Raw genomic sequence first — 137,804 nt, 5'->3', positions numbered from 1 at the left:
CTAGTTTTTATTTTCGTTTTATTTTCAGAAAGGATTGAACATTGAAATTTCGTACATACACATTTTAATGGAATGCAACAACGCACACTTTTTGAAGACAAAAATCTAAAAAAACCGAAATATAACTGAAAAGATGCATTTGAATTTTTGTGTTTTTCTGTTCATTTTTAAGAATAAATTAAAAAAAATGTATAAAATAATAATAAAAAAACTTAAACAGATAATAATTTTCTTTTCAGTTTTTTTGGGGAAAAAATAGTACAGAACAAATACAAATCAATTATTAATAGCAAAAACCTTAACAAACAAAAACGATATTAAACTTATATCAATACAAAAACAATATTCGATTATTAACGTTAAAATACGACATTTCCACACAAAAAAAGTATTTATTTAAATAGAAACAAAAATACAAAATACAAATTTTGAAAAAATGGTTACACTGCCACAGAGAACAAACAAAAAAAATGTTGTTTTTGTTTAGAAATATATCTTCTACATGGAAAATGCTGGGTTTGCAACTCACATTGGAAATCATTAAAAACAAAAACTATAACAACAAAATGGCTGCTATCGTATAACAAACTAAGCTTTTTTCCAAAAAAACAAAAAATGATGTGAAGAAGAGAAATTTTCAAATGGAACCTCACACAAACAACAAACAAACAAAAGAAAAATAATTAAAAACACAAATAGGTTTTTGTTGAGAAATAACCGATACCTGATTGGACGTTCAAAAGAAAAAAATAAAACAAAAAACATCTTATAAAATAATATTTAAAACAAAACAAAAATGTACCGGAAACTCTTTGCAAAACCAAACACGTATAGCAATAATGAAGTATGAAAACAAAATACAAAAACCAACAAAACAACAAGAACAACAAATGTAAAATAATTGTAACTAATAATTGGGACTGTGTCAAGTTGGCGGTTAAAAGAATTTCAAAAATAAATAACACATTTCTTCTTTTCAATATTCAGTCAATAAATTTACCAATATAGTGGGTTACTTGTAAAGATTTATTTTTTCCTATTTTATTTTCTTTTTCCAGTATTCAGTTTAAAATGTAAATATCTAAAAACAAACCAAAAAAAGTTAGTATAGTCAGTTGTAATAACAAATAAATTTTCCTCCAAATAAGAAAACAGTATGAAAAGAGATCCCCATATTTTGATAAAATGAAAAGAGAATAAAATGTTTAGGAATGAGATTTTTGGTTTTTTTGACATAGATAGATTTGGTAAAAAAGTGTAAAATGTTAAAAAAAGTGTTTGTTTTTACCTAGTAAAGACAAAAATGGTATGCAATTAAAGGGAAAATAACAAGCATGGGAGTAAAGTAAAGAGTCGCAGAGGGCATATATACATTATCACCTAAAATCTTTTTATTTTCTAATTTATTTATAATTATCAAGCAGTAATTAATTTAATTGAGAAGGAACTGGCATCAGAATTATTATTAAACCCCACTAAACAAAAAGGTTATTTGCAAAAACGCTCCTCTCACGATAAATTGCTGGCGCCGTTACAAATTTTCTCTTCTTTAGTATGACGTTTATTAGAAAGATTCACAGTTCACAGCTTTTGTATATAAAGTTCAATGTGATCTATACGTTAATGCTAGAATTATTTTATCTCTTTTTATGATTTCCACCATGAAATATATAAAATATTGGATGAATTTGAACTTGGACGACGTATAAATTATTTGTCTACGTATTGTATGTCTATGTAATGTATATTCCAGTGCCTGTTCCTTTCTTTTTTAGATTTTTTATGGGATCGAAGTAAAGAAATGCAAAGATGGGACTTTGACATTAAACGCCCAAGACCTTGCTCGTTATATGCCAATCATGTTTGTTCGGCTAAGAATTAGCTTAGGAACCACATTTGAAACATGTGAGCTAAATTTATTTTTAATTTTTATATATTATAGAATGTTGCGAGAGAGAAATAAAGAGATTGTTAGATTTTACTGCTAAAACATTATTATTATTATTATTCAAAAAAAGAAAAGGAGAGAACAAATAAAACAAATCAACAATAAAACCCCTGTCGTAAAACCAACAAAAAAGCCTATATTAAAGATTTATGTATGTTAATAAATGTAATTTGTAACTGAAGATGGTGCACGTGTAAAACAACAACAAGAAGAACAAAAAGTATATAATAATATTATTATTATTCTTATTGGTTTGTAAAAACAAAAACTTACATTAAAGAAAAAGGACAGCAAAACTGAGAAAACTATGAAAGGTATTATAGATATATATTTGGAACATAGAGCGAGATGAAAACGAGAGCATTGTATAACTAGTTATACACTTTAGTAAAGAAAATAATTTCAAATGATAAACATGTTTTTATATATAATAAAAAAATAAATAAATAAAACGTAAAAACTTAACTTATTCTAGTATCTAATTTTGTTTATTAATTTTATTTATTTTTTTCAAAACAAAATAAAATAAAAGAAATACAATAAATTTTCATTAAGCCGAAACATTTCTAAAAAAAAACCAACAACAACAACTTATTAATTATTATAAATACGTAGTAAGTTGTGTAAAAACAAAAAAAGTAAACCAGAAACCCAAAAAAATGCAGAACAAAAAAAAGAAAATGCGATAAACCAAAAAATTATTATATACATACATATATAAAGTCTATATTAAACAACAAAGAAAAAAAGAATAAAATATATATCTATATTTGAAAAATATTTAAATTACCAATAATTGAGTTTTCTTTGAAAAGGGGAGAGAGGGGAAATCAATCAAACGAAAAAAAAAATTGAAAAGTAAAGCGGGGCAAGACGAAGTATAGAAATATACAAGGTGAGATAAAAAAAACTGCAACAAAGCCAAAGGCCATAATTTGTAATTTTTTTTAAATTTTATTGAATTAAAGCAAAAAATGTCGGAAATAGCATCAAATTTTAAAATAAGTTTAGATTTATTCGAATTGGTAACCTTTGGCACGAATTATGGCCTTCAAACGGCCAATGAAACCGTCACACGCTGCCCGAATGTTGTTCGGCTTGCGGCATTTTGGCCCATTCTAGAGGTGATCGACACTTTGGCTTTTTTTAGTGCCAACCTTGCTTTCCAAAATACTCCAGACACAATAGTCCAACGGATTGGTATCCGGTGGCCATTGTGCGATGGAAAAGATCCGAGGAACCTCATTTTGTAACCATTCGTGGATGGCGCGTGCTGAGTCCTGTTGGAATGTTCAAGGTATACTTCTACAGTGGCCGTAACCATTTGCAAAATACAAAAAAACTCGTTTCTATTTAGTTTTTCATATCGAATTTTTATTATAATTTTTTTTTATAATTGTTGCACACAGTTTTCTTTTAAAGTACGTTTTATTGATTTTTTTTTGTTTTTTGTTAAATATTCTATTCATGTCTATAATTCTCATTTAATGAAACATAAGCTTTCATACGCACGTACATACATTTTATGTGTATATATCGATTGGGTTAGTAAACAAAAAGTTTTGTTTGCTCGAGTTTTTTTTTAATTTTTGGTTTGTTAAAATAGTTAATTTTTAATTAAATTAAATAATATCGTAAAAAGAATTCTTTTGTTTAAATAAGAAAACGAAAAAAAAATGATAATATCAAGTCTTACAAAAAGAGAATAATAATAAGATAATAATTTAAACAATTATCAATATTATTTGATTTAAAATGAAATTCTTAATGTGAGTGAAGAAACATAAAAGGAAAAATTATAGTTGTTTGCATGTGTGTGTGTGTCAGTAGTAGTGTTATTGTAAATGTTCATTCGGAATGTGATGAAATTTCGAAATTTGTCCCACGAAATGGAAGCCACTATTCAATAGTTAATTTTTACAAAAAGAGATAACGAAATTGTTCCTTTAAAAAGTCTAACACGATCAACGCGTAGCGTTTCAACTTATTCATCGAGCAACGTTTTAGATTGCCTTTGTGAATATCAACGATGGGAGTTTTCTACTCTTCCTTCATTGCTCGTTTTTCGTTTAACAATAGCTCATGTACCAAGATATCCTCGTCGGTAGTGACATCAATCAGTTCCAATTCAAGTATTTGAGTAGGGGGTGTTGTGTCATTATCATATTTTATATTCTTTATAACAGATACAAATGTCTGACCCACAGTCAGCTTACGGAAAAATTTACAATCATCTAGGGTCCAGTCTCCATTGACAGCTTTAATACCTATTTCAAAAAAAAAAACGGTAATGTGTCATGAAAATACATTACACCTCTCGAATTCCCATCTGGAAACTAACCATAAAGCCTGGCTTGTATTGCCATTTTAGGTAATTGACGAAACTTGAGGGGCAATATTTTCAAATGACTCGAATCCACGGTTGCCGAATCACCAAAATCACAGAAACGTACATGTATCATGTCGCCGCACTTCTTAATAGCCGTTACCCTAAACCCAAATATGGAATATAAAAAACCAAAAAGGAGGACATTTTAACGGGTATTTACCTGTGGAAGAAAGAATCTGCATTCTTGGCTGCATAGGCTTGACCAATCTCAACCATATCGGTTGGTATAAACTCATCACTGTTCTCACAAAAAGTCTGCAATTCTTTCATAAGAGTCCTCAAATTTGGGTAGTCTTTGTAGGGTTGTATCTAAAAGAGGAGTGAGAAGAAACAAATTTGAATTAAACTCAATTTCCCAAGTTTGCTACAACCTAAGCTTACAGTGAAATTTGAAGGATTGGCCGACATTGTTACACGCACTTCAAACAATTCTCCTATGGCCGGAATATTGCTATAATCATTTAGTTTTGGCAAATCGCTAACTTTTTGCGGCGAACCAGGCACAGTGGTTAGAGTTAGTCCCCGCGTAATGTCAATAAAGGAATTACTTGTCGGGGTTTTCGGAGACGCCAGGCTGGTGGAACTGGAATTATCTTGACTGCTCTTGGAAAAGTCCAAGCGGAATTTCGAAATGGAATCGTCTTCCTCGCCGTCGGTGGAATTGTTAGGACCAGGTAGCAAATCAGCCCTAAAAACAAGCAAATCAAAACGTAAAACAGACAAACAAAAAAATAAAGAAACATTTCTCACATACCCCATTAATTCGTGCTCATTGCGTATGACATCGTTGATGGTGACCAAAATACCGGGACCTTCTAGGCGTGTGTGTATTGTAACCTGGGGCACCGGACCAGGAATAGCCATTTTTGTCTGGAAAATAAAAAGTATAAACCATAGAAATTCCTCAAAACATCACAAACTGCACTTTACACCTACCAGCACTTCACAATCCTTGGGCAAAAGTCCGCGAATGCGTCCAACAATATGTTTCGATATTTCTGGAATATTATGCAAACGCACCTTAATGGCCTGCTCGGGGAATTTGCTCAAAGCCAAGCTTAAGCTTTCCAAGAGGAATATTTTGGAAATATCCACAGATTTGGTTATGCCCTTGTCCACGTAATACATTGGGTAATTGTTGCTATCCTCCTTAATGGTCTTGGCACCGACCACAGATCCACGGTACCATTTGACATCGTTGGCATCTTCATCATCGCAAATTAAAAACATATTGGAACGTTTCAAGTCCTCGAATGTCACCTTGTGCTGGTCTCGATTCAGACGTGTTTCGATTATTTGTTGCAAGAGCATCTGCAGGCGGGAGAAAAGAGATCAATCAGATTTTATCAAATGTCATATAAAACACCAGCCACAACAACTTACTTGGACATATTTCAGCTCAGGACTTTTAATTTGCACAAATATATCACCATTGTCACTGACATGCGACACAAAGGTATTGGTGACCGTATTTTGATTAATCTCCGGCGGCAACGTTTCATTGCAAATCATATTGGAGAGCTGCTGATTGAGATTGATGTCCTCTTGGGTAGAGGTGTCGAAGAGTACCACCTGTATTTTACCATGGCATTTTGAGTTGGTGTCGTAGAATTCACTCTCTTTGGTGAAAACTTTGCCAACTACAGACTTTGTGGCCAGCAGATCTTCCAGACATTTGCGTCCCGCTGGATTACCTTCGAAATCTTCAAGGCCATACAAGGAAAATGGCACAGCTTGGGCTGGTAGCCGCAGGAAATGAGTTTCGCAAATAAACAATTGCTCCACCGGTAACCAATCAGCATCGCCAAAATCAATGAAGAAGCACAAGCAACTGGCCTTGGACTTGTCAAGCTCCTCCACTCGAATACGATGCCAACAGTCGTTGATGCTAACCAGATATATGTTTTTGCGTGTAATCGAAACAGGGCGTTCCTTTTTATTGGCCATGTAAACCTCTATGTCATTCAGCAAGGCACTATAGCGCCCACTGTAATCCGCACCAAATAAACGACCCCACACCTCCACCGTTGAGTTGCAATGAGTTATAAAAATGGACCAATATTCGTCGGACCAAGGAAGACATATGGGATCGATTTGTATGACTTTTGTTTTGTCTTCAGCGCCCAGAGGTGTAATATCTGTAATTGAAAATGTATTTAGTTAGTTCCAAAATCGGTAAACTACATTGGCCATTACCCTTATCGGCATCTTTGTTGGCAAATATAATGGCCTTGGTTAGCGTAGTGTCTATGGTGAACAAACTGGATGTTTGTATTAGCCCAAACCAATCTTCGGGTATTGTTTGTTGGAAGTTAGTCTCAAACCATTCCGGGAAATTTTTGGCAAATACTCCATGGGGAAACTTCAACAACTCTGTGTACAGTTTATCCAACAACTCGGTGCTGGTAAAGGAACAAGGCGGCATGGGCCGTTTCTTCTCTTGCATTTGCAGTTTGTCCAAGGCCTGTATGGCACAGGCCTCTTTTGCCAAATACTCAGTCTCATATTGATGTGGATATGTGGAGAATATGATGTCATTCACTTCTACACGACACGTGTATCTTCCGCCGAAAAATTTGGCCTTAATACAATTGAAGCGAGGAGGAGGGAGTTTTTTGTAACGACAAAATTGTATTAATGCACTAATTGCATCGACTTTGGCATGTTGAAATGGAGGCTGTTTGTGCTGCAAAAGAAGAGGGCCGATGGATTCAATGTCAATGGCAATTCAATTCAAAACATACCTGTGTTGGAAATGCCGCTACTTGGTTGACCACTTTAAGGCGATGTTGCAAACCGCCTCCCATGGCTACAGGTTTTAGTGGCACATCGCCTTCATTGAAAGCTTTTGGAATAGTGGCCTGTGCTTTAATCTGCTGCTGTTGCTGCTGATGTTGTTGGTGAATTAAGGTCTGTTGCTGCTGCTGTTGCTGCAGTCTAGCAGTCAAATTATTTGATGGCAGGTAAATGGGTGTGTTTTGCTGCTGGGCTGGGGTTTTTTGTGGCCTGGCCATGGGAGCTTGAACCTGTGCCGACTGTTGCTGATTGTTCTGATTGACATTTAGCCGATGTTGTGGTTTCTGTCCAACCTGCTGAACCGGGGTCGTCTGTGGCTTGTTGCTGCTGGTAGTTTTTTGAGACTGCATAGACGATGAAGTGGAGGAGGACGACATAGACTTTTTATTGTCCGTTTGAACCGATGGCTTTGAGGCTCCTAATATGGGCCTTGGCCCAGCAGCAGTTTGTGGCGATTGGTTGTCGTTTTGTGAGTTCTTTTGTTGCGATTTGTTTTGCTCATTGGCCGAGTGTTGCGTTTGAATCCGTTGATTCTTCTTGGAATTCAACATATCACGTAAATCGATTGGCTGGCTGTTGCTGTTGCTGCTGCTACTGATGCTGTTGCTATTGGCACCCTGTGATTTTTGCCTTTGCAATTGCTGATGCGCCGATTGATTGTTGTTGCCACTGTTTCGATTGCCGTAATTGCTGCTGTTGCTATTGCTATTGTTGTTGTTGTTATTGCGATCACCACCAGCAAATCCGTTCGATCTATGAGCAGGCATTCGTGGGGGTTGTTTCATAGCCTTCACCGGAGCAATACGTGTCGATTTGCTTGGTTTCTGAGCTCTGACCATAGAAGCAATATGAGCAGTTTTCGAATTGAATTTCGCTGTGATTATGGTCTGAAAACAAAAACAACAAACAAACAAAGAAAGAAAACAATCAGACAGACAGAGTTTCGGTTTATAGCGAAAGAAAGATTGATCATAACTAAAGGAAACCACACTACACACAATCACTTTTCCCCCAGACGAATGTCTCTCCTTCATCCTCCCCCTCCTCCTCCTCGCGAGGAAAAGAGGAAAATAAACAAAAACACTAAGAAAGATGTATGCATGTTGTATAGATAGATAAACGTACATACTGCGTACATACATGTATATAAAAATAGCTATCTATTTTTAGCAGGAAGAAGTAGAAGTGAAAGATGAAAAACCAAGCATAAACAACAATTGCAATGAAAATGATAAAAAAGAAAATCTGACGATGGAAAATCTTATTTTTTTTTTCTTTTAATTTCGGCACATCAATGAAGGGGGTGAATGGAATGCAGCCAGCAAGTCTCATCTCACCCGTGTGGGTGGGTGGTGCATGGGTGCGTCTGTGTTCTGCTCTATAGTAGATACAGTGTAAACGTGTGCGAGTGTGCATTTTTCTTTTTTTGGTTCAGAATTATTATATTTTATTCTTCCGAAATATACTTACGTCTCCACTGCCTCGGCTGCCATTGAACAAAAATTCTCCAGTATCTTCCAAAAGCTCTTGGGCTGTCTTGTAGCCAAGACTTTTGTATGGCAGCTGTTTGCTCTCTACTTCATTATATTCGCGTAAAATATCTTTTAGATAACACGGTGGCTTGGTCGATGTGATCAAAGCACGAACAATCGAAGCGATATGCTTCAATTCTTGTTGCTTTGCAGTGGGGGCGGTGGTAGTGGTGGTGGTAGTGGTGGCGTTAGACATTGCACTGAACGTAGGTATGGGAAAAACATATATGAAAGAAACAAAAAAAAAGAAAAACATACATAGAGATGATAGACATTGGAAGCATTGTTAGGTGTTTGATTTTAAAACATAAAATTATTAGCATTAATTTCAAATAGCGCGTTAAGTTGTTATGCTCCTCTGTAATGGGAATCGTGCGTGTAAAAATAAATCAAAAACAATAAATAAAATAGCGAAGTAATAAATAACTAATTTTAGTCAATAATGGTGTGTGGCTGAATGGAATGAACAATTCTTCAGTTCAGTTAAATACAATATTTCTAATCTGGACATTGACAAAATATCGTTTAAGTTTAAACTATCATAAGCAAGCCTTTGGCTGACTATCGTGGCAGACAAGAAACAAAAGCAACTTCCTTAGCTATGGATCGGTACCGATGCTGCCAGCCAAGTCAGTTTATAATCGTGGTAAGATGCTGTATATAATAGTTATGTGTAATATATCAATAGACTTTGTGTAATATTTAATAAAAGTCAAAAGATCACCCACTACTTCTTGCTCTTTGAATTTGAAAAAATTAAATTTATTTTTCTGACAATATTTTGAAATTTTATCCTTAAATAACATTTTTAAAACTCAGAAGCTGGTGTCTGCTTATAGACCTACTTTTTGGCAGAAAAAAAGGTGTACCAATGGCCTACCTTGCAAATTAATGCACCATGCTGTACTAAACTAAATCCTGGCTACATTTAAACTATAAATTGCAATTCGTACATCAATCAGGCCTTCTAAGGCACATAGACAGACTTAAGGTGCAAGTACATAAAAAGCTTGAAGTCATGGGTAGGCATATTAATGTCAAATTATAAAGAAAAACGACAGCAGGATTTTAGTGCGGCTCCGTAATCCCTTTACGAAATGTCATTAAATATGCCTAGCCATGATTTCAAGCTTTTTATGCACTTACACCTTTACTTTAAAATAATTCGAAATAATTGCAATAGACAACAATTATATTAATTTCACAAAATTAAAGCCATTTGCCACACCCTTTCCAAATATGCAACATACATATACTACCTATACTGTAAAAAAAAAAAACAATAATTGTTTATTGTTTGGCTTTGCCTAAGCTTAAAGATGTGTTTCAGTTGGCTTTCCTCGTTTCAAATCATTTTCTGTTATATTCAGATAGAATTGATTCTACATACAAATTCAGACTTTGTGGGTAGATCTATCTGACTGCATTGTTATCGATAACACTACATTCTTGTACAATGAAGTCTTTTGTTGCCTCAATTACCAACTCGTCTGTTTTCCAATAAGAAAACACAAGAAACGCAAACCTTGATCATTGATCTTCTACAACCAAACATCATCATCATAGCCTTTCCATATCATATACAACCACAAAAACAAAAGAAAACTCGTTGATTCATTTTTTATGTTATTTTAATTAAACAATTATACTCACAATTAATTAACTGCAGCAGCAAGCCTCCAAACAATTTTTACAAGTCACTTTAACTAATGAAAAAAAAAGAATAAATAAAATGTACATATATATTGAGCATTCATATATAGTAGTTAGTTGTGCATATCTAGTGCTATGTGAGACACTCCAACATTCCACTTTCCCCCAAAAAAAAAAAAAAAATAATAACAAAAAACGAAACGAAATAATGCCAATTACAACTTTCACATTGCAATGCACCTCAGAATTGTCGGGATGTTTATAAAAGTGACGGTAGTTGACTTACATACAATAAATCTCTTGTTAGTTTACTTATATCGATCGTTGTTGCTGTTGAAGTTTCCAGATGTAATGGGGAATACCCAAATAAAGTCGTAAAAACAAATTGTTTAAATAATGCAACAGAAAGTAATTCACAATTCTCCTCCTCTTGCCACGAAAAACGAAACGATGAATTTTTTCGAACAGCTGTTTATTCTGGATGTATATGTTTGACCCAAGCCAAAGCTGAGTGCTGCAAAACACATCTTAGGGAAAATCGTTCCGCAATGCATTAACGTAACTATGCAAACGTTATTCCAAAGCTTTTTTTAAAATAAACAAAAATAAATGGAAAAGTTGCTTTTTAATACCAATCTCGATGCGTAAATGCAAATATATTCTAAATAAAAACCTTAAAAGAAATATCGAAAAATGTACTAAATATTTTTAATGGTGAAAAAGTTGCTATGGAGTCATATTTAATTAGAATTTTATGAATTGTATTTTATGGACCATTTGGTTGTATACTAAACTTAAACGTAAGATAAGAACATGCGGAAGATTCAGCATTATAGCTAAATACAGGTTGAGATAAAATAACTGCAACAAAGTCAAACGCCATAGTTTTTAATTTTTTATTAAATTTTATTGAATGAAAGCAACAAATGTCGGAAATAGCATCAAATTTTAGAATAAATTTAGATTTGTTCGAATTGTTCACCTTTGGCACGCATTACGGCCTTCAAACGGCCAATGATCTGCGGTATTTTGGCCCATTCCCGGCGCTTGCTTGAGCTGATCGACACTTTGGTATTTTTTAGCGCCAACCTTGCTTTCCAAAATACTCCAGACACAATAGTCCAGCGGATTGGTATCCGAAGATTTTGGTGGCCATTGTGCGCTGGAAATGATGCGAGGAAACTCATTTTGTAACCATTCTTGGTTGGCGCGCTGAGTTCTGTAGAATTTCTAAGGTCTGCGGTCAAAATGTTTGCTATATTTAATACACCCTCCAGAATATTTTCGCGATAATATTCGGCATTTATTCTTATGCCAGGGTCGATTTATACTAGCGGAGAGCGACCATCCGCTGTTATGGTGGCCCACACCATCACCATGGCCGGCGCTTGAGTTCTTGAGCTGGTGGCCAACCGAAGGTGCACATTTTCAGCTGACCTCTTTGTTTACAAACTGCTAGACAACGAACAACAGTCTGATATTGGTTGCAGTTTTTTCATCTCACCCTCTCACTGGTACTCGTTGCTTTAAATGGTCTAATATAAAATCTCGGTACAGTAATTTTCAATTGCCTCTTAAAAGTGTTGTGTATCTGCTTCCGTAATTGTGGATTCTTGAATGTTTGGAACAGTCCTTTAGTACCCAGTGATAAGACATCGAACTAAATGGGGGTAATTTTGCCATATTCCTTAATTAACGCCATCTATTGTTAATTTTTTTCATTATGTCTTTCTCTCACTCTCTCCGGTTTTGCAATGTATATCCACGCATTGTGTTTCCTGTTTGGAAACCCATCCAATGCACCAACATTACGAAGAGAAAGTCCAAAAATATTTGCCATTAGTTTTCTTTCAACCACCGACGACCGACGCCGTTGTTTGGCGGACGTGTTGTCTTTTTTATCCTAAGCTGAAACTAATTTTTGGAATCTCTTTACATTGAAGTGTCAAAGCTCGGCAGCAAGAGAACATAAAAGGACTAACAACGGATGAAAATTCTGCCATTCGGATATCAGCAAAAAAACTCTTTATAAATATTTTTTGTCTTTTTGTGTTCTGGCAAGAATTTTATTTCAAATTTGTTAAAAGACATATTTCATTTGTCTTATATAATTTATAAACGTGGAAATTTTTCGTTCGATTCTTCTGTGTGACGAAAGGTAGAAGAGAAATCAAGAAAACGTGTTACGAAACGAAAGTTGGAAAATTTCGGAGTTTTCTGTGCGAAATTGTCGACATTTGCGTTTTTAATTCGGGCATACAACGGCTGAAATAGTGATGACCATGGACTTGTCAAGAAATATGTGTGTCCAAAGTTTAATATTAATTTTATTTTATTATAACGGTTCCTATAATTGGAACAAAAAACTGTAAATTTTTCGACAAAGACAAAGTGCGGAAAAAACCATAAACTATAATATAGGCATCTCAAGGATTAAGTTGAGGTAATTAAAAATGCAACTGGGAAAAATATTGATCCTTTCAAACTCACACACACACACGCATATTCTTAGAAAAATAAAGGCAATCGTTTTTACTGTACCTCTAAATGTCAGCATTGGGCTTTGCCACAGAGTATTGTTTGTTTAACAAAAAAAAAAAATGATGGAAAAAAATTCTATGGCCACATTTTATGATATTTTGTGAAAACAAAGAGATTTCCATTGTCTACTGCGCAAAATCTTTACATGGCCAGTAGTCAGTGACAACCACCACCATCTATCGTCATCGTCATCATCATCTCCGTCTGTGTTTCACAATAACTTTCCAGGATGGCCATATGTTGTACGTACGACTTGACTTCAAGTCACGTGGCCAGCTTTTCTTCTTTGTTTTGAATTTGTAGTAAAGTTGTGTTGTGGCTTTGAAATGGGAGAAAGGGTGATCATTTTGACTTTACAAAGAATGCTTTGCTTGCATTGTTCCTACGTTGAAAAGGAATTTTAGAAATAAAATGTGTACAATGCAAAAATATACAAAATGCGGTCCACCAGTTTATCCTCTTAAAGGTCACTAAAGATCTAATGTTATTAATTCTGACCATGGTAGAAGAATATAGGTAGACGCTTCGACACAGCTGCTGGGACAATGAACTGTCAAACCAATTTTGGAATCGAAATTTTTGAATGAAAAATTACTCAAATTTGTAAAAATTATTAAAAAATGCATATTATAACAACCTCCGTTTGGCGTTGTGTGGTAAAACATAGACAAATGTACTTATTTTTGCAGAAATATTTAAACAATTTTGACATATCAATGTTCCCAAGCGTTGATGCATCTACCTGTATTTTTCTACCATGATTCTGATTAAGTCTACGTTGATATCGAAGCTGTTTAATTAGACAGTTGAATTATTATCATATATTTGACAGATATATTCATACGTTTTACGCATGGTAGAAGAATACAGGTAAAAATAATTGGAATTTGTACAAATTGTTGAAAAATGCATATCCAGACAACGTCAGATTTGCGTCTTATATGAAAACATATAAAAATCTACTTATTTTTACAAAACATTTTAACATTTTAATGTTCCCTAGCGTTGATGCGTCTATCTGCTTAAGGGTATCATAAAGTCGCCCGCCCGACTTTAAGACTTTCTTTACTGGTTATACATTACATTGTAAATTATAATTTCACAGAATTATTGTCAAAGAAAACTATTTAAAAAAAGCTACATATGTCAATTTGATGTATGGCCCGGCCCAATTTATGAATTAATAAAGCATGGTATACATTATCGATCATCTTCAATATCTTTGCGTGGAACAATATGGCAATGATGGGAATATATTTGTATTAATATTTTGATAGAATTTTACGTCAAGTTAGTTATTTAAGAACCGTTAAAAGCCACACATCAATTTAGCTATTCTTCAATAATGATTGCAAAAAGATCTGTTATTGTGGAGCTTTGGACAAAATCTAGCACAACCTATTAACATAAAATAAACATAAAACATGCGGGCATTGCAATCTAATGCCATTGGCATACCGTCCGCGTGTGTGCGCGCCAGTAAATAATCTGGAAAAATTAACGACGACATTTATTGATTACAGTGGCTGCTTCCGACAATATCAATGCTATTTTGAAAATGTATTTTTTCACAATTAAAGAGAACTTGTTTTGGTGGCGCGTTATCGGAATATATTTACATATTTGAAGTGATACAGCACTGTTCAAAATTATTGGAATATTTTGTATAATATTATTTGTTGTGATAGGAAAACTATTTTTATACCCTACACCACAAGGTGGTCAGGGTCAATTTTATCGAAATCAGTTCAGATATGGATATAGCTCCCATATATATCTTCGTCCGATTTGCTTCTTATTGTGCACCAAACATGTAATATTAGTCCAAATGGGATGGAATTTGGCACGTGCGACCAAATTGGGTCTAGAAACCAGTATGTCAAATTAGCTGAAAATCGGTTCAGATATAGCTTTAACTCCAATATATATTGTTGATCCAATTTGTCAAATTTGTCCTGCACAGCCGTAATATGCACTCGGTAGTAACGATATTCGGGGAAATATAACAAATACAGCTCAGAAATACCTTTGCCAAATTTTATAGAGATCGGTTCAGATTTGGATATAACTCAATTCGGGCTTGTATTAACCATTTGGTGCACACACACAATGGTTAATACAAGCCCGAATTGAAAAGGCACAAACTCCTCGGCAAACTACTACTCTTACTCTTTTTTTCTAAACAAAAACAGAAGCAGCTAACGATAAAACAGTCATTTTTTGAGTTATCGGCAAAAGATGGTAAAATTAAAATGCTTCTAATTTCGGTAATCAACGACATTTTTCATCAAGTTACCGACCAAAATGAAGTTGTCGTTTAGTCCTACCGATAGCAACAGTGTTGTCAACTTTAATTTGGACTTTTCATTCATAATTTTCCGTTTTAATTTTACCGATATTTTTCGATAACGCAAGAAATGCTTTAGAGAATCCCACTACAGACGAAACTTGTACAACGGCACTGTATATATTTTTTCTCCACCAACCTCTGGCACGCTCACGAATTCCAAAGGAAAATATCAAGTAAAAACACACCAAATGTCACTTTAAACTACGCCGTCTTTTTCTTTCAGACATTTTTATATATTTCGTAAATTAGTGCTATATTTATTGAACACAAATGTCTATGACTACATGAATATTTATCGAATATTAATTAAAGCATATGTATCAATAAAAAGTAAACAGTGGCAATATTATTATTGATTTCTTATCTAATAAATTTATCACAATCAAGAGCAGCAGGTCATCATTAAAAAGGTTTCCAATCGACAAAATTCGACTAAATAGTTGCGAGTTTATATTTCACAACAATAGGAAATGATTCGAAAAAAACTTGTTATTAAATGCATGATTTTGACAATAGGAAGAAATTTCAAATATTCAATTTCAAAAACGCAATGCAGCGTTTGAGCCTAATGTTCACGTAAATAATATGACAAAAATATTTAGTTTGTTTACAAATATTTGTGGTAAAATGTTTGAACAAACAGCACAACGTGCCAAAAACACAAACAAATACATGTCAAACGAAGTACGTCACAACATATTAATCGCATTTGAGCCTATATGGCGTCTACACAGGTGTTTGTGTTTTTGATGCTTTTACGAATATGGATTCATAACAACGTAAAACCCTTTTTTTCTAGAAACATAAACTGGCATTGTGGGATATTGAGTGAAAAGAATTGAATTGAATTGCATAGCTGTTACTGGTCTACAAATGATAGAGAAATAGTTTCGAATCGCTAAATCTTTCTTAACAATATTCGCCCATTGTAAGCAAAAATTGTAATCTAGATTTTAAATTTCTTCTCCTCCCAGTTTCAATTACACTAGGCATTTTACGCTTAAGTTGAATGTACAACTGTTTCTATAAAAAAACACTAATTCAACCTTGAAATTCTAGCATCAAAGGCATTGCTTTCCGTTAATTTCCACTGCTCCAGTGTTTAGTAACCGCAAATAGATGTTTCTGATGTTTTGGGTTACAATAATTTTATTATCAACTGAAAGTAATATTGACGCCTTGAATTATTTACACTTCGAGCACAATCTCACTGAGATGAGAAACAAACCTTATACTTTGACCTTTTTTGTCTGATGTAAAATTCCCAAAGATTAAAAATATTTGATTCTGGAAACAGAGGAAATACTGCTGTCACTTGTGGGCAAATGTGCACAGTATTGTAATGTATTCCAGGTTATATAAACTTACATATTTAAAAGTGATAAAAAGATAATGGTCTCTTTATTAGCGCAACTGTTTTGATGAACTTCAAGGCTTGTTTTTTATCTTTTGAAACACTTTTATAAAATACAAGTTACTATCTAATTTAAAATGATGGTAGAATAAAGATGGTAAAGTCATGCAAACATATGTTTACAATTTTTTTTTTTTTTTCAAAATTATTCATTTGACAACATGTCATTGTCAGAATTAATGTATATAAATCCATTGTATGCACAGAAATCAGAGCTGGGATTTCTGTTTTTTATTCAGTAAAATTTTACAAGGTAAATTACAGAAAATCCAGAGATGGATAGTCTTATTTACCTTCTTAATTTTATAATGTTTAAAACGTTCAATATATCTGTCAGATATAAGGGTACCTTTACACTTACCAAATGGAGTGGTTATCAACTGTCAATTTATTACGTATACTCAAATAAATTCGACACTCAAATCCACTGGATCTAATTTGACGTATACGTAATAGAATTGACCATCAACATTTGTTATGTGTACAGTGTGAGATGAAAAAACTGCAACTTCAGACTGCTGTCATTTCTAAGACACTCGTGTAACAGCTGTTAAAATTATTCCAGTGACAGCTTATATATTGTTTACATGCGTACAAAAGCATTTTGGTGTGAATTTTCCCGAAAAAAAATTATTCGTGGTGGAATTCAAGCGTGATATTGTGATTTCTTTATATTTGGCTTGAAAACCACAAGTAGCTATCGTTAGGGCACTCCAGCATTTAAATATGAATAAATCTTTTGTGTCTCGTACCATCGCTCGTTGCCGTGATACTGATAGCGTAGCCCGACGTCAGAAATGGTTCGAAAAGTAAAAAAGCGAAAAATGGCTCTTGAGCTCAACATATCGCAATATTCCATTCGGCAAATATTGACAATGAGCTCGGGGTAAAGCCATTAAAATTCCAAAAAGTGCAAGAACTTACACCGCACCAGAAAAAAAAGAGCTAAAGAGTTGCTTCGCCAAAAGTGGTGAACTGCCGAATTTGTTTTTCTCCGATGAGAAAACATTCGTTGTCCAGCAGTTTGTAAACAAACAAAATGATCCGCTCGTGTTTACTTGCCACCAGAACTCAAGCGCCTGCCATGCTGATGGTGTGGGCCGCCATAAAAGCCGATGGTCGCTCTCCGCTCGTATTTATCGACCGTGGCATCAGAATAAATGCCGAATATTATCCCGAAAATATTCTGGACGGTGTATTAAAGCCTTGGGCACGCAAACATTTTGGCCGCAGACCTTGGACATTCCAACAGGACTCAGCATCATCGCACTGAGCACGCGCCACCCAAGAATGGTTACAAATTGAGGTTCCCCGCTTCATTGCCAGCGCACAATGGCCACCAAAATCTTCGGATACTAATCCGTCGGACTATTGTGTCTGGAGTATTTTGGAAAGCAAGATTGGCACTAAAAAATACCAAAGTATCGATCACCTCAAGCAAGCGTTTCGCCGGGAATGGGCCAAAATGTCGCAGAGCAACATTCGGGCAGCGAATGGTTTCATTGGCCGTTTGAAGGCCATAATTCGTGCCAAAGGTGACCAATTTGAACAAATGTAAACTTATTATAAAATGTGATGCTCTTTCCGAATTTTTTTGCAGTTTTTTATGTCATTGTTCTTCATGCAATTTTTTATATTTTTTATTTGTTATCGTGGTAAAATTACGAAGGTAAAGTCATTCAAATAAGCACTCCGATTTTTGCATTTTCTGTAATTTACCTTGTCAAATTTCACTGCATAGAAAGGTTGTTCCCATCTCTGATTTGTGTATGTACAATGGATTTATAAATAAATATTTTGGCAATGAGATTTTGTCAAATGAATGATTTTGAAAAAAATATATAAACATATGATTGCATGACTTTACCTTCTTAATTATACCATGATTTGTTATATGAAGCTCCACTAAATATGTAAACAAAGACATAGAAGACAGAGTCATAATATGGCAACTCTGTGAAAATGCCTCTGTTATTATGATATCATGACAACATAGTTACCAATATTAAGTGATTTAAACCGCTAAGGCAATATGCACAATTTTGGAAGGGTCTATGGAATAGAATTTTGAAACCAAAACTTTGGATTTTTCAAATTTTTATTTGTCATTCGTTTCTGTAATTGTGGTTTTCATATTAACATGTCTCTGCCATGAGCTGTTACTCTGTGTATTGTAGACACAAACCGTTTGCTCAAAATGCGGCATAATTTTCGAATGTCTGTACTGTTTGATAAAATATGCATATACGATTTTCTGTTAAATGGTGTTCTTTTATATTTTAGCCTCATTAATATGAATTCCTCTAAAAAAACACAACAATTGTTTAGGCAAAATTAAGACGCAATATTTGCCAAGCATCATAACTTGCATACATACATACTACATGTATTTCCACATATAAGGAATTATAAGACATCCATAGATGCATTTTCATACATATTTATCATTATTTTTTATTAATTTATTTGTCCTTGTTTTTGTTCCTTTTACAGAATTCCAGTGAGTGCACGTGTGACAAAGTTCGGATTTTGCAAAGACAAATCGAAAGGGATAGTCTAAGTCTAAAAAAAGGTGTTATCGTTTTCTCAAGTGCAGTGAAGAGTTATATATTTTTGAAGTTATCTAAACAATAACAAGTTAAAGCAAAGTTTATTATTATATGAGATTGTTGAGAATTGATTTGTTTATCATCCAAGAAAAAAAAACATCTTTGTGTGAATTAATAACATTTAATTACGCATTAACATAAAAAAGGGAAAAATAAAACAAACTACAACAATTATAATAAAGAGCCTAATCTAAGGCTGTACCTTTCCTTTCTGATTTATGCCCCGCTGTAGTCTATCAAAATTATTGTACAGCCCAAACACCGTGGTGGTAACAACGTGATCACCTACTACCCCCCCTGCTCCTCACAGAGCAACAAAAAGGGTGCACAATCTAATGCCAGTGCTCTCATTGCCTATTGTAAACAAACAAATAAACAAGCAGCAACAACAACAACAAAGATAACGAATTCTCTAGTATTTCAATACAAACGAAAGAGTGCAAAATATTCCATTTCAAAAGAAAAACACAGAGAAAAAATCTCAAAAAAACCAACCAAGTGATCGCAAAAAGATTGAGCGAGTTCTGGTGCCTATATATACACAAGCATCATATGGTCATTGTATACAAGTTAGACCCTCAGTCGTAGTTTGGCTCTCGTTGGTATAACACCACACTTCTGTGAACTAGCCACTGATAGCGAAAGTGTTATTAGTAAATCAAGAATAATTGTGTTTTGGTGCAGGCAGCACTTTGATCATAAGATCGCCACAACAACAACAAAAACTACATAATTTGGAAATTATTTGTGCAAGACACAAGTGTTTGAAGCGAAAAATAATAATTTCGATGTCGATAAATTCACCAATACAAAGGTTAACGGACCTGATATAAACAGGCAACAACAAAAACAACAACAACTACTAGAAATCACAACATTTTACGCACGTCCTTGTCTTGGCGGACGACTAACGTAATTCCAAGGAAAACAGATACAATTTCATAATCATCCGTGTAAATCCCGAATTGTGAATCACTGTTTGGAAAAGTTATTAAAGTTAACAGCTTAGCAATTGCAAAACAAGACGATAATTGGATATTGGGGCTTTTGCCATTGTATGGGTAAGTGAAATGCTGCATCAATGTATAATAGAAACGACGTACATTCATGCATTTATACATATACCTATAACAGACGTTCTTTGTCTTTATTCATTTTTTTTTTTTTTTTCAATTTAAAAACGTAGCAATTCATTCTTCGGTTTTTTTGTTCACTTTTTGAAATACACACACTGTAACATGACGTCACAGCATTTTTTCATTGAGCGCGATCTTGTCGCCTCGTTCTATTTTTGTTCTTTGGTCGATTAGCAACAACACAGACTAATTACATAAACTAATAACTAGCAGTTATTTATCGTTATCTCCAACAATGGCTGTAATCTAATCAAAAGTTCTTATTTCTGTTGGACTCAAAATTAACAGCCGTCGCAATTTAATTGCTGTTTCCGTTTTAGACATCTCTACCAATACTCTCTTGCTAATCATCACTCTCGCTCTCACTTGTTTTAAATTCATAGTTGCCATATGGCTGTTGGGCTGGCAACCATACATGGGGTATTTAGACTCACTGACTCACAGCCATTAAAGCAAAAATAATCTCATAATTTCTTCAAGTGTTAAGCAAAATGATCTTTCTTTACGACTTTGTTCTCATCTAAGCCAAATACATTTCAATGTGAGTAACAGGTGCAAACCACCATTATACGTGTCGAGCCTGTACGTGTCAAATATCACTATTCTTTCATAAAGGAATGCGGCACAGGTGGCACGTCCTAAGGGCAGGTAAAAAATGAATGTTTTCTACCTCATGAGTGTTGAAGGAAACAATGATTTTAGTTTGTATTCAAAGCACGAAGTGAACTGGACTCATCACTCTTTATTACAATATAATTTCAACTACACTACATTATCATCACATATAAATGTTTAGGACTTTGAAAATTGTCCGGATAAATAATACACAACGATTTCTTCACTTAACTCCATACAGTAAACACTTTATAAAATCGCAACAACTCAATGCTAATCTCAATATTTTTTCTACACAGAGCATTTTAAACAACCATCGAGTTTTGGAGACGAGCCGGACCTCGTGAAAAAAACACAGGGCCGGAATAGTCTGCATTTCAATAGCAGCAGCACTGCTGGTCCGCAGCAAACGACTTCAATTTCATCAATAAACGCATTAACAAGCAAAATTAATCAAGACACTACATCCAATGACTTCGAACGCGGCTATGTGCCAACGGTCGGCCGTTGGGGTGCCGAATGGCCTAGTTGACTCGCCGAAGCCCTGGTTCGACATGCCGGCTCCACCGCCGGCAACCTCGGGTTATCGGCGGGATCGATACGGACTGGATTGACTACAGCCATCGATTCTGATCAAGATATACCCAAATGCAAAGGAACTACTGCACAGTTGTGCAGTAACGGTCATACACAAAGCTCAAATAGCTCAACCGATGATGAAGATGACTTCGACAATGAAAGCATTGGAAATGAATCACCATGCAATAATTTGACATCAAATCTGTCGTCGGAACGATGCCTCAGCATCAACAAGCTGTTGGAGGAGCAGCATCTTAAATGGTGGCCACGGAATGGCAAGGACACAACGACCAACGCAACACCACCACCACCACACTCCGCAACAGCAACGGGCGATGGACGAACAAAGTTATGGGAAGGACGAGAAGGCTATAATATCGAAGCTTTTAATCAAATCAATGGAATTTGGCCTCTGGGACATCCATTGCCTCTGCCAGATTGGGCTGCGGACGAAGAAGCTAACAAGGGTGTCCTTCATTTTGACTCAGTTTGGCAATATGAAGATCTAAGTGCCATTATCGAAACGAAGCTGCAGCGTATGTTAGAGGAGACCCATTATGATACCGTTCATCTATTCGTTGCATTCTACGAAGCCTTCAAACGCACTCGACGTTCAGATCTAAAATCGTTCTATCAATTCTATGACATACCCATCAATCGTCGCGATCATATGTGTGTTTCGCTGGCCATGGAAATTATGGCCCGTATTGTAGAACTCTTTCCGATATTGGAACAATATCTGTACATCGTTTCGTGCGAGGAACAAGTTGTGGCATTGCGTGAATACATCGAAACTGCCGAAGATGTTGGTGGTCTCAATTCGACGCATGCCAATGTGGAAAAGGAACATGCAATGGTTGCCATGAAAATAAATATTGCCGGGCGTGATGGTGTTTTGATTTTGGATCCGGGATATCATGTTGGTCGCTGTGTGACTGTAATGAAAGACCAAAACTATCCTCATACAGGTAAGCGTTGGCTTTATAATGTACTCTATACGGCAATCATTAATATATAATCAATTTACAATAGGGTGGTTCACACAGTCCAAGGAAGCCCATTTACAAAGGGACTATTGCTACACCTATAGCAAATACAGTCCCATGTATGTTGAATGGAAGGAAAGAGAAATCCGAGGAGATGAAAGTCAATACAAATCGTCATTGGTATATGTCGCCCAGCCATATGTCACGGCCATCGATGTCACGGTACGTCGCAACTTGGTCTATAATTTTAGATCCTTGTTGTCACGTGATGCGAAAGGCAGAGTTTACGCGGGCATATACTTACCAATTGTCGCTAATAGCAATGAAGCTCATTTCACAATGTTCTATGAAGGTCTCAACTCGGAACAACGCGTCAAAGTCAAATTTATGTTTAATGTTTTCAAGCAAAACAACAAGGTAGGACAGCCGGCAGCATCTTTATATTTACGGAACTGATTCTGATTTCATTTCATTCTTGCAGATTCCAGAAAATGTTCAGCAGCACATAGAAAAACTGGCACCGCAATTGAACATGTCTATAAAGGAACTATCAAGGTTATTAACATCTTTGGCGGAAGCTGTAATGGATCAAGGGTTTATTCAACAGGTATTGGCCATCAATGAAGACATTGGAAATATGTCAGCAGAGAATTGACAATCACTGGACGAAGGGAAACCAAAAGTTTCCCAGTCGATTACCAATTCGGAAAAAGATGTTGAAAAAACTGACAAAGAAACTCGATCCATGGATAATCAAATAAACCAACCAATGTAAAACCTATTGTAGTTTATATGCTTTAAATTTAAATTATGTTTATTATACTTTGACAAGCATCTCTTCGGACGACGATGCGACCAAATATTGTTATGTATGAGTAGTGATTTTCTCTAACACTGTAATCTGTACTACCACCATGTAGGCCAAGGTCCATTTTCTAAAAAAATCACATAAAATTATCTTTTTTAAAAAAATAGTTTATGTATTCAACACCTTTTTTTGCTTCTAATTTACATGCATACAACTTATATAGAAATTATTGTTTCTTGATTATTTTAACTTATTTCTCTTATTTAAACTGAAGTCGTAATATATATTAAATAAACATTAATATCAAACTTACTACAAAAATACAGTGGACAAGAAAAAAATTCTCCGTTTAAAATTATTAACGAGTTTTGTAAAAATTATGCAATCTCTGTCTCTCTCTCTTCCAGCTATTATTACGTTCTTATTCAATTCAGTAGTAAATAAAACTGAACTTTAAAAGAGGAAATATAAAACGTACATCAATGCTGTTTTATTTCTTTGGGTTAAATGGCATTAAAACAACTACGTTTACACTTTACAGGGATAAACGCGATAAGACATCCACGTCATATTAATGTCTATTTTTCAATGGAAAACACTTATATTTAAACATGGTTCTGGATGTTAATTTAACTTTATCAGCCATTATTAAATAAAAACTGAATTTTCCAAATGTCCATATCCATATTTTCTTCAAAAATGCTCTGGACATGGGACCATTAATTCAAGGTGATCTCATTTCAAGTAACAATACACAGCACCCTAAAGTTTCTGTAATTTGCCTAAACAAGTTTAACTTCTTTTCAAAAAAAGTTCCAATCTATTGAAATATTGTCAATGACATGTTGTCAAAGGTATAATTTTGAGAAGAAAATGTAAACATATAATTGCACGAGGTTAACTTCTTAATTTTACCTTGGTTCTGGATCTGTTACATAATTTATTTTCAAGCTATTTTTATTTGGAGTATATTCATGGCACAAGAATACAGGTAGATGCATCAACGCTTGAGAGCATTGATATGTCAAAAAAATTAAATGTTTTTTCAAATATAAATAGACTTTTATATGTTTTCTTATACGACGCCAATGGTATGCATTTTTCAAGAATTTGTACAAATTTAAATAAATTTTCAACATTTTCATTCATTCAACATTTTCAATTACAAAATTGGTTTGACAGTTCATTGTCCCAGCAGCTGTGTCGATGCGTCTACCTATATTCTTCTACCATGAGTATATTTCAATATAATAATATGTTTACACTGGTTCTCTTTGCAGGGACTAGCTAGCGCCCTTTATGAACATTTATTTGACGCATGGGCAATGAAATTGGCAATCTTAATCCGCTTTGTGTACTGTAAAATTGAATGAAAAAGTATTCAAATTCTTTAAAATAGTTGAAAAATCCATATCATAACAACCTCCGATGGGCGTCGTATAAGAAAAACATAAAAATCTACTGATTTTTGAAAAAAAAATAATAATAATAATAAAATTTTGACATAACAATGATCTTAAGCATTCTACTATGGTAAAATAAAAAAAATAAAATTCATTTCGCCAAAAACTCCGATTACCGTCGTATAGGAAAAAATATCCAAATCCAAACTTTTTTGAGAAAACATTTAAAATGTTTGACAAATCAATGTTTCCAGGGGTTGATGCTTCACCTGTATTCTTTTTTCATGCGTTCTACCATATATAATAGTTTAAATCGACTGGCTCTACTACATCTGGGCCTCAATTCTTGTTCTATGAAAATGTGAAATGAAAACTTTTATAGGGGAAAGAAATGTCAAATGAAAAATATTATAAAGAAAATATTTTTCATTTCATATTTTCATAGAACAAGAATCCAGCGCCTGGTAAACTTTAAATAATAGTATATCCATCCATCGATTTAAAAAAAATCACATGAACCTTTTTACAAGACACGCTTTTAGTTTAGGTAGGCTGTCACATTCACTTTCACTACGTCAGAACTGTCACTAGTGTCAACACTACGTGGCAACTGCCAAATTGAACTGACAACGACGAATGAGTATAACACGAAAGCGAAAATTGACATTTCATACGTCTGCAGACATTTGTGCATTTGTAAAGTGACTTTAGTGGCGTTTTGCTCGTGTTTCCCTAATTTATTTTGCTTTAGAATAAAGAAAAATAATGGTAAAGTGTTTTTGTTTATAAGATGAAAAAAGTGACGAATAAATAATTTAAATGAAATAATATTGTGTTTTAGCCTGCTCCAGCTAGTTCTACCACAGTGGGTAGTGGCACCCGCTCTCCCAGCAAATTGTCGTCTCCTGCACCACGTAGCGGCGGTGCTGGTGGAAGCAATCTGAAACAACGTAAAACCACAAGCAGCAGCACAACTGCACCCAGAAGCCGTGCTGCTGGTGGTGCTGGCACCGGTGGTATGTGGCGTTTCTATACCGATGATTCTCCCGGTATTAAAGTGTAAGTCAATGAGTGTGTCTTTTATGGAGCGACAAGGTTTTACAATTCAACAACCTGTTATATTTTTAGTGGCCCAGTTCCAGTTTTGGTAATGTCTCTCCTGTTTATCGCCTCCGTGTTCATGCTACACATCTGGGGCAAATACAACCGTTCTTAAATCGTAAATGATAAGTGGCATTCAGCTTCCAAAACGACATAATATTCATTCATAATATTGTCGACGTCATCATTTGGTAATATTGCCCCGCTGTTGCTTTCTACTTTCATTTTGTGTCGTGTCGCTTATGTTAGACGAAACGAGGAGCGTGTTGGTAATTCTTAGTTATTTCATAAGTTAATCATCCAATTTTATTATTATAATAATTATTCCTACCTTAAAAAGAATTTTTTATCTGTATATTTCAATGCAGTTATGAAAAAATACGTCATTCCACAATTTTCCGTGGTGTTAAAATAAAAAAACCCTTTTTATAGAAAAAATGAAACATTGTTTATAATAATTCTATATAATGAAGAGGAGAGATGAGTTTATGTGGACAGGCAACAAATAATTTGAAGTTCCACCTATGACAAAAATATCAAATAGCATTATTCCAATTGGCAGTCCCATTGCCGATGATATTGATAAACAAGTGGATAGATCATATATATTTGTATACCATGGAGTGCTAGCGACAACAATGAAGATGCCTACAACGAAACCGCGTCTTAAACACCTGCTATAACAAACATTTGTTTCCACCTGGTATTTTGATATAACTTTATATAGAACCTACACATTATGATGAACAGAATGATGGTAATATCCATGATAAAAGAATACAGGTAGATGCTTAACAACATTGATATGTCAAATATTTTAAAGTGGTTTTTCAAAACTAAGTAAGTTTTTTTAAGTTTTCTTATTCAACATAAATCGGAGGTGAATATTTTTCATTTAAAATTTACAATTTCAAAATTGATTTGACAGTTTCACCTGTAGTCTTCTACCATGGTATAATCTAGACAAATGTTACACTTTCTTCTAAAAACCCCAAAAGTGCATTGTGTGGCTACGGATATAGTTCAAAACAAGACAACACGTAGTAATTTACTTGCAAGTTGATGCTATCCTACGATAAAGTTCTCTGATCTGTGGGTCAAGTATTTGAAATTTTTCAGATAACTGAGATACTCTGGGAGAGGTAAATTATTTAGCCGCAAAGCCTAGAATTACAAACAACGTTAACTTTTTATTGCACTTCCCATTTGCATGCTACGCTGATATCGGCATGTCGACCAAAATCTTAAAGCCTTGATTCGCGAAATAAACAAATTCCACTATTAATTATAACGAATATTTGTCTTACCTTCAGCTTTGCAGGAAGTAGAATTAATAATGTTCAGATAATATCCAGTGCAGCCAAATATGAAGTATTTAAGCCCAAAAGAGCCTTAGTAGTTTTTTGTTTTTCAAACTACACAATGTATTTTGAGTATTTGTGAAGTGAAAATGGTTCAAAATGTTCCATTGGTCAGTCATTTCGTGCAACACATAGAACAAATTTACACCCTTTTCTCTTTCGGTGCCCCTATTCTGTAAAAACATATTCAGTTTGTATATATGTGTGTATTTTTTGAAATAAAAAGGAAATAATTTAAAATGATTTCAAATTTAGAGCAACAAAAATGCATATTTGTCACGTTATCGGCATGAAACAACATTGTCCCTCGATCTTGGTTTCAATTTTGTGGAGATAACCCAATATTTCATTCATATTTTGTGGGTTTTCCACAATATAGTAATTTTGTGACAAAAAGTGAAATAAACAAATCAAAATATATTTGTCACTCCGGTAAAAAGTTGCATTTTCCTTCTTCGAAGTTGAGCAACCCTTCTTATTGAATCATGGTGCAACATACAAAAACGAGACAAAAACTTTTTCTTAGACATAAAGCACAATATAGTTAGTTTTATACATGGTTACATAGTTTTCCATAGAAAAAATGTATATTTAGTTATATATTGGCAGCCCACACATTGAGCATTTAGTTAACGTCCCTTCCCCTTTTGATTGATGGTGTTTACCCGATTTTATACCATTGACGCCAAATAGAGTATCTATGAAATTTGTAGTCAACATCACTCTTTTCCAATTTTATATGAGTCGAGTTTCCTTGCGACAAGGCAAATCTTTATAGGAGAAATGGGAGAAATTTCTCGTATGGCAGTTTTCACATTTTATTCGTTAAGAGAATTCTTCTTCTTGACTGCCATTCAGAATGAAATGCTTACAATCGATTATCGATCTAAGGAACTCTTTTTTGTCCATACAGCAAACCGCCAAAATATCGTCTGTCAACATTGCCTTGTCTTGTTCGAGTTTTTGTCTTTAATAGTTTTTCTTCATTCTTAAAAGTTATTGATTTTGTTCGCTTTATAAAATAAAAATAATGTCGATTACCATTGAAGTAAATAGTGGTAAAATCAAAAAAGATAGACAACAGCTGGACATGCATTTCTTGCCGGCAAACATCAAGGGTAACGGCGAGGCCAATGTGGAGCAGTACTTTTCAGCTTATACTCGTAAAGAGAATGGCTTCCTTACAAATGCTTTGCGCGGATATCCTCTGCAGGGAGAGATAAAAAAGGTTCCAGCAAATATTACGGGTTTGTGTTGACAACTTGATTTTAATGGAGGAAAGCAAGCCCATAACTTTTATCCATTTATAGGTGTTGTCTTACAGGAGACCCGCAAACCATTGGACGAGGAAGCTGAACGCATACTGAGAGTTAAGGGCACATTTGAGGAGTTCACATATTGGAATTATGATAAAATTCCTTCGGCTTCGGATGGTTATACTCAAGCCCTGCAAATTGTACAATTAGCTGATGTGGTGGGCAAAACATGTTTTGTTTTCTTTTGTTTTGTTGTTTTCTGGAAAATTAATGTTTTTGTTTTATTTTTTTTTTTTTCAGTTGTCTGAAACAATATCAGAGGAGGAAGTTCTCAAGGAATTAAAAGCAAATGGAAAATAATGAGTTACAGTTCTATCCTTGTTTTAGTATTTTGTATGTATTCCAAATCCTAATTTATAAAATAGATTGCTGTTCTAGAGTAGTTTTACGTAAAAAGAAATACGCACCATTCTACTCATTGATCACTCTAAGCCTTTCTGCTGGAAGTCAAGGTACGACTATTAGAGCCTTTCAACACCTATTATAAGCCCCCAATGGTCTTCTATATTAAGCCCTTAAAATTAGCTACTACATTTTTTATCGAAACATCGACTCGACTGACTATGAATTTGGCACCTTTAGATTTCAGCTTGGACGAGTTATTTGCTATTTTGCATTTTTTTGAGGCAGTCATATTTTTTAAGTTGGTAGCTGCTTAAGTACAAAATATATATTTAAGTCTTTAATACAGTACCCCATTTCTGTTAGTATGTAAAAATATTATTCAAATAAACTAGAAAATTTATTTTCGAATTCGTGTTAGTTAATGGGAAAAATTAGTATCCTCAATATTCAATACCTTGCCCTTGAAATTGAGTTGCACATCCTAGTTTGCCCACCCTTGACAAATAAAAAACTCCATTTCTTTTTTCTTCTGTGTTCTGTTCCGTTTTTTTATTTTAGTTGTTGTTTCCATTATAGAATGACACGAAAACTATTTGAGATGGGGGGAAAAGATGTTATATGATTATTACTTTGTTTGTCTTCCCCATTCTAATAGCATCTGATATTGTTTTTTGGCGGATAATCTTTTTTTCTGTTACATTTTCTTGTTATTGTTAGGCAAAAAGAAGACAATGCTAGTTATGTTTTACACTTTTTTTCTATTTTTGTTTGTATGGATGTTTGTGGGGTTTTGAAAAATGTGTTGTATGTTTGTGTTACCTTTTTGTACTTATTAAGAATTCATGGAGGGGTTGGTTGGTTGGTTAATGAACATTGACCGCTGACTGCTGTGAATCGTCGCTGGTTGATGCCCACTGAAGAAAGTGTTTCTTTTTGTTTTAGTATTTTGGTTTTGTACTTATTTATGATTTTCATAACAATTCTTTACGCAAAAAAAAATATTTATATTTTTTTGTTTGTCCTAAGGATGTTTGTTATTGGTTGGTTTCATTTATATATTTTCTTTTCATTTTTTTTTTTGTATATGTTAATTAATATTATATAATTTTTAAGTATTTTTCCCAATAGCATTTAATATACATATGTATGTATTGTATTTATACATATACACATATATGTGAAGAAAAATTGTAGTGATTATTTGTTTCTTGTGTTTTTTTTTTCTTTTTGTAATTATAACAACCTTTTTAACTTAATTTGCTATTTTTATTATTCATTTTAGTTTTTTTTTTCTTTAATATCCACAATTTGAACAAAAGGTCTAAATTAGTTGGTTTGCATGAAAACCAAAAGCATGGATTTCATATTTTTTGAAATGCAGAAAATGAAATTTCCAGTTTTTCAAAAAATTCAAAATGCTTTTGTTTTCGGTTTATGTTTTCCTGAAGGATAACAATTATTTATATTATATGTTATAAAAACAGGAATTTAAGCAAGTATTTTTAATTATTTAGTTTGTTGTGTTAAATTATAGTTGTTGTTCGAGTTATTTATACTAAGCTGTAATATTATTAATAAATATTAGATGTTTTGTGTTTGTTCAATCCAAATAACTTACAATAATACATCATTTTATGGGTTGTTTATGTAATATATGTATGTATGAATTTTGGGATTTTACAGATAGAGATTTTGCATGAATATATTACCACAAGATTTCGAGCAAAATAGCAAATGTTTTTTTTTGTTAATATTCACAACTGCCAGTAATTGTGGGAGTTATTTATTATTTTTTTTTTCTTTTTTTATTGAGAATACTTTGTATACTTTGAGCCCTAAAGTAAACAAACTATTCATATATCTTTCAATTTAAAACAAAACAAACCAAGGAATTTCCAAAAAAAATCATTTTCTAACAATTAGTAGACAATTGTGAATATAAATCTGCAAATTGGAAATTGTCATGGCAATATAAACACAAATGTTGGTTTTTCGTTTAATATCATCTTCATTTGTTTTTCTAGTGACTTTCATTATTTAGCACATGTAACATGTATATGTATTATATGTTGTTGGTATGTATATAAGTTTTAATTTTTCTTTTATTTTTTTCTTTTTCGTTTGAGTAAAACAAATGTGTATGTTGTAAGAATCACAATATTATATTTAGTAAAAAGAAAAATAATAAAAAAGTGTAAGGTTATGTATAACACCAAAGGACTTGTGTTGTTGTGTGTTCTGTTGTTTCGGAAACCAAAAAGAGTTATTCGACATTAACTAAAATTAATAATACTGGTGTTATTAAGCATTTTAAAACGATTATTTTTCTTTTCAAAACAAAAAAGTTTTCATTAAATTATTAGATTAGAAATAAAAACAAAGGCTTTCTTAAATTAAATACACATGTATGTTAGTGAGGGTTATTTCTTTCTTTAGAACAAATTAAATTTGATTTGAAGAAAAAATTAGTTGTTTTTTTTTTGTTTGTGCAAATTTAATAATTTATAATTATAATAATAGTTATACAGGTACTTCTTTGAAGTATTTTGTGTGTGTGTGTTTGTGTGTGTAAATGATTTGTTTTTTTTTTCTTCCTATACATGTATGTACAAAAAAAAACAGGAAATAAAGTAAAGAGCAAAAAATATAATGTACACAGGACAAATTCATTAACATAATCTACAAATGCTGGCTATAACTTAATCTGTTGCAGCCTTTGTTTTCTTTAATACAAAAGAATCGACCACAAAACGGTAATAACATGTTAGGAATTCTCATTATTAAGTAGTAAAAAAAGAGGAATAAAAACACATAGGAGAAGTCTCAAGTTGAGTTCCCTCTCTCTCTCTCACTCTCGTAGAGGTTTGGTGAGAGAGTTTTGTTAAGCTGCTGCTTGTTTTGCATGGTTTTAGTAATACACATTACCATAATCGTTATTTTGGCTTTTAATGCAGGTATGTATAAAGGAATCTTCGGCTTTTGTGGAACGACGATCGTCCACAAGCTTGCATTGTTGTTGGTTTTGTAGTGGTGGTCTTTTGAACATATTAATATCGCATTCGTATTGATTTTTGCATTCTTGCTGTCGCTGCTGCCATCTATTGTTGTAATTGTATGAAGACGAGGAAAATAGATCATCATAGCCTTGCTGCTGCTTCTCTGGATGCTGTTTCTGCTTCTGCTGTTTGTGGTGTTTTTGTTTGCATCTAGTTTTATTGTTTTGTAATTCAGCCTCCCAATGTCAAACTTGTGGTTTATGTTTCCCACCACAAATGCCGCAGGCAATGCCAATTAGGTGGCATACCCTAAGGGGAGGATAACACCACAGACAGGGCACCAACAAAGACAACAAGGTTAGACCAAGCCATCTGCAACAAAAACAACAACGAGAATATAACTTTAAGGAAAATAAAACTAAGCCCAATTTTTATACCTTTTGGTGCATCCACTCTCATTGGCACACTCGCAGGGATGTTGGGGTGTTTCCCCCTCCGAATCACTCATAAAATGATAAAGCATACAACGTGCACAACCTATACCCGAAATGCATTCGAACCCCGAACGAAAACAGTCTGGTGCAAACTCACAAGCCCCTTTGCGATTCCATTCGTCATTGTACAACTCCTGACAATAGCGACACCTTGTCATTTGATTATGTATTGGCGCCACCGGATTTGATTTCTGCTGCATTTTATGTTTGAGAATATCAATTTCCGGATCTTTGATCAAGACATTGGAAATGGGCGAAGACTGAGTTCCGGCCAAACAATGAGAAGCTTCAATGGCATTTAATTTCTTGAGAGTTGTGATCGAGTCGCAACGTGTTAGGACTTGTGCGGCCACAGGTTGATCCACTACCGGATAATTATAGTCATGAACCTAAAGAGTAAGGATATTTTTAGAAACCCCTTCCGCAAGTTTTCATTTCACAAAACTAACTTACCGCAGTTAAGGTTACATAGGAATAATTTTCACTAGGAGCTATAACTGGAGATGTTTCCACAGTTGTTACAGTTGTGCTTGTCGTTGTGTGGGTATTCACCATCGACGTTGTCTTATTTTGAGCTGAGCTGGTCATGGAAGGTAGAGATGGCGTGGTTTGCAAGCAAGAGTTTTCACCCGATATGTAATGAATTTTGGCAACTTCTTTATCATTTTTGTCCTGAGAACTTTCCGTGTAGCGTTCCCCGCGATCCTTAAAGCTGTGACTGTTTTCACTTCCCTCGGGACTGGAATAGCCCTTTTGTTTATTTTCCAAAGATTCACAGGGTAGGTCAAGTGTCTGTTTGTTTTAAGAAAAGGAAACATTAGTTTGATATGTAAGTATGTATGTATGTGAGTGGTTATTATATACCATGAAAACATCGTCTTCGCCAACAGAATCATATTTGGTCAGTGGTGGACATATAATGGAAGGATTCGATTTTGCCATGCCATCAATTAATTCATTGTATGCTCGCAATACACCTTTATCAAAGGCCCTGGCATCTGCAGCAGCTTGAAACGTAAGACCATTTCGCTGTTTACCCGCTCGCCAGTGATGAAACGTTGGCATAACTTTGTAATATTTAAGGTCGCGATTAATGACGCAACTTAAAATAACCTGAAAGACAAATGAAAGGAATTAGGATATTAACGAGATTGCGAATGGCACCAATACAAATTCTACTCACGCTTTGATCTGATATTCTTCGACCGTATATGATGTATTCATGTCCAGTAGCACCAGGGGATAGCCTAGCACGTTTACGTATCGAAACGTTGGCCAGACCACCCCCTGCCAGTGGTAACCAACCTTCGGTGCTTTCGTCTCTGGTCATAACCTGTGCTCTTACTGTTACTAAAAAATCGCTGGAAAGCAAGGAGAAAAAAAAAACTAATTAAAAAACAGCCATGACACTCGCAACGAGGGATAAGACATTCTTCTTTGTAGGATTGGATAGCATTCATTCATATTGAGAGCTGAGACATACAACACAATGTCTGCTGATGTGAATGTTTGTTAGGCGGTCGGTCGGCTCTTGAAGGTTGACTGGCTGGCTGTTTGGCTTTACAAAAAACTATTATTTTTTCATTCATACATTTGATATTCTTTTTTATGTAGTTTTACTTAAGAGAACATATGCGATTGCAGAGAGCGCCACACAAATGACTGAAGAGAAACCAGAGCCACCTACTTAAACAATATATCTTCTTCATACAGTGGAGCAAAAAAAAAACATACAAAATGGAAATTTACATTTTTCCTCTTTTTTCAATAGGTTACATTAGAAATGGAAACGGGATTCAAATTCTTAAAAAATTGTCTTTCTTTAAAAAAAATTATAGTTTTTATGCCCTTCATGATGGAATAGAGGGTATATTTATTCATTCGTTCGTTCTTCATTCATTTTTTACACAGGGACTCGCTGAATTTGTATCTCTATGCTGTTATTTTCAAAGGTTATTATAATACATGATGAGGGATTTTGAAAACTGACCCTCTCCAACTTTTTTCTAAATGAAATCCTTAAAAAAAAATCTTGCAGCCCTTAAAAGTTCCCATAATTATTATAAAAACAATTCTTTACAAAAAAAAAAAAAATACAAATTCTTTCCCGTAAAAAAGCCTGATTTAAAACCCACAATTTTATCCATAAAACTCCAACCTATCCTAATATAAAATTATTACAAAACATGGCAACGTTAAGAGAGTCAAGTGCAATGAAAGAGAGTAAAAGGGATGTGAGTGATACATATATTCAACTACGACTAGGTACATAATATACGACAGGCAGCGTGTAACAGGAAGAGGCTGTAAAACGTTAATTTCCACTTCAATACGTTCTTCAATGCAATATTATGATTATCTTTTAATTTAATTGTGGTACAAATCAAAAAAAATTGCTTTTTTTTGTCTAGGTCCGGGGATACAAACTCAACAATTTGCCATCGTCCTTATGAATGAACAACAAAACTCAATGAATATGTGAATGCGTGCTCTCTTGCTATCAGTTCCCTTTCTCTCTCTCTCGCAACACATACACTATTATGCCTCTCTGGGTGGATGTGCTCTTTTTGCTATATGCAACTGTTCAATAAATCTCTCAATTTCTATTTATCTGCTTAAATTTATTTTTTCAAAACAGGAGGAATATTTTACCAACTTATTTGGAAATCATTCTGAAAGCATAATTTTGAATGACTGTCTGAAATGACTGACAACTACTTATGTGGGTACACATACACACATTGTACCTACCCAGTAAACAATTTTTTCCGACTGCTCTGATTTTAGATTTTTTTCCGAAATTTCTGACGTTTTTTTCAGAAATTTCTGATAGAAATTGGTCCGATTTTTTTTTAGAATTTCTGCACATTTTCCTGTGTTTTTAAGCGAAAAAAACTCGAAAAATGTACAAACGGAGAGAGTAGATTGTCTATTGCTCTGGCATATTCTCTCCCACAGTAAACGGATGGTGGTGGTTTGATACATTCTCTCCCATAGTAGTTGTGTTGTGATCATTCATTTCAAGATCTCAACAACAACAAAGCGCAAAGCAAAAATGCTATTTGTTATTGTTATTGTGAACTGTTCGATTTTCCGTTGTAAAAATGTGCGTTTTGTTGTTGTTGTGAATCAGCCTCTTTCTCTTTCGTTCCCAAAAAAATATGATGGAAAAAAATTGCAAAAATAACTACATACCGGTTTTCTGTGTGCACTGCTTTTTATTTTTAATTCTTGTTTAGCAGTTGAAACAGAAACGTGCTACTGTATGTTATGTTCCTAATAAAAATAATATTTATAATGCAAATGTATTATAGATGTAATATTTAAACTACATTTATACGAAACCCGAAATAAATTGTTTGTTTTTTAAATAAATATGTGTTTTTTTTTTCATTTTTAAGTGGTGTGACGATTTTTTCGATATTTCTTCCGAATTCTGAACGATTTCTTTCAGAAAATCGGAACTTTCTCCCGAATTCTGAGCGTTTTTTTTCAGAAAATCTGAATTTTATTCCGAATTTTCTTTCGAATTCTGACCGATTTCTTTTAGAAAATCTGAATATTCCGCCGAATTTCCAGACGAATTCTGCCCGATTTCTTTCAGAAATTCGGAGTTGTCCTCCGAATCTTTTCCGAAAATCTAATTTTTTCTCCTATTTTTTCAAGAATTTTCACCGAATTCGGACCGAATTCGTCCAGAAAATCTAATATTTTTTCAGATTTTTTTCAGAAAATCTTTCCGAATTCGGTGACCACGTCCATACAACTTTCGTACCGAAATCGGAAGGAATTCGGAATCAGAATCGGACATTTTTTCAGAGATTCTGACAGAAATCGGACCGAATTCGGAAAAAATTGTTTACTGGGTATGTGGAACATAGATATACTTTCTTGAACCACCGCCGTCACCACCCTACCACACCAACAACAACCAACCTTAACAAAAAAACCAAAGAAAACTCCAAATGAAAAGTCTTCAACAAATAATTAATGGACTTACCTCTCATGTCCTTCTGTCATGATTCGTAATCAGAAAGCTAATATAGAAGCGTATGCTGGTGGTGGCCATCAATTTCACCATGTTTATTAAATTCAGACGACATGCAGAATAGCACAAACTTTAAAAACTTTGTGTCTACTGTTGTATTATACTCTGACTGGCTCTGCCTGCTTGCTTGCGAATGAACATACATACATACAGAGACAAGTTACACAAACGACAAATGTGTGGTGGAAGAAATTTATTTTTCGGGTTTTCTTTTTTTTCTTTTTTGTTAAAACGTCTCCTCCCTCTGGATAAAAATTTATGTAATTTTTCCCGTTTTTTGTCCAATGCTATTCGGCTTATTTTTGCAGCATTATTTTTTTCTTTTTAACCGAATATCACAAGTTTTTTTCTTCGTTTTTTCCTCCTGTCTATTGGTATTTTTACCATTCAAGAGTTTGTCCAACAACTAAGTTCTTTTCTTTCTTTTTTTCACGACAACCAACTCCCTAAATTCTAAATTGTGTATCATTACTATTTTGTTTATTCCTTATGCACACTGGACACAAACAGTATTTAATTCAATATACATATTTATTTACATTATTTGTGGGACATTTTATTTAAATTTTTGTCTCAACAAAGCAAAAAATTACAGAAATGTTGTTTTTATAAGAGGAGGATGTATATATTTTTTTGTTAGGGATACACAAGTCGACTTCGTCCAATGGGATTGCAAAAAGAGAGAGATATAATGAGGGAGCCAGCTAAGAATTCATAGAATGAAGGAACCAGCATCGAACAGAAGAACACATATGTAGAAATTGACAAAAGCGAATAGGGCTTACATGTCAATTAGATCATGTTTACATTTACGCTCTCTGTAATGTAAATACGCTGTCATTGTTAATATGTCGCAAAGCATATGAAAACATGTTTGCTTTGTAGCATTACTTTTGGAAAATGGTAAAAATTGAAAAATTTGTGTAACAGCACCAGCTAAGAATTCATAGAATGAAGGAACCAGCATCGAACAGAAGAAAACATATGTAGAAATTGACCAAAGCGAATAGGGCTTACATGTCAATTAGATCATGTTTACATTTACGCTCTCTGTGATGTAAATACGCTGTCATTGTTAATATGTCGTTAATCAACATACTTTTGGAAAAAGGTAAAATTTAAAAATTTTGTTAAACAGCGTTACCTAAAGTTCGACATACCGTATAAAAATATTCAAACTCCCACCATGGTGAAAGATTTTGTACGTCCATTGCATGCATTTTTCAACAATTTTTACAAATTTCAATGATTTTTCTCAACATTTTCAATTCCAAAATCGGTTTGACAGTTTGTACAATCGTGGTTTTTATAACAAAGGAGTTTTAGGTTGATTTAGTTCGATTTTGGTCCTAGGCTTCTTTGTTCTTTTCCGAAGAAGCTAGCCGATGACTTAAGTCAGTCAGAAAAGCGTTTTATGTATTTTCACCTTTATGCGGTTATAATTAGTTTAGCAAGCATGTGAAACGCTTATGCCCATACTAATAAAAGGAGAAGAAAAGTTGGGGGTTACATTTTGGCACGTATGGGCTTCCTCAAGGAAAAAAGGAACATATTTTTCATCCGGATACCGGCACCTAATCCTTAAACTGCACATCAACCATATTTTTGTATTTTTCCTTAAAATTTTTTGTAAAACAAATGGATTTAAATTGTCATTTTTATTGCATTAACTTAACGTTTATACCCACAAACTACTATACATACTTTAATGTGTTCCTACTTTCCTTTATTCTGCAATTTATCTTTTGTAACTTAAGTTTCTTTTGTAAACAATTGACAAAAAAAAAACAATATTTTACAAATACAGTTGAATCATGTATTATATCGAGGAATGTGAACTCCTTCTAACAATTTACGATGTGATGTTGCGCAGCGTATGGTACACTTTTGTTTAGTTTGTCAAATGAATTTGCTTGTCAAATTGTTATTTCAATATGGCGGAAGTTTTTGGTTGAACGCATTAACAATTTTTACAATTTTTATTAACACTTTAATTAATTAATTAATATTATTGTCGTAAGCGAAAAGTCCCTGTGTTCACGTCTCTCAAGAAAAAAATATTCTCGCAAATGCACGGCAATCGATGGAAAATGTTGTGTTCAAACTGTCGTCGTGATATCGTGGTGGTCATCTAAATCGTTCGTCGAAAAGCAGACAGATAGAAAAATATAAAAAATAATAATAATATTGCTCAAGGAACAACAAATGTTTCCTCGAGTGCTTTTGCACTAAAAAATCGGTCGGTCGAAATATAAGTCGCACAGTTTTTTTTTCTTTTTTGAAAGCCAAACGCATTGGCATTATTTTGGAATTAAGGCGTGAATTGTTTGCAAAAGAAATTGAACCAAGTGGAAAAAATCGTTGGCTGTGTGAGGCTGGCTGGCTGGTGTATGTGAATGTTGTGCATGTGAGAAGAGGAGAAAAAATGCAATAATTATAGTGCAAAAGAGAATTACGACAACAAAAAAAGAAGAAATAATACTAATAATATTTCAATATGCATTTAATAAAGGTAGTGGCACCAAAGAAGTTGTTATATTAACCACTCACTAATCTCGAAAGACGATCAAAGGTTACAACGAGACAATTAGTGGCATGAAGTTTGTGCACTTGAAAGAAGTCCTACAAATGAAAATGAGGAAGAAGGTTAGGTTTCGTGGTGCAAATGAATGCAAATGCCCAGAGCTGTGAGCAAAAGGGAACAGGATATTATTGTGATTTCTGGAGAAAAACATAGTAGTTGTAACCTTTTTTTAATTATCTTAATTTGTTGGCTTAAAACGATTGTAAACAATAATGTACAGGGCGGCTGCTTAAACCAGACCCGCCCAGGAAATAGGGAGAATTGCAGGTTTTAGAAAGTTTTTTTTTTCCATTTCCGCCAAAATACAATCGGCAAGAACTTTAGAAAGGGTCCTAGTTTATAAAAATTGTGAAAAATACTGTTTTAGCGCGTTTCATATAATATTTGCTCATTATTATTTTTTGTAGTTCATCTCCCAGATATTTGTCCATATCAACAAAATCCAGTAGCATAAAAAGTAGGCAATAAAAAATTCGCTAACAACAACAAAAATATGGAATCGAATGGAAACTAATGGGCCAACGTGAAGAGAATTGTTTATAAAAATGTTTAAATTCAACTCGTCATAATATCTATTATTAGTTTGGTGTATAAATTTGTATTATTTTGTTTTTAAATTATGAATAAATTGGAATATCCGCGACGCAATGGAGCACACAAAATACGTATAACAAGTAAGTCCACTCTAATGTTTTCAGTCAATAATAGTAAAAAATATAACTGGGTAGCTTGTTAGTACCCTATTTTTTGGGAAATTCCAATTATCTATTCATTCATCTGAACAAATAAAGTCTTTGTGCTTAACACAACATTTGAGATGAGCTATGAGTAAGTTAATTGGAAATAACCCAAGAAGTATTACTTTTAAGGAAATTAAGTTGTTGAATCCTGAATAAAATATAATTTTATTTTCTCTTACAGTCTTGTGTGCGAGAAATTTGGTTCGAAAAGACTTATTTCGTAAGTATAAAATTTTGAAGCTTTCATTGCAAAGATTCTATTTATTCGATCTTTTACACAGTCCGTAACAGATAAACATCTCAGAGGGAGAATTATTATTAATGACAAGAATATACATAACTAAATGGAATTTAAAATAACATAAAGTACAGGAACAGGAAGGCTATTTTAGATTTCAAATTTGTTTTCCGTTGGCGTTCTTTTTTATACAAAGCACCACACTGTGATAGGATTCCAAAAAGACCACAGACAGCTTTCTTGGACTCAACTAAGTATGTAAAATCGAAACCACATTTCCATGCTAAAAGCAGGCCACTTTTGTTCGGTTTTGTCAAAATGTCATACACCGCAGGTATGATCCGGTAACATGTACCGAATGCAGAAAGTCGGTATATTTCGAAAAGCCGCCCAATTTAACACGTCTGACAAATAATAGAAAAATGGTCTACGTTGCCTTATGCTGCTGCAGGGTAGAAACGCGCTTTTCTGAGTCAAGACGGGAACGTGAAGCTCTATCCAGTCTCCTCAACATGGAAACTCAACCGAAAACAATTTATATGAATCGAAGGAATTAGCGTAGGGTATTAGCTGCGTTCATATAACATACGCCATTCTGTTCGTCACAAACCTATATCACTAGAGGTACTTCCCAACATAGATTGTATGGCAATAGTGGCAAAAATGTGAAAGTCCCAAGGTATAGGATCCTAACCTGTATATCCCGTCTTTTTTCGCAGCTGTGATCATAGAATAGAAGTTCAATGACATTTCGCGTTCAATGAGTTCTTTTTGTCCCCATTTGAAATTGAAGCCCTAACTTCTTATACCCTCAGCCATATGGGTACAGAGAAGGTTGATCAACTGAAGCCTTAACTTGTTATACCCTCAGTCATCAGGGTACAGAGATATCTCATATATCATTTGATACGACCAAAACGTGCCTCATAAATATAACGATTTAAGACCCCAGCTCTTCTTGGTCGCAATACGTTTTAGGACATTTAGAGCCGATTTTGCAGGGTCCGTCTGTCTGGCTAGTGCGCACGATAACTCCCAAAGGGAGCATTTTCTTTCGTTCGAACTTGGTACATCGAACATAGATCGAGTTTAAAGATAGGCAATATTAGTTTACAACTTTGTGATTCCTTTAATTTGAAGCAGTGCTAGGTCTGCTACGAAATTTAACGATATCGGTCCACTCTTTCTATTATCTCCCCCACAAAAGGTTAAAATTTTAATTGAACAATTGTTGGCATAAAATTGGAAATAAGTGTTCGATTCTCTTTAAACTTTGTATATCTCAATATTTTTGTATGTATAGCTTGAATCGCGAAAATGAAATACAACGGTCCACTGTTACTGGTACCTTCCGAACAAAAGTTCAACATTTTCGAAAAAAAAAAAAAACACAAAACTGACTAATACTCATTAATTTTTTTTCGTTATTTTCCAAAGAAGCTCAATGTTTTGCTATTTATTTTAACACAACTGCTTTTTGTTGTCGTTGTTGTTGATGAGGTTTTTGCTATGCCTTTTAAAAAAGTCGGTATGTAGAAATTAAGCAACCATTACGTTCAATTCAATTTCCCTTTCGAACTTCACACCATTGTTGGGCATTAAAATGTTCGAGTTTATAAATGGCAATAGAAATTCCTTTTGCGTTTCTATTAAATTTGGCTTGTTTTTTTATTCCAAAACATTTCTAATGTTTGTCCATTATGTAAGCGAGTAAATCTCTCCAAAGAATTTTAGCTATTTTAAAAATCACAGCGCATTTTTAAATTTGAAATAAAATTTTGGAATCATTTTTTTGTTTTTTTTTTTCTATTTCCGGTAAAAGTGCTAGCTGCTGGAAATCGCAGTCATTCAAGCGTTATTAATTTATTTTCTGTTTTTTTTTGTTTTGTTCAACACTTGCGTGTAATTTTTTTTATATAAATAAGCCGCAATAAATGGTGTTTATATTGGGCATGTGAGATGTGTTTGTGGTAATGTATTTTAATAACAATAAATATAGTTAGTTTATAAAAGCAAATGCCAAGCAGAAAGTACCTACATGTATTTGTTAATGGGTGGTGATGTCTAGGAAATGTTGGCCATTGAGACATGTTCTAATTTTGATGATCAAAAACCACTGGTGGCTTACCAAACACCGTTTTAATATTGCCCTTTTTTACCCTCAGCCATATGGCTAGAGAGGGTATATATAATCGAAATAAGAGCTTTAGTCTATAGGTCTCTTTGGACCTTTTCAGGACATTTGAAATCGATCTAAATCGTAATATTTTTATCAAGCTTAGATCGAATTGGGAAATGGGCAATATCGGTCCACTTCTGGTACCTCCCCCACAAAATGTCAACATTTTCGATGAAAATAATTAAATGGATAGAAAGAGAAAGGGTAATTCGATTTGGCTCCAACTTTGTACATCCTAATATTTGCATCATTGCATGGTCTGATGCGAAAATGGACAATATCGGTCCACTCAATAAAGTATCTGCCACACATAGGGTCAACATTTTGAATAATTATAACATTTATAAAATTTGATGTAAGAGTCCGATTGTCTTTAAATTGCACACATCCCAATAATTTTATTAACCCAAGGTCTGGTGCGAAAATGGAATGTATTGGTCCACCCCTTCTGGTATCTCCTCCACAAAATGTCAACATTTTCAAAGAAAATCATTTACTGCACAGAAAGAGAAGGGATAATCCGATTTTGCTCCAACTTTGCGAATCCTAACATTTTCATCAGTGCTAGGTCAGGTGCGAAAATGGACAATATCCGTCCACTCCATCAGGTACCTCCCCCACAAAGGGTCAACATTTTGAATAATTACAACTCTTATAAAGAGTCCGATTGTCTTCAAATTTCACACATCCCAATAATTTTATTAACCTAAGTTCCGGTCCAAAGATGGAATACATCGATCCACTCCTTCTAGTACCGCTCCTACAAAAGGTCGAAATTTTGAATAACCTTTGACCTCATAAAATGCGAAATTAATATCCGATTCCATTCAGACTTGACACATCTCAATATTTCCATCAACACAAGATCTGTTATAAAGGTGGTATAGATCGGACCATTCCTTCTGGTACCTCCCCCACAAAAGGTCAAAGTTTTGAACTGCAAAAACCAACATAAAATCCGAAATAAGCAACTGGTTCTCTTTAAATTACATACATCACAATATTTTTATTTACCCAAGGTCTGGCGTGAAGATGGAATATATCGGTCCACTCCTTCTGGTACCTCCCCCACAAAGGACCAACATTTTTGAGCACATATGAAGCTTATAAAACATGAAATTAACACTCGATTCCATTCAGATCTGGTACATCTCAATATTTCCATCAACACAAGATCTGTTATAAAGATGGTAGAATTCGCACCATTTCTTCTGGTACCTCCCGCACAAAGGGTAAAAGTTTTGAATAGCAAAAACGATCATAAAAGCCGAAATAAGCATCTGGTTCTCTTCAAATTACACACATCTCAATATTTTTACTAACCCAAGGTCTGGTGTGAAAATGGAATATATCAGTTCACTGCTTCTGGTACCTCCCCCACAAAGCGTCAAAATTTTGAATATCCATGAAGCTCATAAAACGCGAAATGTACATCCGACTATATTCAGACTTGGTACATCTCAATATTTCCATCAACACAAGATCTGTTATAGAAATGGTAGAGATCGGACCATTTCTTCCGGTACCTCCCCCACTTGGGTTTAAGATTTTTAAAAAACCTTGGTTTCCAAAATGCTCCAGCCACAATAGTCCAACGGATTGGTATCCGGAGATTTTGGTGACAATATGGGCTGGAAATGAAGCGAGGAACCTCATTTTGCAACCATTCTTGGGTGGCGCGTGAAGAATGCGATGGTTCTGAGACCTGTTGGAATGTCCAAGGTCTACGGCCAAAATGTTATCGTACCCAAGGCTTTAATACAGCAGTCTGAAGTTGGTTGCAGTTTTTTAATCTCACCATTTACGTCTGTCGGCAAAACCGACTTTTTACCTTTTTCGTTTACATTTTGGGTCGGTATGTCTTGCCATTTTTAGCTGTATCCATTGATGGCTCATCCCTTTTTTAACTATCCTTTCATAATACGTTCCCTGGTATCCAAATGTCCTAAACTTTGTCATTCTGCATCGATTAGATCTCCAAGTGCGGTACAAAACCGACATTATTCAGTTTAAAAACGCATTATTGATATCATTACATCCACCCAAACATTAATGATCGTGGTAATTATTTTGGAACACATTCCACGCAGTTTTTTTTATGCAAGAATTCTGAATCATTTTTGACAATTTGAAACAATCCCGCCAGTGCTCATCAACAGTTTCTTATTTTAGCAACCTATTTTCCGGTGCCATCAATTCAGTTATCAGTTTGCTAAATTGAAAAGAACAAAAAAAAAACAATTTGCAAATAGCTTCACTGATACTTTTTGCTTCATTTCCTCCTATCGCAGCAAATTCATACTGATAAATACTGTGCGTGTGTGTGCTTGTGGCGGGGAGAGCTTAACTGCTTATATCAATCAATAGAAAGCAGGGTTTACAAATGTTTATGTTTGCCATTTTGCCAAAACCGACCGCCAACGAATGCGTCATAGCAAAATGTGTTGTACCACCGCCACCAAGCTATTTAAATCTTCATCGTCTTGTTCTAGGCTGCGTGTGTGCTTTTGCTTTTAATGCGCTGTCTATTAATTAAGGGAATTGAAATTGATTTTGAACTTAATTTGCCGTTCGTATGCATTTGACCCAGTTTTGTGGCAAGCAAATGCCTTTGCTGGAGTTTCTTGTGATTCGTTGCAAATAAAAATTTATTTTTTTTTCGAGGAGGAGCGGGTCAATTTGATTGTGATGACGGTGCATGTGCATGTTGAATGCAACAGATTTCCAATAATGAAATAAGGCATTAAAAATCGTCTATTTTTCATTTTTTTTTAAATATTTATTTTTTATTAACAGATTTGTGTTTGAATTGCCTTTGTTCCTCTCATCGAATTCACCAAGTCCTGGCATGGGGATTAAACGGTGGTGTTGTAGGTATTGGTATGGGCCTCTGATTTGGTCTCCGATTGTATCCATGATCCACATAGGGTTCTGCTCTATTTAAACTGGCCAAAGCCAAAACGACGAGTAGTAAAAATCCAATTAATTGTTTGCCCAACATTTTTGAGATTCCAGTAGATGTGTAGCCTTCTTTTTTGTTACTTCTTCTTCTTCTGCACCTTTTCTTAGACTGATAATAATCTACACGGCGATGTGTCTTTTATACGAATCTTAGCTTTTGTTTACAGCCTCTGGCAGGGGGATCTACACTTGTCTTGTCAACAGATAAGGACCACCAGATTCTGGGGATTTTTCGTAGGTATTTTACCCGAGTTTTGCCAAAGGCAAACATTAGCGGGAAATATTTTGTTATTCTTTATATTGTATACAAACAAAAAATACATTAAAAATATATTATTTTATTAATGGATATAAGAAGATCGAATGTTGTTGTTTCAGTTTTGATCGGCGGGTTTTTTTATTCCAATTCTAACATGGAAGTTACTTCGATAAGTTGTAGTCTTCAGGAAAAGGTAGGGATATGTTCTTTTTATACCCTCCACCATATGGCTACACTCTGTAGCCAGGATGAGATAAAAAAACTGCAACAAATTTCACATTTTTTTTTTTTTTTTGGAATTTTATTGAATGAAAGCAAAAAATGTCGGAAATAGCATAAAATTTTAGAATGAGTTTAGATTTGTTCAAATTGGTCACCTTTGGGACGAATTATGGCCTTCAAACAGCCAATGAAACCGTCACACGCTGCCCGAATGTTGCTCTGCGGTATTTTGGCCCATTTCCGGCGAAGCGCTTGCTTGAGGTGATCGACACTTTGGTATTTTTTAGTGCCAACCTTGCTTTCCAAAATACTCCAGATACAATAGTCCGGTTGGTATCCGGAGATTTTGGTGGCCATTGTGCGCTGGAAATGAAGCGAAGGACCTCATTTTGTAACCATTCTTGTGTGGCGCGTGCTGATTGCGATAGTGCTGAGTCCTGTTGGAATGTCCAAGGTCTGCGTCCAAAATGTTTGAGTGCCCAAAGCTTTAATACACCCTCCAGAATATTTTCGCGATAATATTCGGCATTTACTCTGATGCCACAGTCGATTAATACAAGCGGAGAGCGACCATCGGCTGTTACCATGGTCGGCGCTTGAGTTCTGGTGGTCAACCGAACGTGCACATTTTTAGCTGACCTCTTTGGCAAGTAAACACGAGCGGATCATTTTGTTTGTTTACAAACTGCTGGACATCGAATGTTTTGTCTTCGGATAAAACCAAATTCGGCAGTTCACCACTATCGGCCAAGCGAAGCAACTCTTTAGCTCTTTTGTGTCTATTTTTTTCTGTTCGGTGTAAGTTGTTGCACTTTTTGGAAATTCAAAAGCTTATTTTTCAATATTTGCTGAATGTAAACAATATAATGAGCTGTCACTGGTATAATTTTAACAGCTGTCGGACGAGTGGCTTAGAAATGGTTTTGCAGCTTTTTTCATCTCACACTCTATCATTTGGCAGGTCAAAACGTGTCTCATCGCAATAACGGGTTTAAACAACCACGCATTCTATAACCAATTCTTACCTAAGGGGTAAAAATTTGCAATAACCAGAAGGCTCATAAAAGGCGAAGTAAGAATCCCATTGGCTTCAAATCTCGTACATCACAATATATCTATCAGTACAAGATCTGGTGTCAAGATGGGATATAGCGGACCCACTCCATTTGGCAGCTCTCTTACAAAGGTTCAAATTTTTGAATGAAAATAACGGCCAATAAAATGCGAAATATACTTTCAATAATTTTCAAATTTCACACATTCTAAAAATTTAACCAACACAAGATGTGATGTGAAAATGGGATATATCGGTCCACTCCTTCTGGTACCTCCCCACAAAGGGGCAAACTTTTAAATTATCAAAACACTTATTTTATGCAAAATAAGCATTCGATTCTTTTTAAACTTCACACATTTTAATATTTCTACCAACAAATCTGGTGGGAAAATTAGATATACTGGACCATTCCTTCTGGTATCTCTTCCAAAAATGGTAAGCCTTTTGAAAACGCTCAAGGAATGCGAAACATGGATTTTCATACTGTACACATCTCAATACCTCTACAAACACAAAATCTGGGGAGAACATGAGATATGGCGGATCACTCATTGTGGTACCTCCCCCCTTAAATCATTGAAATGTTGGTTAAAAAAGTAAATGTTTTTCTTTTCCTACTATAATTTATAACAAACCATTACATATCAAATCATCCTGCCCAAGTAATTAATTTCGATATTTCCACCGACTTCTTTTTTTTTAATTGAATTCAAGGCCTCCCTGACCCTTTCGCAAAGGTTCAAGTTGATGGTACTGGACAGGTTTACTCAACGGATATCAGTAAATCGACATTAGATCCAAAATGGAATGCCCATTACGACTTGTTTTTGGGTCGCAACGATTCCATAACAATAACGGTATGGAATCAACGAAAGATTCACAAAAGCAGCGGATTTCTCGGCTGTGTGCGCATACCATCGGAAACGATACAACGTTTAAAAGGAGCTGGATGTAAGTGTGACATTGTGCGTACTTTGTGCGAACTTTAAAAATTGATTTATTTTTTCTTCTTTGCTTTCAGTCCAACGTTTGGATTTGGGCAAATTTTCAACGGATGACGATGAAATGGTACGCGGCCAGATAATTATAGCGTTTCTCTCAAAGGATGGGCCATGCAGCGGCAATCCCTTGGCCATTGTCGGCCCAGGCGGTGATGTTCGTGGACCATCAGAGGATGATTCGTCCGAGGATAGTCTGCCTGAGGGTTGGGAAGAGCGCCGCACCGGTAATGGACGTGTCTACTATGTTAATCACACCACTAAAACGACCCAGTGGGATAGGCCGAGCAAACATGCAGCAACACAGCAGCATCAAACGCCCCACCATCGTACTTCGGCACAAAATGGCACGGGGGGAACTGCATCGGCCCATCATCCGGTTGGTCCCACGCGTTCCACGACGTGCACCAACTTATTGAATGGCCACAATAATCGCAGTGCTCGGGAGAACGATGAACGACGACACTCAACTGAAATACTGTCCATGCCATCGGTGGGAAATGTGGGAGGCAAAGAAAACTGTAGTCCCACCAGGGTAGAGAATACTCCAGAAGCCACGCCACAATCTGTGTCATCAACTGCGACGCCCGGCAACAAGAAGAGTAGTCGACAACAACAAACAACAACACCTTCACCACCCATGGGCGGCGGCAGCAGCAGCACAAACAATAGCAGCGACCACAACACTAGCGCACATTTAAGTTCTAATTCGGGGCCACAGACACCACGACACAATCATGCCGTTTCTCGAGACGACACGAGCCAACAGGCCAAAACACCAAAGCATGGAGCTCCAGCTCCCACATTACTGTCCAATGGTCACAACAATGTGGAGTCTGCGAACACAACAACGCCTCAACGGGGGGTGGTGCAAAACCAAATACAAACAGCCCAGAATCTAACCAATGGCAACTCATCTTCTTGCAACGGTGTGGTGATGGCCCAATCGGCCCAGCCTCAATCTTCTTCTCACCATGCCACACAACCCAATTGGAATGCCAATGAGGGCGATAATCTGAATGTCACTCCCCGACAAAGTCCCATAACGAATGGCAATGGCAACAAGAGCGCCAGCAATGGCAGTGGAGGCAACGGCTGCAATGTACAAAGTCCCAATGCCAATACATCGTCGTCATCATCAGCTAATCCAAACACAAGTATTAGTGTTGCAACACCTCCAAATGCATCCACAAATCACATAAACAACACCCGGGAGAGGGGTGAAACGCCCCGAGGAAGTGGTGGCAGCCAATGCACTCCCACATCATCTTCCTCGGCTGTTCCAAATGCCAGTTCGCAACGTTCACAACGGAGGTCATCGCGAAATGTGGACGACTCCGCCCGTCGACGCGGTTCGAGAAGCTCACGCTCGAACAACAGCAGCAGCAGCAGTGTTATGCGTCATCCAGGAATTGCTGCAGCCAGCTCGCAACAGAGCGGGAGGCCATTTATGGATTTGCCTCCCGGCTATGAAATGCGCATCACCCAACAGGGTCAGGTGTATTTCTATCACATACCCACTGCCATTTCCACGTGGCATGATCCTCGTATTCCTCGAGATTTCCACACGGATAATTTGACCCTGGATGCTATCGGCCCCCTGCCAAGTGGCTGGGAGCAGAGAAAGACTGCATCGGGTCGTGTGTATTTTGTAGATCATAATAATCGCACCACACAATTCACGGATCCGCGTTTGAATGGCAACATTCTACAGTTGATACGAAGAGGGGTGGTAGCGCCCGGCAACGCCTCCAGTACATCGGCCAACAGCAACAATTCAGGGAATATAGCTTCACCCGCCGCCGCCAATTCGAGTGCTGGTTCTGGCAATGGCAGTATTATTCAACATTTATCGCCGGCTGCATCACATCCTCTGGCCGGAAGTGTGACGAGCGGCGTTGCCAGTAGTGCCGTGACGACGGCAAATGGTGCTCCCCACATCCGTATACCCGAAGGTCGTGCTGTGCCGGCAGATCTGCCACAGGGCCTGCTGGAAGGTGCCGATCTGCTGCCCAAATACCGACGAGACTTGGTTGGAAAGCTACGCGCCTTGCGCACAGAGCTCCAGGCACTGCAGCCACAATCGGGTCACTGCCGTTTGGAAGTATCTCGCAGCGAGATATTCGAAGAGAGTTACAGACTGATCATGAAAATGCGTCCCAAGGATATGCGCAAACGATTGATGGTGAAGTTCAAGGGCGAGGAAGGCCTCGACTATGGCGGTGTGGCGCGTGAATGGCTGCACCTATTGTCACGCGAAATGCTCAATCCCCAATACGGTCTGTTCCAATACAGTCGCGATGACCACTACACATTGCAAATAAATCCCGACTCGGGCGTCAATCCCGATCACTTATCCTATTTTCATTTTGTTGGCCGTATTTTGGGCATAGCTGTATTCCATGGTCATTGCTTGGACGGTGGCTTCACCACGCCCTTCTACAAGCAACTGCTTAATAAACCAATAACACTTAGTGATATTGAGGGAGTCGATCCGGAACTGCATCGTAGTTTGACCTGGATGTTGTAAGTAAATGGACGATTTGATTATATATCTTTTTTTACTTGATTTCCGATTGCAGGGAAAATAACATTACCAATGTCATCGAGTCGACATTCAGCGTGGAAAATAACAGCTTTGGTGCCTTGGTGGTACACGAACTCAAACCCTCTGGAGCCTCGATACCAGTTACCGAAGACAACAAACGGGAATATGTTAAGCTGTATGTAAATTATAGATTTATGCGCGGTATAGAACAGCAATTTTTAGCATTACAAAAAGGTGAGTGTCATGATGATGGGGTTCTGATGTTCAAGGGGTCCTAAATGTGTTTTCTGCTTTCGCCTAGGCTTTTGTGAATTGATACCCAATCATTTATTGCGTCCATTTGATGAACGAGAACTGGAATTGGTTATTGGTGGCATTTCAAGCATAGATGTCAACGATTGGCGCAACAATACCCGACTGAAACATTGTACCCCAGAAACACCACAAGTTGTTTGGTTCTGGCAGGTGAGTTGTTTGGCCGAGTGGTAGGTGGAATTGGGTTTTGAAATGGCTTTCTTTCTGTTTTGCAGGCGGTGGAATCGTATAGCTCGGAAATGCGTGCAAGACTCTTACAATTTGTAACGGGCTCTTCCAGGGTTCCCCTACAAGGATTCCGGGCCCTGCAGGGATCAACAGGGGCTGTGGGTCCCAGGCTATTCACAATACATCTGACCTCAGATGTACCCACACAAAACCTGCCCAAGGCTCACACATGTTTCAATCGCATCGACTTGCCCCCCTACGAAAACTATCAATTGTTGTATGATAAGCTCACCCAAGCCGTGGAGGAGACCTGTGGATTTGCTGTGGAATAATTTTGTGTTTATCTATTTTTTTTGTGTATTTTTTGTTTTTCTAATTCTAATTCTAAGTATGTGATGATGATGATGAGGATGAAGAAGAAGGTGAGGAAGATGAAATCCAACGACGAACAAAAATAGAGACCCCCAGAGGATATTGCAAATAAGACAAGATGAATTGATTTTTAACATAAACAAAATGTGGATTGGCAATGCAAAGAGCCAATGCTGTAGCCAAGCAACAATAGAAAAAGCAAAAAAAGAAAAAAACAAGAAAAAAACAATAACAAATTAAACAAATTCTCCAAGAAGCATACATACATCTATTCATTTGTATGTTGTATATAGGTAATAAATAAATTCTTTTTGACATATTAAGAATGATATTTGCAACTACTTAGATTCTTTATTCGCATATTCGGAACACACACACACACAATAAACAGAAGACGACGAGGATGATCAAAAGTAGAAAGGACGGACGGAAAAAAACATATATTTATAGTTCTAGTATTGCAATGGTGTTTAGGGAAAGTGTGTGCGCGCAGAACACAACAGACACACTACACCACCACAATCTGAATAATAATTTCTTAATTCATAATTAGATTTATTGCAAAAAAGTGTATTTATTCAAGTGATATTAGTTAAAATATTAAACAAAAAGCAAAACATAATTATTACGTATTGATTGTATTATGTATGCAAAAAAAAAAAAAAAAAAACTGAAACACAAAACAAATCTCCAATATTCTTTTTGATATACATACTACAGGGTGAAATAATAAAAAAAAACTGCAACAAAGTCAAACGCCATAATTTTTAGATTTTGTTTTTTCAATTTTATTTAATGAAAGCAATAGCATAAATTTTTATAATAAGTTTAGATTTGTTCGACTTGGTCACCATTGGCACGAATTTTGGCCTTCAAACGGCCAATGAAACCGTCACACACTGCCCAAACGTTGCTCTGCGCTATTTTGGGCAATTCCCGGCGAGGCGCTTGCTTGAGGTGATCGACACTTTGGTATTTTTTAGTGCCAACCTTTCTTTTCAAAATACTCCAGACACAAGAGTCCAACGGATTGGTATCCGGAGATTTTGGTGGCCATTGTGGGCTGGAAATGAAGCGAGGAACATAATTTTGTAACCATTCTTGGGTGGCGCGTGAGCTGAGTGCGATGGTGCTGAGTCCTGTTGCAATTTCCAAGGCCTGCGGACAAAATGTTCACGTGCCCAAGGCTTTTATACACCCTCCAGCATATTTTTGCGACAATATTCGGCATTTATTCTGATGCCACGGTCGATTAATGCGAACGGAGAGCGACCATCGGCTGTTATGGCGGCCCACACCATCACCATGGCCGGCGCTTGAGTTCTGGTTCTGGCCAAACGTAGGTGCACATTTTCAGCTGACCTCTTTGGCAAGTAAACACAAGCGGATTATTTTGTTTGTTTACAAACTGCTGGACAACGAATGTTTTATCATTGGAGAAAACCAAATTCTGCAGACCACCACTTTCGGTCAAGCGAAGCAATTCTTTACTTCTTTTGAGTCTATTTTCTTTCTGTTGCGGTGTAAGTTCTTGCACTTTTTGGAATTTCAATGGCTTTATCCCGAGCTAATTTTTCAATATTTGCCGAATGGAATATTGTGATATGTTCAGCTCACGAGCCATTTTTCGGCCACTGAGACACGGGTTTCGATCAAGTCGCTCCCTTACTTTTCGAACCATTTCTGCTGATGTTACTGTTTTCTTCCGTCCACTTCCTTGACGTCGGGCTACGCTACCCAGTATCACGGTAACGAGCTTTGGTACGAGACACAAATGATTTATTCACATTTAAATGCTGGAGTGCTCTAACGATAGCCCCTTGTGGTTTTCCAGCCAAATATAAAGAAATCACACAATCACGCCATAACTTTTTTTTTTTTTGAAAATTCTCAAAAAAACCCTTTTTTGTACACTTGTAAACAATATAATGAGCTGTCATTGGAATAATTTTAACAGCTGTTGGACGAGTGGCTTAGAAATGACAGCAGTCTGAAGTTGGTTGCAGTTTTTTCCTTTCACCCTGTATATAAATATATTATGTACAGGAACACAGTTCAGTTTAATTCAATTCAATCTGCCAGTATGCAAAATTTCAAATATTACTTATGAAAATGAAAATTGATCTTAGCACAAATTGTTTTTTTTTTTTTTTTTTTTTTGACTAGTAGTAGAAAATGGGAACAGGTTTTTGTTTTTGTACTAAAAGTTCTGAGATTTGGTTTCATTGTAAATTTGCTGACCCCTCCTCCTTAAGTATGTTATCATTATTATTTCACTATCTCCCTTTTTTCGTATCATATGTATGAATACAAATGGGAATGTTGAAACATTCGCAACATATCGCAAAACAATTTGTATGCAATAGTATTTCCAATAAATGCAATCAAGAAAAAAAAACATTTGAAAAATTATGTCATTTCTGAATTTCATTTCAATATTTCCAATAACATTTTGTAAATAACACCACAGATTTAAATACTTACACACACACACATATTATGAATATGTTCTATAGGAAAAAAAAACGTAGGATTAGGCTTTTCATATAAATTTAACGAAATACAAAACACCAGCACTTTACCCATAAAATAATACTTTAATTTATGTTATACATAACATCCAACATTATATACTACTTTACCAACTAATAAAACAAAAGAATCGAAAAAATATACATTCACACATATCTTTTTCCCAAAAAAAAAAACTTAAAATCATAACAACGATAGCAATATAGACATATTTCAATTTACATTTTTCGGACTGAAAATTTGCAATCGTTGGCCACTTTAGTCTTCTGGCTAACTGAAGAATGAATGAAGACATATCGTGCATACTTTACTCCACCTTAGGCTTGTGTCTCACAACGAAGAGAGTTAAAACGTGGCAGAAATAATGTTGGACTGTTTCAGTTTGCTCATTTTCAAAGAGCTAGCAGTAATCGGTGTCGTCGCCACTCTAGTTGGAAGTCATGACCCTTATGGACCTATAGTAATCTGTGATGATTTCTATTTATTTTTATACCCTCGGCAATATGGCTAGATAGGGTCAAAACATGCCTCATGGAAATAACGCTTTTAGACCCTATGTCTCTGGACTCAATCCGTTTCAGGACATTTGGAGTCGATCTAGCGATGTACGTCCGTCCGTCTGGCTTGGTACATCGTAATATTGCTGATCGTAATCGTAATATAAATGAGTTTGAATAAATAAATAAAATAAATATTATGGTCAAGCTTAGATCGAGTATCGGTCCACTCCAACACCTCCCCCACAAAATGTCAACATTTTCAAAAAAAAAAAAAAAAAAAATACTGACCGGAAGAGAAATGGTAATCCGATTTTACTCCAACTTTGCAAATCCTAATATTTCCCTCAGTGGTAGGTCAGGTGCGAAATTGGACAATATCGGTCAACTCAATCAAGTACCTCCCCCACAAAGGGCCAAAATTTGGAATAATTATAACTCTTATAAAATGTGATGTATGTGTCCGATTGTCTTCAAATTACACACATCACAATATTTTTATTAAACCACGGTCTGGTGTGAAGATGGAACATATTGGTCGGCTCCTTCTGGTACCTCCGCTGCAAAGGGTCAAAATTTTGAATATTCATGAAAAGCTCATAAAACACGAAATTAGCATCAGTTTCCATTAAGACTTGGCACATCTCAATATATCCATCAATACAAGATATGTTATAAAGATGATAGAGAACGGACCATTCCTTCTGGTACCTCCCCCACAAGGGTCAAAGTTTTAAATAACCAAAACGATCATAAAATCCTAAATAAGCATCCGGTACTCTTTAAATTACACACATCATAATATTTTTATTAACCCAAGGTGTGGTGTGAAGATGGAATATATCTGTCCACTCATTTTGGTACCTCCCCACCATGGATCAACATTTTAAGTATCCATGAAGGTCATAAAATGAACATCTCCATATTTCCATAAACACAAGATCTGTTATAAAGATGGTAGAGATCATACATAGAATTCAAGATTTTGAAAAACAAAACGCTCAATGAAAGCGGAATAAACATCCAACTCTCTTTAAGTTTCACTAATCCAAAAATTTTCCTAACCTAAAATCAGTTGTAAAGATGATATATATCTGCCAACACCTTCTGGTACCTCAACCACAAAGGGTCACAATTTCCAATTCTTATAACTGCCATAACTTGCGAAACATATTTCTCTTAACCAGCAATTTCATTTTGGAAATATCTCATATAAAGTATAGGAAGTAGTCGATATAGTCCAAATCTGCCACGTTGTAAAATTTATATCAGTCTCAGGACAGATACGAATTGGTCAATATAGGCCAACTGCTTCGGAACCTCCCCCATAAATAGTCCACAGTTTGAATAATCATAACTCAAGGATGGGCGTACACTTCTGTCGGCAAAACTGACTGATACTCTTTTAGTTGTTCAAATTTAATTCAATTGTTTTAACGCATATTTGTTCATTGTCCTTTTTTTGTTTAACAAATACATATATATTTAATTAAAAAACATTAACACATTACAACAATAACTGTATAACTGCATAATTCCCCGTGAACATCCAATCATTTTTGCTCTCACTCAATTGGCGGGCCAGGTCGGGACACTTCACCGATTCTGGTTTAAGTCCACATAGCAGATCACCTTTAATTGTGCGCAGAGTACAAAGTGTGGTGGGATTGAAACCACGTAAACATTTGCGAAAATCATCGCTGAAATTCCAATTGAAATCGCCCAATAATTTGCGATAGTTTAGGTCACCTGAAAAGGAGGGGGGCAACAAATTGACATGACAACATTGCCACTAAATTTTTTTTCTTTTTATAAAATTACCTTTAAACACTAACAGTGATGACGTTGACAAATCCTTGTATAATTTGGGATTAATTTCGCTCATTCTGTTAAAGATTATCGGCGGTTAGGCTAGACCTATGCTTGGTCAATTCTACGCTTACCTGTAAAATTCGTAGGGCGTTGTCCAAAAGTAGCTCTCTTCGGCAATTTGAAATGCACCCTCTTCAAAATATTTGCTACATCGTTTACCGAAATCCCTTAAAACGTGCGACTTGTGGCCCTCTAGGTATTTCAAAGTTTTGTGTATATCTTGCGCCATGGTATCGGAAACAAACCACGGCATTGCCTTGACATGATAGCGCACAACTTTTGCCAATGCATTTTGCAACAGGTACTGACCAAGAAGTAAGTCGGTAAATAGTTCGAAACCAGCATTATCACATATCAGATCAACATACTTGGTATCGGCAACCTGTTGCTGCTGCGCCGGCTGCTGATTCAGACAGTTCCAAATGGCGGCACTGTCATCGACCAATATATTGGTGTTGAGACTAACAATGAGTTGGCTTAGATTTTCCAGCGGTTTGACATCCTTGCCCGAACTCAAAGACAAATCACATTTATTACCCCAGAGATTGAGCTGTACTCAACAGAATGTACGAATTAGTAATTAGTTCTACTTAGATGTATTTTTAGAGCACTACTACCTTTAGCATGTGGCAAAATGTTTCACAGGTATTTTCGCAATTGTCGGTAGTTTGTATTAACTCCTCCATGACATGATCGGACATCTGTAGGGCTTTCATTTTTTGAGGTCCAAAATAATCGTATTGTGCCATAGTATTGGTTGCCTCGAACACAGAATATATCCGCCTGTAAAGGTAACATTCAGCATACAACCAACAAATGTTGAAAAAGGATGCATTTTCTGGTAAATTTGCAATGAAGTTATTCCAAATGTCGACATCAGGAGCTGAAATCAATTTATAAAAAGCATAAATTCCTTGAATCCCGGTTTGAAGAATTTGTTGGAGGCCTGTCTGTTAAATGAAATAGGAAATACTTTTTTTGAGTTACTTTAAATGGGATAAGTTCTCAAGAATTCATTCGTCAAAGTCTCATCAACGTGCCTCATCGAAATAACGGTTTTAGACCCTAGGACTCTTTGGGGACATTTGTAGTCGATCTACCGATGTCCGTCTGTATGGCTGGGTGTTGCGCACGATAACTCTCGAAGGGAGTATCCGATTCGGTCCAAACATGCTACATCTTAATGTAATTGTCAAACTTAGATCGAATTCGGAGATGGGCAATATCGGTCCACTCCTTCTGGTACCTCCCCCACAAAATGTCAACATTTTTAAAGAAAATAATTTATTGCACAGAAAGAGAAAGGATTATTGGATTTGGCTGCAACTTTGCGAATCCTAATATTTGCATCCGTGCTAGGTCAGGGGCGAAAATGGACAATATGGGTCCACTCCATCAAGTACCTCCCCCATTAAGGGTCAACATTTTCAGTATTTTTAACTCTTATAAAATGTGATGTAAAAATCCGATTGTCTTCAAATTCCACACATCACAATACTTTTTTTAACCAAAGGTCTGGTGTGAAGATGGAATATATCGGTCCACTCCTTCTGGCACCTCCCTCACAAAGGTTCAACATTTTGAATATTCATGAAGCTTATAAAACACGAAGTTAACATCCGATTCCATTTAGACTTGGCACATCTCAATATTTCCATTAACACAAGATCTGTTATAAAGATGGTACAGATCCGACCATTCCTTCTGGTACCTGCCCCACAAAGGTTCAATGTTTTGAATAACCACAACAATCATAAATAAAATACGAAATAAGCATCGGGTTCTCTTCAAATTACACAAATCACAATATTTGTATTAACTCAAGGTCTGGTGTAAAAATGGGATATATCGGTCTATTCCTTCTGGTACCTCTCCCACAAAGGGTCAAAATTTTGAGTACCCATGAAGCTTATAAATCGCGAAATCAACATCCGATTTCATACAGACTTGGTACATCTAAATATTTCCACCAACACAAGATCTGTTATAAATGTGGTAGAGATCGGACCATTTCTTCTGGTACCTCCCCTACAAAGGGTCAACGTTTTGAATAACCAAAACAATCATTAAATCCGAAATAAGTATCCGGTTCTCTTCATATTTCACACATCCCATTATTTCTACTAACACAAGATCTGCTGTGAAGTTGGTATATATCGATCCACTCCTTCTGGTACCTCACCCACAAAGGCTCACAATTTGCAATACTTATATTTGATTTCCTTCAAATTTTGCACATACCAGTATTTTGATCTGTATTTTGAATGGAATACTACAGTCCGCTATACCTCACACATATCTCATATAAAATATTGGACGTTGTCGATATAGTCCAAATCTGGAATGTTGTAATATTTTTATCTGTCTTAGGTCAGATACGAATTGGTCAATATTGGCCAACTGGTACGGAACCTCCCCCATAAAGGGTCAACAGTTTAAATAATCATAACTCAAGGCTGGGGGTATACATCTGTGCAAAACCGACTGATAATCTTTTACTTGTTTCATATAATCCGTCTCAGCAATGTTATTTGCCAAAAAATAATATAAAAAAACAAAATTTGTCCTTGAACTTTACCTTTGGATGCAATCTTCTCCAATCTTCCATTGTTTTCCACTTGGGTTTTCAGTTTTTCAATGGATTCCAACCCAAAGGATATATCAGCCGATGGCAGCGACTATGTGGAAAACCAGATACTCATAAGCACACATAAACATAATTTAAGTGCATATTCTCTTACCATGTTATTTCAATCTATCCTTACTTATCTGATTTCAAAAAATCTCTCCTCTTCCTTTGGCAGAATATGTAAAACAGAAAATGTTTTTTATTTTTTTTTTTACGTAATACTGCGCTGCGCTGGGACATGCAATCGCTAAGAAAAATAACAAGTGTATGAGAAGACTAAATGCAAAATATATACCTACCTACCTACATATACTGCACATTATTGATTTTCCCCCAAACTCATCGTGTACGTTGTGCGCTTTTCTTTTTCACACATACATATATACACTACCTTACAGATCATCAACAATATAAACAAATTGGCAAGGCAAATTGGATCATAAATTTATTTACTTTAAACATTTTCCTTATATGTACCACAAATTTGAATATTTTGTAGGTCAGTCTCTTTTATTAGCAATTGTCTCATCTGGTTTGGTAAAACAGATATAAAATGATTGTATTCCCAACATTTAATTCGCTATCATATTATGATCCGATCGTAGACTATTTTCTAAAATGACCAAGTCCTTACCTTTTAGTCGTCTCAAAAATAAACCCTGTTTCTAATTTCTCCAAGTTGTCTTTATTTTCAAACCAAAAGCAAATTGATTAGAGTAATTTTCAAAAGTTTTTACAATTTCCAGCAAAACAAGAATTATTTGCCATCATGACTACAGCTACACTGAGAGGTTTCCATGTATTTGATAAGTCCATATTCACCAGTCTCCATCCACTTGGGATTCAAACGGGACAATTCTTCGGCTTTGCCTTGTTTTAGTCCACATATCACATCGGCCTTTACTGTGCGCAGGGTACACAAATTTGTGGGTTGGAATCCTCTTAGACATGTTAGAAAATCATCTGTGGGATCCCAATTCATGTCGCCCACGAGTTTACGATAATTTAAATCGCCCTTGAAAATAATTAAATGGGCCTCACTTAAATATTGGAACAACTGCAAATCCACTTCACGCATCCTAAAAGAAATAAAATTTAGTTGTACAACTCCACTCTTTTTATAACAAAATTCCCCCCCCCCCCCCCCCCCCACACTCACTTATAATATTCGATTGGACTGCACCAGAAATAACTCAAATTGGCCAATTGAAATTTGCCTTCCGTCACATATTGCTTCCAACGTTGTCCTTGTTCCTTCAAATAACTCAAATCATGATTGCTTAGATACTCAAATGTGTATTGGAAGTCGGCTGGGGTAACATCTGAAACAAACCAAGGCATTGGTTTCACATGAAAACGCACCTTTGTGGCCAAATTCTTTTCCAGCAAGAATTCGGCCAGTATTAAATCGGTATAGAACTCAAATCCAGCATTATCTAAAACAAAGTCTACTATAACAGGTTTCGTTTGTTCCGCAGAAACCAGACACTCCCATATGCTTTTGCTGTTATCCACCAATATGTGGTCATCGAATTTTGAGCAGTTATCGTAGACATTTTGATTGGGATCGAAGTTTGTGGGTATTATTATTGAAAGATCACATTTGTTGCCCCATAAATTCAACTAGAAATAGAAGAAAAAGAAACTCAAAATTAAATCGAACTTCACCCATTAAACTCAGTTACCTTCAACAATCGAGAAAACGTTTCATAGCTCTTGTCTGTGCTTCGCAAACGCTTGGCTATGGCAGCAACCTCATCCATAGCCAGTGCCTTGGCTTTTTGCTTGAAAAAGTAGTCATAAGTCTTCAAAGTCTGGGAGTTTTCAAAAAACGAAAACACCTTCCTATACATATAACACTCGCCATAAAGCCATGCCGTTTGATAAAAGGAGCGGCCATTTTCTGGCAAAGCATCTATGAAACTGTTCCACAGTTCTTGGTCCGGTTCGAGGCCTTGAAAATGTTCAAACGGTTTATCGGTTTGGAGTTGATATTTCAATTTGGAAATTTGGCCCACAATGTTCTTGATCTCCTCACGCGTTTCCTGCAAGAGAAGAATGTCCAATGAGTTTCGTCTACAGTGTGCGGGTATTCCGATTCTTAAGTGGATAGCAATTGTACCTCTCCTTGATACTTTTCTGAAATTTCGTCTTTTTCTTTTGTTAAACTATCTATTATTTGGGTTAATATAACCGGCAGACGTTCTTTCAGCGTGTGATAGGCAAAGCTCCTACATTAGAATTAGAATCCAGCATTAAAATTGGATTGGAATAATATTGAATAAAAATAAATAGTGAAATAGTCAGAAGAAGAAAAAGAGTTTCCTCTTTATCTAGCAGCAAATCTCCCTATGAATTTATAATTGATAATAATCTTTGGACTACATCGAGTGGCGTTATTTATAGGCAACAAAGACCCAAAAGTCCAGGTATCACCTGTCTTATGATTCTAACTTTTTATAGCGTCCTGATAGCGGAATATGTTTCGGCGTAACTGCATCCACAATATTATATTTTTTGTCAAATTCAGAGGAACTAGAATCCATTTTATTTATTTGGTGGTTATTTCTTTCTGGACACAAAACAAGAGAATTTCAATGAATTAGTAAATGGTTCAAAAATACTATTCTCTAAAAGGAACTACAGAAATCAATCCCAATGTTCAACTGACATGGGGCGTAATGTTTCATTTCCTTTCTACACAATTTACGTAGTTCCTAACGGATTCCTTCAAAAATTATTCAAATTTTAGTTAAAAACTTTGTTAACAGTCCATTGTACCGTCAGATGTGTCGATGCGGCTACCAACCTTTTTGTGTCACGTCCTTTTAAGGAGAAGAAATGCACTCGAATTACAATAGGCAAGTTTACTTGCGGCAAAGGAGAATGGAAATGAAACAAATGCTCGTACTGTCAATTTCCTTTATTATAATAAATAACGATGACAGAAAAGCCTTGATAAAAATCAAAAATTGCTGTAAATCGTAGTGGGAAATTTTTGATTTGATATTAAAATGAAGTTAAAGTTTACAACATTAGTATCTATCGGTCTTAGCGACTACTTTAATTTCGTTACTAAGTATAAGTATTTTATCTTGGCCGAGTTCCACTGCAGGACTACGTCCTGATTCATATGAAACTAGGAAAATTCAGATCTGGTTTAGAGAATTATCGTTACTTTTTCGTTGGTACAAGGAAGGATTCGTTTTATCTCTTTTTACAAAATTCCTTCTCATCCTTTATTGGGAAAATTCCCTATTTTCGGCTTATTATTAAAAAAGAAACAAGTACCTATTTTTCTTTTATTAAAAAAACTTAATTTTATTACTTTTTGTAATAGTAATACTACTTTCATTTAAAATGAATTGTTGGTATGTAATATGCATATACATAATATGTATGTAAAGGTGAAAAGTTTTTTATGTGATTTATATTTTTTTCTGATAAATTTCCCTAGCCAAGTGTAATATCTAGACTTGTGTATGAATAATTTATGTTTATATTTTGCTTTAATGCAGGATCAACAAGACAATACCCCTAAGTGATGAAGTTTCGGGGCTGCTCACGCAAGAAAAATGTATCAAACATTTTTTTTCTAACAAACGCCTTATCTGTCAGATAGGTCGGCCCTCCTTTAAGGGTAGTATCTTAGTTTCCATCTAACAAACGTTTGTCGGAATCACTTCAAGTTTTGCATTCTGCTTTGTAGAATAAAACAGTTGACTTGCATTTTTGACCATGGGAATGACCATGTAATTCGGAAAATCGTCAATGGTAATCTGAGAAAAAAAGAATACTGACATTCTGACTTCTCAGATTTCAGTGCACATTCATGTAATCGTCAGTGGGCTGGTGAAGATTTCCCTCTAACTCCAAATCGTGTGGCTCAAAACCTCCATTAACGTCGCCACCCATGCCAATAGCTAGTTGTTGCATTTGATTAGAGCTGGCGAAAATATTCATCATATTCGTATTAGACATGCCACCGGAAGATGTCCCGATGCCAGTGGGATGACCAGCACCCACATTTCCCATTATTTGTTGATTTGAGTAGCTTTGAAAGAAATCATTATTCGGCGCCATCCTCATATTGTTGATGTTTTGAGACCTGACCACCGGCATGTATTGTATCGTATTTGGGGCATTCGCTTTGATCTGGACATTGGAAGATGTCGTGGGAAGGCGACGACCAAATGACTGGCGATTCGGCGATAACAAATCATGGTGGTCGGCAAGATTACCATTCATAGAATTTGGATTGAAGTGTCCCGCCATATTAGGTACATACATTTTGCCATTTAGCATGCGTCCATCCATCCGTTCGCCACATAACATGTTGTTCATGTCGCCATGGAATTGGCCAGGTCTATTTGCTCCACCGCCACTCATACCCATTCCCATCATGCTCAAATGATTAGCATTTGAAAACTGATTACAGTGGCCTAAAGTGCGATCATTAACATGGCCAGAATGTGCCAGCAAAAGGTCATCACCCTCCAAAAGGCCTCCTCCTGCACCACCTCCAGGTCCCATTGAATTTAAACCCATGCCACAACCAGTCAATTGCTGAGACATTTGGGCAAGGGAAGATATTGGATCAAAATGGCCTCCGCTTTTATTTTGATTCAAGCGATTACAGTTTGGATTTAATGGCATGTTGTCGATGCGACGACACAACTGAGGAGCCATCTGCTGCATACTGTGACGCTGCATATTTTGTGGAACAGTGGGAGCCATAACATTACCGCCTGCAGGATAATTCAAATGGAAATTGTTGTATTTCACATCCATGCAACTGTTGTTGGGAGGGATATCATTTCCGTTGTGTCCTTTAAATTTCTGCTGGGGACTAATTTCTTTTGATTTTAGGCTATCCATTTCTTCGGAAGTCATTGGTGGTGGTAGAGTATGGAGACTGGAGCCGCCATTGTTACTGGGACCTGGGATTCCACTTGATGTTGTTGCATTCGACTGGGTGGATTGAGTTGTGTTGCCAGATGTGTTTGCCACCACATCCGGGTTTGTTCTTTGTGGCGATGTCAGTGCCATATCTTGGCTAGAACTGTTAATGTTCGTTGGAGATGGTGTAGCTATTGGTACTGAAACCGATCGCTGTGTTTGCTGGTATGTAGACGGTGGGAGAGGGCCTTTGTTGCAGTCGTTATTTGTTGTAGTGTTTGAACGAGACGGCGGCACGCTATAACCACCAGCACTTGATCCCATCGACATGGACCGTGACAGCGTAGGTCCGCCACCCGCCTGGATGTCGGCAATGTTTGTTTCCCGGCTCTTCAAGTTATCCGGAAATGAGTTGTTTTGAAATTTATTCCACTGATCTTGGGTCATATTGAGGTTGGATGATCCCAACATAGTTTCCTTAATGTTTCCTTCGGAAGCAGAGCTCTTATCGGCCATGCCAAAGGAGGCAGCCATGTTAGACGAACGATTGCTTTGTTCGTTGCCTGCATCACATGAAGTCCTGTCTTTCAGATTCGTTTTTGGTAGATTCGATTGTTTACTACTGGATTGTAGGCCACCGGAAGGAATGCTTGGTTCACTTCCCACATTGCCACGCAAATGGCGCAAAGATTGCTGAAACATTTTATTAGAAGCATCTGGACAATTTCCTGAAGGATTGTGCAACCCATCAGCAGAATTTCCAGAGGGTCCTGCAGCGGGCAATTGTGTTGTTAAGGTTTGCGAATCATTTTCAGGAAATAGAAATTTATTCATTTTCTTCAATTTGGCCAATTGCTCCTCGCGGTGCTGCCGCTGTTGTGGAGTGAGATTTTCATCCGGCACTTTTATCCCTTGCAGAGATGGTATCATACTTGTCCTGTCTTCCATTCGCATACCGCCAATAATGGCGGCTGCTTTTGCATTCTCAAAATATTCATTGGCTCCCAACAAATCAAATGGATTCATTGTCTCGTCCCACAAGGGTTTTGTTTTGTCTGGTCCGGCGGCACTACTCAACCCTTGGCGGTTTGATGGTGTGCCAGAATTGTTGCATTCATTCAGCCAATAAGGCTGGGGACCCGCACATGGGCCATTTCCACCTCCGCCAGCTGAATTCATAGCATTTATTATATTCACTGAGTACTGACGTTGTAATTTGGATGCCCTGGAGGGATTTTTTAAAAAGTCTTCTAGAAATAATTTCGTGGATGGCTGCATGTAGTGATAAGCTATGATTGTTGGAAACTGACCACTTAGTACTGCTTCTGCACTTTTATTGGCTAGTTGGGTGGAAAAAACGAATACATGATTTTGGGGTTGCAAGAACTCACTATTATGGCTAGTTGAATTAAGCAGACCCTGCTTTTCCGCCTGCCGTTGTTGGGTTGGGTTATTGTTTCCTATGGGTGTGTTCAAATTTTTCGACAAATTCGAAATGTATGCAACACATCCATCTTCAGACTTTGGTCTTATGTTTGTATTCAAGAGACCACAACCATCAATGGAACTGCCTGGTATATTAACACTAGCACTTGTGGAATTCTCTTCCAGTTCATTGCAGCTAATACTTCTGGGAAACGTGGAGGGTGAGGCGTTAAGCGGTATGTTAGTGCCACGATCGTCATTTTCACAGTGGGATATGCCAGAGTTTGTCACAAATCCTAGTTGTGACACGGGTGAAGATGGCTCCTCCTTTTTGATATCATGTCCCTCTGTAAGGACTTTTGTCGAGGCCACTGAGTGTACATTGTTGGGTTTTATTTTGTTCAAAGCACCCTGTTTACATAACGACTGTTTTGTGTTTGGCGAGCTGCTATCGCCGGCTGTATTGTCAATGTCTCCACCACCTCCTCCTGTATCTCCGGTTGCCGAGCATTCACTTCCATCAGTCCTTTGGATGCCATATAAATGTTCTTCTTCGCAAGGACTGTTGGATGTCTTAATTGTATGTTGCATTCCGTTCCTCCTTATTTATGAGTATCCTTGGTATTGTTGCCGGAAAGAAAGAAGACATAACGACGAGTTTCAAGAAGAGGCTTCTGGAAAAGAAATCAGTGCGATTAGCATAAATCCATATGGAATTGGAGGATGCTTTACATACCTATCTACCGCTTTTCATTAGAACTCTTCCAGTTTAGCTAAAAAATGCATGGGTTTTATGGGTTTTCTTATTTTCCATATCTTTGTCTGAAGGCTTCATTGTCAAGACTATAGATTGCACAACTGATGCACATCGTGTTGGAGTCCAATCAATCATGCTTAGGTTGATGTGTGACTCAGCGTGAGGGAACCTTCGTTTTTACTTCTGGCCATAATTGGTCGATGAATTTGTAAATAAATTTTTTATTGAATTTACCGGAAAAATGACACGAAATTTCCCGAAATGAAATCACCTTTTTGACGTCTATTTTTGCAACTAATTTGTTATTTTGTTTAGTATTTACTTTATTTATTGACTAATCAGAACCATGCCTCTCACTTATTCCATATTTTTGTTAAATATCCAACTTTTACAGCAATTCATTTTTTTATTATATTTTATACATTGTCGTACGTACTGAGAAACTTGGCTAAGAAACCAAAGCAAATGGAAGGAAATAAAGATAACAAGTAGAAATGAAATGACGGCGAGATGGGCTGGGTGAACTTTTTACACCCTTCACCATTGAAAATTTGACTTATGGTCAAATGGGCTTTACTTACATGGGGCTATACTTATATGGACAAATTGGGAACAACTCTAGTTTAAAACTATGGGATTTATAAGAGTTTTTTTTTCCAGAGGTAGGTATAACCAACTCTAGTTTAGTACAAACTCTTGGATATATTTTGAGGTTTTTTCCCTTTTCACATGACTCAACATAGATCATTGATATACATATATAGGTTAAGGAGTCTCAGAAGAATATTTCGATGTGTTGCAAACGGAATGACAAGTTTAGCAAACACCCCATTTAAACCGTAGGGTAAAGGAATCGAGATCCAAAACAAAATATACAAATTAGGGATCTGAAAATCGAAAAATTCGTTGTTCGATTTTCTCGTAAAAACAGCTGCAACGTTCACAAAATGAACGAAGGAACCAGAGTACACATAGTAATTGATTCTTCTTTCTTCTTTTACTAAAAGAGTAACAGTAACAGCAAAATACAAAATATTATGGAAAAGACAAAAAGATTGTCGAATAATTGACGTAAAACAATTGAAGTGAACAAGCTAGGAGCCGTGTGAACCAATTCCTATATCTCATTTCGTTCCAATTCCATGTGGTTCAGTTTATGAATACGATGGGCAGAAAAGACAACTAAAAAATAAACCAACCGGACAGTAACTCTGTTCCAGATTTTTTTCCATTTGGTAGAACGCAAGCATATCAGAAGTCTCTTAAATAAATTTTTACATTTATTTATTTTCCCAAAGATACAGGGCTAAATAGCTTAATTTATACCCATGGTACCCGTGATAAATCAATGATTCTAATTTTTTTTTATTTTCTTGGCTTAATATATCAACTTTATTTGTTTATGTGTGTGTATTCTTTTAAATAATAAAAAAAGTTAAAAAGAAATATTCAAATTCGGGTGTTTTCAAAATGCTTGTTGCCACGTATGCATCGACAAAATCTACAGTTTTTGTAGCGAAATAAACTTCTAAAGATATATAGGACATGATTTTGAAAAGAAATTTTGACCTTTTACCGTTTTCAATTATTTATTCAAAATCAATGCAACAAGTTTTTTTTTTGATTGTTTTGATAGTAATTCTGCCATTGCAAGCAAAATAGGTAGACCTCTATACATGCAATTTTTTTAAAGTTAGCCTACCTTCTCTTTATTGTACCATGTTTATAAAGGCTCAACTTACTACCATGGTACAAAAAAAAAGGTAGGGTAGAGCTACCAGCTGATTACAATTTTTTTCTAAGTGTGCAGACTTCTGCCAATTTTGTGTAGTTATTTTTTGTTTTGGAGAGTAAAAACAAAATATTTTCAAAATCAGTGATTGGAAGAAACTTAAATTGCGGGGCGCGCATTTTTAATATTACCAAGATTTGCCATGGAATTTGAAGACTGAACCCAGGCATTTTATTCATCTTTCGCGTTATTTGGCTCATTTTAAAAATTAACAAAAATATCTAATAAATGAAAATAACTTGTTGCCCATAATTTTTGAATAATTCTGACAGGAAGCGGGCATAGCCGCAGGGCTGTATTTCTGTAGTTTTACGAAGCTGTTTTATCTCCTTATTGTACCATGCTTACTACCAAAGGTAGAAGCATCAAAGCTTAGGAATAATGAAATTTCAAACAATTTTAAACGTTTCTTCAAAAATAAGTAGAACTATATATAAGTTTTAAATAAAAAAAACTATATATTTTAAAAATCAATGATAAATAACATATATACACATATATACACATATCAGAGATGGGAACCTATTGAAAACAGCTAAAATTGGACCAGACAAATTAGAAAATATGAAGCGTTTGATATTATTATTTGAATGCAGGTTTATTGTAGCATTGACCAAGGTACATTGTATAGGTAGGGTTGTCAGCAATTTTCAAAAAAAAAAAAAGTTTTCTGGATTTAAAGTTGACAGAAAATTTCCAAAAAAAAAAAACTGAAATATATTCCAAATTTGACATACCTATCTTATTCAGAGATCTTGTAGGTGTGTCTGGTTACCTTTAAATTTGTAACAATTGTAGCAAATTGTTATTGGAAGTTAACACAAAAATTCTTTAAAAGAGAGCGATTCGAAAGAGATATTTTGAGTGATCTGACTCTCTTTGAATTTCAAACCGGTTTTTTTACAACAAACTTGGTTAGTTGTCAGATGGGCTTACTGGCCGACCTTATGTAGGCCTTGGTCCATACGACACGACTCGAAATCAATCATTTTACAAGTACCACTTAAAAATCGGAACACATCACCCCACCCATACCCCCCATGTACATACATATGTATTTATTTCATTACCAATCCTTTATTAGTGATGCAAAGTGAAATATCTTACTGGCTAATGCATTTCCAAAGTGGGTCATAATTAGGTCATACACTTAAAAAGGTAGATTAAAGTTAAACAAGAAACTAAGAGAAATTAAAAGAAAGAACAAATCTTTGTGAATATTACAATATACAATATTGCTTATAGATAGGTATAATATTAATATATACATAAAGGGGGAGGAGGGGGGGATAGATGGTAATTTGTAAACTACATGCATACAACAATACAATTTACAATTAAATTAAAAGCGGAAATCAGATGTGTTGTCTATAGTACTAATAATTATAATAATAGAAAAAAAAATTAAAAATCTCCAGCTGCTGCTTCATACCGCCAAAAAAAATGACCGGTTTTAAAATTATGCTTCGAATCAAATACCATTAAATAATACCTTACTATAGGAATAAACTAAAATTAAGATACAAATTGTATTGGGAAAATAATACAAATATTTAGTTATTCTTTTTGCTTTTGTTACGATCATGTGCAAGCCAAAAGAGTCTGAAGAAAAAAAAAGAATAAGCTTGCACCATTGAATATATGGTTTGTCTGCTGGGTTTCGGAAAAAAAAAACGGAGAAGAGTATTTCTTATATCATTTTTTTAGAAACAATTTGATCTGAGCTACGCTCACAATTCAATGTTTCCGATCAATTTTCTTATACAGCATTTCAGAAGGTACGAAAACAAGAACATTTTCACCAGCCATGGCTAGCGTATGCTGTGCTGTGTCCGTCCACAATTTACAAAACGAAATTCGGTTTGGATTAGCCCAACGGTATTTGTATGTATTTTCAACATGTATTAAAGAAAATCAGATTTCTTAAACTAATTATGTCTATTTTTTTCATATTTTCCTTCTTTTTTTTCTTTTTTGTTTTTCTTTTTTGTAATAATATACACGAACAAATTTCATTTACTCATCGATGATTAGGAGCACAAACGAGCGTAACGTGTTAAAGACAAGAGGGTGGCGCTTAGAATGGCACTACATCAATTTTGCTACAGAATTTCGTATTGTACTGAATGAGTACATGGAACGACACAAAAACAGGGACACAAATTTGATGTTGATGACGTTGGCGACGACGACGACCACGATGATGACGATGACGATGGGGCATGATGTACTCGTCGAGATTCATGGTACATTCATGTAGGGTGCATCGTTGTGCATTAGATTGCCTTCAACTCCCAGATCATTCGGCTCAAAACCAACTGGCCCGGGTCCACCCATACCGGGACCACCTCCCCGTCCATTAGGTGGCATCTGACCACAATTTCCAAATAAATTCATCATATTGGGATTCTGCATATCGTTGTTGGGCATTCCACCGGGTGCATTGCCCACACCACCACCCATCTGGTTGCCGTGAGGATTACCATAACGTTGAAAGAACTCCATGCTGGGTGGCATTCGCATATTGTTCATATTTTGAGATCTGGCAGGCATATACTGGATGGTATTGGGAGCGCTTGCACGGACATGCACGTTCGACGACATGTTAAAGTTATCGAAATTATTTGGCATTCGACGATTCATGGCGCGATTTGCAGACATCATATCGTTGCCACCCATGTTGGAGTCTCTCAACCCAACACCGGTCAGGGGATTGTGATTAAAGTGCCCCGGCAGACACATTTTCCCATTTAACATGCGCTGATCCATTGCATCCATGCTGTTCATTGGGTCGGACCCATAGGGACCAGGACGTCCAGGACCACCTCCGCCCATTCCTGGCATTCCCATGTTGTTGTTAGGCATTTGGTTGCAGTGGTCCAAGGGATGGTCACTGCGACCAGGGGGTCCTCCCATCATATCTCCGCTGTTGACATCCATAAGACCAGTCGAAGAACTGTTGCCGCCTCCTCCGCCGCCACCGCCACCGCCACCACCTAGCGAGCCCAATCCCATGGCACTGCCTGTCAACTGCTGTGACATCTGAGCTAATGACGCAATGGGATCAAAATTACCCACCGGCTTATTCTGGTTCAACCGATTGCAGTTCGGATTAAGTGGTATATTGTCGATGCGACGACAAAACTGTGGTGGCATCTGTCCCATGTTCTGACGCATGTTCTGGGGACCAACGTGCGGCATATTGCCCCCGGGGCCTCCTCCACACATGTTATAATTGAGCCCGAAGTTTCCATATTTGGAATCCATGCCAATGTTGCCTTGCATATCATTGATGAGGGGGCTCTTGCTTTTCTGAGGACTTCCTCGTTTCAGTTTGTTGCCAGCATTCATGGGATCCATTTCTGCGTGGGATAAATGGGGCAGTGACAGGGAACCGGGGGAGTTTGACATATTATTGAGGCCTGCAGGATTTTGTGGCCCGCCGAAGTTCTGTGATGAATTCATATTGGATGAATAGATATTCTTGACATTGCCGCTGTTAAGGCCGGGAAAGGATGTAGCTGATGAATGTGATGGATTAGTTACGCTAGTGGAAGTGTTAGACGAGTCCATGTGTGGCGGCGTTGAAGACATTCCAAAGGGAACACGTCCTCCATGAGGTGATGTCAAGCCTATATCTGCAGTGGCGTTGTTGATGTTGGGCTGTGTAGGAGACTGTGTCGATATTGGCACTGATGCTGAGCGCTGTGTTTGATGGTATGGCGGCGGAGGCCCGTTGTTGTTGCGGTTTGTAGGACTGGGACCGGCATTGGGGCGGGATTGCATACCGTATCCTCCAACACCTGTAGACAGCGGACGGGGCAATGACGGAGTTTGGTTGGGTAATTGATTGCCGGGCAAACCACTGGGATTGTTCATGGGATTGGAGTTTTCTCTGAATTTGAAGCCGTCGGGGAAAATATTGTTCTGAAACTTTGACCACTCCTCATTGGGCATGTTCATCCCTGGTGGGACACCACTGTGACCCCCAGCATCGCCTTCTAGCGACGGACAGCTGTTCATGTTGAAGGAAGGGTTCATGTCTGGATTCGAATCAGGAGCACTGGGGTTGGGTTTCAATGAATTTAAATTTGCATTTATTTTTGAAGTACATCCTTGTTTTGAGTTTTGCCCTGGTCCCAAGGGCATAGAATCTCCGCCGGTAGCTCCAGTTGGTGGCACATCGTCACCTATGTTTGTGCCGGATACCGCCGGGGCAATTTTTCCTGTATTTAAAGCATTGTTCATGCTGTCTATTGGATTAGTTGCATTATTTGTACAAGACGCTCCGTCCGAAGGTACCCCTACCCCGGCACCGCCACTGCTATTCATCATGTTTGGTGGTTGGAAATCATTGCCATCACTTTCGGGAAATAAAAACTCATTGATTTTCTTTATCTTTGCCAGCTGTTCCTCACGGTGCTGCCGCTGCTGTGGTGTTAGGTTCTCATCTGGAACCTTCACACCCTGCAGTGAAGGTATATTGGATTTATCGACGTCCTTAATACCTCCACCGCACATTTGGGCACTATCAAAGCCTTCAGTATTGGCCAATACATCCAAAGGATTCGATGGTGGTCCGATTTTACTATCCAAATTAGCGGCCTGTTCCCAACTAGGGCTATTTTTGTTAACGACACCGGCATTGCGCAGGGAACGGGGCCTATGTGGCATCTTGCCAACATTGTTACCGCCATCATTTAACCAAAAGGGTTGGGCGCCTGGTCGGTTTCCCATCATTTCCGATTGCATGAGATTCATTAGGTTTGGTGGATTCTGTTTTTGCATTTTTGAAGCTTTGGCTGGATTTTTTAAAAAGTCTTCCAGAAATAACTTCGTCGATGGCTGCATACAATGGTAGGCTATAATTGTGGGAAATTGTCCGCCGACAACTGCCTCGGCACCTTTATTTGCAAGTTGCGTGGAAAATACAAACACGTGATTGTGTTGTTGCAGGTAATCGCCACTGCCTCCTCCGATTCCTCCATTGCTTGCAGGATTCATTGGTCCTTGATTTTCGCCGCCGCCTCCGCCTCCTCCTCCTACTCCCACTCCTCCTATGCCAACAACTTGGTTTGGATAATTAAACTTGTTGTTTCCATTGTTATAAGGATTCAAACCTCTGGGTAAATTCTGCATATTTGTGGAGTTATTAAACATGTCCGGGTTGGATTTGGGGCTCACATTTGTGCTGACTCCCTCTACATTGGGATTTACGCTTCCAGTCATTGCTGCTCCAGCACTTTTCGCACGTTCTTGACTCTCGTCGTTGTCATCGTTTTTAGCAAGTGGAGAAGTGTGCGGTGGCGACAATGTGGTTTCCTCCTTGATTTCCTTCTCGTCGCTACCCGACTTGGTCAGCGTGGCATTGGGATTAGTTTTATTCGTGTTTTTGGAATTTGGCGATGTGATGTTGTGGCCAGAACCATTGGAGTTACCTATATTATCTATATCTCCATCAGACGCTGGCACCATGGGGCTGTTTTCTGTTTTTGGAAAGTTTACAGTAGATTCTTCCTCGCAGGGGCTGTTGTTATTGTTGCTGGCAGTTGATTGTTGAACGTTGCTGGACGTGTCGGAAAATTGTGATTCCGGAAAATTCGACATTTCCGATGTTTGTCTTACACTTGACTCGTCCAGTCCCTGCATTCTTTTGTTGATGTCCATCATTGTGTGTGTCTCTCGTTGTATCCCTCACTCACTCACTATTCTATTCTAAAAATATATGTGTCAACCAACGAAAGCCTCTGCAGTCACATTCCAGAAACACTTACCTTCACCACATAATACACAAGAAATGGAAAAAACTTTGCGGATTTTGGATCAAATTTCACTGCTTGGATTGTTGAAAAGTTCTACTTTTAAAATACTTTTTCTTTTCTTTTATTTTCGTGATCTTACATCCAAAATAAATCTATCTTAACTATGCACAATTGGTGATGGAGAAAATGTGAAAGTAGTCGATTACCCGATATTCGGCAATCGTTTTTGTATGAGGTGGAAGCGAGTTTATTTTGTTTATGTCGGCGGCGCACTGACGTCTCTATTTTATTTCTGGAGAACGCCGCCGTCGGCTTTGTCGTCTCCACGAATGAAGAATATCGCAGTTAGAAGTCAAAAAATGTAAACAAAACAATAAAGTTCAGAAATTATTTTAATTTTAAAAATTTTAAATGAAGATGTGTATAGTTCTTAAAATATTTAATTTTAATCAAATCTCAAATTTTTTAACACTTCAAGCAATCGCTAGAAAATCGTGGAGAGAGCAACATCCCTTTCAAGTTGAAACCAAACTGCATATACAGGGTGAGATGAAAAAATAGCAACCAACTTCAGACTGTTGTAATTTCTAATCCACTCTTCCGACAGCTGTTAAAAGTATTCCAGTGACAGTCCATTATATTATTTATAAGCGTACAAAATCAATTTGGTGAGAATTTTCCAAAAAAAAATTATTTGTGATGGTATTCAAGCGTGATAGTGTGATTTCTTTATATTTGGCTGGAAAACCACAAATGGATATCTTTAGAGCACTCCAGCATTTAAATGTGAAAAAATCTTTTGTGTCTCGTACCATCGCTCGTTACCGTGATACTGGGTAGCGTAGCCCGACGTCAAGGAAGTGGACGGAAGAAAACAGCAACATCAGCAGAAATGATTCGAAAAGTGAAGAAGCGACCCACGTCGCAGTGGCCGAAAAATGAGATGAAAATATCGCAATATTCCCTTCGCCAAATATTGAAAAATGAGCTCGGGGTAAAGCCATTGAAATTCCAATCAGGTGCAAGAACTTACACCTCAACAGAAAGAAAATAGACTCAAAGGAGCTAAATAGTTGCTTCGCTTGGCCGAAAGTGGTGAAGTGGCGAATTTGGTTTTCTCCGAATAGAGAAAACATTCGTGGTTCAGCAGTTTGTAAACAAACAAAATGATCCGCTCGTATTTACTTGCCAAAGAGTTCTGCTGAAAATGTGCACCTTCGATTGGCAGTTGACCACCAGAATTCAAGCGCAAACCATAGTGATGGTGATAGTGTGGGCCGCCATAACAGCCGATGGTCGCTCTCCGCTCGCATTAATCGACCGTGGCATCAGAATAAATGCCGAATATTATCACGAAAATATTTTGGAGGGTGTATTAAAGCCATGGGCACGCAAACATTTTGCCGCAGACCTTGGACATTGCAACAGTATTCAGCATCATCGCAATCAGCACGCGCCACGCGCTAAGAATGGTTACAAATTGAGGTCCCTCGCTTCAGTTCCAGCGCACAATGGCCACCAACATCTCCTGATTCCAATCCGTTGGACTATTGTGTCTGGAGTATTTTGGAAATCAAGGTTGGCACTAAATATACCTCAAGCAAGCGCTTCGCCGCGAATGGGCCAAAATACACCAGAGCAACATTCGGGCAGCTTGTGACGGTTTCATTGGCCGAACAAATCTAAACTTAATCTAAAATTTGATGCTATTTCCGACATTTTTTGCTGTTATTCAATAAAATTTAAAAAAAAAAGGAAAGATTATGGCGTTTGACTTTTTTTGCAATTTTTTATCTCACCCTGTATATTACAAACTTGTTAATGTTTATAGAATAATAAAGCGGACATAGCCTCAGGATTGCATTTCTCTAGATCTAATGAACCCAGTTGATCAATCCTCAATGGTGTAAATGCGATATTAACATATGTTTTTATTTCCTTTATAACAAATTTTAATATTTTGCGGATAACTTTTTAACGCAAATATAATTCTATATATATGCGTACACAAGACTTTTGATTTAATTATACTTTGCTATGGAACAAGGACATGTGAAAAAGTACATATGTACATTACTCATGTATCTCACAACTGAAATGACGTTCATGTATCACATTCATGTATCTGCGTATGAAAAAATTACAATGCAACATTTTTATATTCTAAAATGAAAACCTCGTCTTCTTTTCATTTTTCACGATTTTGTCTTAAATTAAACTTTATTGAACGAAGTCTTAAATAAACAAAAGTACTTTTAAATAAAAAAAAACCTGTACACTTCTGATTCTTATTTATGTATTCGGTTTTTTTTGAGCTACTCAAATATGTGCTGATTATTCGGTTGAGTAAATGTCAAAAATCGATCTTCACATCTCTATTTGCAGGGAACAGTAACTGGCGTCTCTGAAAATTTCTTTGTATTTTAATACACATAACTTCAGTTTCTATAGGAAAATTACGGAAAAATATTTAGAAACCCATTGCGTATGCTGGAAACTTTGTTCTTGAAGATGGACGAACTCGAAGTGAATAAAAGTACACAAGTGATTAATTAAAACATTCATTATTCTCTTTGAGACGCAAACCGTCGTCCTAATTCTTTGTCGTATCGATATCTACCCCCTTAATGAATGAACGTGTATGTGTGTGTATGTGTTATTCTAAAAAATCAGGTGCGGTCAACAATTGTTTGTGGAGAAAGTTGTTTGCTAATTTTAATTTGTATTATTTGTAAGCTGCTAATTGTCGTCGTATATCTATCTAATCCAATCCTTGTTGGCACTCTCGATACTTTTTCCAGTCGAAAAGGAAAGCACGGCAATTCCATTGTGATGCATTGCATTGCGAACAAGAGCCGCCGCATTCATATGTATAACAAGAATGTTAAGTGTATGTATGTAGCAGCATGTAAAAAGTTCTCAGCCTTTTGAAAAAAATCAATAATGTACAACGAAACATACATATATACTATGTAAGATACAATTTACTCGCAGTCGCCGACTTCTGCGTCTTTTTTCTTCGGCGTTTTACGCCCAATTCGAATTGTTGGGTTCGGAATGGCAGTGAAAATGAAAATGTTAAGCCGTGTTAATTTTTGACTTGAAATTGCGTTCGAGTGGAAATTTTTGAAAGAGAATAATTGGGATTTTTTCGTTGTTTCAGGATTGGATTTTTGTAAACGTCGGTCATTAATGGCAAACGACGTTTAGTTAGATTTACGTATGTACGAGCAATATCGCCCAGTGATCCTTGGTAATTGAATTTCTTCCCTTTGCAGGACTAGGAATCATCGTGCTGAGGACAAGGGAATTTTAAGCGAAAAGACAACTTCCATCTAGCATGGAGCCTTCGGTATGTTTAAACGACGAGGCAGATTTTGAAGCACAGAACGCTGCTCTGCAGGAGTACGGACAATATACCACAGTGTATCCAAATGCTTCACTCTACGCAACGACCAAGGCTTCAGCTGGCATGGGCATGGCGGGGCGCTTGGGCTCCCAATGCTCATATCGCCCTGATCATGGCTCAGCAAAGGTAATTGGCTCGCAGAGCAATTTGACAAGTTCGGTACAAGAACTCAATAGTTCAGCCGCCATGCAGCCGGATCAGGGTGGAATGATGCCAGCACCAAATCTTCGTTATTTACAACCTTCCCAGTACGAGGAAATGGCGGAGTATGGCATGAATCCGGTAATGCAATTTCCTCCGCCGGAATCTCAGTATGGGGAAGATGCACCCGTGGCCTATGGCTATGTGTCGGAAGCTAACTATGTTATGCCTTCGGTAAGTGCCAAATCGAATGCATACGTCACAAGGCCACCCATGTTTGATGACAACCGGAATGGTGCTGAGGTCGCTAGTGCCATAGGTCTGCCCCAACCGGGTTTCGATGACGCTCACGACTTCCAAAATAAAATGTCCCAACTGACGATTAGTTCATTCGGTATTGTGTCGCAGCACATGCGCAACGGCGGAAAGGATGAAATGGTGGACGGGTCTTGCAGCGACATTTGTTCCACTATGCGATGGCGAGATCCAAATCTGTCTGAAGTCATAAGCTTTCTCAATAACCCAAACAATGCAATTAAGGCCAATGCCGCAGCATATTTGCAGCATTTGTGCTACATGGATGATCCAATCAAACAACGAACACGTATCTTGGGCGGCATACCTCCTCTGATAAGATTGCTTTCCTACGAGGCACCTGAGATCTACAAGTATGTACAAGTGTAGTGTGATAGAGAACAATAGTCAATTTTGGAATAATTTCAGAAATGCGTGTGGAGCCTTAAGAAATCTGTCGTATGGTAGACAAAATGATGAAAACAAAAGAGAAATCAAAAACGCTGGTGGTCTAGCAGCCTTGGTCAATTTATTATGTCGTACACAAGAGTCTGAAGTTAGAGAACTCGGTGAGGCTCCTCCTCTGGGGGTAGTGTGTGATATGTTTTTGTTTATGTTACTGATGATGTTTCCTTGTTTACAGTGACGGGTGTTCTCTGGAATATGTCTTCGTGTGAAGATATTAAACGCTTTATCATCGATGAATGCTTGTCGGGGATCGTTAGTAATATTATACATCCACATTCCGGCTGGGACCCAGCCTGTCCCGGTGACACATGTTTTTCCACAGTATTTCGAAATGCATCAGGCGTTCTGCGCAATGTAAGCTCCGCAGGTGAATACGCACGCACTCAGTTGCGCAATTGCGATCATTTGGTGGAATGCCTACTCTACGTTGTGCGTCAGGCAATTGAAAAGAACAACATTAGTAATAAGACCGTAGAGAATTGTGTGTGCATTTTACGTAACCTCTCGTATCGCTGCCAGGAGGTCGAAGACCCGAATTACGATAAGCAGCCAATATCTGTGCCGACCAGAGCTTTATCTTCGAGCAAGGGTAAGTTGAATGGTTTTATTAGATCGAAAACCGTTTAATTGCGATTTCTTTTTCAGGCGAAAACCTCGGCTGCTTTGGCACTAGCAAAAAGAAGAAAGCTCAAGCCCAAAGTGAACAGCTGGACGGGGGCGTCCAATCCGGCTCAAGTTCAAAGAACAATGGCAGCGATCAAAGCAACCGAGGACCACTAAAGGGCTACGAACATTTGTGGCAACCCGAAGTAGTGCAATATTATTTGGCTCTGTTGCAAAGTTGCTCAAATCCCGAAACGCTTGAGGCGGCAGCTGGTGCAATACAAAATTTGTCGGCCTGTTATTGGCAGCCGAGCATAGACATACGGGCAGCCGTTCGCAAAGAAAAGGGCTTGCCGATATTAGTCGAGTTACTGCGCATGGAAGTGGATCGCGTGGTGTGCGCCGTTGCTACAGCTTTAAGGAATTTGGCCATTGATCAGCGCAACAAAGAGCTGATAGGCAAATATGCTATGCGGGACTTAGTACAAAAGTTGCCTTCCGGTAATCCCAGCACGATCAAAATACCTCCGATGACACGATCACTGCTGTACTGGCCACCATCAATGAGGTGATTAAAAAGAACGCCGAGTTCTCGCGATCTCTGCTGGACGCCGGCGGTGTTGAGCGTCTCATGAACATCACCAATCAGCGTCAAAAGTATACTTCGTGCGTCAACAAATTTGCTAGTCAGGTCTTGTTCACAATGTGGCAGCATCACGAACTGCGGGATGTTTACAAAAAGCATGGCTGGAAGGAACAGGATTTCCTAACAAAATTCATTGACTCTCACAGTGCGTCAGCCCACTCGCCCAACAATTCGAACAGTACATTGAATCGGCCCATGGCCTCACAGGGACGCACACGCTACGAGGATCGAACCATTCAGCGAGGCACCAGCAACTCGGGCCGCAACAAGGACGACCAACAGCAACAGCAGTCGCATCAATCCCAAGCAAGATCTTGCCAAGACACCCAAATGCTGCGTCAAATGGTAAGTTGGATAGATGCTCGTGACAGTTTTACCCACAACTACTTTGTTCATATTCTTCAATTTTTACCAATTCTAGGTGGACGAGTACGCCATGAACGGTGGTGTCGTTGAGGATGGCACATACCAACGGCCTAGTGCTTACAATTCAGCTGTACCTATGCCCATGTATATACCAAGCAGCGAGAATCCTCGAAATCCGCCTAATTAAAGCAGCATCACTTATTATGTATATAAACACACACACATTTTTACTTTAAAAGTGCGCACATATGGCATATATAGAGAACATAAAACAAAGAGATAAACGCTTTCAAAGTAAAAGAAAAACAAACAAAAAAAAATGAAGAAACAACCCAACATCAGCAAACAACAACAACAACAACAAAGTATTTGTCAAATTTTATTAAACACACAATTTATTGCATAATATTAAAAAAAAAGAAAAGAAAAACAAAACAAAAATATATAACAACGTACGGTACGGTATTTTCGAAATAGTCGAAACAAGACGCGAGTTGACATCTACGAAAAAGCAACATCAGCAGCAGCATCAGACGAAGAAGAAGAAGATAGAGAAAAACAACAAAACACCGTATAATTAATAGAACCGAAATCATTACCATTGCATTTAATAAAACACCCATAAATTCTAAAACAAAAAAAAAAACACGAAATCATTGGAGTTTATTTTGAATTTCAAATGGGAAGTCATTTTTTATTTTTTATTAAATCTCTTATAATAGTGAGGGGCCAGTTCGTCCAACCATTCCTCTTTGATGACGCTTATGTTGCGCATAAATATCTTCGTTTTGTCGTACAGGTCCACATATACGACGTACTTGGGTTGGGCTATTGAAAAAATGGCCGAATCTCGATCGACATAAACCTCCGAACCACAACGTAAGGTACGATAAGCACCCGAAGGATGTAAATAGGCCACCTTCATGAAGAGACCCGAAGTGAGACATTTTAAGATTTGTTCCACCGACTTGCAGGACTTCAAACCTAACTTGTATTTATTGAACAACGATGCTTGCAACTGTTCGCGTAGTCTGTGGGCCCGCATCAAACTGTAATAGTTCAGATAGTATTTGCGACAGAAATCTTTACTCAGTGCATTCTCCACAAATGCCTGATAAATATTGAGCAGCGTTATTAAATCACCCTCGGCAGTCTCAAACTTTCGTTTGGCAATCTGTTTGTGACGATCGGCAATGTTGTTGGTGGTCACAATAAATATGGGTTCAATCTGCAACATACAAACAATGCTTAGGATTTCCTCGGAGCACAACATTTCGGCAGAAGTGAAGAGACAACGACTCAGTTCTGGTGCCAGTGGTGATTCCGACATAAAATAACCCAGTGGATCAGTCAAGTGACCTTGATCGTCGAGTCCACCTGCATGGAGAAAAGAAAAACAATTTTTATAGAAAAAATTTTGGTATTTCTGGTTAAGAGAAATATTGTGACCCTTTGTGGGTTGGCAGATGTATGTCAACTTAAGAACAGATCTTGCGTTAGAAAAAATATTTGGATGTGTGAAATTAGAAGAGAGTTGGAATGCCTGTTTAGCTTTCTTTGAGCATTTTGCTTTTCAAAATCGTGATCCCTATGTGCGGGAGGTACCAGAAGAAATGGTTCAATCTCTACCACTTTATAACAGATTTTGTATTGAAGGAGATATTGAGTTGTGGCAAGTGTGAATGGAATCGGACGTTACTTTCGCGTTTTTGAGCTTCATGGGTGCTCAAAATGCTTGACCCTTTGTGGGGGAGGTACCAGAAGGAGTTGATCGATATATTCCATTTTCACACCAGACCTTGGGTTAATAAAAATATTGTGATGTGAGTAATTTGAAGACAATCGGAGCCTCACATCACATTTTATATGAGTTATAATTATTCAAAATTTGAACCCTTTGTGGGGGAGTACTTAATGGAGTTGACCGATATTATCCATAGGATTTTCATAATTGGATTATCTTTCTTCTTCTGTGCAGTAAATTATTTTCTTTGAAAATGTTGACATTTTGTAGGGGAGGTACAAGAAGGACTGGACCGATATTATCCATCTCCGAACTCTACCACAGTTTGACAATAATATTACAATGTACCAAGTTTGGATCAAATCGGATACTCGCTTCGAGAGTTATCGTGCGCACCAGCCAGACAGACGGACGGACATCGATGGATCGACTCCAAATGTCCTGAAACGGATTTGGTCCAAAGAGACCGTGGGCGGGTTTTGGCGGTATCAAATGATATATACCCTCTATAGTCATATGGCTGAGGCTATAAAAACAGTGATTGAATTAGCTGCAAGCACAACAATAGTAACCCGAACCAAAAACGTTTCTCAGATACAGCGTAGCCGGCAAAGGAACAGCTAGAGTTTTTGGTTTTTATTCTGTTGTAATTTTTCACAGTTACAGCTTAGATCAAGGTAACATTATGATTAAGCCCCACTATTTTGGTTAACATTCGATCTCTGGGCTTTCTGTCGAAATTTTAGTACGGTTAAAGGTTATGTTACCAAAAGAAAAATTTACGTTTTGTAAACATTTGTTGGTTATTAACAATAAAACATTATAAAAATGGCCATCACAAACGATCGAAATGTCTAAAAAAAATACGAATCCAAATCCAACCTTTGATCTGGTAACATAACCTCAAACCTCAGGAAGGGAATTTTAGAAAAATATTTCCTTGCATTCGTCTAACTTTTACATACCCAAAGCAAACAAACTCTCTAAGGTGGTAAGTACATTTCTTGCGGGCGGTGCTGAAGGGAAATCGAATCTAAGTATATTATTGACCGCCAAAGCTTTTAGGTACAAAATAATGGAGCTCAATTCAGTTCGACGCATTTCCACCACAGTCCTGTCGGCCAATGCCTGAAAATCTTCCTTGGTATACAACCGAAATACCTTTGCCTTTCGGTGTTTGCTCTTCCAATTGCTGCGCAAGCCGGCTATATGTTTACAAATCGGCACGGTCAGGTAGTGATTTCGGTTCTGTGACGCCTCGTACCAGTTTAATTGCATGAAGCCACAATCGATGACTGAAATTAAATAAACAAATTACAATTTGTCATCATTAGCTTATTTCTCCGTAATCTAAAATACATACCATAGTAGACACGATCTTGTGTTACGGAACTTTGATACAGTTCTATGGTGAAAACCACATTTCGCTTTCCCTTGGTGGTGGGAAAGAAAACCGTTTCCCTTTCATTTTTCATTTGTGACAATCTGAAGTAATTCAGATTGCTGGTACCTTCGGTTTCACGCAGCAGAGCCATAGCACTGCTGATATCCTCTTCGCAGGCCATGTAGGCAATTACATCACCGTCCAACGGCCGTTGTGTGTGTATACTGAGAATGGTGCCTATGGTTTTCTGTACATAGTCGGCACAAGGTTCTTTCAAGTAGAGAATATCTTGGACCACACCTTTGTTGTGGTCGTCAATGGATAGAATGACACTCCTTATTTCGGCCTTGCGGTCTTTGCGATCTTTGGCAGCAGCCGTGAAGTATTCCTGTAGAAAATTTGCCTCTTTGGAGACGGCCACCAGAATCAACTTTAGGGTGGGACGTTTCCTTATGACTTTCTTCAAAATTGCCAAAATGGCATCGGTCATGACGGTACGCTTAAGGGCGTCTGTCATTATGAGAACACCATAATTCGTTAGCAATGGATCGTTTAAAAGTTCCTTGAGCAAACATTCCTCGGTTATATTCTAGATATGGAGAATTGGAAATATTAAAAACCGTTCTTCAAACTTTAATAAAACACACAATCTTACTATGAAATTGGAATGGCTACTAATTGATCTTTTTCCAAAATAATACTTCTCCGCCGTTGAAGAGAAGGCATAGTTACTGCCAGACTCCACAAAAGCAATGCCACCTTTTGAGTTCCAACCCACTTCTGACATGTGCTACACAATAGAAACGAACCACAATTAGCCAAGACGTTTTATATGGTCTGCCAACCACACACACGCACAACCGAATTCCTGGAAACCATCTGTCTACCCCTTCGCCGCACACAATCAAATCACAATACCCCATCATTTAGGTTATTATCCAAAATATCATATATATATTTTACAACATTTACATACATACATTCACATTTTATAACACATCAATTGCAATAAGAAAAAAACATTATTATTTATAGTTAATAATAGTAAAGAAAAACGTTAAAAGTAAAAAATAGGGGTAGATAAAATCGGTTTTGTTTTATCAGAAAGACGTTATGTTACTACCACTGCTCATCGTGTTGTAGATGAAGTTATGCGCCTCCAGCAGATGCATTTCCGTTATGCAAATGCACACGAGCAGGATTATGTAGCCACTGTACTGGATGGCCTTGAGGAATTCAAACAGCTTGTCGCAGAATATGCTCAGCAGCACGCAGTGCATCAACGAATGGACATTGACTATGCGCCACAGCCAGGCCACACAGAAGAACCATGTTGATTTGAAGACAATCTGTTGGTAGGACATTTGGGCGGGCGTGACATCGGTGCGCTCCAGCATGTTTTGGTAGACGGCAATATAACGATTCCAGGCTGTGGAGCTCAGTAACAGCTGGCCTGTAAAGCTGATGACTTTCTTGGCGACCTTGCGGGTGGTGGGCTTAATTTTCGTCTTGGACGGCACATCGGCTCGTGTATCGACCATTGGCAATTGAAGATAACCGCGGCGCGGCGGATTATTTTTCAAGTAGAAAAACATGCCCAGCAGCAGGGCAATACATCCCAGGCCGTCACAAATGCCATCGACATAGTAACCCGTTGTGCCCACTTCAGAGCGTTCGCCGCGTATATTCTTTTTAACTCGGGCCACATGACCATCGAGGTCATCGAGGAAGGTACGGAACTGGAATAAGACCACACCCAAGCGCCGATAGCCCAGACTGTCGGACGACACCAGCTTACCTGCCACACACGCCACACCCACATGGAAAAATGATATCATATTGGCTGTTATAAACGAAGATCTCGAGAACCCAATAACATTGTCAAATATCGTCGCCAATGGCGCAAAAACATAATGGTTTGTGTGGTCTAAGAGTATAGCTTTCACCGTGACATGGCACAGTGGATTGAGATCACAGCGTAGCCATGTCTGGGACTCGTACGTCACTACATCACGCTGAGGTATATCGGTGGTTGTGTTGAAGTGATAATTTCTCTCTAGGGGATAGTTTTGTATACGCAGGTACAACTGGACATCCATATATATGTAGAAAACGATGAGTAGCAAAAGTAGTCCCAGCAGTATTTTGCTGATCTTACTGCTTGGGCCAATCATTTTGCCGCCGCAATAAAAGTATATAATTCTATAATTCTCCAAAAAACAAACAGCTGTAGCGGCAAGACCTGCAGTTATGAAAATTGCGGTGTTGTCGTCACGAGGAAAGTCTCTTCTATATACACGTTGAATCCTCTGAAAGATGACAATGTCACTAAACAACAATGTCCAATTGTATCTGAAAAACAGATGAAAAGGATTATCTCGCATATTATACACTCAGGAAAATAATGTGATTAGAATATGCAGTTAAAATAATAGGTAGATCGACTTGTCCAGAATTCGGTGGTGTGGTTGGCATGAGTTCCTAGCAATAAGTTACCTGTGTCAATTCTATATTTCCCAGACCACCACTATCTGTTGCTAAAATAGTAACTTGGAATTTTTCCAAACAATAGAGAATGCTCTTGATTGGATTGGCTTTGTTGGAAGAAATATCCATTGCTTCGCGATGTTGATTATCTGTAATGTATGGTGTATTTATAAATTAAGATTTGATTATAACTTAAAAGGGCAATTCTAAAAAAAGATACTGTCGTCACAGCGTTAATCTCCAGGGAGCAAGTTACGGCAAAAGAACCCCTCCCTGCCCAACAACACAGTTTACACAAAAAGGGGGTCAATTAGTCGATAAAAAAGTCGTTTATTACCGCTAATTAATTAATAAAACCACAATACGGTCAGCCAGCCAGTCAGTCAGTTAGCATAGCAGCACTTAAGTTCTCTAACGTAAACAGTGTATATCTTAGGCCGGAGAAGGGGGAGGGGAGTCATTTGAAGGTATTCTAAATGTACTTTGATAATCGGAGATAATTTTGGCTGAAAAAATTACTCCACATTTTCATGCTGTACGTTCTCAATTCTATTTTGGTAATTTACATTTACACAGACCCGACTGTACACAAATGCAATGGGATGATTGATTGGTCATTCTTGTTACAAATTGCTCGCCAGCAATGGTGATGGTGCAACAGTTGAAGTTGTAGGAGTCGACATTAGTTTTTCTGTTCCTATTATTTTTTTAATTTTCCTCAACTTGGATTGGCTCTACATCTCTGCATGACGATATAGATCTGCTTACCTGAAAAGAACTTGGATCGTTCGTTAAATGGATTCATTACTAGTTGCTAATGCTGATGACACATTTCCTTGTAATTCCTCGTATTCGTGCCGCGCTAGAAGTTCATATATCTTCACCGTAAAAGAGACGTTTTCAATTCGCTTAATTCTATTTGTAATATTTATTAATTAATGTTTAGAAAAAAACAGACTATGAATAAAGAATGCGTGCGTTCAACAAAAAAAACTTCGCCATATTGAAAATAATGACAATTGGTCAAGAAGTATAGCAGAGGCGTAGGCAGTGTAGGCGAATGTGAATTCAGGAGTATGATAAATATGCTGGTGTATGACAGGCGTTTGACGCATAGGTCGTTCAAGTAGCATTAAGAGAATGTCATTTCGTATTCAAGAAATATCAAGTGCTATATTTTTCCTTAATTATATGTTATGGCAAATAATTTCCTCCTTAATACTGTGTAAAACTTCCTCACTTTTGCTACGCTTCTGCAGCCGAAAGGTTTACTACAATTTAATACAGCACTGTAATCAGCTGTTTCGATAAACATAAAAGGCAAACACATCGTCGTTCATGTTTGTCAGTCCTAGTGGTTTTTTTTTTTTTGACATTTAAAAACAGGCCATAATGGTATTAAAATTAAAACAGAAATAAAAATGAGGGTATTGGATGAATTAATAAATAAAAATTTCCGTTTATCACACACAGCCATATTCTTCGGCAATGTGTGTAAATTTATATTCCCTTCACTCATTTTTGATATAAAAAATGTTTTCCATTTAAAAAATGTCCAAAATCGTCCATTGTTTTATTACTAATAATATTACTCAGTAAAGTTTTCGGAGAGTATTTTCTCTCCGAGGTTAAAGTATCATAGTTTTTTTATACATGCAGATTCTTACCAGTCGAACTACTTGGCTTCAAAAAATAACTAGATTATTGTCTGAAACCTTTTATCGTCATAAAAATGATGGATTAATGGGAAATTAAATATACAAAATTGTTATGGCTAGCGCTCCGCGGATGATTTATATATGGTGTGTGACTCCTATAGGGAATTCGCTTAATTCGCATCAATTTTTTGATTGAGAAAACAAAGGTCTCTCAGAGAGGTATTTAGGTTTTTATTTGATAATAATTTTCTTCAAAGTTTGTTCAAATGCCATCATATAGGTGCTGCATCCGATACCATCAAATCCATTCCGCAATAAACATCCTAAATCTATGTGGTATATTGGCCACAAATAACAATAACAGCTCTAACCACCCCCCCCCCCCCCCCCCCACCTTTTTTTGAGAAATGCAAGAACCATCTTTCCACATGCAGCCAACTGAAGTTAGGAATTCATGCATCATTTTTCGTAGAGCAAATACATTTCTTAAATCAGGTGAAGAATGGATGGAAAGTATATCGAAGCAAATCTAGCATTGGATTCTTGTTCTGCGAAATGAGAAATAACCATTTTCTTTTTAAAGCGTCTCCTTGAGAACATGGTCGTGGTGAAGGGCGTGGAAGGCCATGAATCGTCTTACCTCTACTTTCGCATTCACAAAAAGGAAATACAAACAGATTTTAATATACCACATCTATCTATCAATTGTGTAGGAAGTCTTTTTTTATTATTTCAAATTGAGTCCGAAATGTTGCGCAAAGTAGTCAACACATGGCCGGCATTGATGTTAATGAATTTATCTTTTCAATAACAAATGTATAAACTCACCTACACATACACACATAACTACCTATGTCATCTAATGAAATAAATCTTAATTTCACGTATTGTCTAACCACCTCCAGCTCCTTGTTTTCCATGATATGGTCAAAAGTGCCCAACTCAATTTAATCTTTCAATTTCAATTGCTCTTTTATTAACCATAAATAGCTCTGTTTGAAATTTAACTCATCTAATTGTTACCTAAGATTCACAAATTTGTCATTGAAATGTATTCCCCCTCCCCAGCATCATTCTATATTTATTAGTTTATTAATTAAAAAACCAGATATTTTATTAAAAAAAAAAAACTTTTACTTTCGCAAATTGGTAGCCGAAAACCTGTGAATTGCATTGAGCATAGACAGGCAGACAGACAGACAGAGTAGAGCGAGCAGACCTTATGATGTCACCAACAATTATAAATTAAACGAATGACAAATGGGTTGGTTGTTTACCAAATCGTGGCTCTTGTTTATTGGACAAAATACAAGTCATGACGTCATGGCCTCATAATCTGTGGCACAACTCGGTGTGCTTCAATGGGTATTTTATTTCTTTTCGCTTGGTTTATTGCTATTTTTGTTGACTCCACCAATAAAATTCTATGTTGCATTTTTAGTGGCTGCGACGTAGTGACATCAGTTCTAAGGCGTAAATGAATTTCGTCGTTCGGTATGCAAAACAAGGTTCATTGAACGCAGCTCTAAAAACGGAACAAATGCCATAGATGGAAGGAAGATAGATGAATAGAGAGAGAGAGTGACAGAGGGGGGTTGGCAAGCGATGGTATGTTGTAGTGTAGCGGCAATGAGTCACACGCCTTTCATTCTAAACGCAAACACGGAATTGCATGTCGTCTGTTTTCGTTTTTCTTCCTACCACTAATGCTAATGAATTTCCCAATACAGTATTTTCTACTACCCTGACGACTACGCCCAATTACCATAACCTCCTAACCGAGATGTAGGACAGTATTAATTTCCCTCCCATAATTACATTGAATAATAAAAAGCATCTTGGAAATTTATGTTAGATTAGAACATTGTTTTTTTTTTTTATTTGTTATTTTCGAAACTTTTCTCTTGTTTTAAGATGTTGGATTGATTGGTAGTTTTTTAGTTTAGTTTTCTTCCACTTCAGCCTCTTGTTCTTCTTCGAATTCTGCATCTTCGTCAGCGGTAGCTTCTTGGTATTGTTGGTATTCGGAGACCAAGTCGTTCATGTTGCTTTCGGCTTCTGTGAATTCCATTTCGTCCATACCCTCACCAGTGTACCAATGCAAGAAAGCTTTCCTGCGGAACATAGCGGTGAACTGTTCCGAGATACGTTTGAACAATTCTTGGATAGCGGTCGAGTTGCCAATGAATGTTGCGGACATTTTCAAACCTCTGGGTGGGATGTCACACACGGCTGTCTTTACGTTGTTGGGGATCCATTCGACGAAGTAGGAGCTGTTCTTGTTCTGGATGTTAAGCATTTGTTCGTCGACTTCCTTCATGGACATGCGACCACGGAAGATGGCAGCCACGGTCAAGTAACGTCCATGACGAGGATCACAAGCGGCCATCATGTTCTTGGCGTCGAACATTTGTTGTGTGAGTTCGGGGACTGTGAGAGCGCGGTATTGTTGCGAACCTCTGGAGGTAAGAGGAGCAAAACCAGGCATGAAAAAGTGAAGACGGGGGAAGGGAACCATGTTGACGGCCAATTTACGGAGATCAGCATTCAATTGGCCGGGGAAACGCAGACATGTAGTTACGCCAGACATGGTCAGCGAAACCAAATGGTTCAAATCGCCGTATGTGGGTGTGGTGAGTTTCAAGGTGCGGAAACAGATGTCGTAGAGGGCTTCATTGTCAATGCAGTATGTTTCGTCTGTGTTTTCAACCAACTGATGGACAGACAGTGTGGCGTTGTAGGGTTCTACGACTGTGTCTGATACTTTGGGGGAAGGTACAACGGAGTATGTGTTCATGATTCTGTCGGGGTATTCTTCGCGGATCTTGGAAATGAGCAAGGTACCCATGCCAGAGCCGGTACCACCGCCCAAAGAATGTGTCAATTGAAAACCTTGTAAGCAATCGCATGACTCAGCCTCCTTTCTGACAACATCCAACACAGAGTCGACCAACTCTGCACCTTCTGTGTAATGACCCTTGGCCCAGTTGTTACCGGCACCAGATTGTCCGAAAACGAAGTTGTCTGGGCGGAAAATCTGTCCGAAAGGTCCTGAGCGAACTGAATCCATGGTTCCGGGTTCTAAATCGACCAAGACAGCACGGGGTACATATTTGCCACCGGAGGCTTCATTATAGTATACATTGATGCGTTCCAATTGCAAGTCACTGTCGCCATGGTAGGCACCAGTGGCATCAATGCCGTGTTCGTCGGAGATGATTTCCCAAAACTGTAAAACAACAAAAAAAAGAAAAGGCGTTAAACAAATGACTAAGGTATTTCGTAATAGTTTAATGTATACAAGTAAAAAAAAAAGGATGTAACACAATGATCCTACCCTACCTCAAAAACATTCTATGTACATGTATGTACCCAGCCGGGTATATAGAGAATTGGTGCAGTGATACATACACACCTTTTATATACACTAGAATTACATTATGTAGGTATGTGTCTATACATTGTCTTTGCAGACTATGAAAATTCTGATGAGTCACCAGATGATGTCCTTTACATTGCCTTGCAGACTGGCAGGCAGCCCGCCGCCCAGGGGTTGAAAACAGCAGTTCACATGGCAACTGCAAATAACAATGACTCACAGGACATTTTCATGGCTTTATCGATTTACTCTTTTCCCAAGCAACATGACCTTAATAACCAAAAGAAAAGTAGGTATACCTACATGGCCTACAGGCCATAAAAAGGTTCCATCTTTTCTCTTGACATCACCCAGCCAAATTGAAAAATGAAAACAACAACAAGAAAAAGACTTGAAACAGTTAAGCCCACAAATAAGAAAAACAACTTCAAGAAAACTACTTTGGTTCTGCTGCTGCGGCCACTACTATCGCTGACATCACCTTTTCATACAGCCATAAATGGAGAGTTTACCAGCAATGCAGTCAATCAAGCAATTTATGTAGGTTGCTTGGATGGTAGTTGTTATTGAACACAACAAACAACACATAAACAATCCTCTACGATAATAATAATAAAGCAAACTTGAAACGACAGATGTACGACAGCGTCATTTTACGTAGGAGTTAAGTCGTAATCTAGATATGATGTTCAGCAGTTGTCTACCAAAACAACTTGAACCAATCGAGCGATCAACCAACCAGCCAAGCCAAGCATTCAGTCGAGTCAACCTTAAGCAATTACTCAGAGTTTTTTTGCGGAGGTTGAGACTTCAATGAAAAAGGTCATTTAAGTCTGAGATCACCACGCCATATGGTCGCACAACTTGGCTGAGCCTGTCTTATGTTGGTTTATTGGTAATTATCTCCTCTCGATTTTCTCTTCCCCCAAACATTAGAAAAGCCAAGTTTCCCACAAGTACCTGTAGTTTTGTGAAACAAACATATAAGTATAGCTAATTGCCTACACCACAAACGAATCTATGGCAGAGCAAGCCGAATTATCAGTAGTAAGCAAGTTATGCAAAATGATGTCATCACCTAAAAGAAGGGAAATAGCCAAACAAACAAACACACACGCATAACTACACCACAAAGCTTCTAATTCATGGAGTTGTTTTTTCTTTTTGCTTTGAAGAAGCCTAGCAAAATGTTCAACTCTAACAACTTGAGTCTATTTAAGGCATTAGAGGAGAATAACAGATAAAGTAATTAAGAATTCCATTAGATACATGAAAGACCGGCCGTCTGCTGCCCAACATTCCACGGCAGATGTTTTTTTTTTTTACTCAGACATTTCTATATACTTCTCGCTCTACACCTCCTCTTCTACTAACCTACCCCTCAACATTTACAGTTACATGAAGAATATATAAACCGCACCCAAAGGCCGAATCTTTTCTCGAGTAGCTACATAATTGTGTATACAGCTTTTTTTGCCAGCCAACCAACCTACTATTTTACTACTTTTCGTTGTTCGCTAAAACCAACAAGAGAAACTAAAAGAAAGTAGCAAAGCGGCACCGCCCGGCTTTTCTTCTTATCGAAATATGATTCATTCCGGTGCTGCTGCTGCCGCTGATGGTGGTGGTAATTGCTAAGCAAATTTAAATTCATTTTTGCCATCTATCTTGTATGCTAACTTTCGTGCTATAGAGTGCTGCAAAATCTTAAAATTTTTCGCTACAACTGTACTTGAGCTTATTTTGCTGCTAGCTGGCTGCTTGCTCTGTTATGCTCTTGATATTCGTTTTATCTTTTCTTTTTGCTTCTATAGGTAGTTTCTTTTTTTTTTTCTTTTGAAAAACTTCAGCGAACAATAATTTTAGATACCGGCCAATTTGTCGGTTTAATAGAAGAGAAAAAAAAAACAAGTTTTGCACATTGCGGCGTCACCACATATAAAAATAGCGGCATTATTAGCAGCAAAGAAGATAGTGCTACAAAATGGCGACTGCCTGCCGCTTCAACATAAAAGTGGAAATTTAAAGAGAAAAACTAACGCACAACCTTTCACTTTTGCAAAAAAAAAAAATATATATATACAAAAACACAAAATAAAAGATATTTTATCTTTTGTTTGTTTGTACATACCTTAGCTCCGATTTGGTTTCCGCATTGACCGGCTTGAATGTGTACAATTTCCCTCATTTTGAAGTATTTGGTTTATTTAATAAGTTACAATATATAATAAAAAATGCAAATTTGACAAAACTTTCTACGCACAACCACAATGGCGAACTGTCAAACACTTTCTGAAATAAAGAACCCGAAGCGATTTGCTTTTATGCACAGCAGCAACGCCCAAGCAATTGCGCCAACGCCAACGCTTTTGCAGAGCAGAATGCTGCTTTGCAGCAACAGGGTTGTATTTGTGAAATTTCTACTACGTTTTGCCAGAAACAGAGGACAGAGTCGTGTTTGACGTGTTAAACGATGTGGCAATACTGTTATAAAAAATACGGCATTTCTTTAGTATTACATAGTCCGGTTCATGGCATAATAATAAGTAATTGTGCCACCATAAATAAATAACAGCAATGATTTAATTTATTAAGCATGGAATATAATGAAATATAAAGATGCCCTCAATTTATATTATCTACCTACAATACCCTTATTTAATACAAATTCAACAAATAACAGACTTCAATTTATTAATTTATCCATTGCTCAATTAGAAAGGTTGCTCAACTTCGAAGAAACCATGGTACAATAAGGAGGTAGAACCGCTTCCTTTCAGACTCATTCAAAATTATATGCAATAAGTTGTTTTAAAATTTTTTTCATATTTTTCATTATTTTTAAAATGAGTTAAATGGCGGGAAAACCGAATGAAACGCTTGGATTTTCGCTCAAAAATATGATCCAAACTGTTCAATCTTTAAATTTCATGGCTAAATTGGTTAATAACTTTAATGCGCGAGCCGCAATCTGCATGTCTTCCAACCATTGCTTTTGAAAATATTTTGTTTTCATTTTTCAAAACAATAAATACATACACAAAAAAAAATTATAATCAGCCTATTTATTGTTCCTGTTTTTATACAAGTTTATCCTGCTTTTATAAAACACCATAGTAGAATCAAGAAGGTTTGTTTTGTCAACATCTCATTGTCAAAATATATATTTATAAACCTATCGTAAATACACAATTTAGAGATGGGAAACCTAGTTCTTATGCAGTAAAATTTGACAAGGCAAATTACACAAAATGACTTTACCTTCTTGATATAACGTCAATAACGTGTTTTTATTTTTTGCAATTTACCTTACTCTGTTGCAGAATCTGCATTAATTTATTACATTATAATTTTTCGATATAAAAGATAAATCGTTTATCATATACTCTGTTACAGAAATATAGGAACATAAATGTTTTTGCGATACAATACACCAATGAAAATCCTTAAAAATGTTAGGTAGTATGCAAAACATTCAGTATAGTATGAATATCGTATCGACACAGCTACTGGGACAATGAACTGTTAAAACAATTTTGGAATTGAAAATTTAAATTTTTAAAATGATTGAAATTTGTAAAATATTTCGAAAAATGCATGTGATAATAATCCGCGATTGGCTTCGTATAAGAAAGCGCATCTAATGCATCTACCTGCATTCTTTTACCATGGTTGGTAAGAATAAGGTGACAGTTATTCCACTACCCACTTATCATATTTACGTTACGTGTACGTTACTGAAATAACTAATTCAATTTCCAACAAAATGCCGACTACCATCTGATTAATAATATTCCAACAACAAGGCGGCATTTTCACAACTTGAAAAACCAATTAAAAAAACCATGAAGTGTTATTGCCCATAATATTGTTCCATTCCCCAGGCTCCCACAGAAATAAGTCGATGCAAAATGGATAGCCAATATAAGGCATTGAACAAAGAATTGGTGAAAGAGGTCACGTCAATGAGGATGACTGTGGCAGATTATCGAACTGAAATAGTTCATCTGAGGGCAAAACTATTGGAGGCTGAGACTATTGTTATCCGAATGAGAACGAAGTGCTCTTCACTTCTAAAAAGTTTCTTCAAAGATGAATTGGAAATTTTAGACCCCAAATCACCTCTTTTGGAATATTTAGAACATGGAATGCAAACAGTATGCAGTGGTAGGCGAAGCACTCTCTTGGCGGAGGAGACAAGACGATCGAGTTCAGTTATTCAAACACCCAGATCTTTCAATTCTACATCGCCCGTTCGTTCCCAAGCTGATGAACATGAAATGTTCGAAGAGAGTCGGTTAGGATAACTCCTGTAAGATAGTAAGTTTCACATAAATAATAAAAAATCTTTACAGAAATGTGGAAGAGTTTGGAATAATTATGGAAGAAATTGAACCCATTTTTGTTGCTGGAGAATCGTAAGTACCAAGCACTTCCATATCTACCGCATTATTTAGTTTGTTATCAAAATTTTAGCATTGATGAAACGACACAAAGAGATATAAGTGAATACATGGCAAATATGTCTATGGCCTCCAACACTGACTCAAATGACGATGAGATAGAGCCAGAAGTTCATGCTTTGAAAGATGTGGCGAATACAATAAATGGAGTTGGGACGTCACCAAAAGTGCGGGAATATGTTACTGTAGCCAGAGGCAGATATCGATGCACCCCAGCTACACACAACCACATTGAGAGTGATATTGAAGTTGATGAAGTTCGACATTACACGAGTTCAGAAAAAATGTATTCCCTCTCAACATATTTGCCAATGATCGATAATGACAGTAAGTCGTTTTCATATGTTTCACTTTCTCTGACTTACTTATTTCTATACAGTTGAATGCGGTAACAGTTCATCGCTGGATACTTTCTTGAACGGTTCAGCTACTGAAAAATTTCTTATAGAAAACAGTAGTACTCCAAATACTATGGAAGAGAACTCATTAAGAAGACCACAAAGAAAATGCAAACCAAAATCGTTGAAAGAAATGTTGTTAAATGCTAAGCTAAGAAGGCCATGATATGTTGACGTATTCTAAAAGGCTTTTCATTTTTTTGTTTTCATATTTACTGTAATATGTCGCTCAAATCTAGTTCTAAAACGTACATCGGTAAATTTGGAAGATGTACAGGACAATTATATCGGAAAAAACTTGTTTTCCAGTTTTTGTCCACATTTTGCATGATTTGCTCATACTTATTGTAAGCACTTAATTAAGAATAAATTATATGTATATTTTATACGGATACATAGAGACATCTGCTGTTTTTTTTTAACATTAGACTAAGCAATAAATGTAATACGTACTACACAAATTTCATTTAAATAAGGCCTTATAATTTTTACAGAATAAAAGCGAATAATTCCACTGACTGTCAGATTGGCAGCATATAGTCTTACTGCAGCTTACAGTACATGTGACGTCAGCAGCATAAGTCCAGTGTAAGAAAGAGAGAGAGTTATTTCACTGAAAGTGGCTGGATTTTACTGGAAGTCATTTGTCCAGCAAGTTCTAGCAAACTAAACCAGCAGCTATTTTCAATTTTTAAATAAAAAATGGGACGGAAATGTTTGTTTATTATTTTTTATTTTTTTAATTTATCATTTTCTTTGCACTAGCACACCGGTTAGTAATTTTTTATTTGACCATTTTTATCATTACTAAAATAGCAAAATGCTTTTACCAGAACAGCAGATTTCTTGCTAAGTATAACTGAAAGTCATATTTTCTCATTTTTTCATTTTATTCAGCGTTTTTCAACAATTTTTACAAATTTGAATAATTTTTCATTCAAATTTTTAAATTCAAAAAATTGTTTTACAGTTCATTTCCCCAGCTGCCGTGTGCATGCGTCTACCTGTAGATTCACCTGTTCCAGAATGTAAACTATTTTAATACGATAACGAAATAAATAATCTGGTTTAAGATTGGTGTTTAAATGCTTTTTTGTTTGTTCTTTTAATTTCCCTCAAATTCCCCATCTGTGGATAGCCAACGATTTACCCAGCTTTGGGAAATACCCAATACCGGTAACACTGTTCATGGGTCAAATTTAATTTGTAACTAGTTCCGCGCTCTTTTAGTGAATGTGTCTCATTCATTCGTTTCGTTGGGGACGCCTTTCATTTTGTTTTCCCACGCGCGCATTCGCTCTGTTCTGCAACAACATAACAGGACAAAAGTGCGCGCGCTTTAGAATCTCACCTTAACAAGAACATTAGAATTGGACACATTAGTTGAACAGAAATTTAAAAATACCGTGAGTAAAGTAAGTCGAACAATCGACTATGTGAATAGTAAGTCGAACAATCGACTATGTGAATAGTCGAGTACTCGGTTTTCACCCAAGTCTATAGTCGAGTTCGAGTTTCACTTTGAGTACCAGAAGTCGATTATTCGATTAATCGAAAGTCGACTTACTAGAAAGCAGAGAAAATAATTTTTGATCGCTGTTGCTGCTGTTTTGTTTAACCATGTCGTCGTCTTTGAAATTAGTAGCTTACGAAAAACTATAAACTATTGTTGTAAATGTAATGAAGACTATTAGCATTCCGTTTTATATTTAGTAAAATTTTCTCGTCGTCTAAAACATGGAGGTAAATAGTGTTTCTACAATGACTATCGACTTGTTGCAACATTCAACACACCTGCCACAAACACGTACAAACAAACACTTCTTATTGGAGGTGAACTTGCCACGAAGAGAACTTGCCACGCAGAAACAAAAGTATTTTCTGGCTGGCTGGCCAATTCGAAATCAAGTCATCAAATCGTCGATTGATTGTGGCTCGATGATTGTGAATAAAAACTAAGACAATACAATTACCGTTATTTTATGATACGACGAGCTACAATGCGTGTGTTTATGTGTGTGTGTCTATATTTATGTTTTCTTTTGTTTATTTAGATAGGTAATAAAAAACCTTTATGTTTTGTCCCAATTAATACGCTGAGCGATGTCCAACCAATACGTTGCTGTTCATTCAGTGAAGATGGTCTACTCTATGCTGTGGGTTCCAATTCGAAAACCTTACGAATTTGTCTCTATCCCCCACAGATCAACAATATAAGGTAGCTATTGTGTGTTAATCTTTACCTTTCCTCTAATATTGTCTTATATTTTTTGTTTTAGTAAACCAACACAAACGAGCGTGATTTTTAAACGTACCAAACACCACAAGGGATCGATCTATTGCTTATCGTGGTCTAGGGATGGACAGTTTATTGCCAGCGGTTCCAATGACAAAACAATAAAAATTATCAAGTACAGCAGTGAAAACAAGCAGCTGGAGGGTCGCGAATTGGAGCTAACCATGCATGATGGCACTGTTCGGGATTTGTGTTTCATGAATGAATCCTCAACGGAGAGAAAAGGTCTTGGTTAGCGGTGGTGCTGGAGACTGTAAACTGTATATAAGTGATTGTGGTGTTTTAACGCCAATGCAGGCAGTATGCTGGACATTCTGGTCATATATATTCGTTATATAGCTGGGAGAACAATATGGTTGTAACGGGATCGCAGGTATGAGTGGAATAATGAACATGTCACAGAATAAAAACTAAGGTGGTGGTTTGGATGCTTCACTCTCTAGTATTACTTTTATCAAATGATCCGCTAATGAATCCCGAAACATATTCATCCAATATTCCTATTTCCGAATCTAAAGGATAAAACCGTTCGTTTTTGGGATATACGTGTTCCGGAATGTATTAATAGCGTTTTGCCCGGTAGCTATTATGACGCAATGGGATCTCCGGTGACAGCAGTTTGTGTTGATCCAACGGGCAGGCTATTGGTGTCAGGTCACTGAAGATGCCTCCTGTGTGCTACACGACATTCGTCGTAATCGCCAAATTCAATGCTTCCAACCCCACTCTGCAGATATAAGGTATGTTGACGCCTTCTTCTTTGATCCCGTCTTGATTTGATATCATCTCTTTGTTTTTAGATCAATACGCTTTTCGCCCTCGGCCTACTACTTGCTTACATGTGGTTATGACAATAAAATAGTTCTCACCGATTTGCAGGGCAATTTAACTTTATCCCTACCATCCGTTGTGGTAGGAGAGCACAGTGACAAAGTTATATCGGCTAGATGGCATCCCAGAGATTTCTCAATATTGACAACATCGGCTGATAAAACTGCCAAATTGTGGGCTATACCAAATATCTAAGAAAGATAAGGTACTCTATACCAAAAACAAGATAAAAATGAGCAAGAGGTATGGATGGATGTCTAGATGTAACATATAAGCAATCAAAAAGTCTGTTTAGTAATAAAATGAATCAAAACATTTCCAGTTCTTATTTTTCAACCAACAAACTTCTTTTGCCTAGGTTTTAAGTTTATTTATTTTTCTGCCAATCTTTAAATAAAAAAAAAATTAAAAAAACTAAAGAAATAAGGCCTTTGACCCTTAAAACCCCAAAAATATATTGAGTAAACAACACCTTCGTGTTTGGTTAGTTGTATTATTATTTGCACATTACTTTATTAAGTGATTTTTGTAGAATAAACCTATAACAATTCATACTGACGAAGGTGCATTCTTTGAATTATGTCTCGACAATCATTGAATACTCGCTTGATATTCTCAGTATCTACAGCACATGTAAAATGGGGATAGCAATAATGTTTCCCATCACCACTAGCAGTAGAGATACGCTAAAAAATGTACAAAGCCAATTAGAATGGGTAAATATAAATAAGGAATACAAATGTCGATGGCGTACCAAAAACTCATCACGTATGAAATACTTAGCTCTTATGACTTCAGGATCATCTCCGGACTCGATTATTGCATCACCTAGGGGGACAGGACAAGAAATTTTTGATTATGGCGTGCTAAATGTTATCAAGTTCTTCTATTTTGTTCATCTTACTTGGTGTTTGATATTTATTGAACTCGGCAAAATAATCCGAGAGTTTGCTTTTTCCAGCTTTTATTTTTTCAGCTAACAAATCTTGTTTGTTGAGAAATAGAATAACAGATATTGTGCGCAACCATCTAAAAGTAAATAAAAAGGGCGGTTATTTATTACCACAATCCATCCATAGTCATCCAAAAAACAATTACCTATTATTCCAAATGCTTTTAAATAATTCCAAGGATTCCCGTAATCGATTTTGTGTTGGATCCTCACGTAAAACCATATTATAGCTAGAACATGCGGTCACAAATATAATTGCAGTAACGTCATTAAAGCATTGTATCCACTTTCGACGTTCGTCCCTTTGGCCTCCCACATCAAACATGCTGTAGAACAATTCCAAAAAAAGGAATAGTTAATTGGGGGCCATACAAACAAATATAGCGAAAACTTACTGAAAATTGACTTTGTCAACTTGAAATCTTGTTTCAAAAATACCAGAAGTTAGTACACGACACCGCAATATATCCTGTTCATTAGGTGTGTAGTTGGGTTGTTTTATTATGCTTACTCGATCCAGAAAGCTGAAGTAAATTAAAAAAGGAAAGTAGTTAATTTTCAATTGGCCTTTCGTTTTGAGTTGCATTGCATCTCTAACTTACTACTTTGCACAATCAATTAATTGATATTCATTTGATCTTTCATAAGTCGCCAATACACCTCTATCCTTCCACAATTCTTCTGTGTGCTCATAAAATTCAGGAGGATAGTTGAAATCAGGACCTGCATTTAAAAATAGAAAACAAAATCGAATTCAAAACAGTTCATTTTTAAAGGGATTTTTTTCTTTAAGACTTACTTGAAGCATAATCCTGTATGTACTCGACTCGGATCTCGTTCTCCTTCTTCTCTAAAGGTATAGGTGGATTCAATGTGCTCATTGCACCAGTAATAGTCTGTGAAATTAAAATGGAAAAGGGAACATTAAAAGTGTTAATTGAAATGTATATGAGAGCTATATCCAAATCTGATCTGATCTTGAAAAAATTTGGCAGAGGTATTTCTGGGCTGTATCTGATATCTGGTACCAAATATCATTGTTGTGAAGTGCTTATTACGAATGTAGGGAAATTAAACAACAAATCGGATTAAACATATATTTGGGAGCTATAGCTATATCTGAACCGATTTTCGAATTTTTCTGTACCTGCTTCTAGACTGAATTCGGCCGGGTGTACTAAAATTCAGAACATTTGACCAAATATTGGCCATTTGGTGCACAATTAACCCGAAATCGCTTCAAGATATATGGGGGCTATATCCAAATCTTAGCCGATATCGATAAAATTTGGCAAAGATATTTCCGAGCTCTATAGGATATCTGGTAACAGATATCATTGTTGTGAAATGGATATTACGAATTTGAGGGACTTAAACACAAAATCGTATAAAACACATATATGGGAGCTGTAGCTATATCTGAACCTTTTATAATCAAATTTGATGTACCTGCTTCTAGACTGAATTCGGTTGGATGTACCAAAATTCAGGACATTTGACCAAATATTAGCCATTTGGTGCACAATTAACCCGAAATCGGTTGAAGATATATATGGGAGCTATATCCAAATCTGAACCGATCTTGATGAAATTTGGCAAAGGTATTTCCGAGCTCTATAGGATATCTGGTACCAAACATCATTCTTGTGGGGTGCATATTGCGAGTGGAGGGAACCTAAACACCAAATCGGATGAAACATATATAGGGGAGCTGTAGCTATATCTGAACCGATTTTCTTCAAATTTGATGTACCTGTTTCTAGACTAAATTTGGTCGGATGTACAAAAAATCAGGACATTTGGCCAAATATTGGGGATTTGGTGCACAATTAATCCGAAATCGGTTGAAGATATATATGTATATGGGAGCTATATCCAAATCTGAACCGATCTTGATGAAATTTAGCAGAGGTATTTCTGGGCTGTATCTGATATCTGATGCCAAACATCATTCTTTTGGGGGTGCATTTTACAAATGTGGGTAACTTAAACACCAAATCGGATGAAACATACATATGGGAGCTGTAGCTATGTCTAAACCGATTTTCACTAAATTTGATGTACTTGCTTCTAGGCTGAATTCGGTTGAATGTGCCAAAATTCAGGTTATTCGGACTTATATTGGCAATTTGGTGCACAATTTACCCGAAATCGGTTGAAGATATATGCGTGCCACATCTAAATCTGATCAGATTATTACCAATTTCAATAGGGTTCGTCCTTGGGCAAAACAAATATTGTTTGGAAAATTCCATCTCAATCGGATAATAAATGCAATCTGCACATGGACAAACGGGCTTACGTGCATAAATCGACTCAGAAAGTGATTCTATGAAGATCGTCAAAAGTTACTATGAGTCTATCTCGCTTCCTTCTCCCTGTTACAAACAAATGCACAAAGACATAATACTCTTACCCCTATGTGGTGTAGGGTATAAAAATCCTTCATGTGCCCTCGCCATACGCACAGTCTAGGTATATAGATATTCAAAACATAATCCAAGCACTCACCAAGATAGCATCACGGATATTCTTTTTAATGTCGTCGATTTTTTGTTTTTTCTCCTGCTCCGAAAATCCATCCACGTGCAATATACGCATCTGCTTGACAATTGTCGATTTCCCAGATTCACCAGCTCCTAGCAACAAAAGTCTATGGGTGGCCCTATAGAGCTGTTTGTCCTTTTGTAGTTGTTTGGAAATTGCATCGCTGCGTCGTTTCTGGCTCCTCGTGTCTTCGGAATTTATGTCGGATTGCTTGGAGCTGGGTGAACCAAAGCAGCCCATTGCAGACCAAGGAATCCACCAGCACGCTTCTCTACCTTCTTGTGTACCGTCGGGAGACTCAGGCGCCCCCGTTTTCTTCGTTTTGAGCCAGTCTAAATAAAGCTGCTCTGGCCTCGGAAAGTTTTCTTAAATATTGCTCGGTTTAGTTAGCCAGTTTGGTAGTTGTTGTTTTGTTTAGTATATTGTAAGCGTAGCTTCTCTTTGCTTTTCTTGTTGTTGCTTTATATCCTGCTGCTGCCTGTCTTGTTTGTCTTTCGCTTTCGTGCCAGTAGTAGTCAAAATGTTGCAAAGTAATGTGTAGTAATCTATGTAGTCTTCCTCCCCAATGTCCCCCGGTTTTGTGTCTATTCTTTGTTTTGTGTCTTTCAGAAGCTTTAGGTACAGTCGATTAGATTTGTGCAATGAAATTTGTGCTATGTTAAATCTGAAAAGAAAGAAGGACATCAAAATATGCAGTTAAGCCATTAATCAAAACATTAGTAAATAAACAATTATGGGCTGACTAAAGCAAGGCGTTTGCGCCAAAGTGTATGCGTTGACCTCTTCCTGTAACAGGTTGTAGGTCATAGCGACAACTCATTTTAAACAACAGAGCAGAATTGAGGCTGTCATTCCAATAAGACAGTGGTTAGTATCTAGTTGGAAGTAGCTACAATTAGAATTCTTAACAATAATTTGTTCGGGGGACTTCAACGTCCTTGTGTAATCACCAACTTCAACATTTGCCCCAAAAAAAAAAAACTGGCAAGTAATTTATTGATTTCAAAATATCAATTTCACACCTGTCACAATGCTATAACCAAAAATTGACACTTGACCAGAAAACTCCCTGCAAAACTTGCTCAAAAGTACCCACAAAGGTATTGAAGAGGAGCCTGTCATTATGTGTAGATACATAGGTTAGTATATACATATATACCTATATATGGGGGACTTTAGTAAAAGAAACTCATGGATATTTTTGATTTTTCAATGATAAATATTCACTTGCATGGTCTATGGATATTTTTTGGAAACATTTGGCAGGAATTTATTTATTTTTCCTTTATAACAAACATAACAAAGTTACAACTTCAGAGATCCAAATACTTGTAGAGACAGACGACACACACGTCTTTGGCATAACAGTATTTCTGTTGTACCTACACCTTCTTCTTGCCATATTAATATACACACACCCTTCACCACCCTCCGAAAATTTGTACAATCAAGTAGCAGCAGCAGCAGTAGCAGCATGACAGATATTGAAAACCAAACCCAACTAGCCAGCCAAGCAGCCAGTGAGTTAAGCAGCCAGCTAATAAACTACTCAACTCCTCGCTATGACAATGAAGTAATATCTTTTCAAAGTGAAATTTTTTTAATTTATTATTCAATAAGTAAGCCCGATAAATTAATCCCCAAAAATTGGAAAAATATGAATACGACGATTATCTCTGCCTACGCGCCTGTGTCTAAATACATACACTCTATACACTTTTATGTTCGAGGGGTGTAAAAATTTGCGTACGGACGGTCGTTCGGTCGGTAGAAAGACATTATTAACCGTGTGCAGCTTCCTTGTCTTTCTATAACAGCATTTGATGGAATTTTGTTTCTATTTTTCCACATATTTTGTTCTTTTTTTTTTGAATTTGTCGGATTTTGGGAGACACACCATCAGATAGCTGCTACATAATTGTTGGCGATTTTTTGTCGTTTCTTCTACTATAAATCATATATATATGTAGTCGAATATATAACAAAAAAAGAATATATGTACACACATATGTACATATATGTTGTTAACTTTTCTACTTTTCTAAATGCGTACCGAAGAAGAGATTCACATTCGTCGTTAATTTAGCGCATTTCATTCTAATTCTTTTATTTCATTTCATTTCACTTTTACATTTCCATTTTTTCTCTAACCTCTTCACTTTTCTTTTCGTTTTGGACGACGTTTTATGTATATATGCAGCATATATATAAACATTTTATCTTTATGAGGAGAGCAGCCAGCAGCAATTATTGAATGGATATAGTTAAAAATATCATATCATTAATAAAATAATTGTCTCGATAGAGGCCGTCCCGTCCGTTATGGCAAACGACAGCACGAAAGGACGGCGAAGAGCACACACAAATCTAATAAGGTACACATAAATTTGGAAGCACAATAAATCGTGTTTGAACTACTGACAGACACCACCGAAAATAGTTCCTTCTTTGCAATTAAATATCTTGTCTTCTGCCTACTACTAACCAACTAACCAACCAACAAACCTGCCAGCCAGCAGTGTATATAGATATAAATTATTAATATTTTCTTCTCTTTTATTTATCTTCTTGATTTTGTTGGTTGGTTGGTTGATTGTGTGTTGGGGAGTATGGAGAGCAAATGAATTGACACCAGAATCTATATACTTTTTTCCGTTGTGCACCAACTCTAAACTGAACATCTATTTACACATTGGGCGATGGCAGCTGGAATTTAATTATTTATTCATGTCACCGAACTGTTTCGGTTAAAGATTTGTTTTAATTTTGAATGAGAAAATATTTTTACGATTTTTTACTCACTTTCTTCCGAGTTTCTATGTATTCAATAAGGGATACCTAGATCGACTTTTGACTGTGTTGCCAATTAAAGAAAAGAAACTACGGCAAAGAGGAACAAAGTTAAAAGTGCTACCAATAAGAAAGACATTTTAAGGAGGAGCGCCTGCAAATCATACCGTGATGATAGCTCAGGGTCTTTGCTCATCGCCGGGAAATGATAACATGGTTTCATAAAATATTTGATTATTTGAAATATTTAGCACGCTAGGAGCAAGCCTTTTGCCATCTTTGTTCATGTTTCTATACTTATCTCTTTTGCAAGTAGCATCTCACAATACAAACGTCTAAGGCAGTAATAGTTCTAAATTAAGTTAAACATTCACAGTACATATTTTGTTATCGAAATGAAATAAGTCTCAATAAATCGATTACTTACTAATTACTTACAATTAGACTCAAATGCAATCTAATTCCACGAACTCAAATAATTTCTTATCAGAATCATGGTGCAATAAAAAGGTAAGGTAGAGGTACCACCTGATTACAATTTTTTCTAAGTGTGCCCGACTTTTGTCAATTTTGTGTATGTTATTTTGAAAAATGAAAACAAAATATTTTTAAAACCAATGATACATTGCGGCTCGCATTAAAGCTATTAAAAAGTTTAGCCATTAAATTGAAAGATTGAACAGTTTGAATCATATTTTTGAAAGAAAATCCAGGCAATTCAATAATTTTTCGCGCTATAAAATCGTTCTTAGAAATGCGGGAAAATATGAAAAACAATAAAATAAAACAACTTCTTGTATATAAATTTGAATTTCAGTATTTTACCTTGTTAAACTTCACTGCGTAGAAAACAGGTTCCCATCTCTGATATTTGTAAATACAATGGATTTATATCATTTGACAATGGAATACAGTCAAATTAGACATTTTGAAAAAACAATTTAAACTAATTATCTCATACATTTTACCTTCTTAATTTTACCATGATATAAGGTAAAGTTAAATAAAAATCTAATCTAATATGGATATGTAGAAGATGGCCGTTATATCTGACCTTCATTTAAATAAAAAAATTAAATGTGTTTTCAAATATAAGTAGATTTTTATATGTTTTCTTATACGACATCATTCGGAGATTATTTTCATTAATTTTACCATGATATAAGGTAAAGTTAAATAAAAATCCAATCTAATATGGATATGTAGGAGATGGCCGTTATATTCGACCTTAATTATAATAAAAAAATTAAGTGTATTTTCAAATAAAAGTAGATTTTTATATGTTTTCTTATACGACATCATTCGGAGATTATTTTCATTCAACAATTTCAATTTCAAACTTTGTTTGACAGTACATTGTGCGAGTAGCTGTGTCGATGCGTCTACCTATATTCTTGTACCATGGGTTCCACACACAACTAATTGCTTGAAATAAATGTCATGAAGCATCGACTTCTTCGCCTAATAATACATATCATTTATTTCATTAAATTATCCGTGTGTGGACTGGGACTTATTGCAGTTTATATCTATACTATATTGTTAATAAATAATAATTCATTCAAATATCTATACGCCGGAAGAGGTAAAAATATCACAATGTCAAAACAAAAGAAATAGCATTCAACATGTTTTTATTAAAAATCTAATGATATTAAATCCCCAATCAATATTAATTTAAGCTTAAATATACAAAATATTGATATCTTCTTTGTAAATGTGGCCTTAACTGTATGAAACAAAGGGACTAACAAACATGTTGTACGACATTTCATGCCAAAAAATCACTCAATAAAATGTGGCCACATTTGTTTCCATTTGACATTCCACTGAAGAATAATTGACTATTTGACAGATAGCTGAACAGTAACTGGCGTGGTAAAGATTTTCTTTCTTTTCCTTTTCCGATTTCAATATGACGGTGCGTGTTGTGCTTTATTTTTTTAAGTTAAAATTTGCTGAATATGGAATTGATTTAAAATATGTGACATAATTTCTGTGTTTTGTAGGCCGCTAAAGACAGTGGAAAGAAGATCAAGAGAGATCCCGCTAAGAACCCTATGCGCGATCTGCACATCAGAAAGTTGTGCTTGAATATTTGTGTCGGTGAATCTGGTGATAGATTGACCCGTGCCGCTAAGGTATGATAGTGTTGTTGTTCAATGCATGTGTGTGGCGTTTCTAAATAAATGTGTTTTAATTTTTTGTAGGTGCTTGAACAATTGACTGGCCAACAGCCCGTTTTCTCCAAAGCCCGTTACACCGTGCGTTCATTCGGTATTCGTCGTAATGAAAAGATTGCCGTCCACTGCACAGTCCGCGGTGCCAAGGCTGAAGAAATCTTGGAAAAGGGCCTTAAGGTTCGTGAATACGAGTTGAGACGTGACAATTTCTCCGCCACCGGCAACTTCGGTTTCGGTATTCAGGAACACATTGATTTGGGCATCAAATACGATCCATCCATCGGTATTTATGGTTTGGATTTCTACGTTGTGCTCGGTCGCCCAGGTATAATATCCACATTTTGAAAAAAAAAAACAAACAATTGTGATTACAACCCGCACTTAATTAGGTGTTTTCAAAATATTCACTTTATTGTGGAATATATCCATTCTGTAAACACTCAGTCAATGTGCGCATAAAAATTACATTGTAAGGCAGAGGCGCTCAATGTGTATACAAACATATCATGTTTGAATGTGCACGGTGTTTCTTTCCACAAGTTATCCAACGAAATAAAAAACGATTTTAATTTGTTTTCTTTGACATCAATTAATTTGACAATATTGGTATTAACGAATTATTTTCTTCTGTTTCTAGGTTACAACGTTGCCCACAGAAAGCGCAAGGCCGGCACAGTTGGTTTCCCTCATCGCCTCACCAAAGAAGATGCCATGAAGTGGTTCCAACAGAAATACGATGGTATCATTCTGAATAGCAAGAAATAAGTGGCGTATTGTTAAGTCATAGTTTTTATTACCTTTACAAGCGTAATATAAACATGGAAAATAAACTTTTTTCACATAGAACTTTTGTGCTTTTATATTTCAAATGGGAATAGAAACCCCTTCGGATTTGTTTTGACTTGGATTTAGAAACTACAGATACGATCTAAGAATAAAGCTCTTCTGTAATGCTCCATAATTGTATTCATTTTTAAGTGTCCATAGGGTATAAAAAAGATCCAACAACTGAGCTGTTTTTTTTTATTTAAATAAAAATGAAAGTGATGTCGCCAAAAATGCTCAAAAAGGGCAGCAAAATTATGGATTGACTTATAAAACAAAATTGTTTTGATTGACTATTAAACAAATGTACTACACCATGGTGTAGTATCTGACATCGGGGCAGATCGACATTCGATCTCGAGTGAATTTTTGTGCGAGAATAAGTTTCGGTAGGTTTCGAGGTATTGTTTCATAGTTCAAGGCAATACGAATCACTTCAACAAATAGGAATGGGTAGACAATGATCACGAATCATGTATAGTCGACTCTAATTATCCGTAGAATATTTCCATCAATTGGGAGTTGTTTTAATTAAATTTTGAGTTATTTTATTAGATTTTTAAATATATTCTTGTCAAGTTGGTGTCTGTTTTTATACTCAAACATTAATAGGGTTTATCATAAGATGACTATGAATATATATGTGTGTGTATATAGTTTACATACGCTCAACTTTAAAACGAAAATTACTTTCTTAATATTCTAATTAGCATGTCGACATAATTGCTTTCGCCACAGATATCAACTGGTTTCTGCTGGCATCAATTTTGCATAGAGTTCCCTTTCCGGCGATCGACATTTTAATGACTATATTTGAATACCTAAAATGTTACAGTCATTTTGGAGACCACATTCCATATTTTCCATTGTTCGGCTGGGATGGTGGATTCTGGGTAAAAAAGACAAATGAAAAGACCAATTCAAGTGGGATGCATTACAAAATTACTTGTACAGTATTATTACAGTTTGTTGCTTCTGTAGGCTGGTTCGCTGTATTTGCACCGGAATTGACGCTATTTGGTCCCCTATTCCCCGGATTGTTTGCGAGCATGTTATTTGAATTGCTAGAATGAGCCATCCAAGAAAGGAAGTTGCCACTCTGTTTTGAGAAGAGAGAGAGAGAGATAATCAAAAGGACATATGATATAATTGGTAAATTATGCATCTACCTGTTCCGGATTTCCCAATAAACCGAACTGATTTAGAGCAGCAGCCAATATTGCCGTGTTCATGGGCAAGGAGTTGAGATTAAGACCCATACCCATATTTTGAGTGGAATTAGGGCCTGGAGGGGGGTTGATGCCCAATGTCTGCATATGCATGTCCAGGGGTCGGTTTTGACTGCTATTGAAATTACTGCTGCTGTTATTTGTGTTTGCCGCTGGCGGTTGTTGTGTCATCATGTAGTTTCCTCGATTACCTCGAGGATAAGTATTTTCCCGATTAACAGGCGCCCCACCTGTATTGTTACCTCCACCTAACATTGCTGAACCTCCTTCGTTAGGTGGAGGAGCTGTATTGGCATAATAATTTCCGCTACTGTTGTGCATTGTAGGACCTTTTGATTTGAAGAGGCCACCATGTGGATTCTCGTTATGACTATTATGATGAGAATTTCTTCCGCCATTATTAGCATTATGATAAGAATTTCGATGGTGTTCATATTTAGGAGCAGCACTTGAAACATGTAATGACACTCCTAAAAAAAGGTTTAATTAATTTTCCTTCCCTAATAAAAAAATAATAACTACCTTTCACTATGTGATCCTCTCCGCACAAAGACGCCGCAACTTCTGGATCCAAAAATGTAACGAAACTAAATGCTCTGAAAGGTCTGGGTATAAACACATCTGTAACTTCGCCAAACTTGGAAAAATACTCTTTCAAGTCCTCTGCCGTAATGTCCTCTGTACAACGACCAACAAAAACTTTGCAAGGAATTTGATTTGGCGCACCCTAAATAGAAACATGTCATGAGAACTGATTAAGAAATTTTGTTATATTTTATGTTTACCTTGGAATTTGGAACTTTCACTTCACACCAGCGCCCGTCAATTGAATGCCTATTAGACAGAACTCTTGCCTGTACATCATATGAACCGAACCGCACAAAACCAAATCCTTTCGATTGACCTGAATGCACATCCTTTTTTATCTGTGCCATTAGAACCTCTCCAAACGTCTCAAAATATGCCCGAAGACTTTCTTCCGTAGTTTTCCAAGGTAAGCCAAGGACAATTAAATCGGTACAACGTGCCCGTGATTCCATACGTTTTGTTTTGGCTGTGGAGTTTTCCAATTGGTCATCGCTTTTACGCTTGTTTTCTGAAAAACAAAAGAGTGATCTATTGTTCACCAAAATCCGGCGATGAGAAACTCATTTTCCTCACCTTTGGGAAAGACACAATGATAGACATGATTGCCCCAACCACTTTCACTTGGCGGATATAATTTGCCATCGTTCAAACGAATCCCACGAAAACATTTGGTTTCTTCATTAAGAAACTTCAGGCCGCTTGCACCTGGAAATGTTGATTGCAGTGTTGACAAGAGCAAGTTTTTATCCGGCTCTATGGGCAATTCTATGGGCTCTTCTCCATCTTCTTCGACTACTTGCACAAAATCCATAACAAATCACCCGAAAATTCTTTAGCCAAACAACGACTAAACTCTGTAAAATTATTTTTTTTTATAAATAAAGAAATTATAGTATACAAGATACAACGAAGCGCACCGATTTATTTTATATCGATGGTTTACGCCAAGTAAACGATGGAGATTATTGTCAAAAATATCGAATGTTGTGCATATCGATAGTTTGCCAGTTCTATTTCGCACCCAAAAGTCGATTAGTCAAAAGTCGACTAACGTATCCCTATTCGTTCGGGTACTTTCCGTCTCGTTTTTAAGGGCATTATTTTTTTTTTCGTGAAAGGAAGGAATACAAAGGAACCAACGTAAAATAAAACAAGAAAATAAGGGAAGAAAGACTACTGAAATCTATGCTTTATAAATAAAGAAATTGTGAGTATACAAGATACAACGAAGCGTAACGATTGTCTCAGCGGCGGCGATGGTCGGATGTAAAACAATCGACGGCGGGGCCTAATAATTTGTTTCGGCGTCAGCGAAATTTCAAAGAAGAAAATATATAAAATATTAATTTAATATTTTATATGTATGTTTAAATGGTTTCGCCCTACTTCTTTTCCCAATACACACACCAATAAATCGAATAAGTACAATAGCTGTAAAAAAAATATTTGAAAAAGTTGCGACGGCGGCGGATTTCTTTACCACCACAGCATGGGAGTATAAACATCGATAGTATCGATACATTGTTTTATGAATTTGTATCGGGTAAAATGTATGCTAAAGTACTATTATTTAGTAATTATAAGAGGGAGAATGCTTATTTTTTGATTTTTTATCTTTATTTATGTTAAATTTGTTTTTCATCACGTGTACTTCGAATTCTTCCTTCGGATAGTAAGTGCAAATAACCGGTAGTTGGTACTTCACGCTGACAAGACCAAAGTCGACCTACTAAGCCCTGAATGACGCGCGGTTTGAATTGGTTCGATTTTAAATGTGCTGCTACTGATGGAAATGGAAACCAAGCCTGAGTACATGTGAAAACAAAGAAAATCAGATAAAATAAAATAACTGTGAGAGCTGGTGAAGTGTGTTAGTAATTAGCTTTTCCGACTTTTTGAACATTTTGAATATTTTCACCATACAAAACTATACCCCAATCATAAATGGTATGTATTCACAGAAACATTGAAAGACGCCAAGAACAATACTATTTAATATTTTTTGTTAGATAAAATGAGTACCGTCAATTTATCAATATTGGCCACGTTCGACGACTTGCGTCGCTGCATACAAGTCTTAACCGAAGGCACAGCCGAGGAAGAGCTCTTGAAAATTCTACAGCTGCAGAAGAAAATGCAGCTGGAATGCCTTTCTAGGGCCCAAGAAGCACAACGCATACAAAAGGAATTGGACGCATCGTTGCAATCAATGGCAGATTTGGAGACAAAATTGTTTCATGCCCGTCGTTTGTTGGAAATGGAAAGTAAGGCGCGCAAAGAAGCTGAATATGACCGAGATCAAATGGAGAAAAAGCTGGTTGCAGTGGCTGACCTATTGCAACATGAAAATAATCTAAAAAACGAGACCAGAGATAAATTGGGGTTTCTGCATACTTTGCCACGAAAACGGAAATCTGTTAACCGCAACTTAGAGGAAAAATATGGCAACGAAATTAATTCTACGGGCAGTTTTCTGTCGGATCTATCTATAACACAGTCGGAAGACGATTTCTTGGACGATCGTCCATCTCGAACTTGGCATAAAAATAGACACTCGGCGGCAAATAATGGTGCAGCTTTTGGTAATAAAAGAACTCGTTTGTGCGATGATAATGCTAACACCCCTCCAGTTCTGCAGCAACCCGTTAGGCGTTCTACAAGGCGTAGTAAGTCTAACAATAATCAACAACACCATCTGGTCGATGTCGTCAATGGCTCGGAACGTATTTGTGCCACCACTAAAGTTTCTATACCACAAGATGGCAGCGGAGCCATACGTGCCGAGTCCACAATAGAAACAGTTCCTGTAATAGTACACAAGGAAGATTCGCCCGTTGAAGAAATTCAATCGTCTACACCATGCAGATCACCATTAAAGCAACACAATTTTCATGGTGTGGTGAACAGTGCAGACTCTCCAATGGCACAGAATATAAAATCGACAGGAACTTTAAAACGTTCGCACAATTTCGTGAGCAAAACTTTTATTAGAGGAGAGACCTGTGTACATTGCTCAAGAAAGTAAGTAGAAAGTTTGGATATGCTGAGCAGTTGGTTGATTAACTCTTTCTTCCCTTAGAATTCGTTTTGGTTCGGTTGGCCTACGTTGCCGCGATTGTCCAATTAGATGCCACACCGATTGCCGTCCTTCCGTTACAGTTTCTTGTGTTCCTTCTACAGGTACGCCCACCATAAAGGGTCTAATGGGTCATATTGCCGATTATGCACCTTCTGTGGCGCCATTTGTCCCGGCTCTTATTGTACACTGTGTCAATGAAATAGAAGCTCGGGGTCTCACCGAAGTGGGTATATACCGTGTATCTGGTTCTGAAAGAGAAGTCAAGGCATTGAAGGAACGATTCCTAAGGGGCAAGTCTCCGCCTCAATTAGCCAACATTGAGGTCCATGTTCTGTGTGGCTGCATCAAAGATTTTCTTCGCTCTCTGAGAGAGCCTCTAATACCAACAAATCTGTGGAAAGATTTCTGCAATGCCGTACAAAATCCATCCGAGGAGGATATACAAAAAGATCTATACAAGGCTATAGATGCTTTGCCCCAACCGAATCGTGACACATTGGCATTCTTAATTTTACATTTTCAACGTATAGCGGAGTGCCGTGAAGTCTTAATGCCGTTGGACAATATCGCCAGGGTATTTGGACCTACTATAGTGGGCTATTCATCTCCCGATCCAGATCAACATGCCATCTTTACCGAAGTCTATACCCAATATACGGTTATGTTGCAATTATTAAAAATACCAAGGGTGTTTTGGGTTCAATTTGTGCCTCAGATCGAGGACAAAGAAAACAAACACAATACGGCTAACATAAAGGAAACCCCCAGTAATAATAAGGAATCAATTTATTCTTTATACGGTAAGTTATTCTCTTAAATATGAATATTTATATGTTTTTTAATTGACCTTTATTTCAGCAACACCTCTAAAATCAACACTCAAAAAGCGGCGTCTCTACGGCAGTCCTCCTTATCCAAAAGATTAGTTAAAATAACCGCATTTTTGTTATATTTATAAATAACCATATTTTTCTATATACCTATATCTATATTGTAAAATGTTTATTTCATATTATTATAATCTTATGTATTGGTTCAGGGGTTCTTCTTAGTTCAGAATTAAACTAATTGCGTTTTTAAGGAGAAGTTATTAATTTGAGTTTGTTGTATGAAAATGAAATCACCATTTATTTTTTTACAAATCTTACTGTCGTATTTCTTAATTGGAATGTCTACAAACAATAAAGGATTGAATATTGCAATTGATGTGTTCTTTATAAGATATTTTCTATACAAAAAATATAGGTAACTGCAAATAGGAATATCAAAAGGAGTAGAGAGAGAGGAAGTGAAAAAGTTGTGTCTTTAAATTAATCATTCACATATGTATTCTTTTGAATTCCGGCTTAGGATCATAGGGGTAAAGTGAATACTTTTGTACTGCAAATGTAATCACAGCCGGACATCTTAAAACAGTCGGAGAAATGTCACTAGATCCGTATTTTAAGATGAAACAATTTAAGTTAGGATTATGAAAACATATATATTATTTAAGTGGTTTTCAATATTACCAATATTATATAGTCTTGGTACCATCTGCCAACTCTATTCATCACTGCTGACAACCCTTCTCTCACTCTCTCTCTCTCTTTCTTTTTTCATCACTCTTTTAGTTGCACATTCTAAACAAATATATACCATCGGCTGTTTTCTACTATCCCTCATATTCGTTCGTAGTATGTGGAACGTTTTTAAATTTGATCGGATGTTAAATACATAAAAAAATTACAAAAGGGAATTTGTGGGTGTCAGTTCAGTCAGTCTTCAAAAGCAAAGCAAAGTTTTAATTTTTTCATTTCTTGAAAAGTATACATTAACTCGACTTCTCAACGCGGCGAGCGATATCAGCAGTAACAAAACAAGAAGAAAATAAGAGAAAAACTTTGTGCAGGAATTATTTTCTGCATGATATGCAATGCCGATTGAAGTAAGTTGGGTAGCGATGTAATTTATTGATTTAGCAAAACCATCTTGATGAAAACCTTGACATTTCCTGTTATTACTTGCAATGCCTGAAGGAAAAAAAAAAACAAATCCCAATTGTTTTTCTTATTTTTCTCGTTGTAGATGAAAAAGTAAAGCATCAATTGCCGAATTACGAACAAAGGAAATTGCAATCTTGCCAAGTTTCAATTTTATTATTATCTGCTTTGTGCATCAGCTATTGAAAATAAACTTTGGTTTTCATCATGGCAATGTCAAAAGTGATTCGGGTTTTGGAAAAATCCATAGCTCCATCGCCGCATAGCGTTCTGATGGAGTATCGCAATAAAAACGAAAGCATCCTCTTTGAGTCACATGCCGTTGCCCTGTTGTCGTCCCAAGAGTCGGAGATAATTCGCAAACAATACACAAAAGTGTGCGATGCCTATGGTTGCCTCGGCGTGCTTCAGCTGAATGCTGGCGAGAGCACTCTGTTGTTTTTAGTTCTGGTCACTGGCTGTGTCTCGATGGGTAAGATTGGAGACGTGGAAGTGTTTCGCATACAACAGACGCAGTTTGTATCGTTACAAAATGCTGCTCCAAATGAAGATCGGATTTCGGAGGTGCGGAAATTACTTAACTCTGGAACGTTTTACTTTGCCCATACGAATCAGTCGGCGACCAGGGCTACAAAGTTTGACATAACACTGTGTGCCCAGAGACGCTTCCAAACGGGCGAAACTGATAACCGTTTCTTCTGGAATCGTATGATGCACATACATATGCTACGTTTTAGTATTGATTGCCAGTCCTGGCTTTTGAAAGTGATGTGTGGTTCGGTGGAGGTGCGAACTGTTTACATAGGGGCAAAACAGGCAAGGGCGGCAATAATATCGCGTTTAAGCTGCGAACGAGCTGGTACTCGTTTCAATGTGAGAGGTAAGTGGGCATTAATGTTTCCAATATCCAATATCTTGTAACTAATGATGACTGCGCTTGTTCGTTTGGTGGCCAGGCATAAACGACGAAGGACATGTGGCAAATTTTATTGAAACCGAGCAGGTTATTTACGTGGACAATGATGTGACGAGCTATGTGCAGACACGCGGCTCGGTTCCACTTTTTTGGGAACAACCTGGCGTTCAAGTTGGCTCTCACAAAGTTAAGCTTTCGCGAGGATTTGAGACCTCGGCGGCTGCTTTTGATCGCCACATGTCTTTGATGAAACAACGATATGGTTATCAGGCCATTATCAATCTTCTGGGCACCTCATTGGTTGGCAGCAAAGAAGGCGAGGCCATGCTCAGCAATGAATTCCAGCGCCATCATGGAATGTCTGCCCATAAGGATGTACCACACATCATATTTGATTATCATCAGGAGTGTCGTGGTGGAAATTTTGCTGCTCTGTCTAAGCTAAAAGAACGTATAACCGCTTGCGGCATAAACTATGGCATATTTTATGCTGCCGCCGGAAAAGTTGTTCGCGAACAATTCGGAGTTATACGAACCAACTGTTTAGATTGTCTGGATCGTACAAATTGTGTACAAACATTCCTGGGATTGGATACATTGAATATACAACTAGAGGCTTTGGGTTTTGGCGAAAAGAAAAACTTTACACGATTCGAGGAGATATTCAAACAAATGTGGATAAACAATGGCAATGAGGTCAGTAAAATCTATGCCGGCACTGGAGCTATTCAGGGTTCGTCAAAACTAATGGATGGTGCCCGATCAGCTGCCCGTACCATTCAAAACAATTTACTGGATAATTCCAAGCAGGTAAGACCCTTGAAAATGAAGTATTTCCACGAGAGTTTTATTATTTGTTTATTTTTTCCGCTGAACAGGAAGCCATTGATATACTTTTGGTGGGCTCAACGCTTAGTTCCGAGTTGGCCGATCGGGCAAGAATCCTATTGCCTTCCAATATGCTGCATGCCCCCACTACGGTTTTGCGCGAAATGTGTAAACGCTACAATGAATATGTCCAGCCCCAGACTGTGCGCGTAGCTGTGGGAACGTACAACGTAAACGGTGGCAAACATTTTCGCAGTATTGTCTTTAAGGACACCCTTTCAGATTGGCTGCTTGATTGTCACGCCTTAGCACGCTCAAAAGCATTAGTCGATGTCAATAATCCATCGGAGAATGCTGGCAAACCTGTTGATATATTTGCCATTGGCTTTGAGGAAATTGTCGATTTAAATGCCAGCAACATTATGGCGGCTAGTACGGAAAATGCCAAACTCTGGGCCGAAGAACTACAAAAAACCATATCGCGAGACAATGACTATGTGTTGTTAACCTATCAGCAACTTGTGGGCGTTTGCCTGTACATCTACATACGACCCGAACACGCTTCGTATATTCGAGATGTGGCCATTGATTGCGTGAAGACAGGTTTAGGTGGAGCAACTGGCAATAAGGGAGCATGTGCTATACGTTTTGTATTCCACGGCACCTCAATGTGCTTTGTGTGTGCCCACTTTGCAGCCGGACAAAGCCAGGTGGCCGAACGTAATGCCGACTATGCGGAAATTACTCGTAAATTGGCTTTCCCCATGGGTCGTACTCTGAAATCGCATGACTGGGTATTCTGGTGCGGAGATTTCAACTATCGCATTGATATGGATAAGGAGGAATTAAAGGAGGCCATAAAGAATGGTGATTTGGCCACTGTACTAGAAAACGATCAATTACTGAAGGAACAGGAGACAGGAAATGTATTCACCGACTTCCTGGAGGGCGAAATAACATTCGATCCCACGTACAAATATGATGTGTTTAGCGATGAATACGATACATCGGAAAAGCAAAGAGCTCCTGCCTGGACAGATCGTGTACTGTGGCGCCGACGTAAGGCCTTGGCAGAGTCAGATTATAATGCCGCCGAATGGAATCCCGGCAAACTAATCCATTATGGAAGATCCGAGCTTAAACAAAGTGATCATCGCCCTGTAATTGCTATAATCGATGCTGAAGTAATTGTAATTGATCCGCGACGCCGAAGGAAAGTGTTCGAAGAGGTCATAAAAGATTTGGGTCCTCCAGATTCCACAATAGTGGTCCATGTTCATGAACCTTCGGCCGATGATGAAGGTCCCACAATTTACGACGAAAATGTTATGTCTACCCTAATTCAAGAGTTGTCGAAGATGGGTGAAGTGACATTGGTACGTTATGTTGAGGATACCATGTGGGTAACCTTTCGCGATGGTGAGTCGGCCCTGAATGTGGTGGCCAAGGGAGAAACCAGCATTTGTGGTCTACATTTGAAATTTGAATTGAAGTCACCTGACTGGATGCGTCACGTGGACAATGAAATAGAGTTGTGCACAACGAATACCATTCCATTGTGTGCCAATCCCCAGGAACAAGCTTCGTTGTTGAACGCTACACCTGAAATTCCCCAGAGACCAAAACAACCACCAGCAAGACCAGCTCCGGCGCGACCTCCAATACCAATGTCACCAAAGAATTCACCAAGACATTTGCCACATGCCGGTGTTATAAGTGTGGTGCCCGAGATGTTGCAACCCAAACCGGCCAAACCACCCATGCCACCACAGCCGCAACAACCGCCACAATTGCCACCACCACTAAGACCAGTCCCAGTGAATTCGGTGGTAGATACTCCATCTTCTTCGAAGTCGCAATCGCCAACGGAACAAAATTCACCACTACACTCCTCATCGGGCAAGACATCACCCGTAGGCACGGGATCGAATGCCAGTTCATTGCCGCCAACGCCACCACGTAATACGCAAAGCAAAAATGTAACACCCGTATCAACACCTTCGCGTCAATCCAAACAGTCATCGGTTGATGTGCAGGATGCTGTTGCTGCTGCGGCCTACAACGATAGCAATATTTATGAGGAGATCCAAGATGACATACCAGCACCTAGGCATCCCCCGCCACCATTTCCTCCCGTGCCCAGTGACATTGTCAACGAAAGTCCACAACGTCGACCACCAGCCTTGCCGGCAAATGCACCGATGGGACCTCCACCACCACTTCCAGTTCGACGCGGACCACCGCCAATTCCAAATCGTGTAGGTGGTGCGCCCCCCTTGCCCAATCGACCGAACAACAATTGAATTTCCAGCCGTTGTACTTAAGTGAAAATTGCATATACAAAACAAACAAACAACAAACAAACAGTAAGTAGTAGAGCCTTTGCTTATAACAACAAATATAAAAAGCGAGAGGAAAATTTAAACATTCCAAGGAAGTAAATAATATTCCATTATCTTCACCAAGAAGATAAGCTGAAAGAGGTTTGATAAAAAAAACTTCCTACACCATTTGCAATTGCAATTCAAACATTAAACTTAACTATTTAATGGTCACAGGAACTACCAAGTCAATAGCTTACTAATTAACATGAGGGTCCTCAGGAGTTCCTTACAGAAAAATATAAAAAAAAAAAACACACCACCACACATCACCACTACTACTACTACAACTACACACAATATATGTTATTGCAATCTAAAAAAAAAACAGAAATAATTTTAAAGAAAAAGTAAACTAGTGCAAATGACGATGAAAACTAGCTCATACCTAAATACGCTTACACAAGACAAACATTCTTTTTATTTTTTGTTGAAGAAGAAGATGAAGAATCAAAGTAACATAGAATAGAACAAATTATCACATCTCACGTCTAATACACATACTCGTATGTGCTGTTTTACATCTAAAAAAATATAATATAAAACAAAAATAAGAGATAAACTAATATTCTATTAAACAATTAAGTTTATGCTAAAGTATTAAATAGCTGTAACAATTATAATAAAAGATAAACAAAAACTAGTCAAATGTCCAATTGGAATAAAAAAAGCAAAATAATATTTATAATGGAATGAAATTTAAAATTAAAATACAAGGAAATATAATGTTACGTTATTTACAGGGACTGTGATCAGTTTCCATTGGTCGTTTATGATGTATTATAGGTGTAAGCATTAAAAACAAAACGAAAAAACATAATAATGATTGGCATATTGCAAATTAACACCACATACTTGTTTGTACGCTTTTTTCCATATACTTTCTTTTTTTGCCTTCTCCCCCCTCTTTTTACCCCATTGTTACTAATTGTCCGAGTATAAATTCTCAGGAAAAAAGCCTGAAACTATGCAGTTAAATTTTTTACACAAAATTTCGACCTGGGGCCAAATCACCGCAGTCAAAATCGAGTACTGTAGTAATCGAGTAATGTAGTTTACGCGGATCACTACAGTCGTTATCGAATTGTTTGTCCCGTTTTGTTGGTCCCGTTGATGCCAATATATTCATGGTTTTCTTCATCATATGCTTTGATGATACTGATCTACCCAATTTTGGTCAAGGGAGACTGTTGAGAAAGATAGAGTATATTTTTAGGCGTCGAAGCCGCCGAAAGATATTTTTGCTAATTAATGAATAATTGCTGTTGCTTTAGATTGCTTTTGCTATGTTGTCTCGATTCCAATAAAGTGCATTGATCTTGGCTCATGTAAAATTGGCCGCCTTTGTCTTATTTAAAGTTTCTTAGTACATTTTCCACCACTCGTGGCATCTCAGTTGTAATAAAAGCAATTAAAGCAATATTCCATATGGATTCACATTTGTTAAAAGCAAGAACAAAGAAATTTCAATCAATCCTACATCCTACATTGCATTCCTGCTCCCACATCCAAAAAGAAAATAAGCAAAAGAACTATAAGTTCGGCCGGGCCAAACTTTGAATACCCTCCACCATATGCGCTTGCTTGAGGTGCTAGGTGCACTTTGGTATTTTTTAGTGCCAACGTTTCTTTTCAAAATACTCCAGATACAATTGTCCAATGGATTGGTATCCGGAGATTTTGGAAATGAAGCGAGGAACCTCATTTTGCAACCATTTTTGGGTGGCACGTGCTGAGTGCGATGGTGCTGAGTCCTGTTAGAATGTCCAAGGTCTGCGACCACAATATTTGCGTGCCTAAGGTTTTAATACACCCTCCAGAATATTTTCGCGATAATACTCGCTTGCAAACAATATAATGAGCTGTCAATGGGATAATTTTAACTGTCAGCTGTCGGATGAGTGGCTTAGAAATGACAGTAGTCTGCAGTTGGTTGCAGTCCTTTCTTCTTACCCTGTATAAGACGACGTGGACCTGCATAGGCAACTTTTGTCATAAGCCATTACAATATTCAAATGCGAAATTTGAAAAAAATCGATGAATAATGTAGCTAAAATTATCATAATACCGAAGATAGGGAGGTACCATTATATGGGGGCTATATCAAAACGTGGGCCTACATGGCCCATTTTCAATACCATAAGTTCTGCAGACATAATATACATTTAAGTATAATTTGAGCTTAAAATTCTATGTCGATTTAGCGATGTGCGTCTGTGGAAATCACTCTGGCTTCCGAACGAAATGAAATAGGTTAATAACTTAATTTCGTTCGGAAGCCAAAGTGATTTTCACAGACGGACATCGCTAAACCGACATATAATTTTTTGCTGCTCCAAAATATATAAAGTGTTACAAACGGAATGACAGACTTAATTTACCACTACGGTGGTGGGTATAAAAAATAGAACCTGAAACAAAATGAAAACATAAATATATGGATCACATTGCTGTCGACCCAATTCGACTGGATTCACAGCATTTTGAATCTCAACATTTCTCTTTAGTTGGCTCTTTTATTCCCCTTTTTTATTCATTGTAGTACCCACATACACCGCTCCTATTATATATCATCAAATGATCTATTAGATTTGTTATCAAATTGCAGTGGTGAAAATTTATTATAAAAAAAATTAAAATTACCAAACTTACCACATCAATTCGTCACAAAAAACCAAACAAACTATTCAAATTACAAACTCGCCTAAGTAAACCTAACAAAAATATTGAAAAAAAAACAAAGAAATTTCTATCGTTAACGTTTTATTTGAGAAATTTTAAAGTTGTCTGTTGAATGTAGTACACTGATGATGAACACTCTATATAATAATTAATAATAATATTCAAATAACACAAATAATAATAATAATTATTACAACTGATTAAACAAACAAACCATTAATTATATTACGAATTATGTAGGAACATTATTATTATTATTATTACGATTATTATTGCAATAAAAGCGAATGGCTAATACATATGTTATCATGTTATATTTATGTATTTAATGTATATGGTTAACACAGATATAGATTTTGGTGTCGTAACGGATATAAGAAAAAAACACTCACTCCTTAATCAACAAAATGCAGTATGTAATAAATGTTAAAATGCTAAATACAAATACATCTACTATATATAAACTTATAAATTATATAACAGCAATCAATAAAACGAATAATAAAAACAAACAAACTAATAAACACACACATACAGAGAAACAACCCTGCGATAACTTTAAAACCATCTTGGCATTGCATCCATTGGCAAATTCTTTTGATTCGGCAAGGCATTGCACGGTCTCTGTTGCCGCCAAAACTCCTGACGTTTGTTTAGGAAATCCACCGCCTCCTTGGCATAGGTTGAAATATTCTCAGTATTCGTATCGGCTCTTATCAGATCGGGATGTTTTAATAGATTTTCCAGATATTCTTTATCCACACACAATTCACCCAAAAGTTTTCGGGCATTTCGACGTTCCAATTCCAACTTGGTGGGCTTTGCCCTGATAGGTCTTGCACTACTGCTATTCATCTGGGATTTGGGGGTATTATCGTTGGATTTTTTAGCTTTACTGGTACTGGGTTTGTTGTTGTTATTCTTAACGCCAATTGTATTCTCAATAGCTTCTTGGGTTTTTTGCACCCCCAAACGAAAGGAATTCAATTCTGGTCGGGCTCGGGCGCCCCTATGGAAGTACATAAGACTCTGTTCGAATTGTCCCAAATAATACAAGGCCTCAGCTTTTTGATAGATAGCTCGTATATTATTTTTATCTTCATTCAAGGCTGTTTCGGCATCCAGCAGGGCCTTGGATGCCTCCCCCAGAAGTAGATAACACTTGCTGCGAGAGACCAAGGCATTAATATCGGTGCTGTTGAGTTCCAGAGCCTGAAAATAAAAACAAACACAAAACATTATTGTGAATTTGAATGTGACCCCCTCCCCCACCCCTTACAAACAACCTTGGAAAAGAAATGTATGGCATTTTCAGGATTGGCATTTTTAATTTCCTTCAAACCCAAGGCAATAATTGAATTGATATCACCCTCATCAGGTATCATCAAAGATTCGCTTCGATCCTGTTTTTGTTTTATTTGCAAACTTTGTTTAATATCGAATGCCCCAGCGCTAACAGCTGCTGCCCTGTCCTTGTCCGTATAGAAATCAACGAAATTCTCCTTGGGCTTTTTACGTTTTTGCATAAGTTCCTCATTACGTTTGCGGGCAGCCCTTAGCTCGGCCTCAATGCGATTCATGCGTTGATGTTGGCCCTTTACAGGGCCATCGGTGTCATCATTAAATTTCACAGATTGTTTTCGGCGAGTATCCCGGCTGGCTGCCTTGACTTTAATGGCCACAATTCGGCTCTTTTTTTCCTTTGTGGCCTCTTCGTTGACATCATCATCAGAAGGAACTCCTAGACGAGTAAAACTTTGTAGTAACTCTTGCTCTTTGTCAATATCGAAAAAGTCTTTTAAAACTTTCGACATTTTCAATGAATTTTGCTACGGCTGAAGGTGTTAAAATTAAAATCTTCAATCTGCTTTGTATTTTGTTCAATCAACTACTTTTCTGTTATAAATAGGTTGCTTGGCTACCAAACTATTTGCAATATTGATAGAATAAGAATCATCGATATAAAACCACACATGACACCTTTTCGTTGTTTGAAATGGAATGTCTTATGTGTTTTTTATATTTGTGGTGGGTAAAATGCAAAATGAGTTAAGAGATTTTAATTTGGACATTATGGAATTTGTGGAAACACAAAGAACATATCTCTTTGACTAAACATTTTTATGAAAGACAATTTGGGTGGTGGGTGGTGGAATGTTAAAAATATTGTTTTGTTTTTCCAAACAAAATAATTTTTGATTTGCTGAGGCCGCAATAAATTCAAAATAATGTATTTTTTTATAGGTCAATTGGGAAGGTCGGTGTACTCACTTTGATTCCCATTTTTTCCATTTTTTTTAATTTCACAGAAGAGAACCGCAGAAACTAATTTTGGAAGGGGAAAATACTGCAGAAGTAAACAAAAAGCGCGAAAACGTTAATTTTGGCATCTCTCTTGATTGGCGTTTTCTTATATGTCGCTCACCGTTGATATGCAAAATCTAAGGCAAATTGAACAACACATGGTCCCTCTCTCCAATAAGAGTTTTTTTTATTAATTATATTAATATTCTTATAAATGATAGTGAAGAAAATATATTTTACCTGTTTAGATTCTTAGAGGCTAGAAAACACAATAACATCCAGAATTACTTAGATTTCTAAATGAATCTCATTTAAATATTTTAAATGATTTAGTTTTCCTGTTGTTGTTTTTTATTGTTGACCTGTATATTGTTTCTTATTAACTTTATTTTGGCTTAAGGTCAATTGAAAAACATCAGTCTTGTTTCACCGTCTGTTGCTTTTCTCAATAAAAATTTTTTCCCTGAAGATGACTGTCGAAGACAGTCGAAATATCGGAAAATAAAAATCAAAATTATAAAAATAAAACACTGATGTTTTTCAATTGACCTTAAACTAAAATAAAGTTAATAAGATTTAGTTTTCCGTTAAGAGAAATGTCCATCCCTGTAGAGAGGTGAGAGTCGCCACTATTCATTTGTGTCTGTGCTACGTATTTCTCAATGGTTGGCAACACGAAACAACATGGTAATGGTAACTCGGCTTCTGTGCTACTCACTGTGAAATGATAACTGTTGGATTCTATAATATATTTCATTTAATATTTTTAATTTTGAAAATGAAATGCATTCAATCCGAAAAATGAATTTCTTTTTTTAATGTTATCAATAACAAATTTTTGAACATTGATTGCAATGGCTGTTTGCGCATAAAAATTGCATTAAAAATATTTTTGGTAAAAATTTAAAATTTGTATATAGGAATTGAAGATTTTGTCACACACTATTCAGGCAAATCGTTAGGCAATCATCGGTTGTAAGGCAAGATTTATGGTGAGTGGGGAGCCTTTTGGTCTGATTTATTTTTTTTTTAATTTTAAGTTCTCCTTCTATTTTTGCTCATTGATGAATCTTACACATTTTTCACATTTCTTTCATGTTTTATTTTTAATTTAAAACAACCTTTTGTTTTGAAGAGAGAGAGTTAAAACTCTTTACATTCATATAAATTTTACCTGATTATAGCCTATCAATGCCTTTTCATATTCTCTCGATTTCATGTGATTTTTCGATTGATCACAAAATAGCTTAATATTCTGTTCGATTTCTTCAATTGTATCCACTTTAGGTTTTTTGCGCGGCATTTTGTTGTTGGATTTTCCGTTCTTTCGATTTTTGTGATTCTTGTTTTTACACTTCACTAATATCCGTTTCCGTTGTGTCTAATGTCATGACGGAACATTGAAATGCAACTGAAAGCAATGTTTACTTTTATCGTTTGTTCGACAGTTTTTCGTAAATTTCCGCATTTTGTTGTTTGCGGGGAGTGGGTGGTGGGGGGTTAGTTTGGAAATTTTATTGGCGAAACTAATGGGAGTTTGTGTTGTGACATGCAAATATGGAATAATAATGTTGTTGTGATAATATTTGTTGTTCTTCCTGTAGTTTGATTGTTGTGATAGTTTGTTTAATGAAGGCTCGTCGTATGTTTTCTTTGATTAATTTGAATTAAGTTTTAATTGTTGAATAATTATTAAAGTTCTTCACAACATTCAAGGGGGGGCTTAACTTAACCATTAATTAGTGAAGTAGACAATTTATGGGGCAGTTGAATATTCTGCTCAAAAAAAGACGAATAGTTTCCAGTTTTAAACCCAAAAATAGCACCTACCTTAGAAACCATGGTCATCTAGAAATGTGGACGTGTCTATAACATTACCTGCCTTAGGTTTAGATTGCAAATCTTTTGAAACCATAGGTTGAAAGATGATCCTACAGTGTATTAGAGAATATAAAAGAGTTAATATGCCACGGCTTTCGTTTGTATGGTTATCTAATACACACATACTTATTAGCTTTCAACGCTTCATTCATTAAAGTTCTGCAATATACTCTTCCTTTGTTGTTGATTAATAAACAACCCATAAAAGTATGAAACAACAACTAGAAACACGCAACTGTTCGAAGGAGAAATTGTAACCAGGAGCAATAACTGTGAATAAATTTAAGGAGGAATTAAATTTTCTATTTGTATTTTAATAATTAGACATTACTTTTTCTCCTTTCAAAACCTTATTCTCTATTTCTTATAAAAGTTAGTACCCCCCTTTCTAAACTATGTCTTAGGAATTTCTTTTCAAAAAATATTGATATATTTGTATTCTATAATTCATGCATATGATGTTAACGCTAATTGCTTTTGAAACTGATTGTTCAGTGCGGATTAAAAAAAATGCCCAATGACATGTTTATTGTTTACTTTAATAAGCTTTCTTGTCATTATTTTGAATGTCATGCTTCATACGCCATGATTTGTGGTTGCGTTGTGTGTTTGTTTTTTTTATTAAATGATACACTCTTAATTTGTCAGCTCGTAAATAATTAATAATTCTGAGCCTACACAGATGTTATCCGTAGGTGGGCAGAATTATTCAAATTTCTGGAATTTTGTATGGATTTCTATTTTTAAATCATACGCAACTTAAAAGAAAAAAAAATTGTTTTGTGATGTATGAATTACGGGATTTTTGTTTTTTGAATATCATAAATAGATGGAAAAGTTGAACCGGATATAAATATTTTTGGATATGCATACATCATGAAATATTATAGTAACCAAAATAGATTTAAAAAAACATTTGCAATTATTTAAAATACGTTCAGATTGTGAAGCTGTAATTCTGAGCTTGCCCTGTGTTTACACAACTGAGAAGGGGGTATAAGCCTTAAGGCAAACGTTCACACTGGGCAAATATTTGAACTAAATTTGTTCTCCCAAATTTTATCTATCTTTAAATTTAACACTTAATCTTGATTAATTTGACAGTATAAACAAAACCCTAAAATTTGTTTATGTTTGTGATAATGAATATAGCCTAAAAGAAAATAAATGTAATGGTAGAAGAATAAAGGTCGTCGAATCTACATAGCTGCCAGCTGACAATGAACTGTCAAACCAATTTTGAAATTGAAAAATTGGAATGAAAAATTATTGAAATTTGTAAAAATGCATATCATAAAAACTCCGATTTGTGTGGTATAAGAAAACATATAAAAATCAACCTATTTTTGTAAAAACATTTTGAAAATTTTTGTCATATTAATGTTCCCAAGCGTTGATGCACTTTCCTTTATTCTTCTACCAATGTAAAATGTTGGGCCCAGTCTGAACACTACATAATTGTTGATCTTTTGCATGATAGAAGAAAAAAGGTAGTCGCGTCGACACAGCTGCAGGGACAATGAACTGTCAAACCAATTCTGGAATTGAAAATTTTGAATGAAAAATTATTGAAATTTGTAAATATTGTTGAAAAATATATATCAAAACAATTGCTGAAGGAAGACTTTTTTGTACCTTGTTTGCCCTAATCCTACTCGCACCTGAGAAGTTTTCGTACCTTGTGTACCCTATTTGTTGTGGAAATTGGTACAATTATGAAGTGCTTTTGTTTTTTTTTTTATAAAAACCAACTAATTTTCAATATTAGAATTCGTGTTGGATGTTGGAAAATACCATGTATTGATGTACAAACCAATCAAATTGCTGGCTCCTATTTCTCCCTCGGAATTATTTTCCGATAACAATCTTCAATTCGTGCCGCATATAGAAACATATAGAAATCTACTTTTCAACTTCTATCAATATAGAAACATGATGTTAATCCCCATCTGAACATGACATAACCTTTGATCTTTTGTATGATATAGATGCCTGGCGAAACATCAAATCTTGTGTTATGGAAATTTTGAAAATTTCCTTTATTTTTTTATTAAGAAATTATATTTCTTCGTTATTTACGTCAATATCAGCTCTGCTTAATCCTACTCGCACCTGAATTGTCCTCTTACTCTTGTTTTTTTGGTTTTATAAAATTATAATAAACATATTTATTTGTTGTCTATCTTTCAATGTTCGTGTTTATGTCGCACAATAAAATTATCGTTTATCCAATTTGTAGTTTTGTCATAATACAACAACAAAACACGAATAACAAAAGCAATTCAGAATAATACAATCATATCTTCATAAATTTGCACCAATTTAAGAAATTTTGAATATTTTATTGAAATTGATTTGTGGTTATGGTGGCGGGCGGGCTGGCTGGCGGGCGTTGCAAAAATAACCAATCAATTTAGACATTTTGGTTGATATGATGGTGGGTAGTGGTGGGTTTGGTTTTTGGTTTAACAATACCAATTGTTCTGGCAGCCTACAACACGCGATTGCTAGCTGGCTGCCTGGTTGGCTGGATGGTGGGTTATGTCAATATAGAAATCAACTAAATCAACAAGTTTTGTTTTTGTTATTTTTTGATAATAAAATCACGGCAATATGACAGTTATGATGATAATGACAACAACAAAAACAATAACGACAACGATTATGGTGATTGAAGTTGGTTTTTGGTTTGGCTGGGTGTAGTAGTATTTGCTTGTTCTCCAAATTTAAGTTAACTGTCATCATCATCAGCAGCCATTCATGAATGAATGTCAACAGCAAATTTGGAAGCTTGCTACGTTATACAAATATAGGCCTTGTCCGCACGGCGACATCGCCAACTATTCGAATGGAAAAATTTGCAAAAATTGAAAAAAAAAATCAAAATTATTCTTTACTTTCGATTTATTAAATAAAATACCAAAAACATACATAAAGCCATTAACATTTACATACATACAAACAAAAAAATTATAATACATGGGTTTTGGGTGTGTGTATGTGTTCCTTTCCTGTTCTGGGCAAGAATATAATTTGGGGGAAGGGAACAATTCATAAATATGTTACAAAAAATAAATTATTTTGCTGTTGCTTTTGTTTCCCATAATTTAAAGAAGAAATAATCAAAATTTTTTTCAAATGATTTTATGGTAGAGTATTTGTTGTTGTTCTTGTTGCATTTACATATAAATAATTTAACTTAAACTAAATGGATGGTTATAAAGGAATATAGGGTAAAAGGTAAATAATAATGCCTGTTTGTTTTGTTGTAGTTGTTGCTAGATTCAAACAGTTTTGATATTGTCATATGGCCTCAAAACACCTGGAGGTCCACCAAAGCTGCCAGTAAATTTGCCACTCAGATTTCCGGCTGTTGTAGTGGCAAGAACTGGTGTACGATTGGTCGAGGCCTTATTATAGCTCTGTGTAAACGCTGTTGAAGTTGCTGTGGCAAATCCAGATGGTTTTCCACTGCCTCCTTGTGCCGCCAAAACACCTGGTGGACCACCAAAACCTCCAGTATATTTGCTGCCTACACCACCTCCGACTGTTGTGGCAGCGCTGGATGTAAAGCCGGACGTGGAGGAAGCCGTCACAAAACCTGATGCCGCACCAGACGTGGTCAATTGATTAAAGTTTGTGCTAACGGTTGAAGGTTTCACAAAACCAGATGTGCTGCCAAATGTATCTGAAATGGAAAAAATATATAAATAACAATAATTGAAATAGTTTAGAAAACCCAAGGGGAGTTCACAGCGTTTTTTTTTTTTTTTTTGATATGAGAGTGGAAGTTTTTTGGGAAACATATCCATGATTTTGAGAGTTTGTCATTTATTTCATTTATATTTTTTTACGTTCTCGCACTTTTTGGGTTAAAGTGAAATTAAAAAAATGTAACACAAGTAGTGATACCTTAGGAGAATTTTGATGAATCAGGCCTTCGATTTGTCTCGATCAGCTGTTTTGTTCTGAGACGACATTTTTTTAACTCTGTTAGTGTTTTCTCCAGTAAAGAGATATTCCCATTTTTACACTTTGACGTAAATAAATATTGTGAATTTTAATCATTAATCCGACAATCAGCTGATCATTTAATAATAATTTAAATTCGTTGAGTTTGTTGTTGACGAAAATCTACAAATCACTGAAAGGGAAGCCTTCCCTAGATGCCTAAGGAGTTTTGGCAAATTTTTTTAATTCAAGTTGCCAATTTTATAAATATACCGTATTTAATGTAAACACAGCTAGCTCAATCATAAATATCCACCCGGAATTCTTTTCTCTCCGAAAATTTTTTTTCTCTGGAGATCATTCCCCCAATCGCGAATAATTGGGGAGAAATAATTTGCAAAGATGGCAGCGCTGAAGCGAGACTTTTTTGTATCTTGTGTACCCTAATCTTACTCATACCTGAGACGTTTTAGTAACTTGTGCACCCTATTTGTTGTGCAAAATGGTGCAATTTTGAGGAGCTTTTCTTTTTTTTAACCAACTATTTTCCAATATTAGAATTCATGTCGAATGTTGGAAAATACCATGTATTAATGAAAAACCCCATCAAATTGCTGGCTGTATATAATACGGCTGCTTTTTGTTAGAAAAATGTTTTCCCTAGGAATATTGAATTTTAAGAGCATTCTCCCTCTATACTTTTTCCGATAGGAATTCTTATTTAGGGTTATCAAAAAAGGAAACAAGAGAAATTCCGACCGAAATTCTCATTCAAGATTAGATTGAAACTTAATGTAAAATTTCTTCACTTACCCTTCGATATTGTACTACCAGCATTAGTTGTTCCAAAATATTTCGATGTCGTCGATTGTGTGGCTCCAGTGGCGCCCGATGCCGCAGCTCCACTCAAGAAGATATTATTTGTTATGACTTTACCATCTTCGCTCTTGCTAAAGGTCGTCTTAGTGGGTACCGGTGCCAGACCATTGGCTGTGTTGAATGGCGGGAAGGACTCACGATCGGCACTTAGGGGGACCTTTTGCAGACTATCCCCATTCGAGGCGGGCGGTGAAACAGCCGTTGTCGATGCTGGCGTTTCAAAACGGGCTGCAAAATTTGTGTTAAAACTTGTTGAGGTCGTTTTGCTATCATTTGCTTCGACCTCCTCCTCCCCTTGGGCAGGCGGTGGCGGTACGAACACATTATGCGGTTGCGTTAACGTATTATCAATCCGGTCGCTAGCAATGGATGGTAGTGGAATGGTTACTTTAGATGGAATAGAAGAAGCTGAGGTTAGAGAAGTGGTGGTAGAAGAGAAACTTGGCAGTGCATTGGGGGAGTTTGAGGTGGGAGAAGATGTTGAGGGTGGTGAAATGTCATCGTCAACGGACATTTCCTCATCGTTGGGATCGTAGACGAAGGGGACACCGGGACCGAGGTCGGCATAGTCGAATTCAGCTAACCATGGGGGAATGGTTGCTTCAAACGGATTCACATCCAGGGGAGAGGGTGTTGTGGTCGTGGTGGTTGTTGTGGTAGTTCTTCTTGTTGTAGTTGTGGTCGGGGCCTTGGAGAAGGGCTGAGGATTATAACTACCACTGAAGAAGGGATTTGAGGGCTTGCTAGTGGCTTCTTCGCTGCTGGTGATTTTGTCTGTATTGAAAAGAGGTCGATTAAAGGAGCTATTTACTGTGGTTTTGGGCTTAGCAGTCGTGGTGGTGGTGCTGGTGGTGGTAGTACGGGGTGCAGTGGTCGTGCGTCCATTGAATGAAGTGCTGGTGGGTGATTTAAATGTTTGACTCGAAAAGGAGGTGAACTGATTGAATGAACTTGAGGGCCGAGATGTGCTCGATGTTGTGGGTTTGGCCCGAACCCAGTGCGGTTGAGAGCTTGAACGTGCAGTTGTAGTCCTTGGCGTGGTTCTGGCAGTTGTTGGCCTGGGAGTTGTTGTCGTTCTTCTGGTCGTCGTGGTAGTGGTTCTTCGTGTCGTGCTAGTGGTTGTTGGTCTGGGAGTTGTAGTCCGGGATGTCACGCTGGTGGTAGTGTAGGCAGATGCCACATCGGTTGGTGGTGTTAAATTCAAAACATTCAGATCTGTATAGGGTTCTAGGGGAGGTAAAATGTCACGGGCAATGGTGTCATTGTACTGGCTAAGGTCTTCAGGTGGAACATAGGCTACAGCCACATCTAAGTCTGGATCGTCAATGTCGGCCAACCATTCGGGCAAAATGTAGGAGTCACCACCCTCCAATCTTAGGAATTCCGAGGTATCGGGTTCAGGTGTTGTGGTAGTGGTGGTGGTGGTGGTAGTAGTTGTTGTTGGTCGCCTGGTAGTGGTCGTTGTGGTTCTGGGTGTAGTTCTCCTGGTTGTGGTGGTAGTTGGACGACGAGTCGTTGTTGTCGTTGGGCGCCGGGTTGTTGTGGTGGTAGTAGTAGTTGTTGTTGTTCTTGGAGTTGTTGTACTGCTCGAATAATATGCACTACCACTGGAACTTCCAAAAGGCTGACTAGTTTTGGAGACAAAACTGGTTTGACTAGTACTTAGCTGGGAACTGAATTTCCGCTTGTCAACATCATTTATGACAGCTGGATCTTCCTTTGATGGCGGCAACAAATCCCAGGCAATAACACTCAATCCATTGCCCTCGCTTGGAGTATACTCCACCGGACCACCAATATCCGGATCATTCAGGTCAATTATATACTGCGGTAATCCCTGAAAGAGTCCATTACTATCGGGCGCCGTTTGAGCAACCTGCTCCTGATGGGCATTTGCCACTTCAACCTGGTCCGAGGGACTGGTAAATGTGGTTGTTTCCGAGCTGTCATCGTTCGGAACAGCGACGGCAATGGGATCTAGGGTGGGAAGGGGATTATGATATTTAGAGGCAATACGTTCGATAATAGATATATCTCTGGGTACATTGGGATAGTTGAAGTTACCACTACTCAGAGGAGGACTATATTTTTTGGGTGCTGAAAGCTGAGATAAACTAGAGATAGAAGTAGTAGTAGGGGTTGTGGTAGTGGGTGAAGAACTAGAAGATGAGCTAGATGATGCTGATGAATTTTCGGGTAATGAAGAATTCGATGATGGTGGTGGTGATGAGGATGGTGATGATGATGTGAATGATGATTTTCCAATTGCGTCTTGTTGTTGGTGAACACCATGTTGATTTGAATGCGGTTTGTTGTTGTTGTTGTTAGTGCTATTATTAGTGTTTGTGTTCTCATTCGAGTGAGGTGACGCAACGTGCATATGTGTGTTCGTGTCTTTTGGCTCATGCCGTTCAACCCGCAACAGATCACCGGGATCACCAACAACAATAGAGGCATTTTGATGCGCCGCATTCGACTCAAACGGCGTTATGGCATTACTACTGTCATCGTCGTAGTCGTCTCTGTCGTCGCTGTCGACATTTTCTTTCACACTTGTATTAGTTGGTTTCTGTAAATCATTGCTAAACTCACCAATGAATGGTGGCAGTAAATCATCAGAGGGTTTCTTTAGCTCTGTGATTCCCGATGCATAATTTGGAATTTCGAATTGCAGACCTTGAGCGCTAATCACCTTGCGACCATCGGGCGTTTGAATGGGTTTTAATGATTCAATCGGATTGCCATAGCTATCAAAGGCGTTCTTTTCATCGACCTCGATGAGAGGTGGTTGCAAATCAGCTGGGAATGGCCGTACAAGTGTGTCTGAAAATGAATTTGGGTTTTTTTTTGTTTTGGTTGGAGGGAGGGTGGAACATTTGAATTATTATTGGTTTTGAGAGAAAGAGCATTTTTTGTGAAAACAGAAGTGACAAACCCACACAAAGACAAAGAGTAAGTTGTCAGTATGGTAGTAGGTAGCAGGAAATGTTAAAGACAACATTTAAACATAGATAGCGAAAGGTTAGATAAACAACAGAAACACAAAGAAAGTAATCATTTTAACGTTATAATTGAGGTTTTTTTGTAAAGTTTGAGAAATTAAAGAAAAAATTATTATGACATTAAAAGGGGAAACACACACAAATAAATGGATAATGAAAGAAAATTAAAAGTTAAATTAACTTAAGGCACATTCAATGTTAATAGAAAAAATACAACAATAGAAAATCTAAGCAATTTTTAGCATTTCATAGGCTTTTAAATGCGTATCATACACCTTAAGCTGTTAATAACTTGGTTTCGCCATGTTTCGTATGAACATTGCATTACAACGATATGGCGACACAGAGACTTTACAAGTTGTAGTATGTTCCCACGAGATAGATTTTTTGCTATATATCAACTTAAAACAAATTAAATGAAGTCGTAATTTACTTGTTTTGCACGGGTGCCCTCTATAAATGTTTTTACATATTATTTGCCGATATTTTTTTTTTAAATAAATTCATCCAACCATGTCTTTGTTGTATTACAAAGTATCCCATGAAATACTTAAGGCAAACATTTATTCCTAACAATCATCATATCTTTTTTTAGGGAATGATTACCGATGACTGACACTTATTAATACTTTGGGTAGTTTACTTTACGTATAATTAAAAACTTTATGCATTTACCCTTAAGGGTGATCACCCCTAGTAACAACATTAAAATGGAAACGCATACATATAAATAGGTAATGAAAGAAATTATTTAAAGCCATTAACTTAAGAAACATTGAATGTTAATAGAAAACAATACAACAATAGACATTTTAAGCAATTTTTAGCATTTCATAGGCTTTTAAATGCGTATCATACACCTTAAGCTGTTAATAACTTGGTTTCGCCATGTTTCGTATGAACATTGCATTACAACGATATGGCAACACAGAGATGTTACAAGTTGTAGTATGTTCCCACGAGATAGATTTTGTGATACATCAATTATTAATGAGACCATAATTTAAATTGCAGCGATATCCTCTATAAATATTTTTTTCTTGGCTTAACTACATTATTTGCCGGTATTTCATTTTAAACAAATTCATCCAACCATGTCTTTGTTTTATTACAAAGTTTCACATAAAATACTTAAGGCAAACATTTATTCATAACATTCATCATACCATTTATTGGGAATGATTACCGATGACTGACATTTATTAATACTTTGGGCAGTTTACTTTAGTTATAATTAAAAATATCCAGGGTTTTAATTATGCCTTTACACCCTAAAGGGTGATCACACCTAGTATTTTTTTGGCACGTATTTGTTTATTAAAGTTGGCATTTCCTACTGAAGTGTCTATTTGCTTGTTATCTTTTTGTTGTATCAAAACTGAAATGTACATTGAACTTGACTTCCTTGTGTACCTTGTCTTTTGCCGGCGTTTCTGCTTCTTCAGGCTGAAAAAATGCCACTCATTATGAAAAAAAAGAAGACAACATGCTGCTGTAGAGGAAGCATATCAATTTTGATGGATACACGTTAATGTCTACGGTTTGTTGACATCTTCCGTAGTTATAAATTAGCATAAAAGCTATGACAGGCTTGGCTAACTGAATGAATGGATGAATGAACATTTGTTTAAAAATAAAAACGAAAAAGGCTTGATCATTACTTTTAATCAAATACATCAAAGAAATGGCGAGGCACAAATGTTACATGACAAAACCAAGAAATCTATTCAATCAAGCAAGTCAGAGTCAGAGACACAAATAAATAAAAATATTTCAGAAGAAATATAAAAATCACAATTTGTTGCTTTTATGACAGTAAAAATGGTTAGTGGGTTTCTTTATGAGATTTGTTACAAAAATATGACTGCCTAACTCAAATTAAATTCACAAAAAAATGTTGGAAACGTGTCGGGAAATGGAAACTTTAAAGGTGAGAATACATAAAACCCTGTTTTGAGTGGTTTAAGTCATCGGCTGACCTCTATAAGAAAACAGCAACATCAGCAGAAATGGTTCTAAAAATAAAGAAGCGAATTGATCGAAACCCGCATCGCAGTGGCCGAAAAATGGCTCGTGAGCTGACATATCGCAATATTCCATTCGGCAAATATTGAAAAATGAATGGAGCTCGGAGTAAAGCCATTGAAATTCAAAGAACTTACACCGAAAGAAAATAGACTCAAAAGAGCTAAAGAGTTACTTCGCTTGGCCGAAAGTGGCCACCAAAGTCTCCGGGTACCAATCCGATGGACTATTGTATCTGGAGTATTTTGGAAAGCTTGGCACTAAAAAATACCAAAGTGTCAATCACTTCAAGCAATGGGAAATGGCCAAAATACCGCAGAGCAACATTCGAGCAGCATGTGACGGTTTCATTGGCCGTTTGAAGGCCATAATACGTGCAAAAGGCGACCAATTCGAACAAATCTAAACTTATTTGTATTTAAGAACATCAGACACTTGCTGTGTTGCCAGACGTTGCCACTACGTCTTTATGATTTTTCATTCAAATTTTTAAAATTGGTTTAACAGTTTAACATTGTCCCAGCAGCTGTGTCGACGCGACTGCCTTTATTGTTCTACCATGACATTTCAGCTGTGAAATGCATAGGCGTTTTTCGATCACAGCGAGCCCTATTTTCAACGAAAAATTTAATTTTATCAAATGTCTTGTTTGTTGGTTATGTAAAAATATATATAATTTGATTTGCGGCAAAAATTCATCTATAAAATATTATAATTTTCAATAAAATACAATATAATCATAATGTAATCAAGAGTGATGGCAACGATTATGAATCATATGTTAAATGACAATACATGGAAATACACATGGACAATAAAAGTGATAGCACATATGTAAAACCCATTCCGTCTGATTATACCTTAAGAACACATCGTCTTATAATCATTACGACTGAAAATTAATATTCAATATTTTTTTGGAGTGTAACTTTTTTAAGGAAAAATTTTTCTTCGATATTGCTTTCTAATAATGTAATGTGTTATTGCTTAAAATTGTGTCTATTAGTGTTTTTCCAATAAACAATTGTATATGGTTTTGTTGTTTTTGTTCCTGCAAACTATTGTATGTTAATTTCTATTTTTTTTCATTTAACACGAAATTTCCATTTTCAGTAGCAAATTTATAAATTAGAGGTCGTCGAAATGGCAAAACACTAAGCACAACAACAACAATGCCACATTCAAAATCTCTACACATTAATTATATATTGTTGGTTTGTGATGATTGAATTGCTTTTTTATTTTTGGCAGTTTGGGGTTTTTCTACTCGTGGGTACAGTATTGAAATTAGCCGCAAAAAACAAAACACAAAACTTGCATTGACCATATATCTGTATGTGTGTATATCTGTATATACATATTTTGAGAATTCACTGCCAATGGTCATAACAAATAAACTTGTTATTGATTCATAATTATTGAATTTCTCAGAGACAAGAGCTATTATGATAATGGCAATCATTTAGATATTAATTGCAAGCGTGTTTGTCTACACATTTATAAATAGCTACCTATATAATTATATGCACATATATTTCTTTTTTTTAACATATGTGAGAGGGCAGAGTATCATGGTTAACACAACAATTCCATTAAGTGTGTCTTATTTTTAATCTACCACGACAATATTGAGGTTAATTCGCTCCTGTCATATCCAGAACACTCTCTCTCTCTGTCTTTTACTGGTTATGTCCAAAAAAAAGTGACGCACATACTATGTTCACAAGCCAACTTTATGTATGGCTTTACCCCTTTATTGGTTTCCTGTAAAATATTGTCACATGTGAACCCTGTTCCCTTTTCTCACCTCATTTATAATGGTAACCATTGTTGGAAAACTATTTATTTTCTTTTGTTTATAAACAAACATTGACATGTTGACACATTTTCCATTTTTATATATTTCGATTTTTTTTTTCGTATTAAATTATCATAATTTATTTTGCAAGGAATGTTTAATGAGCTCAACAGTACAAACTCCATAACAAATACGAGTTTAGCTATGCTAGGAATTTAAATGAATTCCCATAGATGTCAAAAACGCAATAGCTCTTGATAAATCAAACAATTTTTATTAAAAGTGTTTGGTTTTTTGTTTATTTTCGAATAAAGCTTGCATTTGCATTTCATAAATCATTGGCAGTAATTGCCTAATTACTACCGATGCAGAGGAATTTAAAAATGATGGTCATATGATCCAAATACGTGATCTGAAAATATTCCTTTATTCAAACAAATGAGTCATTATCTCTCTCTGCAGTTGGCGCTAAGCATTAAAGACAAGTTATGCATTTTTTTGACAAAAATATGGATAAATGTGTTAATAAATTTGTTCATTTAATTGTACCGGTCAGTAATTTTTGTCCCAAGTAGGATTTTAAGTTATTAAGTGTTGATATTTATTACAAAAAAGCCGACGACAAATGTACTTTCAAAAACACCAAACTTCAAATGTTTTCGCGATACATTTTTCGTCAATGTACAAAAACCCGAGTCATTTGTTTTCCAAGAAAAAAATTTTAATTGCAACTTACAAATGTGCTTAATAATAAAAACGTGTCACTTAAATTGTCATTGATTATATGACATATTTTCGTGAAATGCGTCACTTAAGGCAGAAACAGAATGGACGCTTCAAGACTTTATTCTAAAACCAGCTGTTCAGAATAAACACAAAATATTACCAAATAATCATGGTAGAAGAATACAGGTGGATGCATCAACGCTTGGGAACGTTAATATGTCAACATTTTTCAACAATAAGTAGATTTTTATATGTTTTCTTATACGACGCCAATCGGAGGTTGTTACAATATGTATTTTCAACCATTTTAACGAATTTAAATACCTTTTCATTCAAGATATTCCATTTCAAAATTGGTTTGACAGCTCATTTTGCCATCAGCTGTGTCGATGCGACATGGTACAATGAAAAGGTAAGGTAGAGTTACCAGCTGATTATAATTTTTTATAAGTGTGGCCGACTT

At 36.7% G+C, this 137,804-nt stretch overlaps 22 protein-coding genes across 39 annotated transcripts in view; 10 read left to right on the top strand and 12 right to left on the bottom strand.

The window, feature by feature from the left end:
• Positions 1-3,294: 3,294 nt before the first annotated feature.
• LOC101887520 (tudor domain-containing protein 7B) lies at positions 3,295-10,764 on the bottom strand. Of its 3 annotated transcripts, XM_005187383.4 has the most exons (12): positions 10,605-10,764; positions 10,319-10,371; positions 8,604-8,865; positions 7,082-8,020; positions 6,534-7,023; positions 5,721-6,475; positions 5,274-5,648; positions 5,092-5,207; positions 4,719-5,025; positions 4,498-4,646; positions 4,290-4,438; positions 3,295-4,215 (listed from the first exon to the last, which is right to left on the bottom strand). In XM_005187383.4, the coding sequence occupies exons 3-12, from the start codon at positions 8,859-8,861 to the stop codon at positions 3,989-3,991; spliced, it is 3,765 nt and encodes a 1,254-aa protein (XP_005187440.2). In that variant the 5' UTR covers positions 8,862-8,865; positions 10,319-10,371; positions 10,605-10,764; the 3' UTR covers positions 3,295-3,988. The 3 variants fall into 3 exon arrangements, with proteins under 3 accessions (XP_005187440.2, XP_005187441.2, XP_058979548.1); XM_005187384.4 differs by lacking the exon at positions 8,604-8,865; XM_059123565.1 differs by lacking the exon at positions 10,319-10,371 and having other exon boundaries at positions 10,605-10,758.
• Positions 10,765-21,515: 10,751 nt separating this feature from the next.
• Positions 21,516-23,833, top strand: LOC131802835 (uncharacterized; the record flags this gene model as incomplete). The annotated part of the gene is made up of 3 exons (XM_059123509.1): positions 21,516-22,530; positions 22,595-22,965; positions 23,030-23,833. Coding segments are annotated over 3 exons (1,560 nt in total), but the record flags the coding sequence as incomplete, so codon positions are not given.
• Positions 23,834-25,365: 1,532 nt separating this feature from the next.
• Positions 25,366-26,303, top strand: LOC101887354 (protein transport protein Sec61 subunit beta). Its single transcript, XM_059123581.1, has 3 exons — positions 25,366-25,527; positions 25,601-25,818; positions 25,888-26,303. Exons 1-3 carry the CDS (start codon positions 25,525-25,527, stop codon positions 25,973-25,975), a joined length of 309 nt encoding a protein of 102 aa, XP_058979564.1. The 5' UTR covers positions 25,366-25,524; the 3' UTR covers positions 25,976-26,303.
• Positions 26,304-28,133: 1,830 nt separating this feature from the next.
• LOC131802864 (uncharacterized) lies at positions 28,134-29,274 on the top strand. The gene is made up of 3 exons (XM_059123580.1): positions 28,134-28,468; positions 28,532-28,695; positions 28,778-29,274. Exons 1-3 carry the CDS (start codon positions 28,252-28,254, stop codon positions 28,835-28,837), a joined length of 441 nt encoding a protein of 146 aa, XP_058979563.1. The 5' UTR covers positions 28,134-28,251; the 3' UTR covers positions 28,838-29,274.
• Positions 29,275-29,398: 124 nt separating this feature from the next.
• On the bottom strand, positions 29,399-37,076 carry LOC131802863 (sprouty-related, EVH1 domain-containing protein 1-like). The gene is made up of 6 exons (XM_059123579.1): positions 36,373-37,076; positions 33,556-33,733; positions 33,237-33,485; positions 32,826-33,164; positions 32,316-32,761; positions 29,399-32,250 (listed from the first exon to the last, which is right to left on the bottom strand). The coding sequence occupies exons 1-6, from the start codon at positions 36,390-36,392 to the stop codon at positions 32,124-32,126; spliced, it is 1,359 nt and encodes a 452-aa protein (XP_058979562.1). The 5' UTR covers positions 36,393-37,076; the 3' UTR covers positions 29,399-32,123.
• A 1,277-nt stretch (positions 37,077-38,353) lies between these two features.
• Positions 38,354-51,387, top strand: LOC131802862 (E3 ubiquitin-protein ligase Smurf1-like). Of its 4 annotated transcripts, none has more exons than XM_059123578.1 (8): positions 38,354-38,808; positions 39,412-39,678; positions 39,926-39,964; positions 47,375-47,611; positions 47,682-50,184; positions 50,241-50,440; positions 50,508-50,671; positions 50,737-51,387. In XM_059123578.1, exons 2-8 carry the CDS (start codon positions 39,624-39,626, stop codon positions 51,019-51,021), a joined length of 3,483 nt encoding a protein of 1,160 aa, XP_058979561.1. In that variant the 5' UTR covers positions 38,354-38,808; positions 39,412-39,623; the 3' UTR covers positions 51,022-51,387. The 4 variants fall into 4 exon arrangements, with proteins under 4 accessions (XP_058979561.1, XP_058979559.1, XP_058979558.1 ...); XM_059123576.1 differs by having other exon boundaries at positions 38,354-38,827; XM_059123575.1 differs by having other exon boundaries at positions 38,354-38,932.
• A 4,160-nt stretch (positions 51,388-55,547) lies between these two features.
• LOC131802868 (damage-control phosphatase ARMT1-like) lies at positions 55,548-58,850 on the bottom strand. Its single transcript, XM_059123592.1, has 6 exons — positions 58,704-58,850; positions 58,541-58,640; positions 56,580-56,845; positions 56,034-56,512; positions 55,912-55,976; positions 55,548-55,839 (listed from the first exon to the last, which is right to left on the bottom strand). Exons 1-6 carry the CDS (start codon positions 58,704-58,706, stop codon positions 55,598-55,600), a joined length of 1,155 nt encoding a protein of 384 aa, XP_058979575.1. The 5' UTR covers positions 58,707-58,850; the 3' UTR covers positions 55,548-55,597.
• Positions 58,851-59,253: 403 nt separating this feature from the next.
• On the bottom strand, positions 59,254-61,239 carry LOC101901037 (damage-control phosphatase ARMT1). The gene is made up of 5 exons (XM_005187376.4): positions 61,046-61,239; positions 60,714-60,822; positions 60,277-60,636; positions 59,751-60,214; positions 59,254-59,670 (listed from the first exon to the last, which is right to left on the bottom strand). Exons 1-5 carry the CDS (start codon positions 61,135-61,137, stop codon positions 59,349-59,351), a joined length of 1,347 nt encoding a protein of 448 aa, XP_005187433.2. The 5' UTR covers positions 61,138-61,239; the 3' UTR covers positions 59,254-59,348.
• A 687-nt stretch (positions 61,240-61,926) lies between these two features.
• LOC101900744 (protein BCL9 homolog) lies at positions 61,927-66,485 on the bottom strand. Of its 3 annotated transcripts, XM_059123573.1 has the most exons (3): positions 65,652-66,485; positions 64,909-65,589; positions 61,927-64,830 (listed from the first exon to the last, which is right to left on the bottom strand). In XM_059123573.1, exons 2-3 carry the CDS (start codon positions 65,504-65,506, stop codon positions 62,411-62,413), a joined length of 3,018 nt encoding a protein of 1,005 aa, XP_058979556.1. In that variant the 5' UTR covers positions 65,507-65,589; positions 65,652-66,485; the 3' UTR covers positions 61,927-62,410. The 3 variants fall into 3 exon arrangements, with proteins under 3 accessions (XP_058979556.1, XP_005187432.2, XP_005187431.2); XM_005187375.4 differs by having other exon boundaries at positions 61,927-65,586; XM_005187374.4 differs by having other exon boundaries at positions 61,928-65,589.
• A 2,036-nt stretch (positions 66,486-68,521) lies between these two features.
• On the bottom strand, positions 68,522-73,420 carry LOC101900567 (protein BCL9 homolog). Of its 2 annotated transcripts, none has more exons than XM_005187373.4 (2): positions 73,239-73,420; positions 68,522-73,179 (listed from the first exon to the last, which is right to left on the bottom strand). In XM_005187373.4, the coding sequence occupies exon 2, from the start codon at positions 73,132-73,134 to the stop codon at positions 69,706-69,708; it is 3,429 nt and encodes a 1,142-aa protein (XP_005187430.2). In that variant the 5' UTR covers positions 73,135-73,179; positions 73,239-73,420; the 3' UTR covers positions 68,522-69,705. The 2 variants fall into 2 exon arrangements, with proteins under 2 accessions (XP_005187430.2, XP_011294125.2); XM_011295823.3 differs by having other exon boundaries at positions 68,522-73,174.
• A 2,224-nt stretch (positions 73,421-75,644) lies between these two features.
• LOC131802817 (catenin delta-2-like) lies at positions 75,645-79,806 on the top strand. The gene is given in 7 exon segments (XM_059123469.1): positions 75,645-75,899; positions 76,505-77,444; positions 77,500-77,639; positions 77,714-78,127; positions 78,184-78,645; positions 78,648-79,132; positions 79,209-79,806. Coding segments are annotated over 6 exon segments (2,511 nt in total). The 5' UTR covers positions 75,645-75,899; positions 76,505-76,566; the 3' UTR covers positions 79,341-79,806.
• Positions 79,807-79,809: 3 nt separating this feature from the next.
• LOC131802818 (ceramide phosphoethanolamine synthase-like) lies at positions 79,810-85,991 on the bottom strand. 3 transcript variants are annotated; one of them, XM_059123470.1, is made up of 6 exons: positions 85,537-85,991; positions 84,778-84,917; positions 82,937-83,071; positions 82,261-82,870; positions 81,863-82,192; positions 79,810-80,530 (listed from the first exon to the last, which is right to left on the bottom strand). In XM_059123470.1, exons 1-6 carry the CDS (start codon positions 85,571-85,573, stop codon positions 79,848-79,850), a joined length of 1,935 nt encoding a protein of 644 aa, XP_058979453.1. In that variant the 5' UTR covers positions 85,574-85,991; the 3' UTR covers positions 79,810-79,847. The 3 variants fall into 3 exon arrangements, with proteins under 3 accessions (XP_058979453.1, XP_058979454.1, XP_058979455.1); XM_059123471.1 differs by lacking the exons at positions 79,810-80,530; positions 81,863-82,192; positions 82,261-82,870; positions 82,937-83,071; positions 84,778-84,917 and adding an exon at positions 83,207-84,633 and having other exon boundaries at positions 85,537-85,785; XM_059123472.1 differs by lacking the exons at positions 79,810-80,530; positions 81,863-82,192; positions 82,261-82,870; positions 82,937-83,071; positions 85,537-85,991 and adding an exon at positions 83,207-84,633 and having other exon boundaries at positions 84,778-84,909.
• Positions 85,992-88,271: 2,280 nt separating this feature from the next.
• On the bottom strand, positions 88,272-92,109 carry LOC131802959 (tubulin beta-1 chain). Its single transcript, XM_059123787.1, has 2 exons — positions 91,937-92,109; positions 88,272-89,655 (listed from the first exon to the last, which is right to left on the bottom strand). Exons 1-2 carry the CDS (start codon positions 91,991-91,993, stop codon positions 88,369-88,371), a joined length of 1,344 nt encoding a protein of 447 aa, XP_058979770.1. The 5' UTR covers positions 91,994-92,109; the 3' UTR covers positions 88,272-88,368.
• Positions 92,110-93,572: 1,463 nt separating this feature from the next.
• Positions 93,573-95,152, top strand: LOC101888491 (uncharacterized). Its single transcript, XM_005187387.4, has 4 exons — positions 93,573-94,102; positions 94,161-94,223; positions 94,282-94,595; positions 94,648-95,152. The coding sequence occupies exons 1-4, from the start codon at positions 93,717-93,719 to the stop codon at positions 94,830-94,832; spliced, it is 948 nt and encodes a 315-aa protein (XP_005187444.3). The 5' UTR covers positions 93,573-93,716; the 3' UTR covers positions 94,833-95,152.
• Positions 95,153-96,197: 1,045 nt separating this feature from the next.
• LOC101899597 (WD repeat-containing protein 47) lies at positions 96,198-98,110 on the top strand. The gene is given in 8 exon segments (XM_011295821.3): positions 96,198-96,409; positions 96,721-96,884; positions 96,946-97,174; positions 97,176-97,265; positions 97,267-97,335; positions 97,481-97,621; positions 97,623-97,702; positions 97,763-98,110. Coding segments are annotated over 8 exon segments (1,005 nt in total). The 5' UTR covers positions 96,198-96,403; the 3' UTR covers positions 97,989-98,110.
• A 162-nt stretch (positions 98,111-98,272) lies between these two features.
• On the bottom strand, positions 98,273-104,210 carry LOC101899076 (guanine nucleotide-binding protein G(s) subunit alpha). 4 transcript variants are annotated; one of them, XM_005187365.4, is made up of 9 exons: positions 104,095-104,210; positions 101,257-101,956; positions 99,545-99,641; positions 99,348-99,468; positions 99,141-99,269; positions 98,892-99,071; positions 98,698-98,822; positions 98,548-98,621; positions 98,273-98,479 (listed from the first exon to the last, which is right to left on the bottom strand). In XM_005187365.4, exons 2-9 carry the CDS (start codon positions 101,530-101,532, stop codon positions 98,333-98,335), a joined length of 1,149 nt encoding a protein of 382 aa, XP_005187422.1. In that variant the 5' UTR covers positions 101,533-101,956; positions 104,095-104,210; the 3' UTR covers positions 98,273-98,332. The 4 variants fall into 4 exon arrangements, with proteins under 4 accessions (XP_005187422.1, XP_005187421.1, XP_005187424.1 ...); XM_005187364.4 differs by lacking the exon at positions 104,095-104,210 and adding an exon at positions 103,939-104,085; XM_005187367.4 differs by lacking the exon at positions 104,095-104,210 and adding an exon at positions 103,444-103,674.
• A 1,697-nt stretch (positions 104,211-105,907) lies between these two features.
• Positions 105,908-107,111, top strand: LOC101898895 (large ribosomal subunit protein uL5). The gene is made up of 4 exons (XM_005187363.4): positions 105,908-106,003; positions 106,092-106,223; positions 106,293-106,590; positions 106,903-107,111. The coding sequence occupies exons 1-4, from the start codon at positions 105,998-106,000 to the stop codon at positions 107,028-107,030; spliced, it is 564 nt and encodes a 187-aa protein (XP_005187420.1). The 5' UTR covers positions 105,908-105,997; the 3' UTR covers positions 107,031-107,111.
• A 740-nt stretch (positions 107,112-107,851) lies between these two features.
• On the bottom strand, positions 107,852-109,846 carry LOC101898617 (TAR DNA-binding protein 43). 2 transcript variants are annotated; one of them, XM_005187361.4, is made up of 6 exons: positions 109,481-109,846; positions 109,105-109,415; positions 108,842-109,046; positions 108,260-108,789; positions 108,037-108,189; positions 107,852-107,979 (listed from the first exon to the last, which is right to left on the bottom strand). In XM_005187361.4, the coding sequence occupies exons 1-6, from the start codon at positions 109,716-109,718 to the stop codon at positions 107,926-107,928; spliced, it is 1,491 nt and encodes a 496-aa protein (XP_005187418.2). In that variant the 5' UTR covers positions 109,719-109,846; the 3' UTR covers positions 107,852-107,925. The 2 variants fall into 2 exon arrangements, with proteins under 2 accessions (XP_005187418.2, XP_005187419.2); XM_005187362.4 differs by having other exon boundaries at positions 108,054-108,189.
• Positions 109,847-109,970: 124 nt separating this feature from the next.
• Positions 109,971-113,144, top strand: LOC101888318 (rac GTPase-activating protein 1). Of its 2 annotated transcripts, XM_011295818.3 has the most exons (6): positions 109,971-110,114; positions 110,581-110,854; positions 110,917-111,489; positions 111,538-111,928; positions 111,987-112,786; positions 112,845-113,144. In XM_011295818.3, the coding sequence occupies exons 3-6, from the start codon at positions 110,922-110,924 to the stop codon at positions 112,910-112,912; spliced, it is 1,827 nt and encodes a 608-aa protein (XP_011294120.1). In that variant the 5' UTR covers positions 109,971-110,114; positions 110,581-110,854; positions 110,917-110,921; the 3' UTR covers positions 112,913-113,144. The 2 variants fall into 2 exon arrangements, with proteins under 2 accessions (XP_011294120.1, XP_005187443.1); XM_005187386.4 differs by having other exon boundaries at positions 110,917-111,928; positions 112,845-113,141.
• A 531-nt stretch (positions 113,145-113,675) lies between these two features.
• Positions 113,676-118,774, top strand: LOC101898444 (synaptojanin-1). The gene is made up of 4 exons (XM_005187360.4): positions 113,676-113,913; positions 114,054-114,848; positions 114,925-115,694; positions 115,763-118,774. Exons 2-4 carry the CDS (start codon positions 114,176-114,178, stop codon positions 118,013-118,015), a joined length of 3,696 nt encoding a protein of 1,231 aa, XP_005187417.2. The 5' UTR covers positions 113,676-113,913; positions 114,054-114,175; the 3' UTR covers positions 118,016-118,774.
• A 2,298-nt stretch (positions 118,775-121,072) lies between these two features.
• Positions 121,073-124,487, bottom strand: LOC101888145 (outer dynein arm-docking complex subunit 4). 2 transcript variants are annotated; one of them, XM_005187385.4, is made up of 2 exons: positions 122,062-122,771; positions 121,073-121,987 (listed from the first exon to the last, which is right to left on the bottom strand). In XM_005187385.4, exons 1-2 carry the CDS (start codon positions 122,587-122,589, stop codon positions 121,334-121,336), a joined length of 1,182 nt encoding a protein of 393 aa, XP_005187442.2. In that variant the 5' UTR covers positions 122,590-122,771; the 3' UTR covers positions 121,073-121,333. The 2 variants fall into 2 exon arrangements, with proteins under 2 accessions (XP_005187442.2, XP_058979532.1); XM_059123549.1 differs by lacking the exon at positions 122,062-122,771 and adding an exon at positions 124,254-124,487 and having other exon boundaries at positions 121,079-121,987.
• A 3,507-nt stretch (positions 124,488-127,994) lies between these two features.
• LOC131802865 (mucin-2-like) overlaps positions 127,995-137,804 on the bottom strand; it is a 17,639-nt gene continuing 7,829 nt past the window's right edge. Inside the window, exons 2-4 of one of the 2 annotated variants that reach the window (XM_059123582.1) lie at positions 132,383-132,613; positions 129,725-131,767; positions 127,995-128,648 (exon numbers count right to left, since the gene is read on the bottom strand). In XM_059123582.1, the coding sequence (XP_058979565.1) occupies positions 128,245-128,648; positions 129,725-131,767; positions 132,383-132,613 (2,678 nt within the window). In that variant the 3' untranslated portion in view covers positions 127,995-128,244. The remainder of the gene's footprint in view (positions 128,649-129,724; positions 131,768-132,382; positions 132,614-137,804) is intronic. The other variant, XM_059123583.1, reaches the window with a different exon arrangement.

The sequence above is a fragment of the Musca domestica genome, unplaced genomic scaffold (assembly GCF_030504385.1).
Source record: "Musca domestica strain aabys unplaced genomic scaffold, Musca_domestica.polishedcontigs.V.1.1 25, whole genome shotgun sequence".
Lineage (NCBI taxonomy): Eukaryota > Metazoa > Arthropoda > Insecta > Diptera > Muscidae > Musca > Musca domestica.
This window is presented reverse-complemented; position numbering and strand designations above follow the sequence as displayed.

What these genes read in the sequence shown, in the direction of transcription:
- LOC131802862 (XM_059123578.1), top strand. Translation starts at nt 39,624, where the DNA reads ATGAATAAATTGGAATATCCGCGACGCAATGGAGCACACAAAATACGT. An exon ending in ACACAAAATACGTATAACAA is followed by an intron (nt 39,679 to 39,925) that starts GTAAGTCCACTC and finishes TTTCTCTTACAG; the next exon opens with TCTTGTGTGCGAGAAATTTG. An exon ending in ATTTTTAGCATTACAAAAAG is followed by an intron (nt 50,441 to 50,507) that starts GTGAGTGTCATG and finishes GCTTTCGCCTAG; the next exon opens with GCTTTTGTGAATTGATACCC.
- LOC131802864 (XM_059123580.1), top strand. Translation starts at nt 28,252, where the DNA reads ATGTCGATTACCATTGAAGTAAATAGTGGTAAAATCAAAAAAGATAGA. An exon ending in GGTTCCAGCAAATATTACGG is followed by an intron (nt 28,469 to 28,531) that starts GTTTGTGTTGAC and finishes ATCCATTTATAG; the next exon opens with GTGTTGTCTTACAGGAGACC. An exon ending in TTGTACAATTAGCTGATGTG is followed by an intron (nt 28,696 to 28,777) that starts GTGGGCAAAACA and finishes TTTTTTTTTCAG; the next exon opens with TTGTCTGAAACAATATCAGA.
- LOC101899076 (XM_005187365.4), bottom strand. Translation starts at nt 101,532, where the DNA reads ATGGGCTGCTTTGGTTCACCCAGCTCCAAGCAATCCGACATAAATTCC. An exon ending in TTAATTGATTGTGCAAAGTA is followed by an intron (nt 99,270 to 99,347) that starts GTAAGTTAGAGA and finishes AATTTACTTCAG; the next exon opens with CTTTCTGGATCGAGTAAGCA. An exon ending in GTTGACAAAGTCAATTTTCA is followed by an intron (nt 99,072 to 99,140) that starts GTAAGTTTTCGC and finishes ATTGTTCTACAG; the next exon opens with CATGTTTGATGTGGGAGGCC.
- LOC101900744 (XM_005187375.4), bottom strand. Translation starts at nt 65,506, where the DNA reads ATGCAACATACAATTAAGACATCCAACAGTCCTTGCGAAGAAGAACAT.
- LOC101900567 (XM_005187373.4), bottom strand. Translation starts at nt 73,134, where the DNA reads ATGATGGACATCAACAAAAGAATGCAGGGACTGGACGAGTCAAGTGTA.
- LOC101898617 (XM_005187361.4), bottom strand. Translation starts at nt 109,718, where the DNA reads ATGGATTTTGTGCAAGTAGTCGAAGAAGATGGAGAAGAGCCCATAGAA. An exon ending in AGAGGATCACATAGTGAAAG is followed by an intron (nt 108,790 to 108,841) that starts GTAGTTATTATT and finishes ACCTTTTTTTAG; the next exon opens with GAGTGTCATTACATGTTTCA. An exon ending in TATTGGGAAATCCGGAACAG is followed by an intron (nt 108,190 to 108,259) that starts GTAGATGCATAA and finishes TTCTCAAAACAG; the next exon opens with AGTGGCAACTTCCTTTCTTG.
- LOC101887354 (XM_059123581.1), top strand. An exon ending in GATTCTCCCGGTATTAAAGT is followed by an intron (nt 25,819 to 25,887) that starts GTAAGTCAATGA and finishes TTATATTTTTAG; the next exon opens with TGGCCCAGTTCCAGTTTTGG.
- LOC131802959 (XM_059123787.1), bottom strand. Translation starts at nt 91,993, where the DNA reads ATGAGGGAAATTGTACACATTCAAGCCGGTCAATGCGGAAACCAAATC. An exon ending in GAAACCAAATCGGAGCTAAG is followed by an intron (nt 89,656 to 91,936) that starts GTATGTACAAAC and finishes GTTGTTTTACAG; the next exon opens with TTTTGGGAAATCATCTCCGA.
- LOC131802863 (XM_059123579.1), bottom strand. Translation starts at nt 36,392, where the DNA reads ATGACAGAAGGACATGAGAG. An exon ending in CCTATGTAACCTTAACTGCG is followed by an intron (nt 32,762 to 32,825) that starts GTAAGTTAGTTT and finishes CTTACTCTTTAG; the next exon opens with GTTCATGACTATAATTATCC. An exon ending in GAGAGTGGATGCACCAAAAG is followed by an intron (nt 32,251 to 32,315) that starts GTATAAAAATTG and finishes TTTTTGTTGCAG; the next exon opens with ATGGCTTGGTCTAACCTTGT.
- LOC101887520 (XM_005187383.4), bottom strand. Translation starts at nt 8,861, where the DNA reads ATGTCTAACGCCACCACTACCACCACCACTACCACCGCCCCCACTGCA. An exon ending in CCAAGGATTGTGAAGTGCTG is followed by an intron (nt 5,208 to 5,273) that starts GTAGGTGTAAAG and finishes TTTATTTTCCAG; the next exon opens with ACAAAAATGGCTATTCCTGG. An exon ending in CCAATCCTTCAAATTTCACT is followed by an intron (nt 4,647 to 4,718) that starts GTAAGCTTAGGT and finishes CTCCTCTTTTAG; the next exon opens with ATACAACCCTACAAAGACTA.
- LOC101901037 (XM_005187376.4), bottom strand. Translation starts at nt 61,137, where the DNA reads ATGGATTCTAGTTCCTCTGAATTTGACAAAAAATATAATATTGTGGAT. An exon ending in CGTTTTCTCGATTGTTGAAG is followed by an intron (nt 60,215 to 60,276) that starts GTAACTGAGTTT and finishes TTCTATTTCTAG; the next exon opens with TTGAATTTATGGGGCAACAA. An exon ending in AGTCCAATCGAATATTATAA is followed by an intron (nt 59,671 to 59,750) that starts GTGAGTGTGGGG and finishes TATTTCTTTTAG; the next exon opens with GATGCGTGAAGTGGATTTGC.
- LOC101888491 (XM_005187387.4), top strand. Translation starts at nt 93,717, where the DNA reads ATGGATAGCCAATATAAGGCATTGAACAAAGAATTGGTGAAAGAGGTC. An exon ending in GAAATGTTCGAAGAGAGTCG is followed by an intron (nt 94,103 to 94,160) that starts GTTAGGATAACT and finishes AAATCTTTACAG; the next exon opens with AAATGTGGAAGAGTTTGGAA. An exon ending in GCCAATGATCGATAATGACA is followed by an intron (nt 94,596 to 94,647) that starts GTAAGTCGTTTT and finishes ATTTCTATACAG; the next exon opens with TTGAATGCGGTAACAGTTCA.
- LOC131802868 (XM_059123592.1), bottom strand. An exon ending in CATTTTGCCACATGCTAAAG is followed by an intron (nt 56,513 to 56,579) that starts GTAGTAGTGCTC and finishes TGTTGAGTACAG; the next exon opens with CTCAATCTCTGGGGTAATAA. An exon ending in ATCACTGTTAGTGTTTAAAG is followed by an intron (nt 55,840 to 55,911) that starts GTAATTTTATAA and finishes CCTCCTTTTCAG; the next exon opens with GTGACCTAAACTATCGCAAA.
- LOC131802818 (XM_059123470.1), bottom strand. Translation starts at nt 85,573, where the DNA reads ATGAATCCATTTAACGAACGATCCAAGTTCTTTTCAG. An exon ending in ACGATCCAAGTTCTTTTCAG is followed by an intron (nt 84,918 to 85,536) that starts GTAAGCAGATCT and finishes CATACATTACAG; the next exon opens with ATAATCAACATCGCGAAGCA. An exon ending in GAAATATAGAATTGACACAG is followed by an intron (nt 83,072 to 84,777) that starts GTAACTTATTGC and finishes TCTATTGTGTAG; the next exon opens with CACATGTCAGAAGTGGGTTG.
- LOC101888318 (XM_005187386.4), top strand. Translation starts at nt 110,922, where the DNA reads ATGAGTACCGTCAATTTATCAATATTGGCCACGTTCGACGACTTGCGT. An exon ending in TGTGTACATTGCTCAAGAAA is followed by an intron (nt 111,929 to 111,986) that starts GTAAGTAGAAAG and finishes TTCTTCCCTTAG; the next exon opens with AATTCGTTTTGGTTCGGTTG. An exon ending in ATCAATTTATTCTTTATACG is followed by an intron (nt 112,787 to 112,844) that starts GTAAGTTATTCT and finishes CCTTTATTTCAG; the next exon opens with CAACACCTCTAAAATCAACA.
- LOC101898444 (XM_005187360.4), top strand. Translation starts at nt 114,176, where the DNA reads ATGGCAATGTCAAAAGTGATTCGGGTTTTGGAAAAATCCATAGCTCCA. An exon ending in TACTCGTTTCAATGTGAGAG is followed by an intron (nt 114,849 to 114,924) that starts GTAAGTGGGCAT and finishes TTTGGTGGCCAG; the next exon opens with GCATAAACGACGAAGGACAT. An exon ending in TACTGGATAATTCCAAGCAG is followed by an intron (nt 115,695 to 115,762) that starts GTAAGACCCTTG and finishes TCCGCTGAACAG; the next exon opens with GAAGCCATTGATATACTTTT.
- LOC101888145 (XM_005187385.4), bottom strand. Translation starts at nt 122,589, where the DNA reads ATGTCGAAAGTTTTAAAAGACTTTTTCGATATTGACAAAGAGCAAGAG. An exon ending in CCATACATTTCTTTTCCAAG is followed by an intron (nt 121,988 to 122,061) that starts GTTGTTTGTAAG and finishes TTTTATTTTCAG; the next exon opens with GCTCTGGAACTCAACAGCAC.
- LOC101898895 (XM_005187363.4), top strand. An exon ending in GATTGACCCGTGCCGCTAAG is followed by an intron (nt 106,224 to 106,292) that starts GTATGATAGTGT and finishes AATTTTTTGTAG; the next exon opens with GTGCTTGAACAATTGACTGG. An exon ending in CGTTGTGCTCGGTCGCCCAG is followed by an intron (nt 106,591 to 106,902) that starts GTATAATATCCA and finishes TTCTGTTTCTAG; the next exon opens with GTTACAACGTTGCCCACAGA.